This window comes from Schistocerca piceifrons, chromosome 1 (assembly GCF_021461385.2).
Source record: "Schistocerca piceifrons isolate TAMUIC-IGC-003096 chromosome 1, iqSchPice1.1, whole genome shotgun sequence".
Classification (NCBI taxonomy): domain Eukaryota; kingdom Metazoa; phylum Arthropoda; class Insecta; order Orthoptera; family Acrididae; genus Schistocerca; species Schistocerca piceifrons.
In genome coordinates this window covers 1122635833-1122780011 of record NC_060138.1, presented here as the reverse complement: position 1 = coordinate 1122780011, position 144179 = coordinate 1122635833, and positions in this window count along the sequence as shown.

Below are 144179 nucleotides of genomic sequence, written 5' to 3'. Positions count from 1 at the left end.
CTTCAGTTGGTGAGAGATCTGGAGAATGTGCTGGCCAGGGCAGCAGTCGAACATTTTCTCTATCCAGAAAGGTCCGCACAGGACCTGTAACACGCCGTCGTGCATTATCCTGCTGAAATGTAGGGTTTCGCAGGGATCGAATGAAGGGTAGAGCCACGGGTCGTAACACATCTGAAATGTAACGTCCACTGTCCAAAGTGCCGTCAATACGAACAAGAGGTGACCGAGGCGTCTAACCAATGGCACCCCATACCATCACGCTGGTATGGCGATGAGGAATACACGCTTCCAATGTGCGTTCACCGCGATGTCGCCAAACACGGATGGGACCATCATGATGCTGTGAACAGAACCTGGATTCAGCCGAAAAAATTACGTTTTGCCATTCGTGCACCCAGGTTCGTCGTTGAGTACACCATCGCAGGCGCTCCTGTCTGTGATGCAGCATCAAGGGTAACCGCAGCCATGGTCTCCGAGCTGATAGTCCATGCTGTTTGCGCAGATGGTTGTTGTCTTGCAAACGTCCCCATCTGTTGACTCAGGGATCGAGACGTGGCTGCACGATCTGTTACAGCCATGCGGATAAGATGCCTGTCATCTCGACTGCTACGAGGCCGTTGGGACTCAGCACGGCGTACCGTATTACACTCCTGAACCTACCGATTCCATATTCTGCTAAAAGTCATTCTATCTCGACCAACGAGAGCAGCAATGTCGCGATACGATAAACCGCAATCGCGATAGGCTATAAACCGACCTTTATCAAAGTGGGAAACGTGACGGTACGCGTTTCTCCTCCTTACACGAGGCATCACAACAACGTTTCACCAGGCAACGCCGGTCAACTGCTGTTTGTGTATGAGAAATCGGTTGGAAACTTTCCTCATGTCAGCATGTGAATGCTCTGAAATGCTAATCATTTGCATATCACAGCATCTTCTTCCTGTCGGTTAAATTTCGAGTCTGAAGCACGTCATCTTCGTGGCGCAGCAATTTTAATGGCCAGTAGTGTACTTTCTAAATCAGAGATTAAGTCTGTATACATTTTGAATAAGATGGCTAGCGTAGAGCAAGCCAAAGTAACTGATCACTTACAGTGACCGAAAGTAGATTAGTAACTACTAATAACAAGGAGTTAAGTTAGGTAAGGCTTTGGCAATAAAGTCTGACAAAATCAGCCCTCTGCTCATAATCAAGGACGAGGAGTACGATGCAAAAGTGCCTCTACACTTTGCACAAAATGGCGTCATTGAGGTAGAGAAGGCTCTCACAACATTTTATGAGGTAGCTTTGAAAAAGAAAATAAATGGAAGTCATACTTTATTCTCCTAACAAAAACAAAGTAGGCTCTTGAACATGAAACCTAGACTGCCTCTAACATTATAAAATTATGTAAAGAAAACAAAATTACACGTGTGATAATCAATGGCAAGGAGGCCCTGTAACACCGGAAATGCAGGATGCATGGCACCTGCTACCTGTTATAATTTTTTTTTTGCTGAATTGTATGTAAAAAAAATTAATTTAAATGCTTTCTTTTAATAAGTAAGGACATTGCTTCACTGTATGTGTAAATTTAGGTAGAAGTCTGTTGACATTTCATTGTATTTATCTGTGTCTTACTGTGAAACTTATAAGCTCTGGTAAAAAGCCAAAGGAATTGTTATTTGCATCGATTAGCAACGATAATAGCAGCGCTTGTGCATTGTAAAATCTTTTGGTAGGTAGTTGTTGTGCGGAGTGCTTGGAGAGAAAGACATGGGTTCCAGCGCTTGTAGTGTGCCGAAGTATGGTGTTAACGCTCTCGCAATAGAGAGTACCATTTTGGCAGCATCAAGTACGCGCGCTGGCCAGATGTCTAGTAGCAGAGGTAAGGACAGCGGATGGGCGGAAGAGGCTGTATTAATTACGATTGCCCGTTCCTGTAGTTAGCTGTGACCTACAACATGCTACCGTCTTCGACAACAGCAGCAGTTCCAGCAACACAGATTCGTCGTCGTCTCCGAGTTTCGTCGTATGCACAGGACTGAAGTAAGAGTGTTCATTGACAGGAAGTTTCAGTGGCTAACCCAGCAGCACAACTGAAAGTGATTTGATTGATAAAATTTATTTAAATAATAATCAGTTAAACTCAGGGCGAGTGTGTCCTCATTGTCCTCAGACATTGTTACCAATCAGGGTCCTTGTTCCTTTCTTTCCCCTTATATCCACAGTTCTACGCGCTGCAGTCTGGAACCGCGAGACCGCTACGGTCGCAGGTTCGAATCCTGCCTCGGGCATGGATGTGTGTGATGTCCTTAGGTTAGTTAGGTTTAACTAGTTCTAAGTTATAGGGGACTAATGACCTCAGAAGTTGAGTCCCATAGTGCTCAGAGCCATTTGAACCCTTATATGCAACCGTGTGTCATAAGAAACAAATTGAATAGTTACAGCCAGTTTATTAATGAATAATTTCACTTTCAATTGACTGTTGTACAACAGAGGTTTCAGTATATGAGTAAAGCAAAGCAATTTCATTTTTCAAGTTTGAGAATCAACCACTGAAAAAAATCCAGATCTAAAGAAATGCACAATTTAAGAATGCGTAAGTTTTATTTATTTTACATATAGCTTGGAACACATAGCTGTTTGGTTTGGTACGTATTATTTATTTCTGTTCAAGTCAGTAAAAAAAGGCTCAGTTGTTCAGACAATAATATGAAATCCAATTTGCAAAATAAGTAACTTCAAAGTGCTTGATTTTTTTCTAAATTTCTTTGATGACGTTACGTTGAGGTCACTGAAAGTCATTGTAGACGTAGACGTAACGAAGTTCAATACTGACATACAGTTTAATTGCATATTATCGAATCATTACTCGATTTTTTTTAATTTAATGAGAAACACAACATAAGAGTGACTTCTCAGTTTTCTTTATCATTTCATACTCGCTTAAAATTAGTGTCAAAAAAGGTGACAACCGTCTGTTGCCACGTCAGTGTTACATAATACATGTTTTTCTTTCCCATAATCTTGTACAGGGTTTGGATGTAAATTGCCCTAGTGGGCTGGCGACCGTTAATTATTTCTTTTTCGTTCATTAGTGTACCTTTTGGATTAATAATCAGTGGTAACCCTTTTCTGTCCAGTATTGTTCGTGAGTGAATGAACAAAATAACTTTCATTTTTCCAAATTATAACCCTGTGCGGTCTAATTACTTTTAATTTTAGTAGACTTTTCCATCCACTTTCCTCCTACTTATCGGTAATATTTCTTCGGGAAAGATAACCTTATCCGATCAGTAAAAATTCACTAAGCATAAACGCAATCCACGTCATATTTTATATCGCAAGCAGGATAGGCCGACTAGTAAGGGGGAGGTTATAGCCCTTATGGCGAAATCGAACAAATTTCTGTATAAAAAGTTAAAAGGTGCTTACAGACTCCCAACCAACTATTGCGTTCCCAGCAATGTTTGCTTTGCCAGCGAAGCAAAGGAGCTCACTCTTACGGAGAACGTGATTCTGGGCTCCTTCGACGTGCATGACATGATGTAGTAATCATTTTGTGCTATGAGACGCTGTTTAAGTACAACTGTGTAACTGTTTTCCACAAAACGTATTGGCTAAACAAACGATATGTAGCCGGGCGGTGCGGCCGAGCAGTTCTAGGGGCTTCAGTCTGGAACCGCTCGACCGCTACGGTCGCAGGTTCGAATCCTGCCTCTGGCATGGATGAGTGTGATGTCCGTAGATTAGTTAGGTTTAAGTAGTTCTAAGTTCTAGGGAACTGATGACCTCAGATGTTAAGTCCCATAGTGCTCAGAACCATTTGAATTTGAAACGATATGTGCTGTTTTTAAATGTTTTATGTATGTAAACTACTCTGAACCACCAAAGAAACTGGTATAGGCATGCTTATTGAAATACAGAGATATGTAAACAGACAGAATAAGGCATTGTGGTCGGCAGCGCCTGTATAAGATAACAGGTGTCTGGCGCAGTTATAGATCGGTTACCGCTGCTGCAATGGCAGGTTCTCAGGATTTAAGTGAGTTTGAACGTGTTATCATAGTCGGCGCATCTCCGAGGTAGCGATGAACTGGGAATTTCCCCGTACGACCATTTCACGAGTGTGCCGTGAATATCAGGAATCCGGTAAAACATCACATCTCCGACCCGTTAAACGTTACAGAACTGCAACCATTTCGCAAATTGCTACGGTTTTCAACCTGGGCCATCAACAAGTGTCAGCGAGCGAACCATTCAACGAAACTTCATTTATATGGGCTTTCGGAGCCCAATGTTCACTCGTGTACCCTTGATGACTGGATGACACAAAGTTTTAAGCCTCACCTTGAGCCGTCAACACCGACACTGGATTGTTGATGACTGGAAACATGTTGCCAGGTCGGATGACTCTCTCTTCAAATTGTATCGAGCGAATGGACGTGTATGGGTATGGAGACAACCTCATAAATCCATGGACCGTGCATGTCAGCAGGGGACTGTTCAAGCTGGTAGAGGCTCTGTAATGGTGTGGGGCTTGTGCAGTTGGATTGATATGGGACCCCTGATACGTCTAGAAACAACTCTGACAGGTGACATGTACATAAGCATCCTGTCTGATCACCTGCATCCATCCATGTCTATTGTGCATTCTGACGATTCTGGAAATTCCAGCAGGACAATGTGACACCCCACACGTCCCGAATTGCTACAGAGTGGCTCCAGGAACACTCTTCTGAGTTTAAACACTTTCACTGGCCACCAGGAAGTTGTACCAGTTTCTTTGGTTCTTCAGTGTATATGTATGTAGACGTTTGGAAGACAGCCATTTGTATGTACAACGGAAACTCACACTAGTATTTATATTTGTGTAATACTTGTGCAATTTTTGTTGTCATTCACTGTATTGATGTCAGGGTTAATAAAGGTGCCTAGACGCATTCGCATTTTAAAACGCGACATGCCCATTGCCTGCGGACGTGCGCTTGAACGTGAAGCGCAACGCTAGCGCCTTCGGAAGTTTACTGATACTGTTGGCTGTGTTGACCTACAGCTTGATTTGGGCTTGGTAACAGGCACGTGTGGATCGTGGCATTCATCCTGCAAACATTTACAGAGCATTTGATGCCACTTTGAAGTTTATTATTAAGATCAGGGACGGTCACTGCAGGTATGTTTGTGCTCAGATAACTAGGTTCTGCTACCTTTGAAATTTTTATTGTAGTACCACTTTTGTATTCAGTATTCACGGACAACTATGTACTATTTTTGTAGCCTCAGGAGGCCAGGCTTGAAAATGAACCTGTAAGGCTCGAAACTAGCCGTCTAATAAATAGTACAACTGTTGACAGTACAATTAATAAACATTTAAAGGAATTTAGACAATGTTGCTGCCGCCCACTGTGGCCGAGCGGTTCTAGGCGCTTCAGTCCGGAACCGCGCGACTTCTACGGTCGCAGGTTCGAATCCTGCCTCGGGCATGGGTGTGGGTGATGTCCTTAGGTTAGTTAGGTTTAAGTAGTTCTAAGTTCTAGGAGACTGATGACCTCAGATGTTAAGTCACATAGTGCTCAGAGCCACTTTGAACAAAGTTGCTGCTGCCCGTCAACGGAATATTGAAACTGAAGGCTTCGGTATTTTGTTGAAAGTGAGACAATATATTTTCGAAATAGACCAGGTGACTGAAATACAATCAGTAAGACAGTTGAATGGATTAGCCAGTGACAGTATATTATTACCGAATCGATTTGAGGACATAAAAAATTTATGGCACAACTTGACTAAAGGAAGTGATCGGTTAATAGGGCGCCTCCTGAGGCATGAAACGATGACCAGGTTGATTATGGAGATATTGTGTTTGGGGGGGGGGGAGTGGGGGGCGGTCGGGGGGAATGGGGAATGGGAAGCTAAAATTTCTAGAGGGAGAAAAGAAATTAGTGGCATAACATGAGTAGAAGAAGGGATGACACATTCTGAGGCATCAAGGGATCACCAGTTTAGTGTTGGAGGGAAATGAGTGTGCTTGTGAGTGAGAGGGGGGGAGGGGGAGATTGTAAAAAATGGCTCTAAGCACTATGGGACTTAACATCTGCGGTCATCAGTCCACTAGACTTGGAACTACTTAAACCAAACTAACCTAAGAACATCACACACATCCATGCCCGAGGCAGGATTCAAACCTGCGACCGTAGCGGTCGCGTGGTTCCGGACTGAAGCGATTATAACCGCTCGGCCACAGCGGCCGCCTGAGAGGATTGTAGAGGAAGGCCTAGAGATGAATACAGTAAGCATCTTCAAATGAGTGTAAGTTGAGCGAAGGAGCTTCCACAGGATAGAGTAGCATGGAGACCTGCATCATACGAGTCTGCGGAATGGAAACCATAACAACAAGATTGTTTATATTTATGTTAGAAGTTGTTGGCTTCAGATACAGTAAATAATCTTCAGATGGTTATGGAATTTGTACAGTTTAAATGCATGTTTCACAAAGCAGACCACTGTGGGGAGTAGCTGGATAGCTGTCACAGAAAGCACACGCGTGGAAGCATTGATGGGCTACTTTTGGGATCCCAACTGGTCAGAGCTTAGACTTCTTTTTTGCGTGGCTCGTTTCAGTGCGCGGGAAGCCAAGACGGCTGGCCGTCTGCGCCGCCTCATGGGCACGAACGTGGTGGAGCTCAGCAACTACGTCTACATGGACAAACTGGAGCACGAGACTGTCAGGATGTACCACGAGGACCTGCAAGAGCGCATCAACGAGAGGGCTCACCAGGCAGCGGTAAGCGACGTCGCTCTCTTCTGTGTAACGACCCTAGACCGCACCAACCAAGAAGATCCATAGAGGTGACAACAGTCATAGGATACTTCCTAATATCATGTCGGACCTACTGTTGCAGCTCGACGTGGCATGGACTCAACAAGTAGTTGGAAGCCCCTGCAAAATTGAAATATAGACGTCACATAATTGAGAAAGTGCTGCCGGTGCAGGATTTTGTGCTCCATCTAACCTCTGGATTATGTCCTGTAAATGTTTCATGTGATTCATGTCGTTCGATGGGTACATCCAGATCATTCCCTTGAGTTGTCTGGCAAGTTCTTCAAACCATTCGTCAACAATTGTGGCCTGATGACATGATATCGTTGCTTGGTAACATGAAGTCCACGAATGGCTTCAAATGGTCTCCAAGTAGCCGAACATCAGCATTCCCAGTCAATAATCGTTTCAGTTGGAGCAGAGGACCCAGTCCATTCCATGTAAACACGCCCCACACCGTTTGGAGCCACCACCAGCTTACACAATGCCTTGTTAAGATCCTGGGTTCATGGCTTTGTCGAACCCTGCCATCAGCTTTTCCCAGTTGAAATCGGGACTCGCCTGACCAGGCCACCGTTTTCCAGTCGTCTAGCTTCCAACCGATATGGTCACGAGCCCAAGAGAGGCGCTGCAAGCGATGTCGTGTTGTTAACAAAGGCACTTGCGTCGGTTGTCTGCTGTAATAGCCCAGTCACGACAAATTTCGCCCCACAGTCCTAACAGATACGTTAGTCATAAGTCCCACATTGATTTCAGAAGTTATTTTACGCACTGACAACACTGTGCATACTCCGCTGTCCTCGGTCGTTAACTGAAGTTGTCGGCTACTGCGTTGTCCTTGGTGAGACGTAATGTCTGAAATTTGGTACTCTCGGCATACTTTTGACACAATGGATCTCGGAATACCCAAACAATTTCCGAAATAAAGTCCCATGGGTCTAGTTCCAACTACACTACTGACTATTAAAATTGCTACACCAAGAAGAAATGCAGATGATAAACGGGTATTCATTGGACAAATATATTATACTAGAACTGACATGTGATTACATTTTCACGCAATTTGGGTGCATAGATCCTGAGAAATCAGTACCCAGAACAACCACCTCTGGCCGTAATAACGACCTTGATACGCCTGGGCATTGAGTCAAACAGAGATTGGGTGGCGTGAACAGGTACAGCTGCCCATGCAGCTTCAACATGATACCACAGTTCATCAATAGTAGTGACTGGCGTATTGCTGATATGTAGGGTTTCGCAGGGATCGAATGAAGGGTAGAGCCACGGGTCATAACACATCTGAAATGTAATGTCCACTGTTCAAAGTGCCGTAAATGCGAACAAGAGGTGACCGAGACGTGTAACCAATGGCGCCCCATACCCTCACGCCGGGTGATACGCCACTGTGGCGCTTCCAATGTGCGTTCGCCGCGATGTCGCTAAACACGGATGCGACAATCATGATGCTGTAAACAGAACCTGGATTCATCCGAAAAAATGACGTTTTGCCATTCGTGCACCCAGGTTCGTCGTTGAGTACACCATCGCAGGCGCTCCTGTCTGTGATGCAGCATCAAGCGTAATCTCAGCCATGGTCTCCGAGCTGATAGTCCATGCTGCTGCAAACGTCGTCGAACTGTTCGTGCAGATGGTTGTTGTCTTGCAAACGTCCCCATCTGTTGACTCAGGGATCGAGACGTGGCTACACGATCCGTTACAGCCATGCGGATAAGATGCCTGTCATCTCGACTGCTAGTGTTACGAGGCCGTTGGGATCCAGCACGGCGTTGCGTATTACCCTCCTGAACCCACCGATTCCATATTCTGCTAACACTAATTGGATCTCGACCAACGCGAGCAGCAATGTCGCGATACGATGAACCGTAATCGCGATAGGCTACAATCCGACCTTTGTCAAAGTCGGAATCGTGATGGTACGCATTTCTCCTCCTTACACGAGGCATCACAACAACGTTTCACTAGGCAACACCGGTCAACTGCTGTTTGTGTGTGAGAAATCGGTTGGAAACTTTCCTCATGTCAGCACGTTGTAGGTGTCGCCACCGGCGCCAACCTTGTGAGAATGCTCTGAAAAGCTAATCATTTGCATATCACAGCACCTTCTCCCAGTCGGTTAAATTTCGCGTCTGTAGCACGTCACCTTCGTGGTGCAGCAATTTTAATGGCCAGTAGTGTAACATTCCGCGTTCAAAGTCCAATAATTCCCGCCGTGCGGCCATAATCACGTTGGAAACCTGTTCGCATAAATCAGCTGAGTACAAATGACAGCTGCACCAAAGCATTGCCCTTTTATATTTGTGTACACGATCTCACCGTCGTTTACACTCTGTTCATCATAAGAAAAATTCTAATGTAAACAAACACAAACGCGATTGTTGGTTAGAAGCCGTGGCACACGTATACGATATCGTTGCTTGGTAACATGAAGTCCACGAATGGCTGCAAATGGTCTCCAAGTAGTCGAACATCAGCATTCCCAGTTAATAATTGTTTCAATTGGACCAGAGGACCCAGTCCATTCCATGTAAACACAGCCCACACCATTATGGAGCCACCACCCGCTTATACAGTACCTTGTTGACACCCTGGGTTCATGGCTTTGTCGGGTTCTGTGCCACACTCGAACCCTACCACTGGGTCCTACTGAAGTGTTAGTGATCTTATTACTAAGTTACGTTAAACGAAATTTTGAAGCTATTCTAATGTGTCAACAGCCATTAAAGTTTTTACTGACCACCCTTTAGCAATGTAGTCTCCATTTTAAAAACCGTGTGCAGTCACAATATCTGTACTGTTGTGCCCCGACTGTGCGCTATTAATACGCACTGTGAAAATGGCTAAGGCTGCTTACTGCTCACAATCAATAGTGAAACATGTGTGTGAAACACGGCTAAAAAGTGCCGATAAATAGGTTGTTCTTAATGCTTTTCATAAATTTACGTAAAAAGATCGACTTTGACTTTTTCCAAGGAACTGTATTTGATACAGCTGAGATATAAACACCAACCGGATGCATAGCGCTATCGGTATCGTACTAGATTGGTGGTTCAAGTCTCGCCTCGATCATCGTTTTTTTTCGTTCAATTTGAAATACGTACATCTCGTAATCGTAAAATACATCATCATTTTTATGAATAATGCACGTCTTCTTGTTTCTGATTACATATTGCACGCGAAACTCCTGTTTTCGTTGCAAATATAGATTCTGAATTATCGGTAGTTTATGAAAGTTTGTTCATAAAGGTTGATTCAATTAAGGAAACATAACAGTTTTTTTTTATAAAAATGAAAAATCAAATACCCCTTACGTAGACTATGTCTATTGTTTTATACCACAGATGGAGCCTCACTCAAACCAGAATGACAAGTATCGTAGAAACTAGAAAAACATCGTTTTCACAGCATCGAGCTGAATTTTTACACTTGTCACTGTACCAGTACAATATGAACCCAACAGAATTGATCCGGAGCCAAGCTGAGGGATTTGTCGCTAGAGATAAAAAGACTGTGAAGCTGCCAGATGGAACTAACGCACGGAGTTTTTCTCACGTGTATGCCGAACGCTGGCGCGATATAGAACGGCACGTCATAAAAGAAGAGGAGAAAATGCAGCGCCTGGGTGGCTTCGTGGATTCTGTTGTTCACAGACTCGTTATCAACGTAGCTGATGACAGTTGCAGAACTGAAATATATTTCTCGGATTCGGATCAGGAAGGAGCTAATAGATTACCAGACGACTGAAAGTAATACCTTCAGTGGCTTCAGTATTCACCAGTACGGCGAAATCCGTGCGTCAGACAAAGCTGCTCAGAAAAATTACTTTGTCCTTAAGTTAGGAATTTATATCACTCTTCTCTATAATTAGAATCTCTACATCTACGTCTAAACTCCGCAAGCCACCGGCGGTGTATGGCGGAGAGTACATTGAGTATCTCTATCGGCTCTCCCTTCTATTCCAGTCTCGTATTATTCGTGGAAAGAAAGATTGTCGGTATGCCTCTGTGGGGCTCTAATCTCTCTGATTTTATCCTTATGGTCTCTTCGCAAGATATATGTAGGAGGGAGCAATATACTGCTTCACTCCTCGGTGAAGGTATGTTCTCGAAACTTCAACAAAAGCCCGTACCGAGCTACTGAGCGTCTCTCCTGCAGAGTCTTCCACTGGAGTTTATCTATCATCTTTCGCGATTACTAAACGATCCTGTAACGAAGCGCGCTGCTCTCCGTTGGCTCTTCTCTATCTCTTCTATCAACCCTATCTGGTACGGATCCCACACTGATGAGCAGTATTCAAGCAGTGGGCGAACATGCGTACCGTAACCTACTTCCTTCGTTTTCGAATTGCATTTCCTTAGGATTCTTCCAATGAATCTCAGTCTGGCATCCGCTTTACCGACATTCAACTTTATATCATCATTCTACACTCCTGGAAATTGAAATAAGAACACCGTGAATTCATTGTCCCAGGAAGGGGAAACTTTATTGACACATTCCTGGGGTCAGATACATCACATGATCACACTGACAGAACCACAGGCACATAGACACAAGCAACACAGCATGCACAATGTCGGCACTAGTACAGTGTATATCCACCTTTCGCAGCAATGCAGGCTGCTATTCTCCCATGGAGACGATCGTAGCGATGCTGGATGTAGTCCTGTGGAACGGCTTGCCATGCCATTTCCACCTGGCGCCTCAGTTGGACCAGCGTTCGTGCTGGACGTGCAGACCGCGTGAGACGACGCTTCATCCAGTCCCAAACATGCTCAATGGGGGACAGATCCGGAGATCTTGCTGGCCAGGGTAGTTGACTTACACCTTCTAGAGCACGTTGGGTGGCACGGGATACATGCGGACGTGCATTGTCCTGTTGGAACAGCAAGTTCCCTTGCCGGTCTAGGAATGGTAGAACGATGGGTTCGATGACGGTTTGGATGTACCATGCACTATTCAGTGTCCCCTCGACGATCACCAGTGGTGTACGGCCAGTGTAGGAGATCGCTCCCCACACCATAATGCCGGGTGTTGGCCCTGTGTGCCTCGGTCGTATGCAGTCCTGATTGTGGCGCTCACCTGCACGGCGCCAAACACGCATACGACCATCATTGGCACCAAGGTAGAAGCGACTCTCATCGCTGAAGACGACACGTCTCCATTCGTCCCTCCATTCACGCCTGTCGCGACACCACTGGAGGCGGGCTGCACGATGTTGGGGCGTGAGCAGAAGACGGCCTAACGGTGTGCGGGACCGTAGCCCAGCTTCATGGAGACGGTTGCGAATGGTCCTCGCCGATACCCCAGGAGCAACAGTGTCCCTAATTTGCCGGGAAGTGGCGGTGCGGTCCCCTACGGCACTGCGTAGGATCCTACGGTCTTGGCGTGCATCCGTGCGTCGCTGCGGTCCGGTCCCAGGTCGACGGGCACGTGCACCTTCCGCCGACCACTGGCGACAAGATCGATGTACTGTGGAGATCTCACGCCCCACGTGTTGAGCAATTCGGCGGTACGTCCACCCGGCCTCCCGCATGCCCACTATACGCCCTCGCTCAAAGTCCGTCAACTGCACATACGGTTCACGTCCACGCTGTCGCGGCATGCTACCAGTGTTAAAGACTGCGATGGAGCTCCGTATACCACGGCAAACTGGCTGACACTGACGGCGGCGGTGCACAAATGCTGCGCAGCTAGCGCCATTCGACGGCCAACACCGCGGTTCCTGGTGTGTCCGCTGTGCCGTGCGTGTGATCATTGCTTGTACAGCCCTCTCGCAGTGTCCGGAGCAAGTATGGTGGGTCTGACACACCGGTGTCAATGTGTTCTTTTTTCCATTTCCAGGAGTGTATTTTAAATCGCTCCTAATGCCTACTCCCAGATAATTCACGGAATTAACTGCTTCCAGTTGCTGACCTGCTATATAGTAGCTAAATAATAAAGGATCTTTCTTTCTATGTATTCGCAGCACATTACACTTGTCTACATTGAGATTCAATTGCCATTCCCTGCACCATGCGTCAACTCGTTGCCGATCCTCCTGGATTTCAGTACAATTTTCCATTGCTACAACCTCTCGGTACACCACAGCATCATCCGCAAAAAGCCCCAGTGAACCTTCGATTTTATCCACAAGGTCATTTATGTGTATTGTGAATAGCAACGTTCCTACGACACTCCCCTGCGGCGCACCTGAAATCACTCTTACTTCGGAAGACTTCTCTCCATTGAGAATGACATGTTGCGTTCTGTTATCTAGGAACTCTTTAATCCAATCAAACAGTTGGTCTGATAGTCCATATGCTCTTACTTTGTTCATTAAATGACTGTGGGGAACTGTATCGAACGCCTTGTGGAAGTTTAGAAACACGACATCTACCTGGGAACCCGTCTATGGCCCTCTGAGTTTCGTGGACGAATAGCGCGAGCTGGGTGTCACACGATCGTCTTTTTCGAAACCCATGCTGATTCCTACAGAGTAAATTTCTAGTCTCCAGAAAAGTCATTATATTCGAGCATAATACGTGTTACAAAATTCTACAACTAATCGACGTTAGATATACAGGCCTATAGTTCTTCACATCCGTTCGACGTCCCTTCTTGAAAACGGGGATGACTTGTGCCCTTTTCCAATTTTTTGGAACGCTACGCTCTTCTAGAGACCTACGGTACACCGCTGCAAGAAGGGGGGGGGGGGGGGCAAGTTCCTTCGCATATTCTTTATAAAATCGAACTGGTATCCCATCAGGTCCAGCGGCCTTTCCTCTTTTGAGCGATTATAATTGTTTCTCTATCCCTCTGTCGTCTATTTCTATATCTACCATTTTGTCATCTGTGCGACAATCTAGAGAAGGAACTACAGTGCAGTCTTCCTCTGTGAAACAGCTTTGGAAAAAGACATTTAGTATTTCGGCCTTTCGTCTGTCATATTCTGTTTCAGTACCATTTTGGTCACAGAGTGTCTGGACATTTTGTTTTGATCCACTGCTTTGACATAAGAGCAAAATTTCTTAGGATTTTCTGCCAAGAATATGTTATGTTAGGTGAGAACGGGAGCATTTTATGTTTCCCTTCTAGTCTCATAAGAAGTGTGCGGTAGTGCTGGAGTTTTGCCGAATATTATTTCATTCTCTTTAAAAGCTAAATGACTTTCGAATCTATAGTGTTCCTCTGCTCGTCTCTTTTTATGCAACTGCTCACATCATTGCAGGTTAGTTGGACCAACTGGGTGGCCTGTGCTGTGCAAGTTTAATTCTCCAGTAAAGCTGTTGTCCCACACATTATCGCTCAGTCTATGTGCGTGTAACACAGCATAAAACGTATCCTTACGATCGTACTTGACTGTACTGGACACATCTTTGCTTCCGCTCCACATGAAACAAAATACAAAGAGATTCAAGCAAACGCGGAAGAATACATGGTGTAATGTTTACGTCAGACTTATTCTTACGATGAACAAGTATATACACGTACATTGCGCTATCCTATGGCCTGTTTTCACCTCAGTATACATGTCCCGCCACACCCAGCGACTTCTCGGCGAAGTCTCTGACACCCTTTGGCCAATGTGAAACAGTTGTCTGTTTAGGTGCTGCATAAAACTGTAACCCCACAGACAAAAAATACTTGTTACTAGTATCTCTGTTTAAAATGTCTCCGCGGTGCTATTTTGACAGCAGTGGTCAGCTTCGCCGCGGATATGAGGTACTGTGCAGTGACGATGGTGCATCTGAGCAAGTGCGGGATGGTTCGTCCGTTAAAGCAGTGACCTATTTTCCTGCCAGATGCAGACAAAATCGGAAGGCTGGCTTTGTCCGTTATCGGGAGCTCCAATGTCAGGCGGGTAATGGAACCATTAGGTGAAATAGCGGGAATGGTGGGAATAAAGAGCCTGTGTTGGGACGTCTCGTCCGAGATATGTAAGACACCCAGCCGGCCGCAACGATATGAAGAGCATGTCCCGAAAGTGACTTTTTTTCCAGGGACAAACAAAATTTCCAGAAACAAAGATTTTGAATTAACTACTTTGTTTTCGTTACTGAAGGCAAGTTTTTGGTTTGTGGCTCCACTTTTATGTTCCAATGGAGAGAAAATCCTGGTCATTGATAGGTGTCTGATAACGCCCCTCGGGTTTTCCAGTAACGTCACTTTGCAACGTAATTACTGAAATTTTCTGTGTATTATCATTAAAAACAAGTATAATTTTCATCTGTTTAATGTAATAATCCAAGAACAAAATCACTCCCACATTTTTCGACGTCTACAAATTTTCTTTTCCCATTCAGGACATGTGGGAGAATTCTGTCACTTGTCATTCTCGTGAGGTATTGTCTCAAATATTCACGATATTTTTGAATTTTTTCATTCATGTTGAAAATATTTAGTTCTTTTCTAATGTCTTTATATCTGATCGTATCTCTTCTTGCGCAGCACTTCCTCTTCGTTAGAAACCTCGTTTCTGCTGCCTGGATTTTTTTTTCTATTGTTGTGGTAACCCAGCTTTCGATTCTGTAGGAATCACCATCACTTTATAGAATTCCATGATAGTCTCTTTCGTACTTATGGCCCAATGTTCTGCTTATGGTACCACAGTCAGTTGGAATTTCTGTATTTTATTTTCAGTATCAGAGTCAAAATCAAAATTTATATCACAGCCTAAATAATACATATATTCTGAAACAGTATTTAACTTACTGGTTTTAGGAAAAAATATTTCTCTTAGGTTTAATACACCGAAGAGTACTGTTTAACTTCATAAAAAGAATTCATAAATCCTTACATCCTGGGAAAAGCATTCACTTGGACTGAGAAAGAAACACTTAGTTATAAAACGGCTAAGGACAATACCTATAAGTTATTCCCAATTTCCTTAAAATCTCGATCACGTCAGAAAACGTTTGCTGCTAAAGGATTTTGCCAGATGCCTTCACGTCAACTTTAACCAGACGCCCTTTTTTGCCTTGTTTTAACATTGTGCACCTGCTTATTGCACCTAAATCAGAAACTATTTTTTGCAAGACACCTGCTTCAGACTCACATGGAACATTCTCAAGCGTTTCTAACGGCTGCGAAGATATTCGACAGTTTGATTATAAACACAGTAACGAGATATGTGGCTTTGGAGACAGCACTAATTTTACGATGCCGCTTTCAGCTTGACAAACCGAAAATAAAACAGCAAGTAACGTCATGGGAAAAAGTGAAGACAACGTTTTGGAACTGCGATATGGATACTGGTCTGGAATGGAGATACTTCAATCTGGAATTAGGCTGTCCATATTCACTAACTGCAATCCGGCTGCAAACTGGACCTCACTTCGGTATGAATGACGCGGTCACATGACTTCTCAGGCAATCCTTGGTTCCTTTAGGCCAGGAACGGTTGAGAATTCGACACACAAGCTGTGTTTTGGCAAAAGTGCCATAGCTCTCTCGGCCAGCTGCACACACCCCCAAGAAAAGTAGGACTTCGGCGATAATAGGACTGCGGCAGCAGGCTAATTCTCCGTAATTGTTTTTTCCTCCCCTAGCAGGTTCACGCTTCTCACCTACGTATTTCAAGAAGGGAACTCTCTCAGTATGACCATCCTCTGTGGAGAGTTTTTGGATGTCGATTTTTCTAGCATAGTTTTATTATGATATTACTACTTTAACTATTACTTGAATTCAGCAAGTTGCAGCTCCATATTTTCGAAATGTTGACAGATTAGAGAAAACTATCTCATTATAAGGTCAAAGCAATGCAGGGGAGATGTCGAGGCGAATGGAACTTAACGATGGTGAGGGGGGGGGGGACGGAGGAAGTTAAAAAGGGGGGGCAGAGGAATGGAGAGTACAGTCATAAAACGATAGCCAATTAGCGGGGAGCGCGCGGAAGTGATGCGCATTTAAACTCACTTATCCGGCAGCTAGCACTTGTTCTGTTAACGAGCACGGTTGCCAATTAGATCAGCTGAAGGTAATGATTTCAGTTGAACGATCAAAGCTAGGCAAAGTTTGTACTTGTATCCATGGCTGGTAACGTTAGACGTGAATTTTCTGTGACATTTACTGAGTGAAGCTGCCCTGTTAAATTAACTACAGGTACGCGAAAACTAGCGTAAAGCTATTAATTGCTTAGTCGGACAAATCCGTACTGTTAAACACACGCAACAAGCTTGATTCCTTCCTCAATGTGGAGGGCATTGTATATATAGTAATCTATGTGACAAATAGAATGATTACACTGGAAAATGTATTTAACATTAAGGATTATTTTTCTTTTACAGTAGTTCTTCGTTCCTTGAATATATCCATTCCCAGATATATTTTCCATCCTATCCATTTTTGTAAAAGGCAACATTAAATTTCTGGGAGCTTTTCTTATGTTTCATTATTCTGATGGTGCTGACATACTAATATACTTTCTAGACTAATTATCTTGCACAGCTGCTTGCTTATCTTAGTACAATTATGTTATGTAATACATTGTGTTTTATATATTGTAATAAGTCAGGGATAGTTTGTACCATTGTGTGACATAATTCTGTCTGTGAAAAAAGACGTCCGTTTATCGTCGTTGAATGGTTGCAGTTTTATAGCTGTAGCTCCACAATGATGCACTTCTAACGTGTGGTTATCTGAAACAGTTTTCTAGATTCGATGTCCGCTACCTCTCTGTCACCTTAATACCAGGTTCGGATACTTTACGTTTGCTTGCGCCCACAGCCCTGGAGTACTTTAAAAGATACAAATTTTTTCGCGTGGACTGTCATTAAATGTACTTATTCACTATGGGCACGATTTCACCTTATTACTCCGTTCTCAATTAATAGCTCACTGTGAGATGTGTTCATGAATATTTTGATTAAGATGAATGTCTTCATGTCAACCATGTTTACGTACTCCATTGTATAACAAGTACGGAGTCCTCGTCATTTACATACGTTCTCTCGTGTCATCCACGTTTATACAGGTTGTGTCACAACTCATATTACACGCTTCTAAGGGTTGTAGAGGGGACTTACTAGATCAAGTTTTACATAGGAAGTCATGTCCGCAAAAGTTACCCAACGACACTACAGAGCGTCCAAGTTATAGGGGCCGGTGCCTGTAAATTTACCAAGCAATTCTGTGATGGTGTTACAAACGTTCTAGGATGATGGAGAAGGATAAAAGTATCAATTTGAGGTAAGAGTCTCTATACCGAGAGCGAACGAATCGAAAGATATAAGCGAAAGCAGTTATGATACTTCTAACAGCGGAATGCGTGTACCGCTACTGTTGTTGCTAAGATGGTACGGTAGGCAACTTTCAGAGTTGGTAGGAAAAACTGTCCAGTGAAACTGAACAAGTGCTCGTAGCTCTTAAGGTATGCATATTAGAGCCCAGGTTTACCACACATTTTTTTCTTGTTTTCGGGCCAGCAGTTGTGGCCGAGCAGTTCTAGGCACTTCAGTCCGGAACCGCGCTGCCGCTACGGTCGCAGGTTCGAATCCTGCCTCGGGCATGGGTATGTGTGATATACTTAGGTTAGTTAGGTTTAAATAGTTCTAAGTCTAGGGGACTGATGACCTCAGATAATATGTCCCATAGTGCTCAGAGCCATTTGAACCATTTGTGTCCTTGTTTTCGGGCGTACTACCACCTCTTTATTTACAGGCGCCAGCGCCTATAACTCTGACGGTCTATAGAGTCTCTGGATGACGCTGCCAGATACGTGTTCCTGTGGAAAACGTCATCTGTTAAGTCCCCTCTAGAGCCTCTAGAAGTCTGTAACATGTATTGTGAAACACCTTGTAAATCCCATCTGTATTACAACACAGGAGGTTATATTTATCAAGTCGAAGAAACAGAATACAGCAAGAAAGTTTCCTTGCAACGTCAGAATGAACTATTTGGTTCACCCCTTATGTTGGACTGGAATTTTCTCATACTGATGAGGTCCATGACGCCATGGTGGTGGGCGGTAGGGTGCTCAAGGACGGACAAAGTCTGGGGACGCTGCAGTCAGATCTCCTCGTTGGCTTGGCAATGTGAACTCCGGTTGATGAGGTAGCAGGCACAGTGAGTGTAAGCCCACAGTGTGAAAGTGGCTACAGAGCAGCTGGGCAGTGACCTAAACACTGGCTCTGGGGAAGAATGCCGGCGGAGGCACGTGACTCGCTAGAGCAGCGTTAGCAACACTGTTTGGCGGTGATTCTTATGCTCAGAGTGCGTGGGTTTTATTTTTGTCAAGTTTCGCAATCGATTGATCCAAAAAGTACCCTTTGGCTCCTGCAAGAAACAATTTCCACCTCACACTACTAAAGAAGTCAGACAGACACTCGTAATGTACCACAAAGAACTGCTTGAAAAACATTCAGCAACAAATATCTTCTGGAGTCGTCCATTGCAAGGAAAAGACGCAAAAATATTATATATATTTTTACGTAACTAGTGGGATACTTGGGTACGGGATTGTTGCTAGTTACTGTAAGAAAAACATTAAACGAATGAAAAATATTATTTATTACAAAAAAAAAATCTGAGAAATCAAGCAAAACTTTGTTTTATACAAAAAAATAATAAATTTCCGGATTCTTTTTGGAACAGTAGATTGCCTCTTATGGATAGGAATGCTATTATTTTACAAAGTATGGAACTGTTCTTTTCTCCCTTTTCTTTAAGAATGTTATTTACTCAGCAGAATGGCTGAGAGCCGCACCTACACAACTTGAATAACTTTTCTAGGTATGGTCAAGGCTGTCACGCGAGAAGTGTAATGGAGTGTACTGTTATGGAGGACAGATGGGGCTCGCATACGCTGTAGCGCACAATACTGTGAGCTGCGACGACTGCTGCCTGCGTCGCTTGCTGCTGACAAATAACACAAATATCTCTATCTATCTGGATTGACCTTCGCCTATCAAACTCTCCCTACACCTTGATGAAGTCAAGGATTCCTATCCGCCCCTAGTCTAAATATTGGCGTGGTACACCAGCCAGATAACCAGTTCACCATGATGCCACTCAATATTCGCTCACAGGCGTTTAACTGGTAGTCTGTCTGTGTTCACACTACACAATAAGTGTGGTGGCCAACACAGTGAACAATGCTTAATCGCGAGCTACTCAATATAGAGTGTCACTCCGATTTGCTAACGACAGAGGTGCTCTCCCAGTGAAGTACTGAGGAGAGACTTTGTTCCTCGCTCTTTGCGTACACGTACGAGCACACTCGCTCTCGTTATATGTTCCCGCTCCAAGAGCAACAACAGAAAGCCCCCTTTTCCTGGAAAAGTTGCAAGGGTATATCATTCACTGCCTTCCCTCACTCCTCTGACTCTTTGCGTCAGAAATATTCCGCCAATCAGTGTTGCTCTTTTAAATGGGAGAATGACGTTTCGTTTAAGTCGAACAATGCGCAAATTTGTAGCATCTCCATTAGGTGTTTACTGTCCTCCTGTGAGAACTCTGTAACTATGCAGTCGGTCCATGAAAAAATGCGTCTTCTGGGCGCTCCCACACAATGTAGCGGAATTTGCTTTTAAGTCGAACACAGGGTCTTAATCCCTTCGCTCTCGTGAAGTAGGTATGTTGTTGACCCAGCCCTCTGAAGGGACGGTCTTCCCAGTGGGCTGGTTTCCGCTTTAGAACGAAAATTCCTGTGACAGTCATGTTGTGTACGCCAGCCTCGACTTTTTTCAACCCCGGTGCGCACTTGCAGTTTACTTATTAGATTTGCTTATCGCTTACATGAATTCATACAAAATTGATCCTACCTTATCGAGTTTGGGTTCGAATGAAGCGTCTTGATGTGCAGAATACGATTGTGAGGACTGAATATGTAAGAAATGAAGGTCAGGAGACCACGCCACTGTACAATGCCTCTGGCGGCGAGGCTGACGGCGCACATTTCCGTGTTGGTTGGTGGAGCTCCAGTTGAAAACAACCGGATGCGTCTACTGATGTGGACTGCTTTTGTCTGCTCTCCAGAGGAAATGTCGTTAGTGGGCCAGATCTGCGGCAACCCACAGTGCACGACTATTGGTGTATGTGTCGTAGGCAGTAGCCAATGGACGCAGCATAGATGATGAAGAATCCAATATTATTATAGACATGGAATACATAAACATGGTTGACACCAGGGCAGTATTTTCTTAAAGGAACAATATGTGCTGAAAGACTTCACAGTGTGCTGTCACTTGAGAATGGCATAATAGGAGAAAACATAATCAAGGTGAAATCTTGGGTTATCAGCTGAGCCATAGCATCACATTGTCACAAAGTTTCGTGCTCGTCGTATTCAGGTAAAGTGTTGGGTTTGTATCTAGTTTGTTGTGCTCGATTGTGGACTCCTCTGCCGAGAGCCCAGAGGATGGTTCAATCACGCGCCTCTGGAGGAGACGTGGTGACTGATGGTGGTACAGGGAGGGATGTGGCAGCATGGTGGAGGGGGTGGGGGCTTCCGAGCGGTCGAGTCCCGAAACTGCCTCTCTACTGTGCCCATTTCCCTTACCGGTTACACATTAGAGACTTTCTGACATTACCATCAGCAACAAATACGTTGCGAATGCCGTGATGTGAAATAGGCTGAAGCAGCTGGGAGAACAGAGAGGCAGCACCAGGATTCGACCACCCAGAGCCCCCTCCACTACCCCCAACACAGCACCCCCCTCCTCCCCCCAGCCACGACATCTCTTTGTCTCTTCTCGAGGCATGCGATTGGCCCATCCATTGGGCGGTCAGCAGAAGAGACTGCGGTCGAGCAACTGTAATGTAACGGACTATACACGAAGCCGACACATTGCCGGAAGAAGACGAGTAGAAAAGTCGTTGAAACGCTATGACAACATGACGCTGCAGCTGGGCTAATAATGCAAGAAGATATCATCAACGAAATACGCTGAGAAAGTCTGCATTTCCATAAATAAATCTAAATGTATATGACGGTAGTATCTGTTCCCGAAAGAACAGTTACCGTTGATGACCATGTAGCTTTGCTAGAAATGAAATGATGATTAAATGGGCACCCTAGCTGCAAACAGGCGTTGATGTACTTCATTGGAGACATGTTGAAAAGATATGTGCCCCGACCAGGACTCGAACCCGGGATCTCCTGCTTTTTTCAACATGTCCCCAATGCAGTACATCAACGCCTGTTTGCAGCTAGGGTGTCCCTTTAATTATTATTTCTTTTCTAGCGAAGCTGCATGGTATCAACGGTAACTGTTCTTTCGGGAACAGATACTACCGTCATATATGGGTAAAATATGGCTTCCTGGCCATTGACCTTCTTGTGCGAGCGCACACGCTATGTCCGAACTCGTACGGGACTTAGTAGATTAATCTGCCACGAGTAATGAGTATGAAGGGCAAACATCTATTAGGCGCACTACGAATGCAATGGTGTGGACATGTTGGGAATGTGGGTCTCATGAGGAGCGTGCAAGGGATAAGTCCCTGCAGGCGCACTGTCCTCTGTGCCCTTGGTGGCTCCGATGGATAGAGCGCCTGCCATGTAAGCAGGATATCCTGGGTTCGAATCCTGGTCGGGGCACACATTTTTTTTTTCCACATGTCCCCAATGAAGTACATCAACGCATGTTTGCAGCTAGGGTGTACATCTAATTATCATTTAAACCTAAATGATAGTATGACGGAAAATGTTGTCCAGTCCGTAATATCAGGCTATTTTTCTCCACTCTGTATACGTGAACACTTGTCCATGATACGTGCATCTCAGACAGACAGGTTTAGTGGAATACAATCTGGTACCGAGGCTGTAATGTCGGTGATGCTGGTGATAATGTCATTTTTGTGTGTGTGTCTGCCACAGAAACTGGCCCACCTGCAACTGTGGGAGTCGGTGTTGAGGGGCAAGAACGACCTCCCGCCCGAGAAGCTGGACGACCCCTGCATGCGCCAAGTTCGCGAGCACCAGCTCAAGATAGAGGGCCTCCAGGAGCAGGTGAGGCGTCACTGCACCAGCGCAGTTCTCCGGTGGTCATAACGAATGGCTGATGGTTTCTGACAAACAGACTGAAGTCGTATGCTACACTGGATCTGGAACCCAAACCCTTCTCTCGCAAGCATAATTTTGCCTCCAGTTAAGCTATCCCAGTGTGGCTCGTTGTCAAGACTCAAAGTCTCCTCTGCCACTACCAGCCCCCTGCTTTTTCAAGCGGCGAGTTCTGCGACACACTGTTTCAGTCTATCAGGCCACTCATTCACTTCACTAATAAAATCGTCGTCTGGCAAGACTGCTTATACGAGGGTCGTTTTGAAAGTAATGCCTCCTATTTTTATTCATGAAACTCAACGAGATACATAAATCACAACAGCACAACTACACTACTGGTCATAAAAATTGCTACACCAAGAAGACATGCAGATGATAAATGGGTATTTATTAGACAAATGTATTATACCAGAACTGACATGTGATTACATTTTCACGCAATTTGGGTGCATAGATCGTGAGAAATCAGTACCCAGAACAACCACCTCTGGCCGTAATAACGGCCTTGATACGCCTGGGCATTGAGTCAAACAGAACTTGAATGGAGTGTACAGGTACAGCTGCGCATGCAGCTTCAACACGATACCACAGTTCATCAAGAGTAGTGACTGGCTTATTGTGACGAGCAAGTTGCTCGGCCACCAATGACCAGACGTTTTCAATTGGTGAGAGATATGGAGAATGTGCTGGCCAGGGCAGCAGTCGAACATTTTCTGTATCCAGAAAAGCCCATACAGGACCTGCAACATACGGTCGTGCATTATCCTGCTGAAATGTAGGGTGAGGCAGGGATCGAATGAAGGGTAGAGCCACGGGTCGTAACACATCTGAAATGTAACGTCCACTGTTCAAAGTGCCGTCAATGCGAACAAGAGGTGACCGAGACGTGTAACCAATGGCACCCCATACCATCACGCCGGGTGATACGTCAATATGGCGACGACAAATACACGCTTCCAATGTGCATTCACCGCGATGTCGCCAAACACGATGCGACCATCATGATTCTGTAAACAGAACCTGGATACATCCGAAAAAATGACGTTTTGCCATTCGTGTACCCAGGCTCGTCGTTGAGTACACCATCGCAGGCGCTCCTGTCTGTGATGCAGCGTCAGGGATAACCGCAGCCGTGGTCTCCGAGCTGATAGTCCATGCTGCTGCAAACGTCGTCGAACTGTTCGCGCAGATGGTTGTTGTCTTGCCAAAGTCCCCATCTGTTGACTCAGGGATCGAGACGTGGCTGCACGATCCGTTACAGTCATGCAGATAAGAAGACCGTCATCTCGATTGCTAGTGATACGAGACCGTTGGGATCCAGTACGGCGTTCCGTATCAACCTCCTGAACCCACCGATTCCATACTCTGCTAACAGTCATTGGATGTCAACCGACGCGAGCAGCAATGTCGCGATAAGATAAACCGCACTCGCGATAGGCTACAATCCGACCTTTATCAAAGTCGGAAACGTGATGGTACGCATTTCTCCTCCTTACACGAGGCATCACAACAACGTTTCATCAGGCAACGCCTGTCAACTACTGTTTGTGTATGAGACATCGGTTGGAAACTTTCCTCATGTCAGCACGTTGTAGGTGTCGGCACCGGCGCCAACCTTGTGTGAATGCTCTGAAAAGCTAATCATTTGCATATCACAGCATCTTCTTCCTATTGGTTAAATTTCGCGTCTGTAGCACGTCATCTTCTTGATGTAGTAGTTTTAATGGCCAGTAGCGTAAATAGAGCAATATTTCAGCTACAGACTGTCATTTTTCTACATAGCCACCACCATTTGCTATGCACTTTTGCCAACGATGAACCAGAGCCTGCATGCTGGGCTTGTAAATATCAGAACCAACTGAGGCTAACAACTTCCTTACAGCTTTGACGACAGCATGTTCGTCACGTAGTCAATGTTTGCGAGGCCCAAAGAGATGGAAGTCTGAAGGCGCTAGATCGGAACTGTACGGCGGATGTGGTAAGACAGTCAGCCGAATTTTGCAATGACTTGCGTGTTCGCAAAACTGGTGTGAGGCCTGTAGCTGAACGTTGGTCTTCATCTCTGGCCTTAGCTGTAAGTTTGGGCTTTCAGATTAGTCAGTGTCATCTTGTAGCGTGCTGAATTGACAGTTTCTCCAGACTCAAGGATATCCAAAAGAACCACACCGAGGCTATCCCGGAAGACTGTGAACAACACTTCGCCTGCTGAGGGCTGTGTCTTGAATTTCTTGCTTGATGAGGAATTCGCATGTCAGCATTCCATGGGCTGTCTTTTGGATTCCGGCTCGTAGTGGTGTCACCATGTCTCATCTTGCATGACGATGCTATTCAGAAAACTGTCACATTCAGCTTCAGCCGGCCGTTGTGGCCTAGCGGTTCTAGGCGCTACAGTCCGGAACCGCGCTGCTGATACGGTCGCAGGTTCGAATCCTGCCACGGGCATGGGTGTGTGTGATCTCCTTGGGTTAGTTAGGTCTAAGTAGTTCTAAGTCTAGGGAACTGATGACCTCAGATGTTAAGTCCCATAGAGCTTAGAGCCGTTGAACCTTCAGCTTCATATTGGTCCAGCAGGTCCCGACAAATTTGCATTCGATGAGTTTTTTGTTCTCCTGTAAGCATCCGCAGGACCCACCTCACACAGACTTTGTGATAACCAAGATGGTCCAGCATTGTTTCCAAGGCATTACAGCCGACATTCAGCTTTGGAGACAATTCTCTGGTCGTTATCCGCCGATCAGCACGGATGAGTTGATCAAGACGCTCTTCATTGCGAGGCATTGACAGCCGTGCAGGGTCGACCAAGCCATGGCGTGTCCGGTACACCCTTTTCACCACCTCGAAAATGCTTTACTCATAGCCTCAGTCAGCTCACGTCAGTTGTGTTGCCTCCTTTCACCTTTAGCACGCGTTGATGGATTTAAATCGGCGCAGTTTCTTGGGCAGTGAGAAATTCAGTCACACATCGCCGTTTTATACGCGCGTCCATATCGGACTCCATTTTGGAACTTTCCTCTGATGGCGCCAACTGCCGCAGAGCAACAGAACCACCTGCAAATGAAAGAGGGAGGCTCAAGCACTAGCACTACACCAACGACATCTGGCCCGGACATTCAAAGTCACCTCAAAAAAAAAAAGGAGGCATTACTTTTGGAATGACCCTCGTCGTTTTACACTGGTGTGCAAAACTTAAGGACGATGCTAACTTCCACCATGATCTACCACTGCCAAGAAACATATCACGATGAAACTTGGGCCATACATAGAAAGAACTGGTACAGTATAGTACAGAAGGTAACTGAAAGAAATACGCCATGAGAAAAACAGAACTTATAATTTTATGCAAAGACGATACTACATTGAGGTCACCGCGATTTATGTGTTCCCCTCGACATCAAAGAAGGCGGGACTTGATGGTGATCATCCCAGACGGTTATACATGCTATGCAACGTGCTCCTATGCTGGCTAAAAGGTTGGTAAGGAGTTCTTGTGGTAGGGCGTTCCATTTTTCAAGCAGCGTGGTTGACAAGTGTTGGATAATCTTCGGTGATTCTGGACGTCCTCCAATACGTCTCCCCAACACATCCCAGGCGTGCTCGATGGGATATAGGTCGGATGAATGCGCAGGCCAGTCCATTCGCTGAACATCCTCTCGTTCCACACCTCCTTCACATGTGCTGTTCGATACGGTAGTGCATTGGCAGCCATAAAAATGGAGTCAGGGCCAAATAAACAGCTGAAAAGAGGTACATGTGGAAGTAGCATAGTGTCACAATAACTCCTTGACCAGTGAGTGTACCGTGTTTAGAGATTTTGAGGTCAGCACACCCATGCAACATTATGCATCCCTTCACCATAACACCTCGACCACACAACTATCATGTTCACCAGTGTTCGTGGATGCGTTACGTACTCTCATGCGACACAAGGGGGAAGACGTAATGCGCCCAGGAGAGTAGCTGAACATGATCGTTTTGGTTGTGCAGGTGTCACATGGTTGTGCAGGTGTCACAGTGTGGAGAGGAAAAATGTTGCATCGGCATACTGATCTGAAAACCTTTGAACAAAGTACACTCTTTGGTAAACGTTATTACAACGCAGAAATCTTCCATCATGTACGTCTTTTTCTGTGTGCATTCTGCCTTGATTCACTTTTTCACTTTTTTTTATGCCAAAGCGCGACTGCATCGGACCTCGCAGGTGGCGGAGGTCTTGCAACGAGCGGATATTCGGCGAACTGATTGCCTGTCCGACTCAAATCCTATCGTGCATGGGTGGGATGCCTTGGAGAGAAGTATTGCAGCACGTCCAATGCACCGACGACAATCCCAACAGCTGTCAACAGCGTTGGTGGAGGAAGGAAACGCACTGTCACAACAACTTCTTACCAATCTTGTTGGCGCCATGGGAGTACGTTACAGAGCATGCATTACCGTCCCTAATGATCACATTCCCTGTTAAGGACCATGGCCCACCTTTTGTAATATCCAGGGGACCACCATAAATAGCGGTGGTTTAAGTCTAATTATTGTCCTCGAATAAAAGTGTTATTAGTGTTCATCCAGTTGTGTATTCCTTTCAGATACCTTCTGTACCATACTGTAGCAGTCGTTTGTGTATGTGATCCAAGTTTCATCGAGCTATATTACTTGGCAGTGACACACTATGTGAATGTTACTTTCATCCTTAAGGACTGACGTAGGGCAAAATGTGTTCTTGTACTTAAACATATACAGGATGTAAATTTCAAGTTGACAAACCAGAATAACTCGAAAAATAAGCTTCACACGAAAAAATGTGTAGAATCCAAAGTTGATTACTTTCGAGGGGGATATCTGCTGGTGCTAAAATTAGCCCGCCACCCCACTCCCATAGGGGTGGGGCGGGAGGCAACTTTAAAATTTCAAATGGGAACCCCCATTTTTTACTGCACAATCAGATTCTACATAAAAAACTACGTACGTTTTGTCTTAAACATTTGTTTTGATTCTTGGTAGTTGGCGCTGTAATTCAAGAAAATGCATGTTCTCATTTTTGGGTGGAAAATGGTTACGGATAAATAACAAATGCAGTAAATGAAGCAGGCAAAAAAGGAATACAGACGTCTCATAAATGAGATCGACAGGAAGTGCAAAATGGCTAAGCAGGGATAGCTAGAGGACAAATGTAAGGGTGTAGAGGCTTATCTCACTAGGGGTAAGATAGATACTGCCTACAGGAAAATTAAAGAGACCTTTGGAGAAAAGAGAACCACTTGTATGAACATCAAGAGCTCAGATGGAAACCCAGTTCTAACCAAAGAAGGGAAAGCAGAAAGGTGGAAGCAGTATATAGAAGGTCTATACAAGGGCGATGTACTTGAGCACAATATTATGGAAATGGAAGGGGATGTAGATGAAGATGAAATGGGAGATACGATACTGCGTGAAGAGTTTGACAGAGCACTGAAAGACCTGAGTCGAAACAAGGCCCCCGGAGTAGACAACATTCCATTGGAACTACTGACGTCCTTGGGAGAGCCAGTCCTGACAAAACTCTATCATCTGGTGAGCAAGATGTATGAGACAGGCGAAATACCCTCAGATTTCAAGAAGAATGTAATAATTACAATCCCAAAGAAAGCAGGTGTTGACAGATGTGAAAATTACCGAACTATCAGTTTAATAAGTCACAGCTGCAAAATACTAACGCGAATTCTTTACAGACGAATGGAAAAACTAATAGAAGCCGACCTCGAGGAAGATCAGTTTGGATTCCGTAGAAATGTTGGAACACGTGAGGCAATACTGACCCTACGACTTATCTTAGAAGCTAGATTAAGGAAGGGCAAACCTACGTTTCTAGCATTTGTAGACTCAGAGAAAGCTTATGACAATATTGACTGGAATACTCTCTTTCAAATTCTGAAGGTGGCAGGGGTAAAATACAGGGAGCGAATGGCTATTTACAATTTGTACAGAAACCAGATGGCAGTTATGAGAGTCGAGGGCATGAAAGGGAAGCAGTGGTTGGGAAGGGAGTGAGACAGGGTTGTAGCCTCTCCCCGATGTTATTCAATCTGTATATTAAGCAAGCAGTAAATGAAACAAAAAAAAAATTCAGAGTAAGTATTAAAATCCATGGAGAAGAAATAAAAACTTTGAGGTTCACCGATGACATCGTAATTCTGTCAGAGACAGCAAAGGACTTGGAAAAGCAGTTGACAGTGTCTTGAAAGGAGGATATAAGATGAACATCAACAAAAGCAAGACGAGGATAATGGAATGTAGTCGAATTAAGTCGGGTGACGCTGAGGGAATTAGATTAGGAAATGAGACACTTAAAGTAGTAAAGGAGTTTTGCTATTTGGGGAGCAAAGTAACTGATGATGGTCGAAGTAGAGAGGATATAAAATGCAGACTGGCAATGGCAAGGAAAGCGTTTCTGAAGAAGAGAAATTTGTTAACATCGAGTATAGATTTAAGTGTCAGGAAGTCATTTCTGAAAGTATTTGTATGGAGTGTAGCCATGTATGAAAGTGAAACATGGACGATAAATAGTTTGGACAAGAAGAGAATAGAAGCTTTCGAAATGTGGTGCTACAGAAGAATGCTGAAGATTAGATGGGTAGATCACATAACTAATGAGGAAGTATTGAATAGGATTGGGGAGAAGAGAAGTTTGTGGCACAACTTGGCCAGAAGAAGGGATCGGTTGGTAGGACATGTTCTGAGGCATCAAGGGATCACCAATTTAGTATTGGAGGGCAGCGTGGAGGGTAAAAGTCGTAGAGGGAGACCAAGAGATGACTACACTAAGCAGATTCAGAAGGATGTAGGTTGCAGTAGGTACTGGGAGATGAAGAAGCTTGCACAGGATAGAGTAGCATGGAGAGCTGCATCAAACCAGTCTCAGGACTGAAGACCACAACAACAACAACAAATAAAAAATACTTATATACTTCGTAAATTTTGATTCGCTAAAACTAAAAATCTCCCTCTCTCCCCATAGGGTGGGGTTTCAGAGAGAGGAATTAGAGTTTTACCAATGTTGACCAGAATATTTTGGTTTCTCCCAATAGGGTGGGGTTTGAGAGAGAGGAATTAGAGTTTTACAAATCTCTCAACCCCACTTTGTATTCTACACATTTTTTCATGTGCAGCTTATTTTTCGAGCTATTCTGGTTTGTCAACTTAACATTTACACCCTGTATATCTCCAAAAATATTACAGCTAAAATAGTAAAACTTGAGACTATTATGTACAACATGATACTTGATATTCTTTGCATTTTTTGTCTTTTTTTTCAAAATGCGTATGGATTTACGTTTTATAAGGATTTGCATTTTTAATTACTATTGTTTCTATAGTGCACTTTTTCTCATGAACCAACTGAGCAATAAAACTGGAATTTCACAGTTTACATCTGCATTATAAGCTAATAAAACGTGTGCAACACATTTTTGTTTAAGGTCATAGTTGCTTTGAAATTAATTTTTCGCTTTCGTGTTACCCAGAACTGCTCTATTTTTCTTAAATTTTAATAGATAACTTTTCTCACAGAAAAGGTAACGGAAAAGCTCTGAATGTGCTCCACAGAATAATTCAGTAAGTAATTCTTAATAACTCTGCCAAATTTCAGGATGTTTGCTTTTTAAATCCTGAGCAAAGGTACATTATATTTCAAAAAAGTCAGTTTACGGCAGTTCACATTTGAACTTTTTATTTTAGTTTTTGACAATATTGCTATACCTGTAGTGACTAATGCTGTCCATATCGAAAATATTTTTCTCTTCCTCGTCTTCCTGGAGTAATCCTTCCCCTGCTTGCTTTGTCTAGCCAACTTCTGCTTTTTTCTTCTGCTACCTGAGCTTTGTTTCAGTCGCGTTTCATCGAAGTTTCTGAATTTCTTCAGTATGAATGTACCTGGTTGGAAACCCAGTCTCAGTAGGTACTTAATCCTACCTACATTTCGATTACTGAACACTAGACAGGCATCGCATGCAGCTATCTTCATAACATCTGAGGACACAAATATCGTTTTCGGACAATGCATCTATTTAAGGTGATTGTAGCTCTTATTTGTATTCTGTGTTTTCCCATGTACACATATTTTTCAGCAGTCCAGGATTGGCTAGGTACCTGAAAGTTGGTTTTATAATATCTAAAATAGCAACTGACAAACCATGTTTGTGGGTGTATGGCTTTGCACTGGCTTCTGCCTGAAGATATAAGCATCACAATATGTCACAAAGGTAATGTCCAGGATTATCATCTGTGGAAAGTTTGTGAAAGAATATTGCCCACACGGATTGCTACATTGTTTTCGCACTTTGTAAGTTATCCCTGATAGCTTTTCCGTAATATATCTGTAAAGTGTCAATTTCCTTGCCTGTCAGTCTGTTACCACCTCCCAGTGGCTATCCATCTTCTAAAAAACACGTTGTATACAAAGGAACAAGCAAAGATAATCTTTCTCACAGCCATCTAGACTAAAAAAAAAATGGTTCAAATGGCTCTGAGCACTATGGGACTTAACATCTATGGTCATCAGTCCCCTAGAACTTAGAACTACTTAAACCTAACTAACCTAAGGACATCACACAACACCCAGCCATCACGAGGCAGAGAAAATCCCTGACCCCGCCGGGAATCGAACCCGGGAACCCGGGCGTGGGAAGCCTTGTGGTGCCTGTCTCATGTTTCCAGCACTTGAAAGGTACAAATGGCTCTGAGCACTATGGGACTTAACATCTATGGTCATCAGTCCCCTAGAACTTAGAACTACTTAAACCTAACTAACCTAAGGACAGCACACAACACCCAGCCATCACGAGGCAGAGAAAATCCCTGACCCCGCCGGGAATCGAACCCGGGAACCCGGGCGTGGGAAGCGAGAACGCTACCGCACGACCACGAGATGCGGGCGTTTCCAGCACTCCTCATTTATAAATCAAGCCCAGAAACCAACTGAAAGTACCCAGAACGTAGTTACAGTACAAGAAAATCGAGACGAGGAAATGAAATCCCCACACATACCATCGCTGTGATAATATGCATTCCATTGAGTTGATTCAACTCCCCTCCTTTCGCATAATTAAAGATGATCAAAGAAGGAAAAGAGACAAGTCGAAGGGCTTGTCACATTTCAGCTATTCACGAAAACTCTGCCCTCTTTCACAACGATAATCAGTTAAAGTATTAGGATAACCTCGTTAGTTGATAAACAGTTAACTAAATAAATTAATAATGTCGAACACACACCATATTGTGCTTTTCATTTATAATTAACCCGTATTGTTTCAAGTAAATATTTAGTTCTTTTGCCAAAAGATACCTGATTTATGAGTCACGTGAATTATCTGATCATACATAACTGGCTGTTACTGCGTACTGTTTGATCAACTACTTTCTCTTCTCTAGTCTTCAGATACGATGTCCTTGAAGCAACACCTGTACAGAAATGCAGAGGTTTACAAAGAAACAAGCTTGATTGGTAGTAGAAAAGACTCATCTGCACATTTTAAAATACATTTATTGGGTTTAGTCCATCCAAATGGAAGACTTCGCTTCTTAGTACTTCCCTCGCACTTCCTTCTCACATCAGAGTCATTAACAGTGGCTTGGTTGGTTGGTTGATTTGCGGGTAAGGACCAAAGAGTGAGGTTATCGATCCCATCGAAAAAGGAAAAAGATGGACAATGAAGTCGGCCGTACCCTTTCAAAGTAACCATCCCGGTATTTGCCTGAAGCGATTTAGGGAAATCACAGAAAACCTAAATGAAGGTGGCCGGACGCGGGTTTGCACCGTCGTCCTCCCGAATGCAAGTCCAGTGTGATAACCACTGCGTTAAAAGTGTCCTAGTAACAAGTAGCTGCTGTGAAATCTTTCTGTCACAAGGTACGAACTGCTGTTCCCTTACAATCAAACCCCGTTCATTCATAGCTACACCTAGAGCATTTTAATCTTATAGTTCAGTTTAAATCTATTTTTTTCTGTTACATTTCACTGAAGTACATTTTTAACAAACAGTATGTATCCTTCACAGGCGGTTAAACTTCGGACAACGGTTCAACGTGTCGCTGCCATGCCACACGTAAGTAGTGAATAATATATTTGGTGGATACTTTGAAGTAATCACATTAGTTGTACTAAATAATATGAACACCTGTGTAATAACAGTACTGAAGTTAAACCTCTCGTGTTATGAAAGTAATGTAGTTATTACGGTTCTAAAGAGCGTACGAGCTGGCCGATATGAATGAAAGGTAAAATGCAAAATGGAATAGGAGAGTATCAGTTTGGTTTTAGTAGAAACAGTCTTACTCGAGAAGGTATTTTAGCGCTGCACTTAGCAACAAAGGGTACAGCCGTTGTTCAGCTATTTATTTGTTGCCTATTTAGCCTGACCAGATTAGGACCTTAACTCCTATTGTTGAATCGAACGAGGAATAACACATAACGTAAAACATTACGAAACATTCTCAATCCTTTGCATGCTTTTGGTTATATTATGCACATGTGGCAAATAATTGTGGAAAAAAATTTAATTACAACATAAATAACAACAGTCAATAACGACAATAATAACAAAGGATATTGAGAATAAGAATAAATTGATTAGTTTAGCACATTTGAAACCGAGATTGGTATTATCAGAAAGGGAAGGAGTTATGAAATGGGAAAAGATTTAAATGGCAATAGCTGTTAATGAAGAACAGTCTTAACAATAGAGTACTCTGTAGACAGGGATGAAGGAAAAGTAGTGGAGGAGGAATGGTTGACAAGAGTAAGCTACAAACAAATATATGAAAAAGACAGCTACTGTGACAGAAAGTACTAATTAGCTGCCTTTTCCAGTTGGAAAGTTTAATATTCTGAGAAAGTTTGTTACAAAGTTGGATTCCTGATAGCTACATCTGCGTCTACATACTTACCCCGTATGAGCGGAGAGTATTTTGTACCACTATTGGTCATTTCCTCCCCCGTTCCGCTCGCAAACAGAGCAAGGGAAAAATGACAGTCTACATGGCTCCATACGAGCCCTAATTTCTCTTATCTTCGAGGTCCTCGGACGAAGTGTATGTTAGCGGCAGTAGAAACGTTCTGCAGACAGCTTCCGACGCTGCTTCTCTAACTTTTCTCAACAGAACGTCGCCTTCCATCCAGGGATTCCCATTTGAGTTCCTGAAGCATCTCCGCAATACTCGCTTGTTGCTCGAGACTACCGGTAACAAATCTGGCAGCCCACCTCAGATGTGCTTTGATATCATCCTTTAATCCGACTTGATGTGGATCAACAAGAAGTCGCACTAGTGTTCTATACACGGTCTACATTACAGATGAGCTACACTTTCCTAAAATACTCTCGATAACCTGAAGTTCGCCTTCCCTTCTATCGCCCTTACATGCTCGTTCCATTTCGGATCGCTTTGAACGTTACGCTTAGATATTCAGTCGACTTGAATGTGTCAAGAAGCCCACTACCAATGCTGTATTTGAACATTGAAGGACTGTTTCTCCTGATCATCTGCATTAATTTACGTTTTTCTACATTTAGAGGAAGCCGCCATTCATCACGCCAGCTAAAACATTTGTCTGAGTTACCTTCTGTCCTCCTTCCCGTACACTTCAGCGCCCTCAGCAAGCAGCCACAGATTGTTGCTCACTCTGTTCGTCAACTCATTTATGTATATCCATACATAACATACAGATGCTTGTGTTATTATGTACATATGTATGTATGTTCTACATCTCCTCCTAAACTTCTCGGTCAACTTCAACAAGACTTCGTACACACATCATTTACTGTCTGCTACCGGGATAAGAAAAACCTACCTGTCAAAGGGGTGGCAGTGGGGGTGAAAAGAAGTTTAGCCCATGACACGCAAATAACCAGCCTTTATTCCTCCAGAATATGACAATGAGAGCAGTGAGTGACTTGCAACAAACATTGTACATAATTTCAAACCTTTACGAAACTTTTCTTCGCTGACACGCCCATAAAATGATGAAAATAAAAAATTTTATCGCTTACTACGTTTTCACTGTTCCTACAATAAAACTGCTGCATCACGTTTTAATTTTTTTACTTATTTGCTACTAATTCTAATCACAATATATTTCGCAGGCAGTATCCACATCCCTGCTGACTGTATCTATAAAATTACATCATTTTGCGACACATGGCTCAGGAGGTATGACGTCGTAAACATTGATCTGCGTAAAAATGGAAGTGTAGGACGAAATTCGCTTGAGATGTAGGTGAAATGTGTGTGTAGGTATGTGTGAAATATGTTAAATGCTTGTGAAATATATGTGAAATGTGCATACACGGATGAAGTCGTGGATAAAAATCTCCTCCTTAATCCCTAGATCGACTTCAACCGGACATCATACACATATTGCTTATTATTTGGAAAGAAATACTGTGGGAGGAAGAACCACTAACCACTTATTAGGGTTGGGTGATGAACAGAGAAGGGTGGGGGAAGAGGAGATGAAGAGCCAGAGTGAAGGAAGGAGGAGATGGACACAGATACGAGGGATGTGAGGATGGAGGGAGAGACAGTGAGGAAGAAATGACTAGAGGGAGGGGGAAGAAGAGATGGACAGACAGGGGGGGAAAGAGGAGAGAGTGAGGGGAGGAAGTGATGAAGAGGGAAAGGGTTAAGGAGGAGATTGGCAGAGAGAGGCGGAGGAGGAGATAGAGAGGGAGGAGGAGACAGAGAGGGAAGAGGAGGATATGAAGAGCGAGTAAGGAGAGGAGGGTATGAACAGAGAAAATTAAGAGGAGGAGAAGAATAGAGAGAGGGGAGGAGAAGGTGAACAGAAAAGGGGCCAGGAGGCGTTGGCAGAGTGTCGGTGTTGAAGAGGTGGACAATGAAAAGGGGGGGAGGAGAAGATGGTCAGGGAGATGGGGGAGTTGGGAGTTGCATAGAGTTGCATAGAGATGGAAGGAGACAATGGACAGACAAGGGGAGGAGAAGGAGGACAGACAGAGGGATATGGGAGGATATACAGAGAGAGAGGGGGGGGGTGAAAGGAGGCAATGGACTGATAGAAGATTGGAATAAATACATATCACGCCAACATCCAATAGTCAGCAACTTGAGAAAAAATTATTTTAAAAAGATGGCTGTGTTACTTAGTGATTCAGAGTCGATTTTACTTTCTTGGGATAGAATATTTCTGCTGTGTTGTTTAGAAAGTAGTGTAAGAGTTGAAAATAAACGAGAGGGCGTATACTGTTTGAGAACTCGACTAATATCTGAAGTAGTGCTGGAGGAAACAGAAACCATGAATCCTGCAGGGGTGTCCATAAATCCGTAAGAGTGCGAGGTGGTGGATATCTCTTCTGAACAGCTCGTTTCAAAACATCCGAGATATGCTCAATAAAGTTCATGCCTGGCGATCGGAAGTGTTTAAACTCAGTAGAGCGTTCCTGGACCACACTGTAGCTATTCTGGACGTGTGGGTGTCACATTGTCCTGCTGGAATTGCCCAGGATCGTCGGAATGCACAATAAACATGAATGGATGCAGGTGATCAGACAGGATGCTCATGTACATGTCACCCGCCAGAGTCGTATCTAGACGTATCAGGGGACCTACATCACTCCAAATGCACACACCCCACACATTACTGGGCCTCTACCAGGTTCAACAGCTCCCTGCTGACACGCAGGGTCCATGGATTCATGAGATTGTCTCCATACCCGTACACGTCCATCCGCTCGATACAATTTGAAACGAAATTCGTCCGCCCAGGCAACATGTTTCCAGTCATCAACAGTCCAATGTCGGTGTTAACGGGCTCAGGCGAGGCGTAAAGCTTTGTGTTGTGCAGTCATCAAGGGTACAAGAGTGGGTCTTCGGCTCCGAAAGTCCATATCGATGACGTTTCGTTGAATGGTTCGCACGCTGACACTTGTTGATGGCCCAGGATTGAAATCTGAAGCAATTTTCGGTTGTACTTCTGTCACGCTGAACGATTGTCTTCAGTCGTCGTTAGTCCCGTTCTTGCAGGATCTTTTTCAGGCTGCAGCGGTGTCGGAGATTTGATGTTTTACCGAATTTCTGATATTCACGGTGTACTACTAATGAAACAGACGTACAGGAAAAATCCCCACTTCATCGATACCTCGTACATGCTGTGTCTCATCGTTCAAGCGTCGACTATAACACCACGTTCAAATTCACTTAAACCTTGATAACCTGCCATCGTAACAGCAGCAACCGATCTAACGACTGCGACAGGCACTTGTCTTATAAAGGCGTTGCCGACCGCATCGCCGTCTTCTGCCTGTTTACGTATCTCTGTATTTGAATACGCGTGCCTATACCAGTTTCTTTGGTGCTTCAGTGTATGAATGTATGTTGCTGGCCAGTTGACGTTTGATGCGTTTTAGGTCACACAGTGGTGTGTACCCAATGTAGCTAACACATTTAAATTGTTTTTAACCCCAGAAAGAGAGTCTATAGTGCAGTGCTCACTGAGGTGGTACTATATGCCCACAGTTATTGTGATACTTCGAAATTAAGTAAAAGACAGTGCATATTTTGAAAAGCTTGCGGTAAACTACGAGTAGTTGCTGGCTAGCTGACGTTTGATGTATTTTAGGTCACACAATAATGTGTACGAAATGTTGCTAACATATCTAAATTGTTTTTAACTCTGGAAAGAGAGTCATGTCTTCTTCAAGTCTCGACTAAACATGTGACACACTTTGAAATTGTCCATGACATGGTTGGCAGTGACATGCCGCATTGCTTCTGTGAGAATGTGAGTGTCGCACAATAGCCATCCAATCATATGATCATTATTGTAATGTGTCGTATCGTATATCGTATAGTCTCAGTGAGAACTGCGCTTACCAGTTTCATTCACATACATCAACGGAAAGCACAATAGTTATTGCATAAACTGCATGACCAAACACTAGCAAACTGATACTTCAGTATTCCAATGGCAGTGAAATATGTGGTTCGAAATGTTATCCTTAGGTGAGCTTATTTCCAGTACACAAAAACTATTCTTACAGACGAAGAACAGTGTGAGTTACTGATGACCATTCTGTGTATCTAATATTACTGGAACTTTTCACGTGGAAATCGCAACACAACATGCCCAGTGCATGTGGACATGCAGCTTACTGCCATGTTTTAGACTTTCAGAAATGTCGAATTCACTCCCATGAGATTCATACTGACAGATCAAAAAGACAGTTGACTGTAGCTATTATTGGACAACAGGAGATGACGAGATAGACTTAGGGCAATAATGTGATAAGAGAGCAGGCATGAATCTGCAGCGCTCTTAACTAAGGAGAAAAAGGCACTATAATTGGTGTGACCAGGTAACAAAGATCAACAGTTGTTTTATTAAGTCTTGGAAACAGAATACAGTAATAGAGTTTCCCAGGGCTTCAGTCAGCGCTACTTAGCGCTAGCAGAAAGTCAATCACTGATGATGCACTGAAATGTTCTTACACAGACGAAGTCTTTGAGGTTGGGGTTCGTGGTAGGAGTAAACTGCACAGTGGATTGAAGGTAGCATCCAGCGAGACAGGGACACTCGAGGATGGTGAAGATGAAGTCCTGCGAGGTGATGAACACAGAGACATTCGATATTAGGTCCACTAGGACGGAGTGGCCGAGCGGTTAAAGGCGCTACAGTCTGGAACCGCACGACCGCTACGGTCGCAGGTTCGAATCCTGCCTCAGGCATGGATGTGTGTGATGTCCTTAGGTTAGTTAAGTTTAAGTAGTTCTAAGTTCTAGGGGACTTATGACCACAGCAGTTGAGTCCCATAGTGCTCAGAGCCATTTTTGAACCACTAGGACGAGCTCCAGCAAAGTAGTGAGCTGGAGTCCACTTGAGATGTCAAGCATGGCAGTGACCTCGAGGGCAACTGAGACAAGGTCCAGTGATGTGGTGAGTTCGAAGACAGTTGATATGAGGTCCAGTCAGGTAGTAAGCTTGGGCGTGGTAAAGAGAAGGTGCAGTGAGGTGAAAGCTTGAGCCTAGACTCAGATAGGTGGGCTGCGAAGCGTGGCTAGTGTAGGTCCAGTGTGAGAATATAAGTTGAGCGGGACTCCAATAGACAGGCTCCTAGTCGCGGCCTGAGTAAGCCAGGATTCATAGCAGTTGGGCGGTGACGTCATTAGCCACTCAGTGAAAGGATACTGGCTCTAAGCTCCAGGGGTCAGTGATTTTTGTAACCTAGCTAGTGTCACGGTGGCAGCGCTGCTGGCGGAGATGCTTACAACTCTAGTGACTAGACTGGGGCCACAAAATTGTGCAGCAGCTGCTCAAAGCTCGGTAGCAGTTGTCTGTGCAGTTGTCGGATTGTTTTCCATTCAGTCTCCAGAGGGAGCAGCATTAACAGTCTGCATCTTCAGCAATGTACAGTACACGATTGCATGGTTGGTACCCACATTGCAGGCAGTAGCCTGGTAATACAACAATAATTACAAAAGGAGAACACAACGACATTATCGTAATGTTGTCTGATTAGAATTGAGGAATAAATGGATGACAACTATTGAAATCTGCTTGAAGGCTGCAGGCAGAGTATCACCAGAGACCATTGGGAGCTGATTCCTGGAAGCTGGGCTGAGATCTGGCGTTGCTGTGCATCGTTTACCACTGAAACCATACTGCAGGCAGCAGAGACTGTATGGTGTCGAGCCATAGTGAAGTAGAACACTGAGTAGCATGTTGTGGTGTCCAGCTATGAGCCCAGCTTCTGTTTGTGGATGTCAGATCGACTTTGACATGTCCATAGAAGACTTCGCAAAAGACCATAACAAGCAGTGATTCGTGAGTCTCATACTTTTCTAACTTCTGGAATTGTGGTGTGGGGATCTTTTGGACGTGACAACAGTACCGATATGGTAATTCTTGAAGAGAGACTAAACATTCGCCAGTATATGAGAAGTGTAGTAAACTCTGTTGGCATAGCCTTCGTGATCAGGTTATCAAACTGCATATTCCAGCAGGATGAAGGAAGACCACAAAGTGCAGTAGAGACCACAGACACCTATAAGAATGTATGCATCCTTGACAGGCCTGCCTGGTTCTCTGATTTATCATCAACAGAGCATGTTGGACTGCAGTGGGAAGATGTATAGGTCGTGCAGGACAGAGTGGCCGATGCTCAGTGACCAGTTTTCGTCCAAAGAGCTGGGCGAGTTCATTCTTTGTTCAGAAGGGAAAGCCGACAAGCATTCGCCACCTTTCGGCCTGTCGGCGATGACAGAATCGTTGCGCACACACTGCCATGTTTCCCAAATGATTTCACAGAAACTGCTCGTTAAAAAAAAACATTTTTGCTTTACTTATAGCTTTATATGTCAAGTTCATTATGATGTGCTCATCATTCCGTTAATGGTCGTCGTTATTGTGATATTTACATGGAAGTAAGACACTGCTCGAAATTCGAAAAAGTTTTGCAATGAAAAATGGAGGTCGCTATGACTTTGCGTCTGGTGCATATTACATAATATGTTGCTACATATGAAATTTAGCTAACATATTGAATTTTTTTAAAAAATGTTCAAATGTGTGTGAAATCTTATGGGACTTAACTGCTAAGGTCATCAGTCCCTAAGCTTACACACTACGTAACCTAAATTATTCTAAGGACAAACACACACACCCATGCCCGAGGGAGGACTCGAACCTCCGCCGGGACCAGCAGCACCGTCCATGACTGCAGCGCCCCAGACCGCTCGGCTAATCCCGCGTGGCTATTGAATTTTTCTTTAGACTTGGTCAGAGGTCCCTATCACCTATCTCGAAAAAATTTATCTGACGTAGCGCACTCATTTCCGATCGCATCGCGCCAGCGATAAAGTCAGAGTGAAATATCCACAACATTCGTCATATTTCATAAACAGTGTGAGATAGCGAAATGCGATTTTGGCAAACAATAGCACACAAAGAGAAGAGTAGTTTGCCACATGGTTGTAATGCAAAATTTCATTATCTACCGTGTTTTTCCACTAACTACAGACTTTTCCGATGAAAGAATGTCATTTTTAAGGGCCATGCCTGGTGAAACAGGGAATGCTGTGAGTTTTGGAATAACGTAAGTGAAGACATTTAACATATATTTTGTACTAAGTATGTGATTTTTAATAAGATGTTGATCTTATTTTTCCTCAGTTTCTCACTTAATAAACCACTGTTTCAGAATTCTTTCGCAGTTGCACCTGCATAACATGTTAGTGAGGTGAGAGTGAGTAAACACCACTGAGCTTTGGCAAAGAAAGCAAATCCTAACATGGCAACAAGAGAAATGCATAGGTTTTACTCAAAATTCCCCACTCGTGACTCTTCTCTGAAAGTTAAAAATTGTTAACAAACCAGGAAAAAATAAATCACTGCATTTCTGGCAGAATTCTTTTTAGATACTAACGAAAGAAGAAGTGACAGATATCTTTGAATAGTCACCACACGTGTGTGGCCGTGGAGGGGCCCCGCTTAATATTTACTGAAACTGTGAGTGTAGGCTTCAGTTTAGAATGGCACTTTCCCTTCCAGCGCTCGGCATTTCCCCTACAGCACTCTGCGCGACCCCCCCACCACTGTCGCTCTCCCCACGCTTTCCCAGCCTACTGCACATCTAGCGGCCACGGAATTTTGCGCGCACCTAATATACTTTCACATCTGACTCCCAGCAGAAATATCAGAACTGACACAGCGTGTGATTTAAGCACGAATAATGTTTGACACAGCAAAATCTTTCACTGTTTTACTATTTCAATGGTTCTCAACCTGATTATTGCATTGCATCATACAACTGGGATCTAAATTGTAATCATTCCACTCATATTTGCAGGTGGTTTCACTCTAGAAAGTTATTTTACTCCAAGTATTATGTGATTCACATAAGATTACAGAAAATAATTTTACAAAAACCTATCTTCAGGTAAAGCTGTTTCTTCCCCTTATCTGTGAAAATGTGATTGCTTTCGCTTTTTACAGCTATGCCATATCAAATGACCTAGTTGTCGACAGGTGTTAAACACTAATCTCCCCCTCCTCCTCTTTACAGCTATGCACTAAATGAATCTGTTGCCTGCCTGTCTGTCTGTTGTGTACGAACCTTTGCACTGGGAGACTAACCTGGAGGCAGCTCATTCATGGCATTGATTGGCATGTGTTTGCTGTAATTCGGAAAAACTGTTGCAGAAATCTCATTAAACATCTGTTTTCTATATTTATTATTCGGAAATACTGTCGCAGAAATCTTATTAAACCTGAATTAGTACCATGATGAGCTCAGAAACTACTACTTCTACGTCTACATCTACCTACCAACTCTGCAGGCCACCCCAGGGTGCATGGCAGAACGTACCTGGTACCATTATTAGTCGTTTCCTTTCCTGTTCCAATTGGCCGGCCACAGTGGCCGAGCACTTCTGTCCAGAACCGCGTGACTACTATGGTCACAGGTTCGAATCTTGCCTCTGGTATGGATGTGTGTGATGTCCTTAGGTTAGTTAGGTTTAAGTAGTTCTAAGTTCTAGGGACTGATGACCTCAAATGTTAAGTCCCACAGTGCTCAGAAACATTTGAACCATTTGAACCTGTTCCACTTGCAAATAGAATGAGGAAAAAAGAGCTATCTATATGCCTCCATACCAGCCCTACTTTCTCGTAACTTATCTTTGTGGTGCTTACGCAAAATGTATGTTGGTGACAGTAGAATCGTTCTGCAGTCACAATCAGATGTCGGTTCTCTAAATTTTCTCAGTAGTGTTACTCAAAAATAACGTCTCCTTCACTCCAGGGATTCCCGTTTTAATTCCCAGAGTACCTCCGTAACACTTACGTGTTGTTCGAACCTACCAGTAACAAATCTAGCAGCCCACCTGTGTATTGCTTCGATGTTTTCCTTTAATCCAACCTGATACAGATCCCAAACACTAGAGTGGTGCTCAAAATTAGTTCGCACTGGCGGCCTATGTGCGGTCTCCTTTAGAGATGGACCACACTTTCCTATAATTCTCACAATAAACTAAAGTTGACCATTTGCCTTCCCTGTCACAATCTTCACATGCTCGTTCCATTCCATATCGCTTTGTAGTGTTGCGCCTAGATATTTTAACGAACTGACTGTGTCAAGCAGGTCACTACTAATGCTGTAACAGAACATTATGGGTCTGTTTTTCCTATTCAGCCACCTTAACTTACATTTATATACATTTTGAGCTAGCTGACATTCATCACATCTACTAGAAAATTTGTCTAAGTCATCTTGTATCCTCCTACAGTCACACAACTTTGACATTTTCCCGCACACTGCAGCATCAGCAGCAAACAATCTTCAATTGATGCCTACCCTGTATGGCAGATAATTTACGTATATAGAAAATAATAAGCGGTCCTATCACACTTCGTTGGGCAACTCCTGTCTATATATTTGTCTCTGACCAACACTCGCCGTCGACGACAACACACTGAATCCTGTTGGTTAAGAAGTCTTCCACCTGCTCACATATCTGGGAACCTATTCCATATGCCTGTACCTTAGTTAATAGTCTGCAGTGTGACACATTTCAAATTCTACTTAACTGATATCGGATCCTGTCTGCATTACTTCTGTTGTAGATTTCAGTTTAGTTAAGACAAAATAATGTTAAGTCACGTACATGGTTTAGAATATAATGTTCATATTTTATCTCTTCTGTTTTTGATGCCATAGCTCAGAACACAGGTCCTAACATTGCAAGTAAACTAAAATCCTTCTTCAGTATTCACTGCATAATCACTTTACTTCACCTCATCATCACTCATGACACTTTACATCAGCTTGTGCACTGCGCTAGTGCAGGCTACAAAACTGACATCTTCTCAATCTGATTTACATTTCATCGCGACAGGTAGCACAGCTTCTTCTTGTAAGTACCTGGCTGAAATTGGACTAATCACCCCTTCTTCACAGGCAAGCGGTGACACCAATGGCGTTTACAGAATCTGGACCAAGCGAGGTGACGCAGTGGTTAGACACTGGACTCGCATTCGGGAGGACGACGGTTCAATCCCGCGTCCGGCCATCCTGATTTAGGTTTTCTGTGATTTCCCTAAATCGCTCCAGGCAAATGCCGGGATGGTTCCTTTCAAAGGGCATGGGCGACTTCCTTCCCCGTCCTTCCCTAATCCGATGAGACCGATGACCTCGCTGTCTGGTCTCCTTCCCCGAAACAACCAACCAACCAACAGAATCTGGCTGTCTTCAAAAACTACAAATCGTTTGCAGATGTACGCCAAACACAGTCGTTTGAAGCCATCGAAGCAGACAGGTCAACAAGAGCGTTCGCGCTTTCGTTTGCATGTGTAGGCGCACCCAGCCACTGGAAGTCAGCCTACCCGAGTATCTACTGCACTCAGACATGTGTCGTCCTTTGTAGGTGTGGTCCCAACACACGTATTAGAAGACACAGAGGATGACTCAATGCATTTTTCGTGAAGGTCGCAAGGAGACTCCATTGCGAACACTGATGCGTCAGGTCACTATCAAAATTACTGTTGCTGGAGGCCATCAAAGCTAAAAAATCCAAGCCTGATTTCTGGCTATCCCCATACTTCCCCGCATTTTTCAGTGATGACCGTGAAACCACTCGCTGGATGACACTAAATTGGAGAAAAACAAGGTTGGTTGGTTGGTTGGTTGGTTGTTTTGGGGGAGGATACCAGACAGTGAGGTCATCGGTCTCATAAGATTAGGGAAGGATGGGGAAGGACGTCGGCCGTGCTCTTTCAAAGGAACCGTCCTGGCATTTGACTGGAGGAAAAACAGGAAGTTGGCTTTCTGTTCAGTAGATTTTCGTGCTAGATGTATATTTAACCACCAATTAGATGAAATCTTCCAAATATATGTTATGCAAGCCAGACTATTGGCTAGCTACAAATTACATGCCTCCATTGTACATGTGTGCCATCAAAACGGAGACAGGTCAGCAATATAACAGACTGTTGTCAGAAAATGTTCATTCTTTGAAGGTGATTGCCCATCTGCATGATGTAGATCACTGAGCAGAGGCAGTGCAGAAAGAGCAGCGGTTGTCATAACACACTGCAGCTGATATGGGTCCGTTGCCAAGTAGCTGGACAAAGTGGTTGGATGCGAACCACGACAATGGATGTCCTCAGACACTGATTATCCTTTACAGGTGTGGTCCGAGCCAAGTCACTACAAGCCCCCAAAGCGAAAGGAGTGCAGCCAGGGTCCAGCCGCTGAGGTATCAAGATCGAGGCCGAGAGAGCGTACGCGCGTCATTCCACACTCGCACAGAGGGTCACTACGTTCACAACCCTCGGCGGACGTAGTGTCAATGGTAAGTGCTTTCCGTCATCCACTACTGCGGTGGACACATTATCTGCACAGCCCAACAAAACAAGTGAACCACCCAGAACGGGAGAAGGTAAAGAACTGGTACTCTACGAGTTGAGTGGGTATGTCGTGTTATTTCAGTAATTCTAATATCGAGGCAAATTTACAAAGTACTTGGCAGTATGAGCTCACGTATCAGTATGACATTACAATCCCTCTGGCCTGGATATGTGCACAGATTCGGTTGGGAAGGTTGTATAAATCAGTCGTATCCTCCACTGATACAACCTGACCCACAGTATTGCAGCTGGTACTTGATACCCGAGATACTGACAATGGGCCAGAGATGACCTCCGAGCTCATTCCACATGTGTTCTATCGGAGACAGATCTGGAGATTGCGATGCCCCACCCAGTTCCTTTTATGGATCAGTTTTCGCGTACAAATGACCGTGGTTGGCGATCGGACTCGTAATTATAATGGCGGACACTCACATGCAGTAAGATGTCAGTGCTGATTTCACTAATCGCTCTAAGCACTAAAAACGTAATCTCTTACCACACAATCTTTAATTTTGAATAATTGGAACCGATATAGTAATTTGACAAGCAAACAAGCAGGACGCGAGCATACAAAATAAGTCTAACCACTTTCAAATAGTGACATACACCATATATGAACAATATGGATCCTACACATGTGTTCGTTACTGCAGCGAAGGACACTTTCATCAGTGCAGAAGGAACCTATTTTAAACTTGAGACACTTTTGTGTAAAATAACACTGAAATCTTCAACTTTTGTAGTCCTGTCTTCCTCAGTTGCGGGTAATATTACGGTATACTGATAATTTTTACTTATGGACCGTCTGACAGCAACTGAATAAAACACAATTTTAGTGCCATATGCGTTTCCCCTTTATTTTCTGCAAGGCATCATCAGTGGTCTTGAATATGTACATATGTTTGCTATTTAATTTACATTTTTGGCACTGTACCTATAGGTTATAAACAGTTCTGGTGGTTGTTATTTCCTACTAAGTAGTAATGTTTTGAACTATACTTACAGGTTGCGTGGACAATTTCTTACATATTACGCTCCTGTTGCATTTTTGGTATTGTTCTTCTTCTTATGAATGTCAATTTGCGTTGTTTTTTCCACATTCACAGCACTATGAACTAAACGCTTGTTTCAATGCAATGTTTTGGTTTCTGTTGCCGACTGTCAAATGTTTTTGCGAAAGATCGAATGTTATTGCCAAACTTTCGAGTTTGATTATTGAAGTATCTGTGATCTGTTCGTTTATGCATTTGTGTGTACGTTTGTGTATGTGTGTGTGTGTGTGTGTGTGTGTGTGTGTCTTTTGGTGTGGTATATATACATAATTCTTTTGTGCGCTCTGCTTATGTGTGTGTGTGTGTGTGTGTGTGTGTGTGTGTGTGTGATACATTTGTTTGTGGTGTGTGTGTGTGTGTGTTTTGGTGTGGTATATATTTTTTTTGTGGGCTCTGCTTATGTGTGTGTGTGTGTGTGTGTGTGTGTGTTTTTTTTTGGGGCTGTGTGTGTGTGTGTGTGTGTGTGTGTGTGTGTGTGTGTGTGTGTGTCTGTGAGAGTGACTCCAGAAGGTGAAGGGGGAAGAGTTTTTTTTGTTTTATCTCATCATTTCCTTTATTAAGTGTAGTAGGGAGCCTGTGCTGATGTGTGTTTGTTCATTCATCACATGTTTGTTTTCTGCTATGGCTTTCTGGATGTGGAAGTTTTCTTATGTTTGTATAAGATGTTTGTCATGGTTGCTTAAGTCGAATGAGATCAGTGATGCTGTGTGTGGTACCTATACGTTCTGTATATTTTCTATTAGGTTTCCTGTGTTTATCACTGTTCTGTTGTTTTCTACTTTACAGTGTTTTGTAACTAACTTCTGGTGGTGTTTGGCTATGTGGTATGTTGGGGCTTTCTTGAAGTTGATAACAGCCCTCATTGGCATTCCGTGTTTATGTACTTTCAGTTGACTGTGGAGTGTTGGTGCTTGTGGGTTTTTCCGTGTTATGTAGTATTTCTGTTTGTCTGTGAGTACATTCGACATAGAAAATATGTATACCTCCATCCCTATCACAGAAACAATAGAAATCATAGAACAAAATCTCTCATCCCACAGCAACCTCACCACAGACGCAATAAAAGGAATAACAGATATGCTCAGAATGACAACTGAACACAACTACTTTTAGTTTGAGAAAGAATATTATCTACAAAGTGATAAACTGCCCATGGGATCCCCACTATCAGGAACACTAGCAAACATTTTCATCAGCCATCTAGAAAATCAAATATTTGAAAAGATAACCACTAATGAAAGTTTAAAAATCATATATTGGTACAGATACGTTGATGACATTATTTGTCTGGTAGATGTTGTTGTTGTTGTTGTAGTCTTCAGTCCTGAGACTGGTTTGATGCAGCTCTCCATGCTACTCTATCCTGTGCAAGCTTCTTCATCTCCCAGTACTTACTGCAACCTACATCCTTCTAAATCTGATTAGTATATTCATCTCTTGGTCTCCCTCTCCGATTTTTACCCTCCACGCTGCCCTCCAATGCTAAATTTGTGATCCCTTGATGCCTCAGAACGTGTCCTACCAACCGGTCCCTTCTTCTTGTCAGGTTGTGCCACAAACTCCTCTTCTCCCAAATTCTATTCAATACCTCCTCATTAGTTATGTGATCTACCCATCTAATCTTCGGCATTCTTCTGTAGCACCACATTTCGAAATCTTCTACTCTCTTCTTGTCCAAACTATTTATCGTTCATGTTTCACTTCGATACATGGCTACACTCCATACAAATACTTTCAGAAACGGCTTCCTGACACTTAAATCTATACTCGATGTTAACAAATTTCTCTTCTTCAGAAACGCTTTCCTTGCCATTGCCAGTCTACATTTTATATCCTCTCTACTTCGACCATCTTCAGTTATTTTGCTCCCCAAATAGCAAAACCCCTTTACTAGTTTAAGTGTCTCATTTCCTAATCTAAGTCCCTCAGCATCACCCGACTTAATTCGACTACATTCCATTATCCTCGTTTTGCTTTTGTTGATGTTCATCTTATATCCTCCTTTCAAGACACTGTCCATTCCGTTCAACTGCTCTTTCAAGTCCTTTGCTGTCTCTGACAGAATTACAATGACATCGGCGAACCTCAAAGAAAAAAAGTAAAAAAAAAGTCTCCATGGACTTTAATACCTACTCCGACTTTTTCTTTTGTTTCCTTTACTGCTTGCTCAATATACAGATTGAATAACATCGAGGACAGGCTACAACCCTGTCTCACTCCCTTCCCAACCACTGCTTCCCTTTCATACCCCTCGACTCTTATAAGTGCCATCTGGTTTCTGTACAAATTGTAAATAGCCTTTCGCTCCCCGTATTTTACCCCCGCCACCTTTAGAATTTGAAAGAGAGTATTCCAATCAACATTGTCGAAAGCTTTCTCTAAGTCTACAAATGCTATAAATGTAGATTTGCCTTTCCTTAATCTATTTTCTAATGTAAGTCAGTATTGCCTCACGTGTTCCAACAGTTCTGCAGAATCCAAACTGATCTTCGCCGAGGTCGGCTTCTACCAGTTTTTCCATTCGTCTGTAAGGAATTCGCGTTAGTATTTTGCAGCTGTGACTTATTAAACTGATAGTTCGGTAATTTTCACATCTGCCAACACCTGCTTTCTTTGGGATTGGAATTATTACATTCTTCTTGAAGTCTGAGGGTATTTCGCCTGTCTCATTCATCTTGCTCACCAGATGGTAGAGTTTTGTCAGGACTGGTTCCTGGCTCTCCGAAGGCCGTCAGTAGTTCTAATGGAATGTTGTCTACTCCTGGGGCCTTGTTTGGACTCAGGTCTTTCAGTGCTCTGTCGAGCTCTTCACGCAGTATCGTATCTCCCATTTCATCTTCATCTACACTCCTGGAAATTGAAATAAGAACACCGTGAATTCATTTCCCAGGAAGGGGAAACTTTATTGACACATTCCTGGGGTCAGATACATCACATGATCACACTGACAGAACCACAGGCACATAGACACAGGCAACAGAGCATGCACAATGTCGGCACTAGTACAGTGTATATCCACCTTTCGCAGCAATGCAGGCTGCTATTCTCTCATGGAGACGATCGTAGAGATGCTGGATGTAGTCCTGTGGAACGGCTTGCCATGCCATTTCCACCTGGCGCCTCAGTTGGACCAGCGTTCGTGCTGGACGTGCAGACCGCGTGAGACGACGCTTCATCCAGTCCCAAACGTGCTCAATGGGGACAGATCCGGAGATCTTGCTGGCCAGGGTAGTTGACTTACACCTTCTAGAGCACGTTGGGTGGCACGGGATACATGCGGACGTGCATTGTCCTGTTGGAACAGCACGTTCCCTTGCCGGTCTAGGAATGCTAGAACGATGGGTTCGATGACGGTTTGGATGTACCGTGCACTATTCAGTGTCCCCTCGACGATCACCAGTGGTGTACGGCCAGTGTAGGAGATCGCTCCCCACACCATGATGCCGGGTGTTGGCCCTGTGTGCCTCGGTCGTATGCAGTCCTGATTGTGGCGCTCACCTGCACGGTGCCAAACACGCATACGACCATCATTGGCACCAAGGCAGAAGCGACTCTCATCGCTGAAGACGACACGTCTCTATTCGTCCCTCCATTCACGCCTGTCGCGACACCACTGGAGGCGGGCTGCACGATGTTGGGGCGTGAGCGGAAGACGGCCTAATGGTGTGCGGGACCGTAGCCCAGCTTCATGGAGACGGCTGCGAATGGTCCTCGCCGATACCCCAGGAGCAACAGTGTCCCTAATTTGCTGGGAAGTGGCGGTGCGGTCCCCTACGGCACTGCGTAGGATCCTACGGTCTTGGCGTGCATCCGTGCGTCGCTGCGGTCCGGTCCCAGGTCGACGGGCACGTGCACCTTCCGCCGACCACTGGCGACAACATCGATGTACTGTGGAGACCTCACGCCCCACGTGTTGAGCAATTCGGCGGTACGTCCACCCGGCCTCCCGCATGCCCACTATACGCGCTCGCTCAAAGTCCGTCGACTGCACACACGGTTCACGTCCACGCTGTCGCGGCATGCTACCAGTGTTAAAGACTGCGATGGAGCTCCGTCTGCCACGGGAAACTGGCTGACACTGACGGCGGCGGTGCACAAATGCTGCGCAGCTAGCGCCATTCGACGGCCAACACCGCGGTTCCTGGTGTGTCCGCTGTGCCGTGCGTGTGATCATTGCTTGTACAGCCCTCTCGCAGTGTCCGGAGCAAGTATGGTGGGTCTGACACACCGGTGTCAATGTGTTCTTTTTTCCATTTCCAGGAGTGTACATCCTCTTCCATTTCCATAATATTGTCCTCAAGAACATCGCCCCTCTATAGACCCTCTATATACTCCTTCCACCTTTCTGCTTTCCCTTCTTTGCTTAGAACTGGGTTTCCATCTGAGCTCTTGATATTCATGCAAGTGGTTCTCTTTTCACCAAAGGTCTCTTTAGTTTTCCTGTAGGCAGTGTCTATCTTTCCCCTCGTGAGATAAGCCTCTAAATCCTTACATTTGTCCTCTAGCCATCCCTGCTTAGCAGTTTTGCAATTTCTGTCGATCTCATTTTTGAGACGTTTGTATTCCCTTTTGCCTGCTTCATTTACTGCGTTTTTATATTTTCTCCTTTCATCAATTGAATTCAATATATCTTGTGTTACCCAAGGATTTCTACTAGCCCTCGTCTTTTTACCTACTTGATCCTCTGCTGCCTCCACTACTTCATCCCTCAAAGCTACCCATTCTTCTTCTACTGTATTTCTTTCCCCCATTCCTGTCAATTGTTCTCTTATGCTCTCCCTGAAACTCTGTACAACCTCTGGTTTAGTCAGATTGTCCAGGTCCCATCTCCTTAAATTCCCACCTTTTTGCAGTTTCTTCATTTTTAATCTACAGTTCATGACCAGTAGATTGTGGTCAGAGTCCACATCTGCACCTGGAAATGTCTTACAATTTAAAACCTGATTCCTACATCTCTGTCTTACCATTATATAATCTATCTGATACCTGCTAGTATCGCCAGGATTCTTCCATGTATACAATCTTCTTTTATGGTTCTCGAACCAACTGTTAGCTATGATTAAATTATGCTCTGTGCAAAATTCTACCAGACGGCTTCCTCTTTCATTTCTCTCCCCCAATCCATATTCACCTACTACGTTTCCTTCTCACCCTTTTCCTACTCTCGAATTCCAGTCACCCATGACTATTAAATTTTTGTCTCCCTTCACTACCTGAATAATTTCTTTTATCTCATCATACATTTCATCAATTTCTTCATCATCTGCAGAGCTAGTTGGCATATAAACTTGAACTACTGTAGTAGGCGTGGACTTCGTGTCTATCTTGGCCACAATAATGCGTTCACTATGTTGTTGGTAGTAGCTTACCCGCATTCCTGTTTTTTTATTCATTATTAAACCTACTCCCGCATTACCCCTATTTGATTTTGTATTTATAACCCTGTATTCACCTGACCACAAGTTTGTTCCTCCTGCCACTGAACTTCACTAATTCCCACTATATCTAACTTCAACCTATCCATTTCCCTTTTTAAATTTTCTAATCTACCTGTTCGATTAAGGGATCTGACATTCCACGCTCTGATCCGTAGAACGCCGTTTTTCTTTCTCCTGATAACGACGTCCTCTTGAGAAGTCCCTGCCCAGAGATCCGAATGGGGGACTATTTTACCTCCGGAATATTTTACCCAAGAGGACGCCATCATCATTTAACCATACATTAAAGCTGCATGCCCTCGGGAAAAATTACGGCTGTAGTTTCCCCTTGCTTTCAGCCGTTCGCAGTACCAGCACAGCAAGGCCGTTTTGGTTAGTATTGCAAGGCGAGATCAGTCAATCATCCGGACTGTTGCCCCTGCAACTACTGAAAAGGCTGCTGCCCCTCTTTAGGAACCACACGTTTGTCTGGCCTCTCAACAGATACCCCTCCATTGTGGTTGTACCTACGGTACAGTCATCTGTATCGCTGAGGCTGAGGCTGGTAGATGAGCCAAGTGAAAAAATAGGTGAACTCCATTCGGAAATAAACAAAGCTCATCAGAACATAAAATTCACACATCACAAAGAAAAAGAAAATCAAATAAATTTTCTTAACATTACAATAAAAAAATAAAATTGCAAACACACATTTAATATCTTTAGAAAACCAACAGCCACAGACACAATAATACATTCCACATCAAACCACCCCCACAGCCATAAACTGGCAGCAGTAAGACACATGTTACATAGATTAAACAGAATCCCACTCAACAAGAGAAACTATGAACAAGAAATGTGTACAACCATACAAAGAGCTAGGAATAACGGGTATGACATACATGTGGTACAAGGGCTCAATCAAAAAATAAAAACACAAATACAAAACAAACACAACATTTCCAGAATACAAGAGAACTCACAAGCTGAAAACTTACAAACACACTCAACAAACAAACACAACGACAACACCACACAGAAAAGAACCAGATGGTGCACCGTGACCTACACACATAAACTAACACACAGAGTTGCAAACATCCTAAAGAGACAGGGCTTCAAAATAGCATATCAGATGTTGGAAGTCGAAACAAACAATTCCACATTTGCAGAACATTTAAAACACCATAACCATTATCCTACAAACATGTAACAAGAAATAAAAAATAATGAGAATAAGCAACCGTGACAAACATCATATACAAACACAAGAAAACTTCCACATCCAGAAAGCCATAGCAGAAAACAAACATGTCATAAATGAACAAACACACATCAGCACAGGCTCGCTACTACACTTAATAAAGGAAATGATAAGATACAACAAAAAAAACTCTTCCCCCTTCACCTTCTGAAGCCACCCACACACACACACACACACACACACACACACACACACACACACACACACACACACACACCACAAAAAATGTATCACACCAACACACACACACATATATACAAGCAGAGCCAACAATATATATATATATATATATATATATATATATATATATATATATATGTGTGTGTGTGTGTGTATATATACACAAACACACACACACACACATACACAAACGTACACACAAATGCATACACGAACAGATCACAGATACTTCATTAATAACACTCGAAAGTTTGGCAATATCATTCGATCTTTGGCAAAAACATTTGACAGTCGGCAACAGAAACTAAAACATTGCTTTGAAACAAGCGTTCAGTTCATAGTGCTGTGGAATGTGGGAAAAAAGCCGCAAATTGGCATTCATAAGAAGAAGAACAACACCAAAAATGGAACAGGAGCGTAATATGTAAAAAATTGTCCACGCAACCTGTAAGTTCAAAAGATTAGTACTTAATAGTGAATAACAATCATCATAACTGTTTATAACCTATAGGTACAGTGACAAAAATGTAAATTAAATAGCAAACATATGTACGTATTCCAGGCAACTGATGATGCCTTGCAGAAAATAAAGGCGAAACGCGTATGGCACAAAAATTGTTTTTTATTCAGTTACTGTCAGACGGTCCATAAGTAAAAATTATCAATATACCGTAATATAACACTGAAATGTTGAGTGAAAAGATCTGCTAAGCATTGAAGGTGCATAGCTACTGTAGTGGTGTTATATGTAATTTTTGTAACTTATAAACATCTTTCTTTAAAATTATCTGTACACAGAATTGGCCAATGACTGGAAATGAGTTTTTACACTGATGTTTCCTAATAACTTTCAACGCGAAGAATTTTTGAACTGATAGTACCTAAATGCAACGTAACGAATCACTTTTCTGCACTTTTGTTGAAACATAAATTTAGTTTGTCACACGCCATGAATCAGTAATACAGTATGTTCTGAACACCACAGTAATAATCTTTTTTGTAGTAATGAAAATGAGCACAATACCTTTCGTTGTCTTCTTATGCAACTGATTTTATTACGCTTCTCAGTGTAATAATATATCTGGTACTTTGTACACAATCTGATGCCTTGCTTAATATGGCAATAATAATTTTAAGCACTCAATATAGGCCTACGTATAACCAGCTTATGATCTGGAAGTGTTGCTGATTGAATATCACAGTATGTGAAAAGAACACACTAAGCATCTACTGGAATAACAACACTGTGATGAAGCTTGTTGTTTTTAAACACTCAACTTGTATTACTTAACATGTACAAGAGGACGACGAATCATGACTTCTACAATACGTCGGCCACTATCACAAATAGAATACACTGAAGTTCACAATAGAAATAAGTACTTCAATTCTTTTTGTGCTGTTGAGCATCGCATTGCAGCCTCTGACGAGAGTTTGCTACCGGTGGATGGTTTACCAGCTTTTACACAGTGGCTTCCTAGTCGTAATTGCCGTCGTAAAATCTGGTCAGTATAGCGTAACGTCTGCCGCCTTCGCAGCAAATACCGACTTCCCACTTGCCCTCGTAATAACATTGCCACTTGCCACTTCTGCTTGGTTAACAAACTGCTGCTTACTTCTGTAGTATTACGTGTACCAATAATTTCCCATCCATCCGAGGCTGTTTAACAATGACTGTGCTCATTTTAATCACCACACAGCTCGGAACGTGGGCATTGTACCACACGCTACTTCGCAACCCTTCCGACTCACAAAGAGAACTGTTCTGGAACTTTCTATCGCAACGTTTCTCCCGCCTTACCTTTCCGTGGGGAACTCCCTTTAGATTCTAATTGAAGCCTAAAACCATGACTCGCTACAGCTTTAATTACAAAGGATCACAATACTTTTAAAACTGAGATCTGCTTAACAGTATATAGACATTAATACAAAAAACGTTATCTGCAGTTATACATTTGAAACAACACAGTTACAGATTGTTAGTTGCGTACTTTGCAGGCTGGTGGCAGCATCTTACAGCGGCGAGCTGCCTTACGTTACCCTGCAGCCATTAGATGGCAATTGCGCCCTCAGCGCTCTATCATCTCACTGCTTGCTTTATACAGGTTTTTACAACTGCCCTGCTACTGACCGTGTATTTTAAGTTACGACAGAGAATAAAGAAATAACTTCTAAGAAACGAAACGGAACAATTCCTACATTGCGTGACGTACACTTGTGTCGTTACAAGATCTGGAGATCGTGCTGGCCACAGGAGTACGACACACATCTTCCACGTCCCTGTCGATGCCCTCTGGAACACCACTGGTTCTCTTCGTGTACGTCTTGCAGCGTTCTGCACTGCAAAAGGTGTCCATTCACACCGTTTACAGATGGTCACTTTAATATGGCTGGACAGTGTACACCCTACTGGGCCTGGTAACAACAACAAACATGACCCATACATACAATACTGGCCATTAAAATTGCTACACCACGAGGATGGCGTGCTACAGACGCGAAATTTAACCGACGGGAATAAGATGCTGTGATAAGCAAATAATTAGCTTTTCAGAGCATTCACACAAGGTTGGCGCCGGTGGCGACACCTACAACGTGATGACATGAGGAAAGTTTCCAACCTATTTCTCATACACAAACAGCAGTTGACCGGCGTTGCCTGGCGAAAAGTTGTTGTGATGCCTCGTGTAAGGAGGAGAAATGCGTTCCATCGCGTTTCCGACTTTGATTAAGGTCGTATTGTAGCCTATCGCTATTGCGGTTTATCGTATCGCGATATTGCTGCTCGCGTTAGTCGAGATCCAATGACTGTTAGCAGAATATGGAATCTGTGGGTTCAGGAGGGTAATACGGAACGCCGTGCTGGATCCCAGCGGCCTCATATCACTAACAGTCGAGATTACAGGCATCTTATCCGCATGGCTGTAACGGATCGTGCAGCCACGTCTCGATCCCTGAGTCAACAGATGGGGACGTTTGCAAGACAACAACCATCTGCGCGAACAGTTCGACGACGTTTGCAGCTGCATGGACTACCAGCTCGGAGACCATGGCTGCGGTTACCCTTGACGCTGCATCACAGACAGGAGCGCCTGCGATGGTGTACTCAGCGACGAACCTGGATGCACGAATGGCAAAACGTCATTTTTTCGGATGAATCCAGGTTGTGTTTACAGCATCGTGATGGTCGCACCCGTGTTTGGCGACATCGCGGTGAACACACATTGGAAGCGTGTATTCGTGATCGCCATACTGGCGTATCACCCACCGTGATGGTATGGACTGCCATTGGTTACACGTCTCGGTTACCTCTTGTTCGCATTGACGGCACTTTGAACAGTGGACGTTACATTTCAGATGTGTTACGACTTTTGGCTCTACCCTTCATTCGATCCCTGTGAAACGCTACAGTTCAGCAGGATAATGCACGACCGCATGTTGCAGGTCCTGGACGGGCCTTTCTGGATACAGGAAATGTTCGACTGCTGCCCTGGCCAGCACCTCCTTCAGATCTCTCACCAACTGAAAACGTCTGGTCAATGGTGACCGAGCAACTGGCTCGTCACAATACGCCAGGCACTACTCTTGATGAACTGTGGTATAGTGTTGAAGCTGCACGGGCAGCTGTACCTGTACACGCCATCCATGCTCTGTTTCACTCAATGCCCACGCGTATCAAGGCAGTTATTACGGCCACGGGTGGTTGTTCTGGGTACTGATTTCTCAGGATCTATGCACCCAAATTGCGTGAAAATGTAATCACATGTCAATTCTAGTATAATATATTTGTCCAATTAATACCCACTTATCATCTGCATTTCTTCTTGGTGTAGCAGTTTTAATGGCCAGTAGTGTAGATACATGTGCCATGAGTGAATGAGCATTGTGCTGTTGAAAAACGGCACCACAATGCTGTAACATGAGAGGTAACACATGAAGATGCAGGATTCCTGTGCCATTATTGTTCTACCGTCAAAATTCCCTCAGCCGCTATGAGCCATGAGGTGAAGTGATACCGATGGCTTCCCACATTATGCCGCCAGGATTAACATGTTGTGCATCTCCAAAACATTGGTAGAGTGGAACCTCTCCCCACATCGACACCATATTCACCAATGGTGGTCGTCTGGGCTAGTGCAGAACAGCAGTTCATGTTTAAATACAATGCAACGTTATTCATCAGCAGTCTGTAGTTGCTAGACATGGCAACACTCCAAACACTGCCAGTTATTTTGTGGTGTTGATGGCAGCGTGTGCATAGGATGGCAACCCTAGCTGCTGTGTTTGGTGCACAATACAGTGGTGCTCCCTTGTGCAGGTTAGACGTTGTCGACTGGAAGCTTGACGACGACGTGTATGCCTGCCAACACGTTCCCAAGCAGTCCAACACTGGGCCACTATTACATCTGACTGCCGGACAAATATGGATACTGCATGATTCTATCAGTTGGCCAAATAAAGGCCCCCAATGAGGCACATTTCACACTCTGTTAGGTGCTGATAACGCTGTCTGCACACAAGTAAGCACCAGCCCCATGAACTTCACAGTGATCACTCACTAGCTGACGTCCCTTACACATGGTCCAATCACATTAATGTGACCACCGGTCACACTATGTTCGATATCAGTGCGTAATAACCTTTCACAGAAACAGGTGTCACCGCTAATAGTGGATGGTATATAAAATGTGTCAGAGGTACACAGAAAACAGTGCAGTCGTAGTGTGGCATTGGAGCAATTTATATGACATCCAAAAGGACATGATCGTTGGCTTTTGGACCAACAATGGAAGCACTTCCGAAACGGATACGTTTGTAAACTGTTCACAGGCCACTGTAGTTGAAGTATAATGTGCATGTCAAAATGGCGCTGTCCAAAACCGGTGCAGAGGTCACTGTGGTGTACCACAGGCCATGGATGACAGCTGTGAATGACAGTGTGGAGATGCATATGAGCGAATAGACATGCAGATGTTCCGTAACTGACTGCCCAGATGAACCAAGGGGCTGTCAACCGTGTCCCCTCAACGTCCATTCAGAAAACGTTGCTGAGTATGGTTCTCTGCAATAGGTGCTTGATTCATGCATCCAAGCTGACTGCTGTTCATTGGTGATGAAGGCTGGAATTTGCACGCCAATACCGTAGCTGGACATCCACTGAGTGGCGATAGGTGGTCTTTTCACATGAATCACGTTCTATGCTCCATTGGAGGGATGGCTGTTGGTGTGTATGACGAGGGATATCTTGAAGCAAACTCTGCAACAATCACTGGAAGCGTCTAGCCTGGAGGAGGGAGCGTTATAGTCTGGCGGTGATCACGTCATTGTGGAAGGCACAATGGATCAACACAACAACGTGCGTATCCTTGGGGACTATGTCGACCACTACATTCAGGTTGTTTTCCCTTGGCCCGGCGGCATCTACCAGCAGGACAATGCAACGTGCTCAAAGTGTGTGTGCGTGTTTCGAAGAGCACCTGGATGAGTTAACTGTAATCCCCCGACCACCAAACTCGGCGGATTTGAACGAGGGATCGTCAACCGAGAAAGTTAGTGCAGCTGGCCAGGGCACTGGAGTCGCCTTGGTTCGACACCCCTGCCAGTACCTTCCAGAACCTCATTGGCTCTCTTGCTACACCTCTTGCAGCGTTCTGCGCTGCAAAAGGTGGTTATTCAGGCTTTTGACAGGTGGTCACATTAGTGTTACTGAACAGAGTATACCCTATTAGGCCTGGTAACAACACCAAGAACACTAAAGCACTTTGGTCGCCATATCTCCAAGGTGGTACATTTCGTCGCCAAGCAGTGTATGTACAGCTTCATGCTGGACTTACCTGTGTGAGGGGCCTCGGACGAAGAACGTGCGTTGCCACATTAAATTCGTGAGAAATATATAGGCTCAGCACCTGGCCTGATGGTATGTGGCGCCGTTGGGTTCACAGCACCAGCACCTCTGCTTCACATAGCCGAAAACTTGTTCAACTAGCGCTACGTTTGAAGTTCATTAAGGCCAGTGGCTGTTCCAGTCTTCATAGTCTCCGAGAAGAAATATTTCAACAAGATATCGCAAAACAGCATGTTTCCCATGCTGTCCTAATCTATCTTGTTACAGAGGCTGTACGTTGGCCGTGGTGACCAAGCGGTTCTAGGCGCTACAGTCTGGAACCGCGCGACCGCTACGGTCGCAGGCTCGAATCCTGCCTCGTGCATGGATGTGTGTGAAGTCCTTAGGTTAGTTAGGTTTAAGTAGTTCTAAGTTCTAGGGGACTGATGACCACAGATGTTAAGTCCCATAGTGCTCAGAGCCATTTTGAATCGATGCTCAGCGAAGCTTAGAGCCGTTGTGCTGCCAGAGATGGCAGCTCTGTGGACGAAATACTTCACCCCATATGTCCCTACATCATTTACATATTTAATCATGTCTTTATTCTTTTTATTATATGTATGCACAATAATTTTGTTATTGCTGATATCTGCTTTATTAGTATAATGACGTGGTCCAAGACACAATTCTCATCCGATATTGGAGACACTCAGAAAGCAGCTAAAGTCTCAGACAAGCTCAGAAAGCCGAACTCTCTGTATGTGTCCACGCAATGGTCGATTCGTGACGTCATCGGACCACTGCTCAAGATTGCGGATGTCCTTAAATAGCTCAACTTGCAAAGCTTGTTTGAGACTGTAACTACTTTCTGAGTCGTTGAAGCCTCTGATGATGCCTCCAGCACTGGAAGACGAAACGTTAGGCAGAAAATTTTGCTTGGACGGCGGCTTAATGCCCATTAAAGAAATATCAGCACCGACGCAAGTACTGGATGTGTAAATCTGCATTCTACAATTTTGTTATTTGGTGTGGTTCACAAGTTTCTATTGTAAACCTCAACTGTAAACAGTGAAATGTGACAAGCTGGCAATTTCGAGAAAGTGCGGAGTAAACTTCCAATAAAATCTCATACATAAGACATTTCAAGTATATCTAATGCACTTCTTTACTCAGTCATTGTTTTCAAATATATCTACAGTAACGACATATTCTTAAGATAGTAAATTATGCTGAAAATTTTGTTCTTACAAAATCGTCAGTCTGCAATTAGCGTCGTTTTGAAGTTATGAGTTGTTTCACTTTTTGATACTAAAATTTAAATATATTTATTTTAAGATACGAGAAAAAGGAAACGTTAACACCGAAAATCTCGAAAAGTCCTCGACAGATTTACTATAAATTTTTACACGACACTCTTTAAACGTTCAGATGGATATAGGCTACATGTTTTTGTAATATGTATAATATATACACAAATATGTAATATATAAAGGGAAAGCATAGCTACCACAAAACTCGAAAAGTTCTTAAAAGATCTGATTCCAATTTTTACGTGAACCATGGACCTTGCCGATGGTGGGGAGGCTTGCGTGCCTCAGTGATACAGATAGCCGTACCGTAGGTGCAACCACAACGGAGGGGTATCTGTTGAGAGGCCGGACAAACGTGTGGTTCCTGAAGAGGGGCAGCAGCATTTTCAGTAGTTGCAAGGGCAACAGTCTGGATGATTGACTGATCTGGCCTTGTAACACTAACCAAAACTGCCTTGCTGTGCTGGTACTGCGAACGGCTGAAAGCAAGGGGAAACTAGAGCCGTAATTTTTCCCGAGGGCATGCAGCATCAGTGTATGGTTAAATGATGATGGCGTCCTCTTGGGTAAAACATTCCGGAGGTAAAATAGTCCCCCATTCAGATCTCCGGGCGAGGACTACTCAAGAGGACGTCGTTTTCAGGAGAAAGGAACCTGGCGTTCTGTGGATCGGAGCATGGAATGTCAGACCCCTTAATCGGGCAGGTAGATTACAAAATTTAAAAAGGAAATGGATAGGCTAAAATTGCATATAGTGGGAATTAGTGAAGTTCGGCGGCCGCAAGAACAAGACTTTTGGTCAGGTGAATACAGGGTTATAAATACAAAATAAAATATGGGTAATGCAGGAGTAGGTTTAACAATGAATAAAAAAAATAGGAGCGCGGGTAAACAACTACAAACAGCATAGTGAACTGAATGAGATTTTCACTCTGCGGCGGAGTGTGCGCTGATATGAAACTTTCTGGCAGATTAAAACTGTGTGCCCGACCGAGACTCGAACTCGGGACCTTTGCCTTTCAAGGGCAAGTGCAACTGCATAGTGAACGCGTATTTTGGCCAAAATGGCCACGAAGCCCACGCCTACTACAGTAGTACAAGTGTATGCTCTGCAGATGACGAAGAAATTGATGAAATGTATGAGGAGATAAAACAAATTATTCAGGTAGTGAAGGGAGACGAAAATTTATTAGTCATGGGTGACTGGAATTCGATAGTAGGAAAAGGAAGAGAAAGAAACGTAGTAGGTGAATATGGATTGAGGGCAAGAAATGAAAGAGGAAGCCGCCTGGTAGAATTCTGAACAGAGCATATGTTAATCATAGCTAACACTTGATTCAAGAATCATGAAAGTAGGTTGTATACATGGAAGAAGCCTGGAGATACTAGAAGGTATCAGATAGATTATATAATGGTAAGACAGAGATTTAGGAACCAGGTTTTAAATAGTAAGACATTTCCAGGGGCAGGTGTGGACTCTGACCACAATTGGTTATAAACTGTAGACTAAAACTGACGAAACTGCAAAAAGGGGGAAATTAAAGGAGATGGGACCTCAATAAACTGACTAAACCAGAGATTGTAGAGAGTTTCAGGGAGGGAATAAGGGAACAATTGACAGGAATGGGGGAAAGAGATACAGTAGAAGAAGAATGGGTAGCTTTGAGGGATGAAGTAGTGAAGGCAGCAGAGGATGAAGTAGGTAAAAAAACGAGGGCTGATAAAAATCCTTGGGTAACAGGTGAGATACTGAATTTAATTGATGGAAGGAGAAAATACAAAAATGCAGTAAATGAAGCAGGCAAAAAGGAATACAAACGTCTCAAAAATGAGATCGACAGGAAGTTCAAAATGGCTAAGCAGGCATGGCTAGAGGACAAAAAAACTGGTAGAAGCTGACCTCGGGGAAGATCAGTTTGGATTCCGTAGAAATACTGGAACACGTGAGGCAATTCTGACCCTACGACTTATCTTAGAAGATAGCTTAAGGAAAAGCAAACCTACGTTTCTAGCATTTGTAGACTTAGAGGACCTTTGGAGAAAAGAGAACCACTTGTATGAATATCAAGAGCTCAGATGGAAACCCAGTTCTAACCAAAGAAGAGAAAGCAGAAAGGTGTAAGGAGTATATAGAGGGTCTATACAAGGGCGATGTACTTGAGGACAATATTAAGGAAATGGAAGAGCATGTAAATGAAGATGCAGTAGGAGATATAGTACTGAGTGAAGAGCTTGACAGCGCACTGAAAGACCTAAGTCAAAACAAGGACCCGGGAGTAGACAACATTTGGTTAGAACTACTGACAGCCTTGGGAGAGCCAGTGCTGACAAAACTCTACCATCTGGTGAGCAAGATGTATGAGACAGGCGAAATACCCTCAGACTTCAAGAAGAATATAATAATTCCAACCCCAAAGAAAGCAGGTGTTGACAGATGTGAAAATTACCGAACTATCAGTTTAATAAGTCACAGCTGCAAAATACTAACGCGAATTCTTTGCAGACGAATGGAAAAACTGGTAGAAGCTGACCTCGGGGAAGATCAGTTTGGATTCCGTAGAAATACTGGAACACGTGAGGCAATACTGACTCTACGACTTATCTTAGATGATAGATTAAGGAAAGGTAAACCTACGTTTCTAGCATTTGTAGACTCAGGGAAAGCTTTTGACAGTGTTGACTGGAATACTCTCTTTCAAATTCTGAGGTGGCAGAGGTAAAATACAGGAAGCGAAAGGCTATTTACAATTTGTACAGAAACCAGATGGCAGTTATAAGAGTGTTGGGAAGGGAGTGAGACAAGGTTGTAGCCTCTCCCCTGTTATTCAAGCTATATATTGAGCAATCAGTAAAGGAAACAAAAGAAAAATTCTGAGTAGGCATAAAAATCCATGGAGAAGAAATAAAAACTTTGGGGTTGTAATTCTGTCAGAGACAGCGAAAGACTTGGAAGAGCATTTGAAGGGAATGGACAGTGTCTTGAAAGGAGGATGAACATCAACAAAAGCAAAACGAGGATAATGGAATGTAGTCAATTTAAGTTGGGTGCTGCTGAGGGAATTAGATTAGGAAATGAGACACTTAAAGTAGTAAAGGAGTTTTGCTATTTGGGGAGCTAAATGACTGATGATGGTCGAAGTAGAGAGGATATAAATTGTAGACTGGCAATGGCAAGGAAAGCGTTTCTAAATAAGAAAAATTGGTTAACATTGAGTATGTATTTAAGTGTCAGAAAGTCGTTTCTGAAATTATTTGTATGGAAGTGAAACGTGGACGATAAATAGTTTGGACAAGAAGAGAATAGAAGCTTTCCAAATGTGGTGCTACAGAAGAATGCTGAAGATTAGATGAGTAGATCACGTAACTAATGAGGAGGTATTGAATAGAATTGGAGAGAAGAGAAATTTGTGACACAACTTTACTAGAAGAAGGGATTGGTTGGTAGGACATGTTTTGAGGCCTCAAGGGATCACCAATTTAGTATTGGAGGGCAAGGTGGAGGGTAAAAATCGTAGAGGGAGACCAAGAGACGAATACACGAAGCAGATTCAGAAGGATGTAGGTTGCAGTAGGTACTGGGAGATGGAGAAGCTTGCACAGGATAGAGTAGCATGGTAAGCTGCATCAAACCAGTCTCAGGACTGAAGACCACAACAACAACAAGAGCTCTAACATTCGGAAGGGCATAGGCTATATGTTTTTGTAATATATTACACATATAAATATGTGATATATAAAAGAGAAACGTTTTTACCAAAAATCTAGAAAAAAACCTGACGGATTTTTCTTCTAATTTTTTACGCTATCTCTACTGAATATTCAGACGGAAACGGACATTAGGAGGGGGAAGTTGGAGGTGGATAGACAGAGGGAGGAGAAGATGTTATGCAGAAGAAGAGGGGGACAGGAGGAGATGTAGGAAGAGAGAAGGGGGGATGAGAACATGGACAGAGAAAGGTGGCCCAGAAACTTAGGATGTATAAACAACTCTCATACATATCTAGCAATTGTGAATCATTGCAGGGTTTGCTAGTTTAAATAAGAAAATTATCAAATATTTGCTAATTAACACATATATAATTGTCGTTTTACGAAAATGTGCATTTTCTTATTTCTAATTACATTTTGCACACAAAAATGGACAGTTTTCATAGCAAATATATTTTTTAAATACCTGTCATTAATAAAAGTTTTTTTCCCCCCCATGAACCATGGACCTTGCCGTTGGTGGGGAGGCTTGCGTGCCTCAGCGATACAGATAGCCGTACCGTAGGTGCAACCACAACGGAGGGGTATCTGTTGAGAGGCCAGACAAACGTGTGGTTCCTGAAGAGGGGCAGCAGCCTTTTCAGTAGTTGCAAGGGCAACAGTCTGGATGATTGACTGATCTGGCCTTGTAACAATAACCAAAACGGCCTTGCTGTGCTGGTACTGCAAACGGCTGAAAGCAAGGGGAAACTACAGCTGTAATTTTTCCCGAGGGCATGCAGCTTTACTGTATGATTACATGATGATGGCGTCCTCTTGGGTAAAATATTCCGGAGGTAAAATAGTCCCCCATTCGGATCTCCGGGCGGGGACTACTCAGGAGGATGTTGTTATCAGGAGAAAGAAAACTGGCATTCTACGGATCGGAGCGTGGAATGTCAGATCCCTTAATCGGGCAGGTAGGTTAGAAAATTTAAAAAGGGAAATGGATAGGTTGAAGTTAGATATAGTGGGAATTAGTGAAGTTCGGTGGCAGGAGGAACAAGACTTCTGGTCAGGTGACTACAGGGTTATAAACACAAAATCAAATAGGGGTAATGCAGGAGTAGGTTTAATAATGAATAGGAAAATAGGAATGCGGGTAAGCTACTACAAACAGCATAGTGAACGCATTATTGTGGCCAAGATAGACACGAAGCCCACACATACTACAGTAGTACAAGTTTATATGCCAACTAGCTCTGCAGATGACGAAGAAATTGAAGAAATGTATGATGAAATAAAAGAAATTATTCAGATTGTGAAGGGAGACGAAAATTTAATAGTCATGGGTGACTGGAATTCGAGTGTAGGAAAAGGGAGAGAAGGAAACATAGTAGGTGAATATGGATTGGGGGACAGAAATGAAAGAGGAAGCCGCCTGGTAGAATTTTGCACAGAGCACAACATAATCATAACTAACACTTGGTTTAAGAATCATGAAAGAAGGTTGTATACATGGAAGAACCCTGGAGATACTAAAAGGTATCAGATAGATTATATAATGGTAAGACAGAGATTTAGGAACCAGGTTTTAAATTGTAAGACATTTCCAGGGGCAGATATGGACTCTGACCACAATCTATTGGTTATGACCTGTAGATTAAAACTGAAGAAACTGCAAAAAGGTGGGAATTTAAGGAGATGGGACCTGGATAAACTAAAAGAACCAGAGGTTGTACAGAGATTCAGGGAGAGCATAAGGGAGCAATTGACAGGAATGGGGGAAATAAATACAGTAGAAGAAGAATGGGTAGCTTTGAGGGATGAAGTAGTGAAGGCAGCAGAGGATCAAGTAGGTATAAAGACGAGGGCTAGTAGAAATCCTTGGGTAACAGAAGAAATATTGAATTTAATTGATGAAAGGAGAAAATATAAAAATGCAGTAAGTGAAACAGGCAAAAAGGAATACAAACGTCTCAAAAATGAGATCGGCAGGAAGTGCAAAATGGCTAAGCAGGAATGGCTAGAGGACAAATGTAAGGATGTAGAGGCCTATCTCACTAGGGGTAAGATAGATACCGCCTACAGGAAAATTAAAGAGAGCTTTGGAGATAAGAGAACGACTTGTATGAATATCAAGAGTTCAGATGGAAACCCAGTTCTAAGCAAAGAAGGGAAAGCAGAAAGGTGGAAGGAGTATATAGAGGGTCTATACAAGGGCGATGTACTTGAGGACAATATTATGGAAATGGAAAAGGATGTAGATGAAGATGAAATTGGAGATACGATACTGCGTGAAGAGTTTGACAGAGCACTGAAAGACCTGAGTCGAAACAAGGCCTCCGGAGTAGACAATATTCCATTGGAACTACTGACGGCCGTGGGAGAGCCAGTCCTGACAAAACTCTACCATCTGGTGAGCAAGATGTATGAAACAGGCGAAATACCCTCAGACTTCAAGAAGAATATAATAATTCCAATCCCAAAGAAAGCAGGTGTTGACAGATGTGAAAATTACCGAACTATCAGATTAATAAGTCACAGCTGCAAAATACTAACACGAATTCTTTACAGACGAATGGAAAAACTAGTAGAAGCCAACCTCGGGGAAGATCAGTTTGGATTCCGTAGAAACACTGGAACACGTGAGGCAATACTGACCTTACGACTTATCTTAGAAGAAAGATTAAGGAAAGGCAAACCTACGTTTCTAGCATTTGTAGACTTAGAGAAAGCTTTTGACAATGTTGACTGGAATACTCTCTTTCAAATTCTAAAGGTGGCAGGGGTAAAATACAGGGAGCGAAAGGCTATTTACAATTTGTACAGAAACCAGATGGCAGTTATAAGAGTCGAGGGACATGAAAGGGAAGCAGTGGTTGGGAAGGGAGTAAGACAGGGTTGTAGCCTGTCCCCGATGTTGTTCAATCTGTATATTGAGCAAGCAGTAAAGGAAACAAAAGAAAAATTCGGAGTAGGTATTAAAATTCATGGAGAAGAAATAAAAACTTTGAGGTTCGCCGATGACATTGTAATTCTGTCAGAGACGGCAAAGGACTTGGAAGAGCAGTTGAATGGAATGGACAGTGTCTTGAAAGGAGGATATAAGATGAACATCAACAAAAGCAAAACAAGGATAATGGAATGTAGTCTAATTAAGTCGGGTGATGCTGGGGGAATTAGATTAGGAAATGAGGCACTTAAAGTAGTAAAGGAGTTTTGCTATTTGGGGAGCAAAATAACTGATGATGGTCGAAGTAGAGAGGATATAAAATGTAGGCTGGCAATGGCAAGGAAAGCGTTTCTGAAGAAGAGAAATTTGTTAACATCCAGTATTGATTTAAGTGTCAGGAAGTCATTTCTGAAAGTATTCGTATGGAGTGTAGCCATGTATGGAAGTGAAACATGGACGATAAATAGTTTGGACAAGAAGAGAATAGAAGCTTTCGAAATGTGGTGCTACAGAAGAATGCTGAAGATTAGATGGGTAGATCACATAACTAATGAGGAAGTATTGAATAGGATTGGGGAGAAGAGAAGTTTGTGGCACAACTTGACCAGAAGAAGGGATCGGTTGGTAGGACATGTTCTGAGGCATCAAGGGATCACCAATTTAGTATTGGAGGGCGGCGTGGAGGGTAAAAATCGTAGGGGGAGACCAAGAGATGAATACACTAAGCAGATTCAGAAGGATGTAGGTTGCTGTAGGTATTGGGAGATGAAAAAGCTTGCACAGGATAGAGTAGCATGGAGAGCTGCATCAAACCAGTCTCAGGACTGAAGACCACAACAACAACAACAACGAATTAAATTTTTTCATACTTGTGTATTTTATTCGTCACTGAAATGATCATAGAACATCTATCTTTGTTTAAAAAACTACGTCTGCCAGGAATCGAACCCAGGGCATCTACTCGGGAGGCGGGCGTTCTATCACAGAGACAAGCTGCCTGCTCGAAAATGAACCTTACTTTATGGTATTGAAAGTTCGGAATTCATTTCCTCGAGAATTTTTTTTAGAGTTGCACGCTGTGTGCTATTCATATTTGAGTTCTGAACTTCATTTACCACAAATATAAAAAAAATACAAAACTCTGATGGCTGTGAGATGTCCTCTTGACTCGTTATCCACATCACCCTCAAATTCGTGCAAATCGTCCCCGAAAAGCGTTTTCCTATCGCGAACACCGTACGCATTACTCCTACTGGCAGTTATATTTTCGACGCTTACCACTGTTTACAGCCACAGATCGTGACAAAATTAGAGATATGGTTCCTATTTCTCGGTTTATCTTGGAAGTATCAGCTAATTACAATAAAGGCACATGACGAACCATGTGTTACAAACGACAATATTCTGAATGAAATTTGCACTCTGCAGCAGAGTGTGCGCTGATATGAAACTTCCTGGCAGATGAAAACTGTGTGACGGATCGAGACTCGAACTCGGGGCCTTTGCCTTTCGCAGGCAATTGCTCTACTCCGAGTTCAAGTCTCAGTTCGCCACACAGTTCTGATCTGCCAGGAAGTTTTATATCAGTGCACACTCCACTTCAGAGTGAAAATCTCATTCTGGAAACATCCCCCAGGCTGTGGCAAAACCATGTCTCCTTAATATCCCTTCTTCCAGGAGTGCTAGTTTTGCAAGTTTCGCAGGAGAGCTTCCATGTTGTTTGGAAAGTAGGAGACGAGGTACTGGTGGAAGTAAAGCTGTGAGGAGGGGCTGTGAGCAGTTCTTGGTTAGCTCAGTTGGTGGAGCACTTCCCCGCGAAAGGTGAAGGTCCCGAATTCGAGTCTCGGTCCGCCACGTGGTTTTAATCTGCCAGGAAGTTTGACAATATTCTGTTTATCATCGGCCGTCCCTCACCACTATTTACAATCGAAGTCCTCAGGTAATGTCAATGCTAACAGTGCGCCTGGAACTGTATCTGGTCTCTAGGAACAGCTCTGATGTTAGCACTGTACTGCATCACAGAATATACTACAAAATATTGAAGCAAGTAACGCAGAAATCTAAGAAGCTTTGTTATGAGAGGAAGATAATTACATCAGTCATCCAAATACAAACCGTATGGAGTATAGTGAAGACAGAGACAGGAAGAGGAACAGGTGGCCCTAAAAATACGTGAGATATTAGTAACAAGTGCATGTAATGTTTCAAACCTCTTAAACAAGTACTTTGTTTCTGTTACTGACAACTTGTGTTTATCAGGTTTGGTAAACAGTGCAAAATGGAGTATCTGAGACCAGTCTATACAAATAACTTCAGTTAAATGGAAATCACCCTCGCTTCTGCCAAAGAAGTAGCATCCCTCATAAAATCCTTAAAAATCAATGTATTCTAGTGATTACGATAAAATATTAACGAAGGGTGTTAATGTGACATGAATTCTTTCTAAAGTTATTTGTGTAAATAGTGTCTTATAAGTGAAACATTTCCAGTCTGTCTAAAACAAGCTGAAGTTTAGCCTTTTTACAATAAAGGGGTGAAAGATGTACCGTAAAACTATCGACCAGTTTCACGTCTGCCGGATTTTCTCAAAAATATTTGGAACGGTTGTGTTCAGGCATATTCTTAAGCATGTAACAGCAAATAATACATTGTCCAAGTCACAGCTTTGGTTGCTTAAGAGTTCTGATATAGGGAAATCTATTTACACATACAGTGATAATGCTCGTAATTCGTTAGGTGATAAATTATAGGCTACTGGCATTTCCTGTGACCTGTCAAAAGCCTTTGATTGTGCGCATCACAGCATTCTCTTAAGTAAATTAGAATATTATGGTGTCACTGGCAGTGTTACATGTTTAAAGTCTTACCTAACTAACAGGAAACAAAGGGTGCTGTTGCGAAATACCTATACAGTAAGCAATCAATCTTCATGTGATTAGGAATTAATTACGTGTAGTGTTCGTCAGTGTTTCATCCTGGGTCTCTTGCTTCTTCTTGTGTACATTAATGACCTCTAGTCTATTATATGGCCACATGCTACATTTGTTTTGTTTGCAGATGATGCAAATATGCAATAAATAGCCAGCCTAGTAGATATTTAGAAATAATAAAATTTTCACTGTCATTAATAAACGATTGAAAGGTAATTCACTGTCATTAAACTTTGAAAAGTTCAGAACCTGTAAGGGATTTCCTGTCAGCATTTCTATAACATGATAGAAGAGGCTGACGCTGTTAAATTTCTGGTCTAAACAAATCTGTATTTTCAGTGCAAATGATATCAGATGTTGTAGGCATTAACATAAAAAAAACTTGCATTCTTTGCTTACTTTCGGTCTATTATGTCATATGGGATCATATTTTGGGATAACTCGTCAAACCGAGAAAGAGTTTTACAGTACAAAAGGGTGTAATAAAACTCATTTGTGGTGTAATTTCAAGAATATCTTGTAGAAACCTGTTCAAGAAACCAGGTATTCTAACCAGTACTTCTCAGTATGCTTATTCCTTAATGAAATTTTTTGCAAATAATATGTCTCTATTTCCAACAAATAGCTCCATACGTAGTATCAACGCTAGGATATAATAACACACATTTTCAATAAATTGCCAGCAACCACTAAAAACTTGCTTTCAGGTACAGTACAGCTTAAACAGAGTCCGAAAGACATTTTGGTAGAAAACTCCTTCTATTCTATATGTTAATGTCTTAACAGAGACTGTTAGACCAGTTTAAGTAAAAATGTCTTTTATATTTCAGTTTTGATAACACTTGGTCACAACAGTCAAGAGAGGTATTTTGTTTATGTTAAATTTATTTAAAATAGCATACCTAAGGTTTCATGCTGCCAGTATATTAATTCTGTAAATATTAGCAGATCCGGTATATTGTAATGTATTCACATATCTTGTCAATCTCCTGAAAAATTATCGGGGAAGTGAGTATTATATTCCAGTGCTGTATGTTATTTTATGCTCCACACCCACGAGAATCATCTCATTTTTGGGATTATGAGTGAAACCTGAATCTAATTTAATGTGATGTAGTCTTGGACTAACACAGCGCCGCTTTTCCGCAGACAGAGTCCAGATTAATGGGTCGGACGAACAGCTGGCGATCCAAGCAGGTGCTGATGAAGATGTCGGACGAGGCGCGGGCGAAGCGCTCCAAGAGTTGGGGCAGCACCCGCACCAGCTTCCCCTACAGGCGCCTCACGGGCGTACGTAACACCAACTTTTCAAAGTGACTCGTCTTCGTTATTCCGTAGCGTTATCAGTTAGTCACAAGGGCAATTGAAACTTTAAATGACATGTTTCCATAATTGCAGTGAGTTTCCACAATAAGTCTTCCTTGACTCAGCTGTTCTCCTTAAAAATGATTTACACCCATGGTACATAAGGTCGTAATGACCCAGTGGTCAAAACTCTAGGAGGGTGTATGAAGGAGGGGGGGGCGGGGGGGGGGGGGGGGGGTTCGGGCGTCGTGGAATACACCCACTATGTAAAAGATGCATCTAATCCACAATATTGTAATGAGATTTTGTACCACACTTTACATGAGGTAAGACATTTGCTGTTATTTTCTTTGGATTATATATGTTAAACATTTTCTATAGAATTTAAAAATTTTATTTTAAAAACACACACTTACATATAAAATCAGAAACTATTCAAGAGATTTTCTCTGTTTAATCTCTTTGTAGATAGCACACTTCTCTCACGAAGTTTTTTGAATACATCGAATAGGAGAATTTGAACAACTTTTTCATTATAAATTTGTAAGTAGAATGTAAAATTCCAAGCTCTTTGCCCCATATCTCAGTTTACACTCAAAATCTCGATATTTACTCTGAGACAACATTTATTTGTTTTCTAAAATTAAATGTACAAAATTTCGTAATTCTGGCTTTTGTAGATTCAGAGAAGAAGCTCATAAACTTTAAAAAAGATAATTTCTAGGAAATACAATTTAAATTTCAACTTATCGTTTTATCCTATTTACCTATTCAGAAATCCACAAATTTCTACTTGAGGTACCCCTTTCCTTTAAGGCTTCTCTTCTGGATTCTTGTTTTGTACTTTCCTCCCTTTACTATGTCTTCAACTGACTTTTCAGCTACAGAGACGCTCTGTAAATCTGTTTTTCGCATTGCTGGTTTGTTGCTGTTTCCCAGGTCTTGTGTTCACTAACTTCTGCAAACGCAATTTATCCAGTTTTCTGTACACTCTTTGGGACTGTGGCATTATTTAACGAAGAAAGAATCGAACAGTTGTGTATATCTCTTCCAGTAGCACAAGGGGAAACAAGACTAGCTTCTTTATAAACAAAAAAATTAAAGCTTGTTTGTTTTTGCCTCTATGATATGGAACGGAGTCACAGATGATCTATAAAACCAAAGAGTATATATCGCAGACTTCTAGAGGTATCCCGTGCAGGTTCGTTTGAAAGTTATCGACGGAATCGTTGCTTTAAAAAGTGAGTATTCCAGGAAGGTCGCGTCACATTTTATTACTTTTCAGGCGCTTCGCATGCGATTTCATCATTGAAACTTTGGGAACTTATTGTCCATGCGGTCTACTAATAAATAAAAAATAAATTGTAAATTGACATTTTTGGTCAATTTCATTTCCTTAAGGAAGTATTATTGTGTGAAATTTAATATAAGTTAATTCTTGTTTCACCCAGTTAAAGCATTATGATGTAATTAATATTGCTACTGACCAAATTCAGCAAAGAAACGTAGATATCTTTGTTTTAAACACAAGGAATATTTCGTAAAAATGTAACGAAGTATCAGTGTATGTTTCTCTTTAGATCATGGTTCAAAATACAATAAAATAATAATGGTTAATTTATTTTCAACAAAGAACATGACAATGTAAATAAACTATACAGTTATTTCTTTTTGTCGTACAACGTTGATCTAAGTGCCTGAAAGTAACAAAGGGCACTCTTCATCTGTGCAAAAAACACTGAACAAGATACGAGAAAGAGATAGTGAACAGGTTAGTTGTCACCACAGAACACTGTTCAGAATATAAACAATATATTAGGTTGGTGCGTAGGTTCGTAGCGTTTTTGTTTTGCATATTGGTACTCCGATTGCTATGTGTTTATTTATCGATTATCGTTTTTTATTTGTAGTTCCCTGTTTGAGTTTTCGTATTGACATCTTGTTTTCTGGAAATAGCGAGTGGAGCTGTTGTTGTTGTTGTGGTCTTCAGTCCTGAGACTGGTTTGATGCAGCTCTCCATGCTACTCTATCCTGTGCAAGCTTCTTCATCTCCCAGTACCTACTGCAGCCTACATCCTTCTGAATCTGCTTAGTGTATTCGTCTCTTGGTCTCCCTCTACGATTTTTACCCTTCACGCTGCCCTCCAATACTAAATTGGTGATCCCTTGATGCCCCAGAATATGCTCTACCAACCGATCCCTTCTTCTAGTCAAGTTGTGTCACAAATTTCTCTTCTCTCCAATTCTATTCAATACCTCCTCATTAGTTACGTGATCTACTCATCTAATCTTCAGCATTCTTCTGTAGCACCATATTAAAGCTTCTATTCTCTTCTTGTCCAAACTATTTATCGTCCATGTTTCACTTCCATACATGGCAACACTCCATACAAATACTTTCAGAAACGACTTCCTGACACTTAAATCTATACTCGTTGTTGACAATTTTCTCTTCTTCAGAAACGCTTTCCTTGCCATTGCCAGTCTACATTTTATATCCTCTCTACTTCGACCATCATCGGTTATTTTGCTCCCCAAATAGGAAAACTCCTTTACTACTTTAAGTGTCTCATTTCGTAATCTAATTCCCTCAGCGTCACCCGACTTAATTCGACTACATTCCATTATCCTCGTTTTGCTTTTGTTGATGTTAATCTTATACCCTCCTTTCAAGACACTGTCCATTCCGTTCAACTGCTCTTCCAAGTCCTTTGCTGTCTCTGACAGAATTACAATGTCATCGAGGAACCTCAAAGTTTTTATTTCTTCTCCATGGATTTTAATACCTACTCCGAATTTTTCTTTTGTTTCCTTTACTGCTTGCTCTATATACAGATTGAATGACATCGGGGAGAGGCTGCTAACCTGTCTCAATCCCTTCCCAACCACTGCTTCCCTTTCGTGTCCCTCGACTCTTATAACTGCCATCTGCTTTCTGTACAAATTGTAAATAGCCTTTCGCTCCCTGTATTTTACGCCTGCCACCTTCAGAATTTGAAAGAGAGTATCCCAGTCAACTTTGAGCTGTAGACGCTAGAAAATGGAGTGCCAAATGGAGAAATAGGAAAACTTCCCGACATGGACATCTGTTCTGGGGAGGGATGAAAGGATTGGAGGCGGACAGAAACATTAGAGCTGTGTATGGGAATAGTGCCATTGTACAGAGGACGGCAAGAAAATCGTTTTCTCGTTTTAAGGAGGGTCTTTTTGACATAATTGATTCCTATGTGCATGGTGGTGGTTAAATGCATTAATTCATAATAATTTACGTCAGTATAGTAGAGCACTTGCAGATGTGATGAACTATGATCATTCCACCATCGCATGACATTTGCATGCAATGGGGAAGGTGCAAAAGTCACAAAAATCAACGGTGATCGTATGTGCATCTCTGCTTGCTCGTCATCAGTTGGCTCTAGAACAATGCCGACCATTCCTATCCTGTATCGTTAATGGTGTCCGTATGCTAACACGAGGAAAAGAAAGGAATGGTTGCGCCCAAACAAAGCAGTAACTTTCCGTACAAAGACCTGTGCACATCCACAAAAGACGACGTTACACATCTTGTGGAACAGTGACGGTGTGATGTACACGAAATGCTTCCCCGATGTGTAAACATCACAGCTGACATTTATTGTCAACAAGTGAGACGTCTTGCAAAAGCAATCCAAGAACAACTACCAAGAAGACTGTGCAAAGTGCTGCTACTCCACAATAACGCTCGCACGCATTCCGCTACACTGACAAAGCTCCACCGAGCGAGGTGGCGCAGTGGTTAGCACACTGGACTCGCATTCGGGAGGACGACGGTTCAATCCCGTCTCCAGCCATCCTGATTTAGGTTTTCCGTGATTTCCCTAAATCGTTTCAGGTAAATGCCAGGATGGTTCCTTTGAAAGGGCACGGCCGATTTCCTTCCCAATCCTTCCCTAACCCGAGCTTGCGCTCCGTCTCTAATGACCTCGTTGTCGACGGGACGTTAAACACTAGCCACCACCACCACCACACTGACAAAGAATACTATACAGGAGTTGGGTTGGGAAGTCGTTCCGTTCGCACCTCATTCACCTGACCTTGCGCCCTCAGAGTTTCACCTTTCCCGCTTTCTATAGAACAACATTCAAGGAACTCCTTTGTCGGATGAAAATGCGCTCCGAACAAGGCTTGACAAGTTCTTCGCCTCAAAACCACGTGGATTCTACAGTCGCGGAATCTAGAAGTTACCCCGGCGTTGGTAGCCTGTTGTAATAGCGAAGGCGAATATATTATTGATAACTAAAGTCTCTGTCATGTGTTTATTAAACTTGTGGAAGAACCTTACGAACTCATGCACTATGCCTGTGTGTGGGCTCTAATCTCTCTGATTTTATCCTCATGGTCTCTTCGCGAGATATACGTAGGAGGGAACAATATACTGCTTGACGTCTTTCTGTACATCTGACAAATCAAGTGTTTGTTCAGTGCAAATCGTTCATAAAAATACAAGTAAATAATAGTGGACATGCTAGTTGTGGGCAAAGAACACAGATAACAGATTATCTGTTACAGTTTGGGCAGTAATATGCAACATCACCTTTACGAACATGTTTCTCACAATCCGAACAGTCTTATTGTGACAACTACAGGGGCAAAATTAATATCTGACACGTTTGCAGCTTCGCATGGAACTGCTACAGCTTGGTATAGAGCCCAATAGAGACTGATCCTGCGTCTGTATCTTTCTCATAACAGCAGTGGATGCTGCATTTCGAGACAACGTTTTCCCGGCTTCTACATCTACATCTACATCCATACTCCGCAAGCCACCTGACGGTGTGTGGCAGAGGGTGCTTTGAGTACCTCTATCGGTTCTCCCTTCTATTCCAGTCTCGTATTGTTCGTGGAAAGAAAGATTGTCGGTATGCCTGTGTGTGGGCTCTAATCTCTCTGATTTTATCCTCATGGTCTCTTCACGAAATATACGTAGTAGGGAACAATATACTGCTTGACTCCTCGGTGAAGGTATGTTCTCGTAACTTCAATAAAAGCTCGTACCGAGCTACTGAGCGTCTCTTCAGCAGAGTCTTCCACTGGAGTTTATCTATCATCTCCGTAAAGCTTTCGCGATTACAAAATGATCCTGTAACGTAGCGTTCTGCTCTTCGTTGGATCTTCTCTACCTCTTCCATCAACTACACCTGGTACGAATCCCACACTGCTGAGCAATATTCAAGCAGTGGGCGAACAAGTGTACTGTAAACTACTTCCTTTGTTTTCGGATTGCGTTTACTTAGCATTCTTCCAATGAATCTAAGTCTGGCATCTGGCTTACCGACAATCAACTTTATATGATCATTCCATTAAAATCACTCCTAATGCCCACTCCGAGATAATTTATAGAATTAACTGCTTCCAGTTGCTGACCTGCTATTTTGTAGCTAAATGATAAAGGATCTTTGTTTCTTTGCATTCGCAGCACATTACACTTGTCTACATTGTGATTTAATTGCCATTCCGTGCACCATGCGTCAATTCGTTGCAGGTCCTCCTGCATTTCAGTACAATTTTCCATTGTTATAACCTCTCGATATACTACAGCATCATTCGTAAAAAGTCTCAGTGAACTTCATATGTTATCCACAAAGTCAATTACGTATATTGTGAATAGCAACGGTCCTACGACACTCCCCTGTGGCACACCTGAAATCACTCTTACTTGGGAAGACTTCTCTCCATTGAGAATGACATGCTGCGTTCTGTTATCTAGGAACTCTTCAATCCTATCACACATTTGGTCTGATCGTCCATATGCTCTTACTTTGTTCATTAAACGACTGTGGGGAACTGTATCGAACGCCTTGCGGAAGTCAAGAAACATGGCAACTACCTGGGAACCCGTGTCTATGGCTCTCTGAGTCTCGTGGACGAATAGCGCGAGCTGGGTTTCACACGATTGTCTTTTTCGAAACCCATGCTGATTCCTACAGAGTAGATTTGTAGTCTCCAGAAAAGTCATTATACTCGAACATAATACGTGTTCCAAAATACTACAACTGATCGACTTCAGTGTACGAAGTAGCAAGAGCTCTTCCTAGCTCCTCGAGGAATATTCTTCTTTTGTCCAGAATATTTCTGTTTTGACTCTAGGCTGATTTCTTTCCACAGTACAAAAGCGTTGCAAACATTAGTATCAAGCGTATTGTTAAATATAATTACAGGCCAACGATTGGTTATTCTCTTGCACGTGTGTGGGGTAATAAGCTGGTCCAGCGTGTCAACTGCATCATTCGTCATACTGCTGAATAACATCATTTTTGGCTTTTTATCTTGTCTTTTGCTTATTTCCTTATCATTATGAATTGTGCTGATCGGTATAATTTCCTATTTTTCATTGTGCCGGAGGATATTTCTTGGTATCTTTCATGAAACAGAATTCTGAACTGTGGACGCCTTTACGTGATAACGTAGGCAGCTGTGTCTTGTGTGTTCTAACTGTACTCAAAATCGTAATCTTCCTTTTGAGAATAGCTAGACCCAATATATAGGATGTTAAAAAATTATCAGATGTAACATTCTTCCATTTTAGCTCATATGTCAGATCCACGGCAACACGCAAATCTTAGTTTTTCTCATGTGCCACGGCAGGTGGATTCCCTGCGAAGATTTGTGTTTTCAGAGCATGCGAACTAGCACCCGTCCATCAGACTTACCAGCAAAACGTAACACCCGAGAGATGCGAAAGAGCATCTTCCAGTGACAACGTAGCAGGAAAGATTGTTCTACCTGAGTCTGGATCCCATAAGCGGCTTTTTGAATCACCATACGATTTATAAACACCAGCAAGTGACAGTACGCCAATACATGCTTCTGATGTAATTTCATCTAAATCTTCCCTTTTGTCGCAATACGCTCTTCGCCCCTCAATACTAGTCATTTATAACATATTACTACAAAGAGTTTCGTTCTTAATTAATTGAAACTGATATCAGTTACTCTGGATGTAGCATATTTGGTAGGACTACGTGTTTCTTTCATTACGTCTACACTAGATGGCCTTCCCTGATGTGGAAAGGGTAGCAAACTCCAACTGTGGTTCTTCTGACTGAAATACTCCTGCAGCTTGCAGATTGTCACTACTAACGTCGTTGTCTCAAGCACAGTCTTTCGATTCTTATGTACACTGAATGATGTCTTCACCAGTATAGTTTTCATCACCTGCAATATTCTTCTCACTATCAGATGCATTTCCTATTGCTGTAAATCACTTTCTGTTAGACGATATGTTTCCGTGATAACAGGCCACCATTATTTAGACTACGACAAAAGCTAACAATATAAAGTCTTCGTTCTATCGGACGTAGCTGATTTCTTACTCTCCAACATTTACATCTTCGAAAACGTAGTGCCTATTGTTGCCAAAGTAAACAGTGACTTTTATTCTTATGTACATTGATATGTACATGGATTTGGATATAGCGGAACGAGAAACTCAATGAAAGAATGTATAAATGACTATTAATAGCCGTCGGATCATTATGACCAGACGAACATAAGTGTAACAGTTTCAACGGTAAAAAAAGGAAAAAAAGAACCAGTACGAGAACAACTCACGCTCTGCTTCCATTATCAATCCAATCACTACACCAGAACTGCCTCTGTAGTGACTTCATCGTACCGAATGTCAAAGTGAACGTCATCTAACACATCCTCAGTTTTCTTTTCCATTCTTTTGTATATTATTCTTGTCAGAAAAATCAAACAATGGAAACTCCTGAATGGAATGTAACAATATTATGAAAAGGATAATTGCTACTCGCCATATAGCGGAGATGCTGAGTCGCAGATAGGCACAACATACAGACTGTCAGAAAGTGAGCTTTCGGTCAGCAAGGGCTTTGTCAAAAATAGACAACATACACAAACACACGCGAACACAAATCAGCAGCCAGAGGGTATGGTTATGTGTGTGTGAGCTGCATTTGCCTAAGTGTGTGTGTGTGTGTGTGTGTGTTTTGTCTATTTCCGACAAAGGCCTTGTTGATCGAAAGATCACTTTCTGACAGTCTTTTTGTTATGCCTGTCTGTGACTCAGCGTCTCTACTGTACGGTGAGTGGCAAGTGTCTTTTTCGTAACATTGTTTCATTCTTGTCAGCAACTTGGGTGGATTAGCCGTTAAGCTGATTGTGCGATAGTTCTCTAACTTACTCTCCCACTGCAGTCTTAATGTTGACAGCCTTGTTTTCAGTTTCACCAAAGTTTGTTTCGAACAGTCCTTGAGACGACCATTCTTCTCTATTTCTTCACATTTTTCCCTGCAGCCATTTCATCTTGGCTTCCCTGTACTTTGTATTTATTTGTTCCTAAGTGAATTATAATTCTGTATTCCTGAATTGCCTTGATCACTTCTGTACTCTCTTCTTTCGTCGATCAGTTGAAGAATTTATTCCGTTACCTTAAGTTTCTTCGCAGTTCTGTTTGTCCCTCCCACATTTTTCCCTGCAGCCATTTCATCTTGGCTTCCCTGTACTTTGTACTTATTTGTTCCTAAGTGACTTATAATTCTGTATTCCTGAATTGCCTTGATCACTTCTGTACTCTCTTCTTTCGTTGATCAGTTGAAGAATTTATTCCGTTACCTAAAGTTTCTTCGCAGTTCTGTTTGTTCCTCCAACTTCTATGGTTGCTCTTTCAAGTGATGTCCATTACTGTTCAACTGAACTGCCTAGAGTGGTATTCATTAGCGAAGTATCTATAGCCTTAGAAGAAGTAAAACACATTGCATCGTTCCTCATTACTTTAGTATACCACTTCTTCGTAGGCCAACTCTTGTCTACAATTCTCTGAACCTTCAGCCTACTCTTCAGTATTACTAAATTGCCATCCGAGTCTATATCTGCTCCTGGCTATCTGTCACTATCTGATTTCGGAATCTCTGATTATGATGTAATCCAAATGAAATCCTCCATAGCTCGAGGCCTTTATCAACTATACCACTTCCTTCACTTCCCTGGCTCTCACTATACATATACTGATTATCTTTTCATTTTTTAAGGACAGTTTCCCACCCTGAAGGTGAGAGCTTGCCCTGTAACTCTCACCACTGCTTCGTCTTCTTTGACGAAGACATTGGCAGAACGAAGGTGACTATTCATACATACCGGCAGCCCTTGGTCGCCGTTGGTGAAACTTTTATTGAAAATTTAAAGTGTGGTTGGATTAGAACCCGGAAAACAGGCTGTTCTGATCACTAGATAGTGCGTCTAACACGATAGCAGGAAGGGATATACGATCAATCACTCAGCCTTAGTGTGGTACAGAAAGGAGTGAAGTATTTGACCACGAAAATCTTTGACCTCCTTCCTAGTGATGTAAGGGATTTAAGGAGAAGGAAATTAAACTGAAACTCAAACTGAAGTTATGTCTTTTTCACTACTCCTACCCCATATTGTTAGGTATTAACAACTGAGTGACAGAAGAGGAGGAGGAGATTAGTGTATAACGTTTCGTCGACAATGAGGTCATTAGAGACGGAGCACAAGCTCGGATTAGGGAAGGACTGGGAATGAAACCGGCAGTGCCCTTTCAAAGGAACCATCCCAGCATTTGCCTGAAACTATTTAGGAAAATCGCGGAAAACCTAAATCAGGATGGCTGGAGACGGGTTTTAACCGTCGTCCTCCCGAATACGAGCCCACTGTTTATGACAAAAGAACGTAGTTTACAAGAATCATGTAATTGGTAAACTGACAGGATGATTCCGTGATGATGTTACAAACTTTCAGGGATGATGGAGAGGGGTAAATGTATCAATATAAGGAAAGAGATTCTGGTCCTGAAACGAACGAGTCTAAAGAAGCGAAAATAGTTCTGATACCTCTGACAGTGGAAAACAAGTATGGGTACTTTTGTCGCTAAGATTATTAGGTGGTAGTACGGACCAAAACAAGGAGGTCTAAAATGCATGCGTTAAGAGCTATGAGCACGTATGTAACTTCGCTGGAAAAATCAAACCAACTTTTTCACCAACTGCTGTTTGGACTGATATTTCATTTGTTTTCACATGAATCCTCTAGGTTCAAAAGGCCCTATCACCCATTTCACCACAGTATTGAAAACACGTATATTTTTGGTTATTATAATTTACACCTAGAGAATTGCATATTTATACTGACAGGAACATACATTGAGAGTTCAACAAGAAGGAATAGCAATCGAAATACTTAAAACAGCACTGTAACACGTACTAAATTACTATGAAATATTTCCTTGGAAGAACTTAAAACTCAACTATTGGCTGGCATAGGGGATTTTTAATACCCACCAAGGAAATTTAGTGGGTGGATACAGAGTGTTTTGAAATTCTGTTTTTTGCCTTGTTTCACAGTTTTATAATTACAGTTATTGTACAACTTACGTTTCGAGTTATAAGCCCATTTTCAAGTACAGGGTTTATAAGCCAAAACCTAGGTTGTGCAGGAACATTCATAATAAAATTGCGAAACAAGGTAAAAAACAGAGTTTCTTTCGTTAATTTACAATGTTTCATCAACAACCCACAATTGATTCAAATAAAATGATTTTGAAATTCGTGAAATAATCTTTAGACAGCACACAAACGAATACAAAATTTCTTTATTTGAACACATTTCCATGTTAACATGCAGTCTGTAACTACACGATCAATGAAACTTCCTGGCAGATTAAAACTGTGTGCCCGACCGAGACTCGAACTTGGGACCTTTGCCTTCCTCGGGCAAGTGCTCTACCATCTGAGCTACCGAAGCACGATCAATATTGGATCAGTCAGTGTATTTCAAGAATAGCAGTCATCACTTTCAGCATCATCAGACACCTTCTGCAAAGCGCACTGTATTTCCTTGTAAAACACCAGGATGTCAATGTTCCTCCAGTTACTACCAAAATATTTTGTTCACAACTTGCCCTCATTTGACACACTGTTTAGATTCTGTTTCATGTGATTTGTTTTGATTGAAGCTGGTCTGATACCTGACGCTGTTTTGCTCTTCTTTGTTACATACCTTGCTACAATGCTGTTTGGCTGTTCCCCTTGATGTTTTACGTTTGGCGAAGTTTTTGAAACGTTAAATCTTTTGCACTGACTTAATATGAAGTGCCATCATCAATATTTTTGAAACACAAGTGTAGTAATAAAATTTAGTTGGCCTGCCATAATGATTTGTCATTTTCTTTACAAAGTCCCCTTAGGGGATTAAGAGAAATACAAAAAAGTAGGTCATTTTAAAGAGGAGAGTCTCTCCTGAATCTGTAATTTTAAAGAGGAAGGTGTCTCGTGTTTCAGCGTATAAAAAACCCAAAAACCAAATTTTCGTAATTTTCTGGGTCTATACTCCCGTAGTATGATGCTATGATTAAACTTAAGTTATTTATAACTTACCACGTAATACACCGACGGAAAAAAATCGCAACACCAAGAAGGAGTTACGCGACAGAAACGAAAGATGGCAGGCATCTTTCTACATCTGAAAGATGATGTCTATTCAAAATTCATGCAAATCGGATAAGAGAGGGGTTAGTAGCGCCACTATGAGGATGCAAATGAGTTTTACCCTAAACACACGCTGTAACGGTCGTCAGCGTTAGTTACCTTTGAGACTGGACGTGCTGAGTTGATCTTAGTCAAAAATGCCTTTAAGGCGACAAGGACGCCATTGCCATCACCTCACTGAGTTTAATCGAGGTCGTGTACTAGGGCTGGATGTCCGCCCCAATAGCTGAGTGGTCAGCGTGACGGATTGCGGTCCTACGGGCCCGGGTTCGATTCCCGGCTGGGTCGGGGATTTTCTCCGCTCAGGGACTGGGTGTTGTGTTGTCTTGATCATCATTTCATCCCCATTCGGGGCTCAGGCCGCCCAATGTGGCGACGAATGTAATAAGACCTGCCCTGTAAGGGGCCTCCCGGCCAAAGACGCCAAGCGCTCATTTCCATTTCCATAGGGCTGGATGTTCCTTCTGCGATATCGGAGGAGCACATGATAGGAATGCAGCCACTGCACGTGATTGTGCTGTCGCAACAAGACCGGGATCTGGACGGCCACGTGGCACCACCGAGAGGGAAGACCATTATGTTGGGCGTGTGGCTCTGGCTCATATCACTGCATCTGCAGCAGCAATCTCAGCAGCAGTTGACATCGCAGTGGCACAATGAACTGTTGCACACCGGTCACTTCAAGGAAAGGACAACTCCGAGTCAGACGCCCTGTAGTGTGCATTCCACTGGCACCAAACCACCACCAACTGCGATTTCATTGGTGTCAAGTGATAGCACATTGGAGCGTAGGGTGGAGGTCGCTTGTCTTTTCTGATGAAAGCTGGTTCTACGTCGGTGCCAGCGACCGCAGTGCGTTGGTTAGGAGGAGGCCAGGTGGGATCCTGCATGCCGGACAGAGTGGATCTACACCTGCAGTTATGGTCTTGGGTGCGATTTCGTATCACAGCGGGAGCACTCCGGTGGTTATCTCACGCGCACTGACTGCAGATTTGTGGGTCGTCGCGTGTGCTGCCACCCGTGACCACCATTCGAAGGGATGTTTTCCAACAGGATAACCGTCCCCCACAACCCCTGTTCTAACCCCATGTGCTCGAGAGAGTGTCGCCATCTTTCCTCGATCTGCTGCATCAGCAGATCTGTCTCCAGCCGAGTACATATGGGCCATGGGAGGTTCAAATGGCTCTAAGCATGGTACTTAACATCTGAGGTCATCAGTCGCCTAGACTTAGAACTACGTAAACCTAACTAGCCTAAGGACATCACACACAACAGAGCCCGAGTCAGGATTCGAACCTGCGACAGTCGCAGCAGCGCCGTTCCGGAACGAAGCGCTTAGAACCGCTCTGTCAGAGCGGCCGGCGCCATGCGATGTCATCGGATAACAACTCCAGCCTCATCCACAACTAGCATTAAACCATCCCTGTACTGACCGACCAAGTGCAACAGGCACGTTTGCACGCTTGCGTTCAACATTCTGGAGATAACACCGTTTAGTAATTTTCCAGCTGTTATGACGACGACGAACGAATCGTCTCCAATGTGAATGATTGGTGGGCAGTGTTAATTAGAAACATACAAATCTCTTCTTTGCGTATACAGCAGGTTTGTAAGTGCAGTCGATAAGGAGCTGGCTGCATGCCATGGGTCTACAACGACTAAAATAATTACAAGTCGTTGGTAAAAAATAATGTATTGTACTTAACTGGTGATACGGGAGTCTTCATAGTCAGGAGGAATATAATTACAAACAGAGAGCTATAGAGGCATCACATAGCGGCTTGTTAGAGCTTGCTTCTTATCAGCTATACTACGCTACTGGCCATTAAAATTGCTACACCACGAAGATGACGCGCTACAAACGCGAAATTCAACCGACAGGAAGAAGATGCTGTGATATGCAAATGCTTTTCAGAGCAGTCACACAACGTTGCCGCCGGTGGCGAAACCTACAATGTGCTGACAGGACGACGATTGCCTGGCGAAGCGTTGTTGTGATGCCTCGTGTAAGGAGGAGAAATGCGTACCATCACGTTTCCGACTTTGATAAAGGTCGGATTGTACCCTATCGCGATTGCGGTTAATCGTATCGCGGCATTGCTGCTCGCGTTGGTCGAGATCCAATGACTGTTAGCAGAATATGGACTCGGTGGGTTCAGGAGGGTAATACGGAACGCCGTGCTGGATCCCAACCGCCTCGTATCACTAGCAGTCGAGATGACAGGCATCTTATCCACACGGCTGTAACGGATCTTGCAGCCACGTCTCGATCCCTGAGTCAATAGATGGGGTCGTTTGCAAGACAACAACCATCTGCAAGAACAGTTGGACGACGTTTGCAGCAGCATGGACCATCAGCTCGGAGACCACGGCTGCGGTTACCCTTGACGCTGCACCAAAGACAGGAGCGCCAGGGATGGTGTACTCAACGACGAACCTGGGTGCACGAATGGGAAAACGTCATTTTCTCGGATGAATCGAGGTTTCGTTTATAGCATCATGATGGTCGCATCAGTGTTTAGCGAAATCGCGGTTAACACGCAGTGGAAGAGTGTATCCGTCATCGCCATACTGGCGTATCACCCGGCGTGATGGTTTGGGGTGCCATTGGTTACACGTCTCGATCACCTCTTGTTAGCATTGACGGCACTTTGAACAGTGGACGTTACATTTGAAATGTGTTACGACCCGCGGCTCTACCCTTCATTCGATCCCTGCGAAACCCTACATTTCAGCAGGATAATGCACGACCGCATGATGAGGACCTGAACGGGCCTTTCTGGATACAGAAAATGTTTGACTGCTGCCCTGGCCAGTACATTCTCCAGATCTCTCACCAACTGAAAACGTCTGGTCAATGGTGGCCGAGTATCTGGCTTGTCACAATACTCCAGTCACTACTCTTGATGAACTGTGGTATCGTGTTGAAGCTGCATGGGCAGCTGTACCTATACGCGCCATCCAAGCTCTGTTTGACTCAGTGCCCAGGCGTATCAAGGCTGTTGTCACGGCCAGAGGTGGTTGTTCTGGGTACTGATTTCTGATGATCTATGCACCAAAATTGCGTGAAAATGTAATCACATGTCAGTTGTAGTATAATATGTTCGTCCAATGAATACCCGTTTATCATCTGCATTTCTTATTGGTGTAGCAATTTTAATGGCTAGTAGTGTAATTACAATTCGTTGGTAAAACATTATATATTGTACTTAACTGGTGGTACTGGAGTCTTCATAGTCAGGATGAATATAATTACAAACAGAGAGCTGTAGAGACATGAAATCGGCCATACTGTAATCGCCTTTTTACAGGTTGCTTCCTACCAGCTGAAGGCTATACTACTTTCCTACTTGAGTAAGAGTGGCCGAGCGCACGCTAGAGACTTGATACAAGCCGCGGAGCGGCGCTAGTCTCGAGTCGCGGATCCAGCGATACTAGTACGGACCGCGGCCGAAAAGTGCAACCCATAACAAGTGTGGTATCGAACGTTGATACCACACCAGCATTTCACATTTTCAATGTCCCATCTCAAGCTTACACAGACGTGTAATTTCGCAATGTTTAGCACTTACACATGTAACCCAGACAAGTTTAGTCCCTAAATTTTGTTACTCTATATTATTTTCTGGTGTTGAGTTTTCCCATCTGCATTTGATGAAATAGCTCCTGTTTAAGTGTCGCGGGGGTTTACTAGGCTACAACAGAACTCGCTTTTGCCCACACAGGACTCAGATTCGGAGTTCTGCCCGCCTCCTAGACACCTGGCCGAGAAGGTGAGGAGGGTCGTCGTGGACATGGACGAGGAGACTCCGCGGCGCAGGGACCGCAGGAGCAGCAGAGTCAATGTAAGTCGCGCCTGCTGTGCCCCTGAGGGTGTGCACTCCGATGTGAGATAGTCACCCTTCACAGGAGACAGGCTCTTGTAGGTTATAGACTTATCTTTACAATATGTTTTAAAAATAATGGCGTCACTTGAACAATCTACATTTGTTGCCGAACATATGCTACAAAATAAGGACAAATTGAAAAATATCCATGAAAGCTTATATATTTCAATAATTTGCTTCAGCTAGTTGTCAACAATGTACGCACGTTTCACAAAATTCGTAACACAAAGTTGTCTGGGGTTCTTTCATTGCGCTACTGGGTTCAGTTACAAACCGTCATCTGGTACGAATCTCTTACAAAACCACCTTACATATTGTTGTTGTTGTTGTTGTTGTGGTCTTTATGCCAGAGACTGGTTTGATGCTGCTCTCCATGCTACTTTATCCTGTGCAAGCCTCTTCACCTCCAAATAACTACTGCAACCTACATCCTTCTGATTCTGCTTAGTGTATTCATCTCTTGGTCCCGCTCTAGGTCTCTTACCCTCCACGCTGACCGTCAGTACTAAATTGGTGATCTCTTGATGTCTCAGAATATGTCCTACCAACCGATCCCTTCTTCTAGTCCCAGTTGTGCAACAAATTCCTCTTCTCCCCAGTTCTGTTCAGCACCTCCTCATTAGTCACGTGATCTACCCATCTAATCTTCAGCATTCTTCTGTAGCACGAGGTTCCAAAAGCTTCTATTCTCTTCTTGTCTAAGCTGTTTCTCGTCCATGTTTCTCTTCCATAGATGGCTACACACCACACAAATACTTTCAGAAAAGACTTCCTAACACGTAAATCTAAACTTGATGTTAACAAATTTGTCTTCTTCAGAAACGCTTTCCTTGCCATTTCCAGTCTCCATTTTATATCGACTCTACTTCGGCCATTATCAGTTATTTTTCTCCCCAAACAGCAACCCATCTACTACTTTTAGAGTCTCATTTCCTAATATAATTCCCTCAATATCACCTGATTTAATTTGACTACATTCCATTATCCTCGCTCTGCTTTTTTTGATGTTCACCTTATCCTCCTCCAAAACATTCTGTTCAACTTACAAATTACGGAAATAGAAATATAAAAATGCAGTCATTGACACATTAATTGAGAAATATACACCAATCAGGCTCAAGATGAAAAAAAATTGTATTTCCATTTTCTTAATATAAGGTATTTTTATTCCAGTTTCGTAGCAGATGATGGTTTGTAACTGAAATCGGTAGAACCATAATAGAACCCAAGGCAACTTAGTGTTCTGAATTTTGTGAACTACACTTTTTATCGTTATGTAGTTGCCATTGCTCTACGACACGATTATAAAACATTTTAAATTACGAAGGAAGGGCATTTCGAGAAGCAAATGCTGTGTTGATACAATGCGGGGTGATCTAGAGGTCTACAAAAACGCCGCTAGATGGTACTAGTTACATTGATCGTGTCTTGCACGATGGCGCCCATTCAAATGGAACGTGATTGAACAAAAATGTGTTTCAGTGATTATGGTCCAGCGTGCTTTTTGCTGGCGTTTTCCGTATTTCTCTGCCTGCGACAAGAAACATTTGTACTAGAAAGTTATTCGCAGTTGCGAATATGGACAACCATCAACTGTATCGTGGAGTAACAACAATGAAAATTTGTGCTGGAATGGACTCGAACACAGATTCTGCTTATCGCAATAACCAGTCAATCCAGGCTCGAATCCCGGTCTGGCAAAAATTTTCATTGCTGCTCTGTAAACTTTTTTGGGCATAATAATTGGTTTTATTTATGTTGGGTCTCCAGCTGGAACATACCTTCATCTAATCACAATATTTCGGCAGTCCACCTTGCCGCCATCTTCAGGTGAGTAGGCCGTCACATTATCTCACTGTAACTGACTCAAACATGCTGCAGCGGCTACTTTATACACTGACCATGGGTCCACCGCGCGTGTGCGAACATGACTGCCCTCTAGCGACAGGCACAACAGCGCACCGGTGGTATCAGTTCCGCCAACTTTCACCACCTGTGCGCTGTTCTGCCTGTCACTAGAGGGCAGTCATGTTCGCACACGCGCGGTGGACCCACGGTCGTTGTATAAAGGAGCCTCTGTGTTGTGTTTGATTATGCCTTCCGTATCCACCTTCCTTCCCACACATGACTCTTGTATCACATCATCCCCTTCCCCACCTCCTTCTTTTCCTCCAACATATCCGTATCCTTTACAATGGCTGCAGGCTTGACCCCCCCCCCAGGCCCTGGTGTCCTCCTTCCCCTGTCTGTAGCCACGTCTCTATCGCTGTATCCCTCCATATCCAACTCCACACCCTCCATCTCCTTCAGGGCAGTTTCCAGGGAAATTTCTATCACCTCTCCCTCCTGGATGTTGAACTTCGCTGTGACGTCTACCCTTCACACCAGCTGTAGCCTGGCCTTCTTCCCCCATTCCCCTCCCCCACCCCAGGGTCCCCTTTTCCTCCTTTCCCCCTGAGTCTCTGCACCCCTTCCTCAGCTGTTTCCCTCCCCTGTCCTTGCCTCCCCAGTCCCCTTCGCCGCGTCCCCCGCCCGTCTTCCACTCTTCCCCCCTTTAACACCGTTCCTCACACCTTTCTTGCCTTCTGAGTCGTCTCCATACCCCTGGCAGATCCTTTCAATGTTTTCACTGCCATCAGTGTATTACATCAGTGTTGTGGTTGGTGCTGTTCTCCCGTGACGCCAAGAGCTGTGATTTTAATCGTGTGCTGGATTTGTACATAGTGTTCCTGTCAGTGGTGGTTATGTGCTACGCCACCCATTGCAACTTTTATGCTCCGGCCATACTTCACCTTGTATTTCTTTTAATCTTCACAGTGTGTGGTTTTTTGTGTACAGTTTTTAGATTTGTATAGCCATTTTTACAGTCACCCCTTTTTACGCTATCTTCCTCTATGTTTCCGCATTTTATATGTCTTGTTCGCTGTATTTCCTCCTTTATGTTGTTTTAAATGTCTCCCTGTTATGTACGGTCTCTCAGCTGAAGAGTGGCGCCTATGCTACTGCCAGCCCACCCCATATGGGGAATTGAAATACAATAAAGAAAAAGTGTTTGGTTTCAGTTCTGGCGAGATAGTGCGACAGCCTACTCACCTGAAGATGGCGGCCAGGTAGGCCGCCGAAATATTGTGTCCAGATGACGATATGATCCGGCTGGAGACTCGACATGAATACAACCAAAAATTTTCACTGTCGTTACTCCTTTAGACAGATGAAGGTTGACCATATTCATAACTGTGAATACCTTTCTAGTACAAATGTTTCTCATCGCAGGCAGAGGAATCCGGAAAACGCTGGCGGAAAGCACGCTGGACCAGAATCACTGAAACACACTTTTGTTCAATCACGCTCCGTTTGAACGGGGGCCTTCGTGCTTCAAGACAAGGTCAATGAAACTAGTACCACCTAGCGGCATTTTTGTAGACCTCTAGATCACCCCCCCCCCCCCCCCCAATTGTATCAACACAGCATTTGCTTCTCTAAATGGTCTTCCTTCGTAATTTAAAATGTTTTATAATCGTGCCGTAGAGCAATGGCAACAACATAACGATAAAAAGTGTAGTTCACAAAATTAAAAACGAAAACGGAAAAACAGCAGTGACATCTGTCAATAAATAAATCTTACATAAAATGGTGACGAACTTAGCTGCCGTCTATATAAGATCCTAATGCCTGGTGGTGAACACGTAGCGTATATCTGATAACATATCAAAAACTGTAATGTCTTATGGATATTTTGCAACAGGTTCCTGTTTTGCAGCATGTTTCCCTCAATAAACACAAACTGTAAAAACGGCATCAGTCTTTTTGAATTCCCTGTACTAGAACTCTACTTCTCTCGTTGTAAAACAGGTCTAGTGGCGAGGATAAATATTATGTAGACAGATCTTTACCGCATAACTGAGAAGCACTTTTGCTGGAAATCATATTTTTGCCATTTGTTTGACTGATCTTTATTTTTGTGATCTGGATTCTGACTTCCTTGTCATTGAGACGTTGTCACATAATACTACAGACAAAGAGAAACTTGAGAAATCTCTGGTAATCCATCAAGGACAATGAGACAGGAGCTGGACATGAAGTACTTGAATGATGATAATTAGAACCAACAGCTGTTTTGTAATTCAACATCGTTTATTCAAAACATACTACCAGTTTCGACGCCAAAAACCGTTGTCTTTAGACCCCAAGTGTAATCTGCCATCAACGTACGAACAGCAACGACAAAGTTCAGTGGAGTGTTCAAAAGGAAGCAGTACAACTTATTAAGCATATAGGCCAGCATGTGCAACAAACAAAGTCGTGTGCAGCGCGGCAAAATCAACTGGATTCCATATCTTCATAGCAGTACCAAGCCCACAAATGATCAGTTGTCATCTTTTACGAACGTAATGATGTATAAAAAAATATTTGAAATCAACAAGATGTGAACCTACTTCTTTCGACTTCATAACTCCAGGCCCCTATTTACTATGCTAGAGTGAGTTCCTACAGCTTACGACTTTCATGTTAGGACTTCACCTTATACTTTCTGAAGGCTTTTAGCACTAATACCTCATTAACTGAAATGTAATTATAACGAATCATACCAAGAGTGAAGTGTTTGTGAATGCATGTGTTCATAGAACGTAAATAGAATCGACGAAATCCAAGAATTTCGTCTCCAAAATTCTTCATGCGGCAGAGTGCAAGGCATGTGTTACGATACAGAAACACTGAATGACAATAGCGCTCCGAGTGGCGTGACAGTGCACATAGAATACGGGAAAATATGGCATTAAAATCCGTTTTCATGCTTTGCGAAATACCAAGTATTACATGACAATACATTTCATTTATACGTTTTGAGCGGACCTAGTATGCTGTGATAAAGTGTGTGTTTGGAAACGTTTTTGTGACCTTGCAAAATAACATATTCGAGAAATTTCAATCTAGAGACAGATTAGTTTCTAACTGCTGGATTTCGCAGTCATGTAAAATTTTCTAAGTGTTGGTGTGGTCGCCTTTTCATTATAAAATTATTTATTTGTTAATCCAGTATTGCAATTCTGACAATTCGGCCATTACCAAGTAGAAAAAACTGCGTTTTAGCTCTTGTCAAAACCTAAAATTCATCTGCCATCACATTCTCTTCCTGCTTACGATCTTCCTGTGTGTATCGCACGCTTTGAATTGCACTGTAAATACACTGAAGCGCCAAAAAACTGGCTCATCAAGATTTAAGTGAGTTTGACAGTGGTGTTGTAGCCGAAGCACGAGTGATGGGACACAGCTTCTCCGAGATAGTGGTGAAGTGGGGATTTTCGCGTACGCCCATTTCACGAATGTATCGTGAAGATCAGGAATCCGGTAAAACATCAAATCTCCAACATCGCTATGGCCGGAAAAAAATTCTGCAAGAAAGGGACCAACGACGACTGAAGAGAATCATTCAACGTGACAGAAGTGCAACCCCTCCGGAAATTGATGCAGATTTCAATACTGGGCCTTCAACAAGTGTCAGCGTGTGAGCCATTCAAAGAAACATCATCGATATGGGCTTCGGAACTGAAGGCCCACTCTTGTATCCTTGATGACTGCACGACACAGAACTTTACGCCTCCCCTGGGCCTATCAGCACCGACATTGGACTACTGATAACTGGAAACATGTTGCGTGGTCGGAAGAGTCTCGTTTCAAATTGTATCGAGCGGATGGAGGGTATGGAGACAACCTCATGAATCCATGGACTCTGCGTGTCTGCAGGGGACTATTCAAGCTGGTGGACGCTCTGTAATGATGTGAGGCGTGTGCAGTTGGAGTGATGTGGAACCCCTGATACGTCTAGATACGACTCTGACAGGTGACACGTACGTAAGTACCCTGTCTGATCCCCTGCATCCAATCATGTCCATTGTGCATTCCGACGGACTTGGGCAATTCCAGCAGGACAATGCAACACCCCACACGTCCAGAATTGCTACAGAGTGACTCTAGGAACTCTCTTCTGAGTTTAAACACATCCACTGGTCACCAAACTCCCCAGAACATGAACATTATTGAGCGTATCTGGGATGCCTTGCAACGTACTGTTCAGAAGAGATTTCAACCCACTCGTATTCTTAGGGATTTACGGACAGCCCTGCAAGATTCATGGTGTCAATACCCTCCAGCAATACTTCAGACATTAGTCGATGCCACGTCGTGTTGCGATCCTTTTGCGTGATCTCGGGGCCTCCAAACGATATTAGTCAGGTGTAACAGCTTCTTTGGCTCTTGAGTGTAAGTTGCTCTACCCAATTATTCCTCGCATCTGTAATACAGTATAGGGCGGGTAAATGGATCCATGATAATTATTTTTGTTTCATATCTAACAGAAGTTGGTATCGTTTCACAGAATCATTTGGACTTGTGTGTATTTGTTACTGCTTACGAATCTGCACGTGAATTGCTCGGTTTAAATGGATTGTAAGCTTATCACTCGTATTCTACGTTATTTTTGTTCGCATAAGTTTTTCATCGTTTCTGGCTTTTAACGGCGAATTTTTGCTGCAACGAGAGGTTGATTATAGTACTTTTATGTCTGTTAAAATGTATTGTTTGTTGTACCTGTTAATAACATGTGAACATATCTGCGTGTTGCATGTTTAGCATTTTCACGAAGGAATACTGTAAAATGAAATTTCTTGGCAGATTAAAACTGTGTACCGGACCGAGACTCAAATTCGATACTTTTTTCCTTTCGCGGGGAAGTGTTCTACCATTTTTTTTCCTTCTCATCTTGTTTGTCATTGCTCCTGGCGTATAGTCTGGGCGGACATTACAAGACACCCCTTCAAATTCATCGTTGAGTACTTCACTAGGATTTTTTATTGTGAAGGGCATTCATCCCTCTGACCGAATAAGTGGAGCTACCGTGCCGGCAGCTGAGCTACCCAAGCATTACTCGCGACCCTTTCTCACAGCATTACGTTCGCCAGTACTCGTCTCCTACCGTCGAAACTTCACAGAAGGTCTCCTGAGAAACTTGCAAGACTACCACTCCTGGAAGAAAGGAGACATGGCTTAGCCACAGCCTGGGAGATGTTTCCAGAATAAAAATTTTCATTCTAGAGCGAAGTGGGCACTGAAATGAAACTCTGCGAAACGCAAAGGTCCCGAATTCGAGTCCCGATCCTGTACACAGTTTAAATTTGCCATGAAGTTTCGTGTGAGCATACACTCCGCTACATAGTTAAAATTTCATTCGAGTAATAATCTAGTTACGAAGCATACATCGTAGATCAACATCCGTACTCTGTAAATTCCGGCCGCTGTGACCGAGCGGTTCTAGGCGCTTCAGTCCGGAACCGCGCTGCTGCTACGGTCGCAGGTTCAAATCCTGCCTCGGGCATGGACGTGTGTGATGTCCTTAGGTTAGTTAGGTTTACGTTGTTCTAAGTTCTAGGGGACTGATGACCTCAGATGTTAAGTCCATAGTGCTCAGAGCCATTTGAACCATTTGAACTCTGCAAATCCCTGTCAGATGCATGGCACTCAGTGGCGAGAAGCAACACCATTCAAAGCAGAATCACCCAGTCATCCCATCACGAGATGTAATAAAGTTGAATGCCAGTTCTGCCAAATGCTACTAACATGGAGTTCTCCAACAAATGCGAGAAAGTACGGAAAACGGATGGAAACAAAAATAAAGTACAATAAAAGCAGTATACTTGTAATGCATTTTAAATCGAGCGGTTCACACACTGATTCGTAAGCCGTGAGTAAACACAACGCAATGCTACGAAGCCAGCCTCTGTTTCATTTGAAACAGAAAGAAATATGGAATCATCTGCTCCGCCAAATATCACTGATGCGAGCGAAAATTAAGCAGAATATGAGTCACATAGCTACAGTGCACTTCAGAGTGCAACACACACAAGTTGTAGCCAGCAACACAATGCGATGAGACGAGGATCTGTTTACTGCAAACAAAAACAAATATGGAATATTTTAAATCACAATAATAAGAAAACGACATGATGACGAATTGACAAACTTGAAGCGCCCCAAGCGGCCTGGCGGCGAACCAAGGTCGTTTTACCAGTTCGTACAGTTGTGAGTTTCACCCCTGAGAAGGGCCATAGGAAGTAGTGGGGCGAGTAGTGATGGTGGAGCAGGTTAAATGGGCCGGCGAGATTCTGTGGGGTCGTTCCGTCAGCAACGGACCGTGCCGCTGAATGGGAAAAGGGAGGCGCTGCCGAATAGACGGGCCCTCAGCCTATCATTTGCTAAGACTCCTATAAACTGATTTTTTTCAACCTTGCACCAACTCTAGACACTGATCGATGAGAGGATACGGAACAAAACAGGTCTGAGGAACTTACGTTTTGAAATGTATGGCTTCAATTATTCGAGCGTACTTTGTTACAGAGACTGCGGTCTAATACGCACTGTACCATGAAGCCACAGTTCCAGTTTGCATGGTTTCCTCCTAGAGGGTGGTTCTGTTCGTTATACATCATGCCCTAGCGCCCGCTTCTGCCGTAGTAATTGGTAATGGTGTGTCCGATTCACTTGTCTTACTGACTAACCTTGCAGTGGATGTGATACAGCGTTGTACATAATGGTTCTGTATTCGGATCGCGAGCTTGCCGACATGGTGTTTACTTACGGAAAGGCAAGTGGCAATGAGCGGCAGATAGCAAGATTGTATCAGGAGACCTATTCCCGCCGACAACAACCACAGCATTCAATGTTTGCAACAGTGTTTCGCCGTTTGTCTGGGACAGGACCGTTTCAGGAATCAGGAATCAGGACATCATGAAGGGTGTACCCGAAATTTTCGGACACCACACTTGCAGGAAAATATGATTTACGCTGTGGAAGGCGACCGCCGTGTCAGTACCAGGCAGTTGGCCCGCTGGTGCAGGGTAAGCCAGACATTCTCCACGACAGTTGTTACTACTCTTGTCACTTACAGCGTCTGCAGGGCTTACTAGCGACAGACCGGCCGCATCGGGAGCAGTTTTGCCACTGGTTTCTTCACCAGGCAACCATGATTCCGGGATTTGTGTCATCCGTACTATTCACAGATGAGGTCACATTTACGCACTTTCATAACAGTCATCTGTGGGATAGCATACAGAACCCCCATGGTATGGTGACAGCGAATCATCAGCATCGATGCAGCCAGAAGGTGTGGGCCGCGATAATTGGCGGCCGTATTTTGGGACCAGTCTTCCTTCCGCGTCGTGTAACAGGCCGGAACTATCAGCATTTTTGTGAGTGGCTTTGCCTCCCCTCGTGGAAGAAGTGCCATTGATGATCCTAAGTGTTATGTGGCTGCTACATGATGGTGTTCCAGCCAACTTCGCCATTAACATCCGGACGCATCTCAATCGTGTCTTTCCTTGTCGATGGATCGGATCTCAACCCGTGCGATTTCTGGTTATGGGGCCACCTCAAAAGAATCGTGTATGCAGAGCCCACTTCAGATGTGGAGACACTGGAGCAGCGTATTCATGCTGCCTTTGACACTGTGGATGTAGACTGGCCGATGTGAACGCTTGAGACAGAACATGATATGGGACTTACACACACGCATTGAGGCACATGGAAATCATTTTAACACATCGTGTAACTGTGGCCGCATGGTACAGCGTGTATTAGGCCACAGCCTCTGTAACAATGCATGGTTCAAATGGCTCTAAGCACTATGGAACTTAACATTTGAGGTCATCAGTCCCCCAGACATAGAACTACTTAAACCTAACTAACGTAAGGACATCACACACATCCATGCCCAAGTCGGGATTCGAACCTGCGACCGCATCAGCTGCACGGTTCCGGATTGAAGCGCCTAGAACCGCTTGGCCACAGCGGCCGGCCAATGCATGATTGAATAAATGTTCTCTAGCATGGATACCATGCACTTACAGACATAAGTTCATTAGACATTTGTTGCTCCATATCCTCTCATCGATCAATCCCTAGAGTTTGTTCATGTTGAAAAAATCACATGTATAATACTCGTACTTGTTTACATAGAGTCACGATGCGAGTGAAAATTTCTAATTAAGAGTATTAAAGAATTCATTGTAAATATGGGTGGCTGCTCAGCTGTGAACTGCACTAACCGCCGCAAAAATGGTTTTCGTATGCTTGGATTTCTAGAAAAATACATTGAAAATGTTGTTTTTCCAAATGTTACAGACACTAGTTCTATGTAGCCAGCAACTCTAAGAACTGCACACTGAACCGAAGCAATAGAATCACATCTTGAATGGCTAACTAACTGTGGAAACAGAATCTAGAGTGCTATAACATGAAGTAACAATCTTGAAGGTATGAGTGAGATAGGCTCTAGTGCTTTTATGATGCATTAGGTGTGTTCATTTTAGCAGCATGTGTTCCAGAAGCTTTATTACTTGCTTATGACATACCTAGATAGGAGACTGAACTACAAAACTATTTTTTGATACTTCTCCATCACTTCCTCACCGAGTTTGCTAACACATCACAAAGTATTGTCATAGATAAGTTTAAATTTTATGGAATTGATGGTATAGGCAACCAATGGATAATATCGTATCTGACCAAAGACTGCAGAAAGTTGTACTTAGTAATATAATAAATATACTATGAAGACATAATTTTGCTTGGGGAGACATCACCTATGGACTTCCTCAAAGCTCAGTCTTCAGTCCACAATTGCTCCTCATATATGTAAATAATCTTCTGTCTAACACACAACAGGCATTATTACTTCTTTCCGCACATAGCACTAGTATTGTAATCAATTCAAGCATATATACAGAAACAGAAGAAATCGTAAACAAAGTTCTTTAAAGTGTCATTTACTGGTTTTCTGTGAATTGTCTCAACCTCAATTTTAAAAAGTTACACGACATTGAATTCTGCACATCTATATAGTACACCAGTGATAAGCGTAACACATGGTGAGTAAATAATAAATATGGTGGAAACTTCAAAATTCTTAAGTGTACATCCTGATAAGAATTTAAATTGAAAAAAACACATTTTGGATCTCCTAAAACGATGTAGTTCAGCCGCATTAGCACTTAAAATAATTGCAAATGTTTGTCAGAAACAAATAAGTAAGCTGACACAATCTGCAGGTTTTCATTTAATAATGTGAAACGGAATATTGTTGTGGGGTAATTCATCTTTAAGAAAGAAAGTGTTCATTGCGCAAAAACGTGCTGTAATAATAATATGTGGTGCTCGCCCAAGATTATCTTGTAGACAGCTGTTTAAGGAGGTGGGCATTCTGACTACTGCTTCACAGTATATTTGTTCCCTCATGAAGTTTGTTGTAAATAATCCACTACAGTTCAAAATGCTCAATGACATACATAATTACAATACCAGAAGGAGATATGTCATTCATTACTCCACCCAGTGATATCAAATGTCTGTCAGGCCGCAAAGTAAAATTTGGAAACACATTGAAAAAGTTTTTCCTTGACAACTTCTTCTGTTCTGAAGAAGAATTTTTTATTACTGTAATGGGTAAAAAGTGGTCGGTAGGAATTACTATCTCACATGTGCATATATTTTTTTTCTCTTTGGGAAAAACTTATAAATTTTCAAAATGTAACCATATGTACAAATTAATTTGCGATGTATATTTAAAATGACTCGTTCTACTACATTACGATCTATCATGCAAAATGATCCATGGAATATGCAACTAACTAGTAAACATGTAAGAATGAATGTACTAGTAAACATGTAAAGAATACTAGTTAAGCGAAACTATATTTTTCCCCGTCTGTACAATGAAAATGCTTTACTTAAAATATCTATTTATGATTAACAATAAACCCTGCTTTTGCGAGTGCCTTTATATGGGCAAAAGCTAATAAACAGCACTGGTTGGTACTGCATCACACTCCTACTTCAATACAATGGTACCGAGTTATTAATTCACTTCATATAATATTTACAAACTACCGCGCAAGTCCTGAGCTTGCATTTCTATAGCTGTGTAATATTACATTTAACGTTACTGTTATATGGGAAAGGGATTCTAAGTATCTCTATACACATTAATTACTGTCTGGTACACTTTGTGATCTACCCCTTCCTTCTTTGTTGTTGCTATTTTACACTTTGGCAAAGTCTATTCAGAATATTCGAGAGTAGTAAAATTTACATAATTTTACTTATCTTTTATCGTAAATTTGGCTCCAGTTCTCCAAGTCTAGGAGGTCTGATTCTTGAAGCTGAAATTCTCACATTTTAGGTTATCATGGCTCAACTGATCTAAATAATTTTATAGAATGTCATTGCAGAATTTTTGTTTTCACGATAATTTGTTGTCTCACATTTTACTACATCACACTATCTTTCGAATTTTCACATTAACAAAGCCGAAATTACATTGTTCATCCAAAATACAAAAATACGTCCTATCACATCAGAGGTATGCTTACTACTACTTCACTCTGCACTAATAACAATATTCCAAAGGGTTTACAATTTTTCTTGACAAGTGAATTTCTGGTAGTTCAGATTATGATGTTATAAATGAATCCAGAAATAAACATAATAAACAGTACTATATTGTGTAATTAATAACAGAAATTTTAAGTGTGCCGAATAATTCGTAATTTTCAAATGTTTATAAAAAAAATTTTAACTGTGCATTCAGAGCTAGTACATACCGATTGTAACAACGAAAACAAAGTAATTCCTATTCAAAAGTGTCAGCTTGAAATATAACATACTGTGTATAAAACTACACGAAATTTTTCAGAAAAACAGCAGAGATAATACTGAACTTTCTAAAATTCGAAAAATATTACAGGTGTCGACTACTACTGTTGATGAAAAGTAATGCTATAGGAGGGTGTCCCTTTACAACTTATGCTGTATGAAATATTTTATAAGAAATAGTGTAAAAAGTTGCGTGAACAGGTGAACCACCCTCGAGCTAAACACTGCCGAATCCTCAGAGCTGTGGACAACATGCCGGACGCTTCAGGCTATTGTATAGGAACTGTGGCACTTGCTGTGAAGTCAGAGTGCACGGCGTGTTGCAGCCGCCGCGGCGGCCGCCCGTGGTGTATCCAGAGGAGGGCCCGCCGATGATGCTGCTGTCTTGCGACGTGGAGGGCGGCCGGCGCGTCATGAAGCCCCTGGGCAGCACCGACTTCATCATCCCGCGCTACTACCGCCCACACGCTCCCAATCTGCTACGGGCCGCCAAGGTACGACGCAAAAGACTCGCCAACTCTGCCTCCGTCCGCCTCCATAACGAACTGCTTTGCGCTCTGCACAGTGTCCGATGCCCTCTCGGTTTTAAGAAGAAGCTGGAGCACTTCTCCCTTTCGTCCTCATAGCGTGACCCACAAAAAATTAATGTGTATTGATAATTTTCCCTCTGTAATACAGTAAAGCTGCTGCTTCCACCTTCTCCTAATTACCCTACTTCATCCTCTTTTCTCTTAGTCTCACCAATTTCTTTCCTCTTGTCTTCATTTATTGTATTGGGTGATCAAGAAGTCAGTATAAATTTGAAAACTGAATAAATCATGGAATAATGTAGATAGAGGCGTACAAATTGACACACATGCTTGGAATTACATGGGGTTTTATTAGAACCAAAAAAATACAAAAATTCAAAAAATGTCCGACAGATGGCCATTCATCTGATCAGAATAGCAATAATTAGCGTGACAAAGTAAGACAAAGCAAAGATGATGTTCTTTACAGGAAGTGCTCAATATGTCCACCATCATCCCTCAACAATAGCTGTAGTCGACGAATAATGTTGTGAACAGCACTGTAAAGCATGTCTGGAGTTATGGTGAGGCATTGGCATCGGATGTTGTCTTTCAGCATCCCTAGAGATGTCGGTCGATCACGATACACTTGCGACTTCAGATAACCCCAAAGCCAATAATCGCACGGACTGAGGTCTGGAGACCTCGGAGGCCAAGCACGACGAAAGTGGTGGCTGAGCACATGATCATCACCAAACGATGCGCGAAAGAGATCTTTCACGTGTCTAGCAATACCTTGTTTTTTTTTTTTTTTTTTTTGGTTCTAATAAAACCCCATGTCATTCCAAGCATTTTTACCTCTCTGTCTACAATATTCTGTGGTTTATCAAGTTTTCAAATTTTATACTGACTTTTTGATCACCCTGTATATTACCACATCTCTCCCTTCTCCAACCCTTTCTCTCATGTTCACTGCTGTTAGCCATCAAAGTTTCAAACTACCTTCCTGGAACCTGTACAGTGCGACTATAAACGATTCATTCATTTTTTAGAGTTCTGCAATTTTTTAACTATGCCTTGTACAGATATTAATGATGCATTAATAGAATGGCAAATGTCCACCAGTTGACATTACAAGTGCAGTGCCTTGACAAAATGACGACAAAGTAAGGAAAGAGCTTTTGTATGCTTAAATGCGAGAGGTTCTGTGCTGGTGTAAGTTGTCGCCACCACACTGGTTGGTAAAGATGTAGCGTGAAGATCGATAGTGGGCACTGGATCAAGAGCACCTATCACTAGAGAGGCCAGAGACACACTGACAAGCAACGTTCCGCCAATGCCCTCTCATCAGCAAGTATTCAGGCCGCCGCCACTGACCGGAGCGCTCACTTCACTGACTCACTGACCCATTCAAGCTACGACAGGACATAGCGACCAGATCGAGACGAGCAGTGCGACTAAGGCTTGCAATAGCAAGACTACCAATATTTTCTACAAGAGGACTATTACTGATGAGTGTTTCCCACAAAACATGGACTCAATTCAAGTTAAGTAACAGCTATCTGTTCATGTAAATACAGAACCATATTAATTCACGTGTGCATTTTTGATAAGGAGTATACTGGCCACCCATAACAACATCTTGTCCCTTGCTTCCTACGGTACAAGACTCTACAGTGGCGACAAGGATACCACAGGATCATCTGTTACAACAGTGCAGCATGCACTCAAAAAGAAATTATGGAAAAGAACCGCCATGTAAACAGAGGATTGTGCATTAGTATCGACAGTTTAGGGAGACTAGTCCAACATAAACAGAAAACTATCAGTCTACCAAGTGTGCCAGACGCAGCCACGCAACACCAGTCACGAACTTGGAATGCCGCAGCGAAGTGCGTGGAAAATTTGGCGACGGCGGTTACATTTCAAACCGCACCGCCTGAAGTTCATGCAACGGTTAAACCTGGAAGATTATGTGTGGCGCCTTCAACTTTGCATCTCAGGGCAGCAAGGACTTCAGGATGTACATATCGCCCCCAGGCTGATATTCGGTGATGAAGGAACCTTCCATTTAAAGGTTAATCGTCAAAATGCGTGGGTGTGGGACACTGAAAATCCTCATGAATCTGTGGCAGGTGCACTAGATACGCCGAAGATTAACGTCTGCACTGACACAGGCGTAGTGGTATGGGCCGTTTTGCTTCTGTAAGGAGACTGTGATGGATACCTCGTAAAGATGTTTTGCAGCTGTGGTTAGTTTCACAACCGACTGCTTAATCTGAGAATTCCATCTTCCAACAAAACAAGGCACAGACACCCCCTGCCCCATAGGAGCAGCGAAATTAGTTTTGACCTAAACAACAAACCATTACGGAACACAGGCAGTAGCTGACAATTGATTCACCTCTTCTTTAACAGCAGACAGCAAAAGGTAATTCTCCACAGTGTTGAGAATGGCTGTGATGTGGGGCCTGAGGGGGGGGGGGGGGTTGCCCCAGGGATCAGTGCTGGGGCCACTTCTGTTCCTTATTTATGTAAATGGTATCCCCTCTAGTATTACAGGTGATTCTAAAATAATTCTGTTTGCTGATGACACTTGCTTGGTAGTAAAGCATGTTGTGTGCAACGTTGGCACTGTTTCAAATAGTGCAGTTCAGGACATAAGTTCGCGGCTTGTAGAAAATAAACTAACGCAAAGTCACACAAAGACTCAGTTTTTACTGTTTCTAACAGGAGCATATGATTACTGAAATTGAACAGTATAAATTTATAGATGTTCAGATAGATATTAAACTGTCATGGAAAGCCCACATTCAGGAGGTTGTTCAAAGACTTAATGCTGCCATTTTTACTATTCGAAAGGTATCTGAAGTAAGTGATAGTTGGACACGAAAAGTAGTCTAATTCGCTTATTTTCATTCGCTTATGACATATAGTATTATATTTCGGAGTAACTCTTCCACTCTCAAAGGATATTTTTGGCGCAGAAACGGGCGGTTCGGGCAATAAGTGGTGTAAGTTCGCGATTCTCTTATCGAACCATTAGTCTGGGTATTCTGGCTTTGGCCTCTCAATATATATATTCTATGCTCTCGTTTCTTGTTAACAGTATAAACTTACTCCCAAGAATTATCAGTTTTCACTCAGTAAATACTAGGGAGAAATCCCGTCTGTATTTGGATCGCACTTCCTTGACTCTGGTGCTGAAAGACGTGCAGTATACTGCTGCATCCATTTTCAATAAGCTACGGTACCACAAGAATTCAAGAACCTTAGCAGAAATCCACGCGCTTTCAAATCGAAACTGTAAGTTTCCTCATGGGTCACTCCTTCTATTCTGTCGAGGAGTTCCTTGAAAAATTAACGTGATTCTTGTGTTATATTGTTGACTTCGTCTACATATACTTATGGCTTGTCTTTTTTTATCGATAAACATTTTATTTTATCTGTTATTACTTTTATGGTGTAATATCATGCATTGACACGTTCGCTGACCTTCGAGATTTGCTCTTCAGTTTGACCCTACGGAACTTGACGTATGATGTAAAAAATTAAAAGTAAACTCCCACATCGCTGGATTGGGCATACCGCTGAAGAATATGCGGTTAATCTAAGGTTCTGTAACTTTTTCCTTTGGGAGTACGTTAAGGACCGTGTTTACGTACCACCACTGCCAAGAACACTGGAACAGCACCAGTGCTGCTATTATGACTGGATGTTGCTACATGAGGGGTGTGACGAATCTTACTGCAGCTTGGTCGTGAGTCGTGTGACCAGAGGGACACTCATAGGACATTACTATTGCGCAAACTGCAAACTTGGTGAGTTTGCGGTTCTGTTCATCCATCAAGCGTATTTGTACATGTAATACTTTGGAAAATATAGAGCTTTAAAAACGAATGAATCATTTGTAGTAAGCCCTGTATTTCTTCTTCTGCAAAGTCGGGTTGGTTGGAAGCAGCTCACAGTTCTGTACTGCCTTCCTCTTGAGAGAGGTTAGGTGGAGCAACTAGTATCCTCCATGACCCGGTTTATGTGTTGCAGTTCCGGTCCGTCCCTTGCGTTCGCGTCTCGAAGGCTGTTATTTATTTTTCTGCTTCCCCAAGTACCTGTTTTCGGTTCCTTTACTACTGCTCACTCAAAAAAAAAAAAAAAAAAGGTCCTTCGGACTAGAATACTCTTCTGTGGTATTGCGTCTGATGCAGTTTACTCCCTAGATAGAAGAAGGATTCTGTAGTCTCCAGTCGATCATTGTTAAGTGAGCAATGAACAACAGCGTGTTGTATACTCACGCTAAGATTTCTCTACTTTAGCTTTATAATTTTCACCTTATGGGAAGAGCTGATGGTTATTTGTATCTGGGCAAGCATCACTTCTAATCACATCGCTTCACTTAACGCTCCGATATCTTCAGCAAACTCAACGTCTACCCTGTCAAATGCTTTTCCTAAGTGTAGCTTTATCCTTCTTTAGCCTTTCTTCAAGAATTAATCGTTAGTCTCGTATTGCTTCTCACGTGTTCACATCTAATCTATAGCCAAATTGGTCATCTGCGATCACTGAATCTATCCTGCCTACCGTCCTCCAGAGAATAATACTAGTCCGAAAGGCATTTGTTACCAAATCGAGGGTCCTATAGTGTTGACATCTGTTTGAAGATGCTCTCTTTGACACTGGCATTGTAACACATATTTAAAGTTCCCTATTTTCGTATATAAGTTTTATGAGACGACACAGTTCGTTCTCCAGAAACTTTGATGAGTTCTGCTGCTATATTATTAGATCCGTTGGTTATGCAACATTTTAGTTGTCTGAATGCATTTTTGAACTCGTTTCCCAAGATATAGTGTCAGTCGTCTTCTGCGTCGTTTTTATCAGTGTTTCTCTGCTCTAAACCTTCATTATTTACTGCTTACAGCTTTTCAGCGTATTAGTTTCCCCTTTCTGCTATGTCTTACTTCCCATGCAATACCGTTCCATCTTCATGTTTCACTTCACGTCATTTTATTCCTCTGTGTCCAAAGAACTGTTTAACTGATTTATTGGCACGTTCCAATTTCCCCACCTTGATCACTTCACTCATCTCTTTGGATTGGTCATCCAAAAATGGTTATTTAGCCTATCTTGACTCTTCGTTGACTTCATTCCTCTCCACTCTGTATTGCTGTATTGCCTTTGTCCTTCCTCAGTGTTGTTTCAGTCTAAGTATAAAATTTTGCTAATATGCTTTACATAATCCAATCTTCTTATAATTTGACTCTGCATCTCGACTGTTTCATTTGCTACTTGTGGACTATTAATTTTGTATTTATTGTTGCACTTGTCATAAGAGAATGTAAACTGTGTAATTTCCTCTGCTCTATTGTTACTTCTAAATTTTGTAATCTGTATTAGCTGTAAATCATAACATGCTTATCGTAGTGTATGCGATGTAAAATATTTAGATACGGTGTTTAGCTGTAAGAGAGGCCCTAATGACACGAATCTTGCTAGGTTAAATAAACAAATAAAAATAAATACTGCGATTAAAAGGTAGTTGGCGTTTGACAGCTATATTCGCAACACGACAGTCCAGATTCGCCTCGTGTCAAGACGAATACGTGTGCGTCCACGCAAGATTTCTAACAGTTGTATAAATAATATTTTTTGCAGCAGTAATGAAAGTCTTCTAAAGACCAGACGCGTTTCGCTTTATTCTACAGCATCTTCAGTGGTCACTGTAACAATATGGTTTTTTTTCTTTCATTTTTCTGAGTCAAAACTCATTACACCAGCCATTCAGTGTGATTAACGCCAATGCCAGACGTAGCTAGAAATGTGCTTCACGAAAACTGTACGGTCACTGCGATCTTCAGCACAGCCATAAGGGCCATATGACTCTCGCTGTGACTGCTGGAAACCTCACGACACCCGCACTTGCTGTTTCAGACGCTGGATGAACTGTATCGCCTAGGTAACGCCATCTTCGATGTGCCGTACCCGCCCATGGATAACCGTAACTGGAACATGGTGGTCTCCTCTCGCGCTGAGAAAAAATCCAGTCAAATCAAGAAAGCACAAGAAGCCTATCCTGTAAAAACATTTCGTTTAGTAAAATAAATTAGTTTGTACATTCTTCCATTAATGACCATTTTTCATTTTTTTTCATAGTAGCTCTATTGAGTTCTGTATGTTTCATTCTGACAGTGTATTAATTCTGTAAATATTATCAGTTCCAGTTTATTGTAATGTATTCCCATATTTTGACAATCTCGATGAATGGTCAGGGTAGTTAGTTTTATATTCAAATGTTTTATGTTTTTTATGTTGTAGTTTCTGACTCGCTCGACACCCACGATAATCATCGCATTTTTGGGTCTACGGAACGAAAACTGAATCTAATTTAATCTACTCTCTGAAGTACAGAATAATAATATATTTGTAAAGGGCAGCATCTGTCTAAAAACATCGTAAGATGTATCTATGAGATCAATTTTAACATGTGAATATCAGATATTAAACCGTTTGAAAAGTACAGGGATCCACTGTCTCTGTTGCCCATACATATACTACTATTATTATTCACGTATGGATCCTATTTGACCGCTTGAGGTACAATCCACTTTTGATGGTTGACCTCCTTTGTGTCCGAATTTGTTTCATCCTTCAGAATGAAGTCTTTTTCCTTCATCAGACCATGGTGTCTAGTTCGTTTTCTGATTTCCCTCTGACCAACTTTCCAAGCAAATATCTTTTGCCTGAATGTTTTTCTATTTGTAACATCTGCCTGACTTATACATCTACTTTAAGATCCTCCTTAATCGGAGCGATCCATTTAACTGACTCAGTTTTGGCCCTACTTCCGTTTTCTTAGAATTCTGCTGTTTGTTTTGTCACCCTAGTGAGTGTCACTTTTTTAATGTGCCCATAAAATTTAAGTCTTCGTTTTCTCATGTCACCATGTGTGTCTGTGTATTCTTCTATTTCCTTCTTACTTCTCAGCCAATAAGTTTCTCCATCAGTAAGTATGGAGCATAATATTTTCCTAATAACATTTCTTCCTTTCTTTTGAATTGTTTCAATATTCCTCTTTCCATTTAAAATTAAAGTTTCTGCTCCATAAAGACATTCAGGTTTGATTACAGAGTTGTAATTCCTACTTTTACTAAATTTAGAACGTGATTTTTTATTATAAACATTTTGTGCAAATCTGAATGCAGTTACCATTTTTTGACAACTACCTTTCTTTGCAGCTTTTTCCAGACCGTTTTCTTTTATAATTTCCTCCAAATATGTAAACTGAAAAACTCTTCTTATTTGCGTTCAAAAACTTTGGTGCTTGTTTGTTGCATGTCACATATTCCATTTTTTCGAGTAATATTTGTAGTCCACAACTTCTTTAAGAAATTCAATGTGTTTTTGAGTTGTGGTAATGTCCCTAGTTAAAACTGCCAAACCATCTGCAAAGGCGAGACAATCTACTCTAATATTTGCCTAACTTGATTGGTTTACCTAGATTTTGTCTCGACTTTTGCTCTCGCCATACTGTAATCACCTTTCCCAAAACACACACAAACAGTAATGGGGAGAGTCCATCTCCCTGTCTAACACCCGTCTTTATATCAAATGGTTCAGAAATTTCTCCCATGAATTTAACGTTAGAACTAGTGTCAGTTAACATTCCCGTAATCAGTGTTACAGTTTTATTATCTAGCCCTTGCTCCTTTAAAATTTGGAAAGAGATTCATGATCAACTGAGTCATATGAGTACGTTAGAAGCATAATTCACATGCTCCAAAAACCTAAATTTTCACAAATGACTAGAAACGTGTTTTACATGTGTCATGCACATGTCCCATATATTGACATTAGTATGTGCAAGAACAATGGCTATAAATCATTATTTACATTTCAGATTGTCACAGAGTGATGTACTTCTCGCAAGTGAGAGACTATTTGTTTACTCTTAGGACAATGTATCTTTAACTTGTTATATTGTATGTTCTGTGACTATGTAATAAAGTGTTGTTGGACTGCTAATCGCTGCTCTACTGTGATTCACGACATAAGAATTTTTGGTGCCGAAACCCGGGATAGACTTTGCCCGAGACAATTCCACGATTGTCGTAGTGAACCGAATTCTGGACGCACGTCACGCGGCAATACTACGACGGGGTTTACTGCAGCGATTTGTTACACCACGCAACAAGCTCTTCGACGACAACCGCCATCATACACAGCTAAGTTCAATTGAATTATCACGCAACATGTTTTGTAGTGCCATTTGTAAAGGCAACTGATTACATTATTGCCGCTGTGTACTGCTATTGTAGCTGTTCGATTAGCGCTTTAACGAATTATCAGATCCTACGCTACGCCTGTAGATTGTTTATGACTAGTGCTGCCATTTAGCGACCATCAATTGAACTACTTCGACTAGCGATCCAAAGATAACGCCTTACTAGGACCAGCTGATCGCTCGCCGACACTGCTTTAAACTTTCGAGTAATCGGACGGAATGGACGTGCCAGACCACAAACCAGAAGCGCAATTACACTCTCTAAAGAGAAAACGTATGAGAGAAAGAGCAAACATTACGCGACTCGTGGCGGAAGTTGCGAGGTTGCCCGACACATCGGAAATCGCGGATTATAAATATTACAATGACAGATTGGAAAGCGTTCTGGACCGCCTCGTTAAATTAGATGAGGATATTCACGAGTTGTTAGACGATGGCGAATACGAAGAAGATGTTCCTAAATGCGAGGATTATATAGACACCGCGAAACTCACAATTTCCCGATTGTCTCACGATATAGAGAAACAGCTTGCGAAATCGGTAGCAGATATAAAGATTCCCGACAATCCGCCGGCACAATCTGTAACAATGAGTGTTCCCACAGCTTCAGTAAAACTTCCTCCGATCAAGCTTGAGCCTTTTTCAGGCGATATTGAGACATGGGCGCGATTCTGGGAGCAGTTTGAGCAGTCGGTTGACAAAGATCCGACGGTAACTACAATCAATAAACACATTTTTCTTCGCGGCTATCTCTCGGGAGAACCAAAGCATTTAGTGGACGGTATTGCGGTGACGGCCGAGACGTACGCAGAAACGAAGAGGATTCTCCGAGCGCGTTATGGCAACAAGGATCGAATAATTCAAACCCACTTAGATTATCTCGAAGCCATAAAACCAATTAAGCTGTCCACCCCAGAGGAACTTAATTCAACATTCATTGAATGCCAGCGACGTATTCAAGCTCTCCGGGCACTTGGGGAAGACGTGAACGCATACGGCCGAGTCCTCGCGCAGAAAATTTTACGCGCTTTTCCGGATGATATATGCCGCCACTGGATAATTCACGCCAAGCGTACAGGAATATCCGAAGGGGACATTTTGCAACTGATGGAGTTTCTGAACGAGGAAGTCGACGGCGCGCTTACCACGCAGAAGATACGCGGTGAATTTTCAAGCACTTCTAGTAACCTTCCCACAGCGTCCACACTTCACGTACACGCGAAATCTAAAAGATCGACTCCGAAGGATACCAGCGTAAAGGAACCATTCTGCGTCTTTTGTGAATCTGACGGTCATTGGGCGCAAGACTGTAAGAAGATCGTACGCGTTAATGATCGAATAGATAAATTGAAACTAGCAAACAGATGCTTTCTTTGTCTTCAACGTGGCCACAAAGTGTCAAATTGCAAAAAGAAAGAAAAGGCTCGGTGTGTTAACTGTAAAAGACTGCATCATAAGTCCATTTGTGAGGGACGAAAGGATATTAGGGGTCCTGCGGGTCAGACATACGTTACTTCCGTGGGAAAGGTATCTGTCGCTCCCCACGGATACACGTACCTTCAGACAGCTCAAGTATGCGTCTCAGGACCTACAGGATTGAGCAGAACAACGCGATGTCTACTGGACGCAGGTATTCAGTCCAGCTTCATAGCAAAATCGCTGATTGATGATCTGAAACTGCAAACGGTAGACCGACATCAACTAACCGTTTGTTCCTTTGAATCAAACCCTGCACGCCCACGCCACCGCAGGCTTGTTCAGTTTAATATGAAGGGGCTTTGGCAGAATTCTTCAGTGCCACTTACTGCCTTCGAAAGTACTCACGTTATTTCTCACCAGCCTTCAGTTCCACAACATATAAAGAGTTTACCAGATGCCCGTAAGATTACGCTAGCAGATCCGAAAACCGATTCAACAGAAGATCTTCCCGTGGAGATTCTTGTAGGAGGCGATTTTTATTGGAAGGTAGTGAAGCACAATTCGCCCATACGCATCTCTGAAACCTTAGTGTTAGTTCCTTCTCTGTTTGGCTGGATACTTAGTGGTAACAAGTCACAAGCCTGTGTGCATGCAACCGTGGTAAATTTTGCTCAGACTGACCGATCTCCTCTGCACTCTGACAATGATTTCAGACGCTTTTGGGACTTGGAAACTATAGGGATTACTGCCGATCAGGATCTACCTGTGAACAACAAGGATACGAGACTTCTTGAAGAGTTTAGAGCATCTTTCTCTATAAAGGATCATCGAGCAGTCGTTACACTTCCCAAAATGCAACATGAAGTGCTTTCGAGTAACAGACCTATCGCGGAAAAACGATTCAAGCACCTCAGGGAAAGATTTCAACGTCAAGAGACATTGAAGCAAATGTATTTCGATCTTATGCTAGACTACATTACGAAGGGGCACGTAGAGGTCGCTCCCACCCCACTCTCGGGAAAGGAGCTATTTTATCTCCCTCATCATGCAGTGAGGAAGGAGAAATACGGAACCACTAAGTGGAGAATAGTCCTTGACGCCTCATCTCACGAAAACAATGCACCTTCTCTGAATGAGGTACTAGAAGTAGGACCGAACCTATTACCAGAGATTCTGGATATTTTACTGCGTTTCAGATTATATTCTACGGCTATCGTCGTGGACATCACACAAGCTTTCCTTCAATTAACCTTGAACGAAAAGGACAAAGACTTGACCAGATTTTTCTGGTTCAAGATTAGCCAGGATCAAACAGGAAATCTTCAAACGACGGACGAACTAACAGAATACCGTTTTAACAGACTCCCATTCGGCCTGACCTGCAGCACATTTTTACTTTCTGCAACACTAAGAGAACTTGCCGACAAGTGTATGACAGCATTTCCCACCGTAGCGCCACTTATAAACAAGACTGCATACATGGACGATTTTGTGATCTCAGTAGAAGCTGATAATTTGGTGATAACTATATACTATGAACTTGTAACCCTAATGAAATTGATCAGTCTCCCCTTATCAAAATGGGCTACCAACTGTGAACAACTCCACACAATCTGGAGGGCAGAAGGGCGAGAACTCCACACCCAGACTCAAGTTTTAGGTGTAGACTGGAACACCGCAGGTGACTACTTCTGTATCGATCCTAGCGAAATCATCAGAAGGTCGTCAGAAGAGCCAGCCACCAAACGACTCCTTTTACAATGTACGGCTAAATTCTATGACCCACTCGGACTGTTTTCCCCAGTTTCTCTTGTTGGGAAATTGCTATTCCAGGACACATGGTGCCGAGGAATTGGCTGGGATGAACTTATGCCCTGGGACTTAGGGGCACGATGGCGCACTTGGATATCTAGCTTACCTTCATTGTCACATATACGTGTCCCTAGATGGATAGCTACAGCTCATGGAAGAGACTCTCACCTGCACGTATTCTGTGACGCCTCGGAAAAGGCATATGGAGCAGCTTTGTACATTCGCACTGTCTTAGATGATGACGTCGTAACCCATTTAGTCTGTAGCAAGAACAGACTTGCTCCTATTAAGAAGGTGACATTGCCTCGACTCGAACTTTTAGCAGCAGTAGTTTGGACCAGACTATTGTGTTACTTTTGCCGCGCAACAGACTTTAAAATTGCCCGTGCGATACTGTGGACGGATTCTACGATAACACTAAGTTGGATTCGCTGTGATCCTAACAGATGGAAGACCTTCGTTTGTAATCGTTTAACTGAGGTACAAACACACACGACTCCCACGCAATGGAAACACTGCCCAGGAGCAGACAATCCTGCTGACCACCTCTCACGTGGACTCCTCGGCTACCAAATGAATTCTTTGGACATTTGGTGGCATGGGCCGCCTTGGCTTACACGCCCCCCTGAATGCTGGCCAAACGACGATACTCCAACGATGGTACGACTTCCTCCCGAAGAAAAGAGGAAGAAAACGCAGAGCCAAGTTTTGTCGATATCTACGCCAACCAGCCTTTTGAACTTACTTAAATTCAGCTCATACTGGAAGCTCATTCGTATCACAGCATGCACTCTCCGTTTCCTACACAACATTCGTCAGAAGAATAAATCTTCAGGAGAACTTACAGCCACCGAATTATCAGATGCCAAAATGTATTGGATTCGAGTGGGCCAGAGAGATTCCTTCCCCAACGAATTACATGCACTTCAGAATAACTTACCACTGCCAAGAGAGTCAAAAATCGCACGATACAGTCCTTTCCTAGAAGATGGACTGATACGTCTAGGAGGTCGACTGCAGTGCACTAGCCTAAATAGGGAACAAAAACATCCTGTACTCCTTGACGGTTCCCACCACTTCACAAAATTGGTTATTCGAGAGACACATCCGCCTTCATCACTTTGGTGTTCGTTCTGTACTATCCGAACTGCGAACCGAATTTTGGATCCTTAGAGCTCGTCAGGCCATCAAAAGAATCCTATACTCATGCCTCGCATGCAAGATCTTGAAGAACCCACGAGGGCAACAGATCGAAGCACCGCTGCCTACTGAACGAGTTTCATCTGCCAAACCATTTGCTGTAACCGGAATAGACTTTGCTGGCCCACTATTCATCAAAGTGGGGAAGGAAACGCACAAGTCATATATCACTCTTTTCACATGTGCTACCACACGAGCTGTACACCTCGAACTCTGTACAGACTTGTCAACAGACAAGTTTCTTATGGCACTTCAGCGATTCGCCGGAAGACGCGGACTACCCCACACGATATATACAGATAACGCGAAAACATTCCACGCCACGAATATGGAACTAGCCCAACTTTGGAAGGCATTAACCACCACAAAAACTTATCAGTTCCTCGCCCACCACGGTATTACCTGGAAATTCATTGTCTCCCGTGCGGCTTGTGTAACGCCGGAAATGCATATACTCCTATTTCCATCTATTGTACTATTATTTTTTTTCCTTGTTTTGTTACCTCAAGATATGACATTTCTGTCTCTTTATATATTGTAATTGTTTTACTGTTTGTATATATATATTTATGCACTCATGTCGATGTATAATTGGTTTGTTTCGTAAATATTATTTGTATTTTTACGCTGGGTCTTGCCTAGGGAAAACTGCTATCGAACGATTACGTCGATAGGTCGTGTGACGAATCAAAGTGTGTAGGATCTTTGGTAGTGTTAACTCTGCCGCGTGGAGCGCGGGCAGAACGGTGGGAGTCTGGCGGGAGTAGCGAGTGGAGCAGGTGTTGTGTGACGCTCCCGCGAGTTGCCGCGCTTTCGGGGTTTGGCAGCATGTAATTGCGCTCGACTCGCGATGATAGTTTCTGACATGGTGTCGCGGACGGGAAGCATTAGCTGGCGCACATCAAGAGCCCGTTTCGCCTGGTGACCGTCTCGAGAAGAAGGCGCGCCAACATCCAGCTTCTGCAACAGCGACGGCCGACAATGAGTGACTGTCGCCACCTCCTCGATCGACGGCTTCAAACCTTCAATCAACCAACAAGGAAGACTAAAAGCACGTAAAGTTTCAGAACTGTATGGCAGACCTCAGCCTTTCAAATTGTTCCATTTGCCTCGCAAAATTACAGCAACTTAGCATGAACCTTTGTTGCTCATTGTCCCGATTGCATTGCCAAGCAGGGTCCCTTCCTTTTCCGAAATGAACCCGAGTGTCGTTGAAATTCAAACGCCAGCATTAAAATAATATAATTAGATTTCACTGCTTTAATTTCAAAGTTCAGTAGCTGGCTACAATATTTAGGTTACACGAGCACAAATTAAGAGTGCGAGTTTTGTTAGCATATTTTAGCTTACCTGTGACTGCAGCTCAGCTTGGTACGTACTAAATTTTACTATTGTTAATAGTTCAGAATCATTTAATTCAAGTTCAAAGTTAAATATCTTGTTTCTAAATTGCGTAGAGTCAAGTTGCGTTTGAAATGATTGTTGAGGTAGTCCAAGACTAACCGTATTTTACTGGATTTCGATGTGCTTCAGAAAGAAAGCTCACTATTAACTTCAGTCACTAAATTAATTTTCGATTTTCCGGTTTTATTAATTCTTTTGCTAAATTAAGTCAGAGTGTAGCGAAATTTATTACTTCTGACAAACTTTCAGTTTTCACACTACACGTGTCAACCTTCAGTTGCCACGCTTCTAGTGCTAATTATATGTGTAATAACCTTTCTTTTTCAGTTACTATAGTAATTGTCCTTAGGACTGGCGACCGTGATTTCCCCCAAATCTCAAATATCTAATTACCGCTAGTTAATTGTTAACGTAACGGCCGCACATTTACTTTCTTTATTAACTTTACCCCTTTTCAAAATTGATTTCCACCAGTTTCATTTGCATTTTTCCTTTCATTTAGATGTAACCCTTTCCTCCCTCTTTACCGATAGATTAACTTCGGTGACGATTGCTTTTTCCCAAATTTCCATTAGGTACACGCGGTTTAATTTCTCACTGTCATTAAGGTCGATAAGTGAGGGGGGAGGTTACACTTGGTGGGGAGGATGGTGGGAAAGAATGGTGGGCACTATAAAGCGTTGCCTACGGAAGGTACTGGGACTCGCAAAGATCACTGAGGAACAACTGAACACCACCTCAATCAGTATTGAAGCCGCGGTGAACTCCAGGCCCATCACACCAGGAGATGATTGTGATGCACTCACACCATCCCATTTTCTGACGGGAGAAAAACTTACGACTATTCCGACGGGACCAGAGCCTTCAGCGAGCACGAATTTAACAAAGGAATTCCGACTGAGACAGCAACTCTGTGACAGTTTTTGGAACCGTTGGGTTAAAGAATACCTATTGGAGCTCCGGAACTACCATGAAGTTAAACGCCCATCGGGACGAGTCATCCCCTTTCGCCCTGGCGACATCGTGCTGATCCAAGAGGACCTTCGTCCGCGACATATGTGGAAGAAGGCCAGGATAGAAAAGGTACTACCAGGAAGAGACGGCAGGGTAAGGACGATAATACTCCGGACACCAGAAGGTCACATCATTAGTCGTCCTGTGCAGCTGGCCGTACCTTTGGAGGTCGACCAGGGTAGGGAGGATGTCACAGAGTGATGTACTTCTCGCAAGTGAGAGACTATTTGTTTACTCTTAGGACAATGTATCTTTGACTTGTTATATTGTATGTTCTGTGACTATGTAATAAAGTGTTGTTGGACTGCTAATCGCTGCTCTACTGTGATTCACGACACAGATTATGTTTGTTTATTGAGAAATTACAATTATTTAAGGTTATATTATGGATCATGTGAGTTTTTCTAATGAGCTATGGAACATGTAAGTTTTGACTATCCCCATTTTGGATCTCGTGAGTTTTGGTACTGAGCTGTTTGGACAATGTTGGTTTCGCGGAAACTATCGTGTTGTGACTCGGTATGCAACACTTTTTGATTCCGACTGCAAACCACTTTCTCTTCTACAGTGTCTATATAATATTACATTCCGATGTCAATCGTGGTAAATACCAATTAATCATCTTTTATGGACTTCGCTTGTGTTAGTTTACAAAAGATATTCTCTAGTTTGGAATACCGTTTGCAATTTCATAAAAGATATGTCTACCATGCACATTTCTTCAGTTTAGTGATCGAAGAAATTTACAAATTTTCCTTTCGTGACAACTAATTATTGATCACAAAGAAAAGTAGAATATTATAATCAGGAAAATAATTCAAACTTGTTAAGCATTCTTTGAGAAGAAAAACTATCAAATACCAAAAGAAAATAAGCTACTAAAAGAAAACTGAAGATTTAAAGGGGATTCACTTCTAAAACTGAAAATAATTTTACTCTTCTATGTCTATATCACAACATTAAGTTCCTCTTGAATCATGTCACAGATACACTCATGATCAGTTTGATCCAATGTATTCTCATCAATGGTGTGCTTATAGAACTTGAGCTCCTCAATTTATCTCCAGTTTTCCCCGTATTGGGCAGTCAGAAGTTTTTCAACATCCCTCCTTTTCTCTAAAGAGATTGAATTCTTTGGTTGGATGAGTTCGGGATGTGGAAGTGCATTTACTCCAGATTTAAACACAGATCTAACCACTCCAAGGTCATTTCTGTACGTTTGTTCACCACACACAAGAATTTCATTTCCCACTCCTCGCTTTATGTAAATGCGCTTACATTTTGAAATTGAAAAATGCCATGATCCTGGATTTCGTAATGCAATTTTCGCAAAATTCTTGAAGTCGGCAACACTGGAGTCTCTTCCCACCGATTTGGATGTTAACTGACTCGAACTTACCTCATACACCTGTTCAAGCTGTACCATTACTTCCATTGTTTTCATTTTCCTTTCTATATTTCCAAACAGACGGTCTTGCGGAATGTAACTATGACTGGTGACTGGAAAAATCATTTCAATTCCATCGTTATGTGGGGGAGACTTTATGGAAAGCCAAACATACACATCGCAGCCAAAGTAGAATTCTTTTTTGTGCAGTACACCCATCGCATACCAATCGAATTTGTTTGTAATGGGACATGTCTAGGGAGTTTCATGTACAGGGCTATCACAAATGATTCAAGCGATTTCATAAATTCACTGTAGCTCCATTCATTGACATATGGTCACGACACACTACAGATACGTAGAAAAACTCATAAAGTTTTGTTCGGCTGAAGCCGCACTTCAGGTTTCTGCCGCCAGAGCACTCGAGAACGCAGTGAGACAAAATGGCGACAGGAGCCGAGAAAGCGTATGTCGTGCTTGAAATGCACTCACATCACTCAGTCATAACAGTGCAACGACACTTCAGGACGAAGTTCAACAAAGATCCACCAACTGCTAACTCCATTCGGCGACGGTATGCGCAGTTTGAAGCTTCTGCATGCCTCTGTAAGGGGAAATCAACGGGTCGGCCTGCAGTGAGCGAAGAAACGGTTGAACGCGTGCGGGCAAGTTTCACGCGTAGCCCGCGGAAGTCGACGAATAAAGCAAGCAGGGAGCTAAACATATCATAGCCGACGGTTTGGAAAATCTTACCGAAAAGGCTAAAGCAGAAGCCTTACCGTTTACAATTGCTACAAGCCCTGACACCCGATGACAAAGTCAAACGCTTTAAATTTTCGGCGCGGTTGCAACAGCTCATGGAAGAGGATGCGTTCAGTGCGAAACTTGTTTTCAGTGATGAAGCAACATTTTTTCTTAATACTGAAGTGAACAGACACAATGTGCGAATCTGGGCGGTAGAGAATCCTCACGCATTCGTGCAGAAAATTCACAATTCACCAAAAGTTAACGTGTCTTGTGCAATCTCACGGTTTAAAGTTTATGGCCCCTTTTTCTTCTGCGAAAAAAACGTTACAGGACGCGTGTATCTGGACATGGAAAATTGGCTCATGCCACAACTGGAGACCGACAGCGCCGACTTCATCTTTCAACAGGATGGTGCTCCACCGCACTTCCATCATGATGTTCGGCCTTTCTTAAACAGGAGATTGGAGAACCGATGGATCGGTCGTGGTGGAGATCATGATCAGCAATTCATGTCATGGCCTCCACGCTCTCCCGGCTTAACCCCATGCGATTTCTTTCTGTGGGGTTATGTGAAAGATTCAGTGTTTAAACCTCCTCTACCAAGAAACGTGCCAGAACTGCGAGCTCGCATCAACGATGCTTTCGAACTCATTGATGGGGACATGCTGCGCCGAGTGTGGGAGGAACTTGATTATCGGCTTGATGTCTGCCGAATCACTAAAGGGGCACATATCGAACATTTGTGAATGCCTAAAAAAACTTTTTGAGTTTTTGTATGTGTGTGCAAAGCAATGTGAAAATATCTCAAATAATAAAGTTATTGTAGAGCTGTGAAATCACTTCAATCATTTGTAATAACCCTTTATTAAACACACATGAGGCTATAGTGCTTGAATCTCGACTGAATTCATTTTCTGTCCAACAATCAGAAGTGACAGTGGAACGGTTTAACTCAGATTTACTGTGACCTTTAACAATGGTAAAATTCTGGACATAAATTTGTCTGCCAAAATAGCATGCCTCATCTGGAACTTTGGGTAATAGAATATTCTTCTCACAATCAAATGAAAGAATTAACGTTTCAACGTCTTTGTCCTTCAGGGTGTTAAAAATGCCATATACCTTTACTTGTGAACCCTTTTTTCAGTAATTAATTGAGTTTTCTTGTTAGGGTCTCTCTCATGTCTTAACTTTTCAGCTAGGCTTAAGCCTGTAGAACACAAATCAGTTCTCGGTGTACCAAAGCCTACGTTGTATTTTGTGCTAAAGATGTACCTGAAGTAAGATAGCTTCACAAGGATGTTTTCAGGCTTGCTAGAATAAATTTTCCATAACATTTTACAGTTCATATTCGCAGGCAGATACCGCCTTTCTGTTCGTCCTCTACAGTAATGTGTCTCTACACACTTTAGACTATTGATAAACTTCATGACACAGTCTCCCTTGGGTTCATATTCTGCCGCCCTCCTGAAGCCGCCTCTCCGGCCTTGTACAAAACCTTTCTGATGAAACCGTTTAGTGATGTTATTTATTCTGAATCGTGACACTCCCAATACATTTATGAAGGTTGACATGCAAACTGGAACTTTTTCTGTGTGTGTACTGCTCAGTGACTGGCAGTACCCAAGATCGATTGAAAACGACAAGGGATCATACTGTACCAACGTCTCTGTGCCGCTACTGCAGAGTATCCTTAGGCCACCAGTCGACCACCACACCTTTAATTAGGTACAGTTTCTTATTTTTAAATAGATGTTAAGACTGCAGAACGCTATCCAATTGCAGAAGATTCCAGTTGGAGAGGAGCCTCTGATGACGACAAGAATCTAGCCCGCGCCGCAATCACACTGGCAATGAACCAATCGGACACGAAATCAGCCTTAGTACAATTAATATTGCAGCCACCTCAACCGCTGACCATGCAAACAGCCTGTCTGCCAAATAATGGGAACAACATCCTGTCTAGACACGACGCCGAAATCGTACCAAGCCACGACAGAACTGCGAATAATCACTTAACAATATTCACACCCCAATGATTACTGAAGTTAAGCAGTAGTGAATAAATGGGCCTATTTAATGAACCACTCTCGTTGATACGATACTGATCTCGTCCAACAAATTACTTTAATTTCAGTACCTGCGTGATGATAAATGCGACATCCAACTAGAAATTGTTATCTTTCGCATCGAGCTCACAACGCAATACGTACTCTCTGACATAAACTCGGAACTATATCATTACTTGTACTAAAATACCAATCTGTCTACCGTCTTGTAATGATTATTCTGTTTATGGAGACTTCCATCACTACTGTTAGGAATTAAAACATTTTTAATTCTCCCTTAAATATTTTTCCAGGTCGACGCAGCGATAATATGTAAGTGATGAGACTTCGGATGCGTCACTGAATAACGAATCTTTGTTAGTAGCAAAATCTTTGGCCTTTCCGTAAGTAATTCGATTACTTCAAATAAACTTGTTCATCATTTAGGAAGCTTTTTCCCTTAATTGAAATCTTTTCTTTAACACTGACAAGATCTACTTTCAGTAGATTATTTATAATTTCATTCGTTCAAGAACCTTTTACCAAACACATTTAAAAACACCACATTATACGCGATATCGACACCACTGTATCAATATCTCTAAATTACACTCTTTTATACTTCCGAAAATGATATAGATATATGCACACTAGACATCAATTGAATAGACTGGGAAGTTTCCTTTAACCCCAGTAAAATTGGATTTATTTTCCTTCTAGGTATCTCAATACACGTTGGTTACCACCAGTGAATGAGTGCCAGCAAATATATTATCAGTCCGCACAATACGGAAACAAGTAATAAAAAAAAATCAAACAAAAATCCTAAATGTCACCGCCACTTTTCAACTAACCTTAAGTTACGATTTAAAAGCAAATCACACGCGACCCGCTAAGTTCCCTAACATTTAAATCGGCCACTCGTCACCTTGATGAATCAAGTTTTGGTTTAGCTACGTGTAGCTCGTTAAATGGTTCCTTCAATTTACTATCGCTTGTCTACTCAGTGATACGTGCACACCATCACCGTATAGCGAAACAGTTCGTCATTCTATGAGCCAATTCGCTGTCTGCTGCAAGCTAGTGGTCTTGAAAATACAACTACCAACACGTGTTCGAGGCTTTCTCCTCTCGATACACACACGCACAATACCCAAACCACCTCAATAAAAACGACAAGCAACCCAATTACCTCTGGGCGCGTCGCGACCACTCAACATACAACGCAACGAGATATCAGTCACATTGATTGCACAAAACTCAACACCTAACAAAGCAATCTCTCAATTAAATCAGGCTCACGCGGGACTCACCCCAGCAAATTTTACGAACGAAACTATTCCCACAACCATAATCAACAAAATTCCGTGCACACTCTCCCAAGACTTTGGTGTCAACTGAACAGCCTCACTACGCCATGCAGTAAAACGCTATAAGACCAGACCTGATATACACCACTACCACCACGTGGTCGGTGAGAGGCCTATCCGGGAACTAACTAACCCTTTTTGTTGTACAATAGGAACCATTTAAAACGAACAAACACGCAACGCCACGCCAACTTTTAACAATTAATGTAATAATCATCGATGCTGTCGATCCTTCGCAATAGCAGCCGGCTGCTGCGTGTCGCTCAGGCAGCATCTCTGGACGCAGCGAGGGCGATATGGTGTATCGCTGCAATCGCGCATGCTCGCCTCCTGCCATTCCGTAGACGCTCTCGTATCATCTAGAACACAATTTGATTTTGGTTTTACCACATCATACACGTATATTATCGTGTCCACCAGGTGTTATCATTGATTTATCACGCAGGACGCTCAGCACCAGTAAGGGCGAACGTACCCCGTGCGTTTGCTTCACAAGGTTGTTTTCAGGCTTGCAAGAATAAATTTTCCATAACATTTTACAGTTCATATTCGCAGGCAGATACCGCCTTTCTGTTCGTCCTCTACAGTAATGTGTCTCTACACACTTTACACTATTGATAAACTTCATGACACAGTCTCTCTTGGGTTCGTATTCTGCCGCCCTCCTGCAGCCGCCTCTCCAGTCTTGTACAAAACCTTGCTGATGAAACTGTTTAGTGATATTATTTATTCTGAATCGTGACACTCCCAATACTTTTATGAAGGTTGACATGCAAACTGGAACTTTATTTTTCTGTGTGCTTCGTATAAAATATTTCGTCGTTCTAAGCAGCTGCGACGTTTGGTTTTGACTAGATTTGTCTTTTCTAGTCGACTTCTAATGACGTTGCGAATTTCCACATACTTCAATATGAACTGATTCTGATAATCTCCTTCCAGTGTTTTATAAAAAAAATCATGAAAGTTTTCAATATACACTCCTGGAAATTGAAATAAGAACACCGTGAATTCATTGTCCCAGGAAGGGGAAACTTTATTGACACATTCCTGGGGTCAGATACATCACATGATCACACTGACAGAACCACAGGCACATAGACACAGGCAACAGAGCATGCACAATGTCGGCACTAGTACAGTGTATATCCACCTTTCGCAGCAATGCAGGCTGCTATTCTCCCATGGAGACGATCGTAGAGTACTGGATGTAGTCTTGTGGAACGGCTTGCCATGCCATTTCCACCTGGAGCCTCAGCTGGACCAGCGTTCGTGCTGGACGTGCAGACCGCGTGAGACGACGCTTCATCCAGTCCCAAACATGCTCAATGGGGGACAGATCCGGAGATCTTGCTGGCCAGGGTAGTTGACTTACACCTTCTAGAGCACGTTGGGTGGCACAGGATACATGCGGACGTGCATTGTCCTGTTGGAACAGCAAGTTCCCTTGCCGGTCTAGGAATGGTAGAACGATGGGTTCGATGACGGTTTGGATGTACCGTGCACTATTCATTGTCCCCTCGACGATCACCAGTGGTGTACGGCCAGTGTAGGAGATCGCTCCCCACACCATGGTGCCGGGTGTTGGCCCTGTGTGCCTCGGTCGTATGCAGTCTTGATTGTGGCGCTCACCTGCACGGCGCCAAACACGCATACGACCATCATTGGCACCAAGGCAGAAGCGACTCTCATCGCTGAAGACGACACGTCTCCATTCGTCCCTCCATTCACGCCTGTCGCGACACCACTGGAGGCGGGCTGCACGATGTTGGGGCGTGAGCGGAAGACGGCCTAACGGTGTGCGGGACCGCAGCCCAGCTTCATGGAGACGGTTGCGAATGGTCCTCGCCGATACCCCAGGAGCAACAGTGTCCCTAATTTGCTGCGAAGTGGCGGTGCGGTCCCCTACGGCACTGCGTAGGATCCTACGGTCTTGGCGTGCATCCGTGCGTCGCTGCGGTCCGGTCCCAGGTCGACGGGCACGTGCACCTTCCGCCGACCACTGGCGACAACATCGATGTACTGTGGAGACCTCACGCCCCACGTGTTGAGCAATTCGGCGGTACGTCCACCCGGCCTCCCGCATGCCCACTATACGCCCTCGCTCAAAGTCCGTCACATACGGTTCACGTCCACGCTGTCGCGGCATGCTACCAGTGTTAAAGACTGCGATGGAGCTCCGTATGCCACGGCAAACTGGCTGACACTGACGGCGGCGGTGCACAAATGCTGCGCAGCTAGCGCCATTCGACGGCCAACACCGCGGTTCCTGGTGTGTCCGCTGTGCCGTGCGTGTGATCATTGCTTGTACAGCCCTCTCGCAGTGTCCGGAGCAAGTATGGTGGGTCTGACACACCGGTGTCAGTGTGTTCTTTTTTCCATTTCCAGGAGTGTAGTTCATAGAAAGTGAACAGCAATTAAATGCTCCTCCATGGTGTTGACATGTCAGATACTGGGGCAGCACTGAAGGTTTGTGCCTATAATGATAGAACAAACTACACTGTGAGGTTCTGTTAATTTTTCAAAAATGGACTTAAAATATTGAATTTGCTATTCCTCACTGTTAAGTACCAAAGAAAGAGTCCTATACATTCTTATGTGGAGGAACAAATCAAGCCAAGAACAAGAATCAGTTTAATTTGAAAACAATGAAGAAAACAGGATATTCTAACCTCATTCGTTTGGCTTCCTGACTTTTCCACATTTCTGGATGCTGTGAACGTTTTCTTGGCCTTCCTCTTTCTCCAACAGGTGAAACGTTTTCTTCCATGACTTGTGTCTCAAATCAGTTTCATTTCAACCACTATATTGAATTATATTCCACAAAATAACTGAACGGATCAGAAAACACACTTCACTGGCATCAATATTTACTACTACACAAGAAAATGGCGGCGAGTGAGCTAATCTCCGATTGGTCAAGCTGAGGTACGGGACAAAACTCAGAAGATCCTGCGGATCATGAGACTTTTGAAAGTAATCATGAAGTTTAACACCGGTTTTCTCGAGGATCTTGTGCCAAATGTGAATAACATCCCGCGCCCGGGTTCCCGGGTTCGATTCCCGGCGGGGTCAGGGATTTTCTCTGCCTCGTGATAACTGGGCGTTGTGTGCTGTCCTTAGCTTAGTTAGGTTTAAGTAGCTCTAAGTTCTAGGGGGCTGATGACCATAGATGTTAAGTCCCATAGTGCTCAGAGCCATTTGAACCATTTCTTTGTGAATAACTGTTTCGTATAGAGGTATATGAGAATATGTCAGCATCTCAATTTTCATTATTTTGGAGCATGTGAGTTATGACTCTAACCTACACATATGTCTTTTTAAAATCCACAAATGTATATACAATATTGTTACCAGAAATCCTTTGGTCATTAATGATTAGTTTTAAATTAAGAATCTGTTCTGGACATGATCTCTTTGGCCTAAAGTCTGCTTGGTATGCACCAATTTTGAGTCTAACTCTTTTTGGTCTTGATCGTGTAAACAATGTGAGAGAATTTTGTATGCGACCGGGAGAAAAATGATTCCTCCATGACTATTAACATCGGTTCTATCCCCTTTCTTATGCAGTTGATGAATTAGGGCAGTTTTCTAGACCTCAGGTATTTTCTCAGTTTGCCAGATATGTCTTATTAATTGTGTGATCTCTTTTATAGTGTTAGGGCCAGATGATTTTAATAGTTCTGCAATTGTACTGTCTTCTCCAGATGCCTTATTGTTTTTAAGCCTCTTGATTTGTTTAATCATTTCGATTTCGTCACGTTCTTTAGCGTCAGGGTTGGTGTTACTAGTTTGCTGTGGTTGAAATTTATTCTCTGGTTCTGGACAGTTTAATAGTTTTTCAAATTAATTAGAAAACACAATTTCCCTGGTTGTTAATAGTCAACAGCCATTTTCAGTTTTGAAGTAAAGACTTTGAGGTTGTGTAATATTATTGGGATTTCCGTAGTATGAAAGCTGTGAGTACCCTTGGAAAGGCATTCACCTATCTGTATATTAAATGATCAACCTATGAGATGAGACATATTCTTTGAAAGACATTTGTTTTACATAATTTACGTAACTGTAAAGATGCGCATCTAGTGTGGACGCTAATACATCGATTGCACAGTCAAAGAAACATTTTAACAGAAGCTGAACTGACGTTCCGCTTCGATCTAAATAAAAGATGACAGTAAAAAAAATGACTTTTGTAGATCTTCAGATTTTAATGTACTTCTTCTGCTTGTAATGTGAAAACGTAAAAGAAGGTCGACTTTAAGCTGGAAAAGTGAGCGGTCTTGCGAGCGTGCAGACAACATTATTAATTAACAAAATTCAAGTAATTTATGTTCGAAACTGTAAATCGGCAAGTTATTGTTATGATGGTGTTGAACAGTGCAAGAATTGCCTTTAACGAAGGAGAAAAGTAATGACTGTAATTTGTGACAAAAACGTAAACAGCACAGGGCAGGCTGAAATCTGATCGCAGCATATAGTTCGAAAAGTACTTATGTAAGTTATATTATTTATAAATAAGCCCTAATTTGCTAGTGAGAATTATGTTAATATATTTAGTGTTTACCAGATTTGTTATTCTGTTCTTTTCCTTCATACTTTTTTAACCTCCATGCCATATGATTTTTATAAATGTCAACAGCCTTTACTACGGCAGAGAATACTGCAGCATCCTGGTCGTGTACAGAAGGCCACCCCCTGTCTTCTATTCAACTCATAGCTGCCCCATTTATTAATTATTTCATTTGCAAATGCAATTTGTTTTTACCGTTCATTGTTAAAGGTCCCTTAGGTAATTATAAAATTCATACTGATTACGTGAAGAAATCCGGGTTCTTCTTTTCCAAATAATAGAAGTCTTTGCGTAATCACAAACTAGCCTCCTTCTGACAACGATCAGGAGCCGACCAGAAGACGGACGTCTTCGACCGCTTTCGTGTCTCCTGTGGCAAAGCTGTGCCAAACTGTGAACACGACATTCTAGTATGAAATACAGATTTAAATTGAAAGAATTGAAATATATTAAACCTAATAACTTTTTTTATCATACTAGAGTTGTTAACCAGTTACTTTTGGTTTGAATGTTTTATAAAGGTCTCTTGTATTGTTCGTCTAGAAGTCTTTTTCGATTTCTAAAAGTTGGGCATTTTCATGGTTTTTTTTTTTTTTTTAGTCTGTCGGAATAATTTAGATGTTTCTCTTCTTACAGTAGAAAGGTGTCCATATTTTCAGTTTTCTTACTGTTCCAATTTTTGAATGCCTCGTGCCTTGACTTAACTGCTGTTTCATAATCTGCTTTTCACCAAGAGTGTTTTTGTTTCTTTCGAAGCGGAATTAAATTTTGTGCTGTTCTCATGAACTATTCTTGTAGACTTTGCGAATTGTTGGATTGTTTTTTAGCAAGTTCGCTTGTTGTGTTGGGGTTATTTTAGCAGTGTTAGATTTTGGGATAACATTCTTTCTTTTGAAGAGATTTTGAGGTTGAAGTATTACTTTTATTCGCATTAAATAATGGTCAGAATCCATATTAGCCCCTTTCCTAACATGGACATTTTAAAATTTCTTTCTAGTTAGGGTATGAAATTGCTGTGTGATCAATTGGGAAATCCACAATAAATGTATTGGGCACCCACCAAGTTTTTTGTTTAGAATGGTCCTTCTTAACCTGTGTTGACATAATTTTAATCTTAAAGTTGTTGCACATATCAACAAGTCTTTGGCCATTTTGGTTTTTCCATTTATGCATAGGAAATCCACCCTGGAAGCCTGGAAAGTGTGTACTGTGTTGAGTAAAATACACATTTAGGTACAATAATTAGTCACAAAAACCCTTAAATTTTAGCAATTTCATGCAATTGCTGTACTCCAGACGGCATCTAGTAGAAAAAGAGCTAGCATCAAGGCATCTTCAACAGGTTTAACAATGAATCAGGTACTATAAGAAGACTATTTGTAATTGAATCAAAGATATACTTTTGACATCGTTTATAAGCAAGTTCAAGATGCTTTCAGAAAATAAAAAAAATGCATACAGTAGAAAGGTACTGGTTCGTTTTAATGGGTAAACCCTAGACAAAAAGTTTGCTTATTTTATCTACAAAGACATACATTCAAGAATTCTACAGGTACGTAAAGGCATGTTAAAATTTTAAAAAATAATAGAAAGGCATTTGACTTTGTTGATAGGAAAACTCTAGACAGAGTAATCCGAGACTTTTCTAATAATAATAAATCGACACATGTAATGCAAGAAATGGTTAAAGAGATAGTCTCAGTAGTAAACACCATTGTCAAAATTTCTAGGGCCTTCTGTATAAATACAGGTGTAAGATGACATGGTAGCGTTAGCTCTGTTCAACTGTGTCTTGGCAAAATAAGTAAGGTCCTGGGATGAAAATTCATAGAATACCAAATATCACCAATAAAATGGGGAAGAAATGAACGGTATATGAAGTAAACTGTCTGTCATTTGCAGACAATTTCACTGCACCATCCAAAAAATCAAGCAGACACAGAAATACGAGTCAGACTCTTTGAATGGATTTCCCATACAACAGTTTTCAGAGTCTTTGCAGAGAAACTACAAATGTAAAGGATTTTTATAGACATACACTGGTCGAATAGTAAAGGTAAGAAAAGCAGGAGTATATAGGAAAGATATTTCAAGAAAATGCATTAGAAAATTTGCAATAAATGAAGGGATTCACAAAATGAAAAGGACATATGGAGTAAAAAAATTATTATAGTAAAAACCTCATACCAATAAATGTCAAAATAATACATTGCAACACTATAGTGAAACTAGAAAGCTTCTAGGCAAATAAGTACTGAATTGTACCTTCTCATCTATATTTTATATTGACCTCAAAATTGATCTCTGATATTTGCAACTGTTAGGAATGGAAAAATTTTACATGAAGTTATCGTATTTACAAGTCGTCACATAGAGGAGTCACACATAAAAATCGATGGAACTTAAATGGTAGCTAAGGAGACCATGAATAAAAGTCATTTCAAAATGATTTTAAGGAATAAATGATCCATAGCGAACTGTTATCTGAATCAGGCCAATGTACAATGTTGCTCCAACCACTGTCTAATAGCATCTGACTGCAAAAGATACTGAAATTCTCATACAATGAAATGATAATTATAATACAATCGGACTTCGTTTCAGAACAAAGAAGATACTTTGCGATAAATAACAAAATGTCCAACACCAGTGCGTAACTGGTGCACAATTGTTTTAGCAACTAAACAAACCCAGTTCAGTCTTTTAATGCAATAGGTAATTTTTTAAACACATGATAATGAAATCGTGACTCTGATGAAGGAAATGAGTTTTTGGAATAAACATTTTCAAACATGTTTAGATACAGATACCATTATTATTAATGGAAGATTTTTACACAGAACGTACATTTGAAAAATCAGTTGCTAAGAAAAAGAATAATTAACAAGTGACTGGCTCTCAAGAAAGACAAACAACTTAAGCAGAATGGCGTTCTTCATCAAATCTTCGACCATGACGAGATACACTAAATCATTCGCCACACAGTGGCTTGTTGATGTTGTAGTCTCTTTTTACATGGTTTTATTCGTATTTGTGTTGGATGAAGACAAAATTTGAAACAGTATACTGACCCACTGAATGTTGGAAGTGATGTGCATGAACAGCATTTAACTACCAGTGTTCATTTTCATAATTATTTTGAACATTTTAGGGCAGTATGTAAGTGAATTACGATTTAATGAAGCTCTTTAAAATATTTAGAAATTTTATCCCTTCAATTTGGATGAGGCATTGCAGAAAATTGAGCTTAATATTGGGATGGGGCACTTACACGTCCATGTTGTTTAGTTTCAATGTGCTGGCATAAGCTGTAACCAGCACACTGGTCGCCAAAGATGAAGCACGAAGATAGATTAGTAGGCGCTGGATCAAGTGCATCTATCATGAGAGGCCAGAGACACTCCTAGAAGCAACATGCCGCCACCATCCTCTCGACAGCATGTATTTAGGTCGTCACCGCTGACTGTAGGGCCTCACTCACTCAATCATCCAGTTGGGCGTGTGTCAGTTCACTTACACAGCAGGTTTCGTTCGTCACAAAAGTACATAACGACCAGATTAGTGACTATTGTGGCAGTTTACCTCAACCAGAATTGTTCTGTAATACCAGTGAGAAACTAAAGTTTATAACAGCAAGATTACCGATACTGACATTACAATAGTTTACAAGAGGCCTCTTACTGATGAGCTTTCACCACAAAACATGGACAGTACAAGATAAGTAAGAATGCCGTTTCATGTAAAGTAAGACCCGTATTAATCCACGAGTGCATTTGTGTTGTAGAAAGAGAATACCGGCAGCCCTTAACATCATCCTCTGCCTTGCTTCCTTGTGGTACGACACTCTACATTCGGTATTCATATTTACATAATGTGACTGAGGTTGGATTAATGTTCAGACTTTTTTATTTTGAGCTGAAATAGTTAGTTATTAGGCTTATTTAAATGTTTATTCTGTTCCTTTGTTAGTGTTTATAGATAGTCAGCGGAATTCTGGTAAGTTCTCATGCTAATTTATACTTACAAGGTCATGAAACGAAAAGGTCATGAAACTGAATTCAGACACCATGTTCAGTAGGTTTTTTTTTTCAAAAGGGTGTTGTCTGAAAGTATATTGAAACAATTTATTGATTACTGTTGACGAGACGAAGTGGGTCTTGCGCAATCTGGCGGTGGTAGTCGATGTCAAGATCTTGAGTGTGTGTGTGTCAGCATACTCCAGGACAGGTCTGTCGAATTTTCATAGTGACATAAAGCAGCATTGTATATGAAACATTCATACAACACTATCAGGGAGATACAATTTTTAGCTTAATATATGTGGTTACGAAATAAAAGTTTGTTATTATGATTACAATTGTATCAAACACATTAAAATGCTTAACTGTTCATGCATATTAAAATCGACTGATGTTAAAATGAGTAACTTCGTTTTTCTGTACAGCACATAGAATGAATCAAACAAGATTCGTTGGTCTTCGTTTTTTCCATAATAATCAATGTAGTTCTAGTCTAGTAACCAATATATGAGGAGATATTAAAGAAATGATTAATGTAAAAGAGAGTCAAGTTCAAACAAATTGGTGGCATCTAATGAAAACAGAGGATGTTACTTTCGCTTTTGTAGCTATTGTGTTTATATATGTACATACAAATACCTAGAGGCAAAGGACATTTTTAACTTAAGTGTACCTATTGCACACAGACCGTACTGGAATACACTCCTACAGGATTTCAAATTTAAATATACAGGGTGAAAAGTATTTAAACCGACAAGCTCTGGGCGGTTGTAGGGGACATCAAAGCAACCAGATCCTCTTCTGATGCAACAGGAGTTGCGTAAACAAGGTTGCGCGTCTCTCCCCACACAAAAAAGTCCAGAGGGGACATAACTGGGGATCGAGCAGGCCATGGTACAGGACCACCTCTGCCAGTCCACATTTCTGGGAACCGTCGGTCCAGGAAACGACGCACACGATGACTGAAATGTGCCGGCGCCCCGTCATGTTGGAACCACACGTGTTGTCTTGTAGGGAGCGGGACGTCTTCCAGCAATTCTGGCAATGCTCTGGCGAGAAAATTGTAATAGTGCCTGCCATTTAATGGCTTAGGTAGCAGATGCGGCCCAGTTAAACAGTCCCCAACAACACTGACCCACACACTAACGAAGAACCGTACTTGATGAGCGCTAGTAACTGTGGCATGTGGGTTATCCTCACTCCAAACATGCGAAATGTGCATGTTGAAGACCCCATCACGCCAGAACGTTGATTCATCGGTTAACAACATAGAAGATGGAAATGTAGGATGCATTTCACACCGTTCCAGGTAACACTGTGAGAACTGTCCTCTGGGTGGATAATCAGCTGGTTCCAGGTTGTGGACACGCTGTAAATGAAATGGACGCAACAACTGCTCTCAAAGGACTGTTCTCACATTCGTCTGATTCGTCCCCATGTTACGTGCAATTGCACAACTGCTGATTGAAGGATCCCGCTCGACATGCTGTAAGGCAGCTTCCTCAAATTGCAGCGTTCTTACCGTGCGACGGCATCCCTGTCCAGGTAACCTGCTAAATGACCCGGTCTCACGCAGACGTTGGTACACAGCAGCAAAGGTCGTATGACGCGGGATACGGCCATTAGGACATTGTTGTTGATAAACCCGCTGTGCAGCTCGTCCGTTGTGGTGTGCTTTGTAGTAAGCACCAACCATATCAGTGTACTCACTCCAGGTGTAGGGATCCATTAGTAAACAGAGACAATGCACTGCTACACTGGTGGACAGCAGTTGCCTACAACTGAAGAGCGTAATACGACCTCTAACAACTGAAGATCATAATATGGCTTCTAACAACTGAAGAGCTTAATATGGCCTCCAATGGTTTTAATAATCCTCATAGGAAAAAATGACATTAGGGAAAAATATTTGTTTTGATGTCCCGTACAACCTCCCAGAGTTTGTCGGTTTAAATACTTTTCATCCTGTATATGGTTTGCCACTCAACAATCATTATATAGTGTCACGTTATTTGGATAGCACATCAGTTTGTAGGAAACGTAAAGAACGATAGACTGTGCCTCATGATTCCCTCAGCACAGCAGGCAGTGTAAAAGTGAAGACTTCACAACTCTGGTGTTGTGACACTCCACTGCTATACTCTCTTTGAAACTGTAGTATATTTTTGTGTGTAGTTTTACGTTTATTAGTTAAATGATTATCATTTGTAGTGTATAAGTAATTCATTGAATCTGGATATCAAAATTTGTCTGATTTGCTGTTCACGCAAAGAGAATTTTAATTTTACAGCTGTAAAATTAATGCTCGACCAGGTTTACCAGATCTTGACCTCGCTCGTTTATGATCGGAATGGCAGTGGCTGATTACACTGCGTGTACCCTACAAATTTTGAAAACAATTCATACATACCACTGACTGCATTTCTGTCCTATAACAGTTATTTAGCAATTTAGCTTTTTGACATGTAGAACATTTTCGTAACAGCTGATGCACCATCCAACACATATTGGAAATCAGGAACGCCAAACACTTCAACTAGCTCATATAGTGACACTGAGGTGCCCCTATGTGTAGTCTGTGTACCACATTAAATTATTTTGACAGTCAATAGAAATACATACATGCAATAGTTACTTTCTTTGTCTCTGCATAAGATCTTTTACTAATTTTAAAATCTGACGCTTGCTCGACTGCTGCTGAGAACTCAGATAACCTGTCCGCAGCTCGTGGTCGTGTGGTAGCGTTCTCGCTTCCCGCACCCGGGTTCCCGGGTTCGATTCCCGGCGGAGTCAGGGATTTTCTCTGCCTCGTGATGACTGCGTGTTGTGTGATGTTCTTAGGTTAGTTAGGTTTAAGTAGTTCTAGGGGACTAATGACCATAGATGTTAAGTCCCAAAGTGCTCAGAGCCATTTGAACCATTTTTTTTAACTCAGATAACCCTTGTGGGAATCGAGATAGGGCATCCGCTGTTACATTATCTTTTCGAGATAGGGCATCTGTAATTATATTATCTTTCCCATTAACACGACTTATCTGAAGGTCGTATTCTTGTAACGATAAGGACCAACACACGAGCCATGAGTGTAAAACTTTACAACTCAATGAAAACTTTGGGCCTGGTAATCACAATATACCTCGATGCGCTTGCCGTACTCATAATAATGGAACTTTTTGCAAGCCAACACGACAGCTAAAGCTTCCAGTTCAGTGGGATGGTATGTAGTTTCACATTCCATCAATACACGACTGGCAAAACCTGTTATGCGAATGTCCAACTAGTCCTCAACGTTTACTACTTGAAACAGAAGAGAAATGAGCCCCTTACATAAGGCATCAGTTTCAATACAAAAGTCGTATCTGGGTGATGTAGAATTTTTGGGGTATCTAAAGCATGCTTAACTGCATCAAAAGCCACTTGGCAGTCATTAGACCAAAACCAAGACATATTCTTTTTTACAAAACTTTAACAATGCACCTCAGTTAAGTAGCTGATTTGGCAGGAAATCCCTAAGAAAGTAATGTAGTCACATAAGTTTTTTAATTGGTTTTTTAGTAGTCGAGAGTGGACAATCCTTCATGTCATTTAGTTTTTCTCGGATTTGGTACTATTCTGGTAGGTTAAATCAAATGACCTAGGAATTTAATTTGACCACCGAAAAACTTGTGGTTCATGGTGAGGGTTCCTGTTGCCATGTCCTAATTCATGAACCACGGGCAATATATGAGTGGCCAAGTAAGTGGTCCCGACAGTCGAGATACCAGTTACTTTGGAATAAGGCTGGACATCTCGGACATATTCTGAGTCGTGGTCACCCTTGTGCGCATACGGCAAAGACTACCAAATCCACTGGTTAGTCCGTCAACCGTTAAGGGTAAAACTCAATGGGACTCGAGGCAAGTAAGGCTAGCAACCTGCTTCCCTGGTACTTTAAATATGATGCTGGCAACAATCAGAGCAAAATGCCTCAGACCTTTGGAGGTGACGGAGTCCCACCTGTAACTGACAAACCAGGGACTCCTAAGATACGACTCGGCAAATAAATGGTAACGAGATGGGGAGCTATTAATATCAATGGGGGCTACTCTGGGAAGAAGGTAGAGCTGGCAGAGGCTGCAAGTAAGATGGGGCTGGACGTTTTAGCTGTTAGTGACATTCGGGTAAGGGGTGAGAAAGAAGAAGAAGTGGGAGAATACAAGGTATACCTGTCAGGAGTCAACGCAGGAATAACACAATGGGGTGTAGGGCTTTACATCAAGAAAGAAATGGAACCCAGCGTAGTTGCAATAAGGTATGTAAACGAACGACTGATGTGGATAGATTTGACAGTGTCTAGCAAGAAAATTAGGATTGTGTCAGTATATTCGCATTGTGAAGGGACAGATCAAGATAAGATGGATAGTTTTTATGACGCACTCAGCGATGTAGTTGTTAGAGTAAAGGACAAGGACAGTGTTCTGCTCATGGGTGATTTTAATGCCAGGATTGGAAATCGAACAGACGGGTATGAAAAGGTTATGGGTAAATTTGGAGAGGATATGGAGGCCAAAAGCAACGGGAAACAACTCTTGGATTTCTGTGCCAGTATGGGCTTAGTAATCACAAACTCCTTTTTTAAACATAAGAACATTCACTGGTATACTTGGGAAGGCAGGGGAACCAGATCTGTCATTGACTATATAATAACAGACCAGGAATTCAGGAAGGCTGTGAGGGACACACGTGTATTGAAGGGATTCTTTGATGACACTGGTCACTATTTAATCTGCAGTGAAATTGGTATTGTGAGGCCGAAAGTGCTGCGGGTCAGGTCCATATGTAGGAGGATAAGAGTGGAGAAACTTCAGGATAAGGAAATCAGGCACAAGTACATAACAATGATCTCAGAAAGGTACCAGTTAGTTGAATGTAGTCAATTACAGTCATTGGAAAAGGAATGGACAAGGTACAGGGACACAGTACTAGAAGTGGATAAAGATTGTCTTGGAACAGTAGTGTGTAAAGGTAGAATGAAGCAAACAGCTTGGTGGAATGACACAGTCAAGGCAGCCTGTAAAAGGAAGAAGGCGTATCAAAAATGGCTACATACCAGAACCCAGGTAGACAGAGAAAGTTATGTTGAAGAAAGAAACAAAGCCAAACAGGTAATTGCAGCATCCAAGAAGAAATCGTGGGAAGACTTTGGAAACAGGTTGGAGACTGTGGGTCAAGCTGCTGGAAAACCATTCTGGAGTGTAATTAGCAGTCTTCGAAAGGGTGGTAAGAAGGAAATGACAAGTATTTTGGACAGGTCAGGAAAACTGCTGGTGAATCCTGTGGATGCCTTGGGCAGATGGAGGGAATATTTTGAAGAGTTGCTCAATGTAGGTGAAAATGCGATCAGTAATGTTTCAGATTTCGAGGTAGAATGGGATAGGAATGATGATGGAAATAGGATCACATTTGAGGAAGTGGAAAAAATGGTCAATAGATTGCAGTGCAATAAAGCGGCTGGGGTGGATGAAATTAAGTCGGAACTCATCAAATACAGTGGAATGTCAGGTCTTAAATGGCTACACAGGATAATTGAAATGGACTGGGAGTCGGGACAGGTTCCATCAGACTGGACAAAAGCAGTAATCACACCAATCTTTAAACATGGAAACAGAAAAGATTGTAACAACTACAGAGGTATCTCTTTAATAAGCGTTGTGGGTAAAATCTTCTCAGGTATTGTTGAAAGGAAAGTGCGAGTATTAGTTGAGGACCAATTGGATGAAAATCAGTGTGGGTTTAGGCCTCTTAGAGGCTGTCAGGACCAGATCTTTAGCTTACGGCAAATAATGGAGAAGTGTTACGAGTGGAACAGGGAATTGTATCTACGCTTTATAGATCTAGAAAAGGCATATGACCGGATTCCTAGGAGGAAGTTATTGTCTGTTCTACGAGATTATGGAATAGGAGGCAAACTTTTGCAAGCAATTAAAGGTGTTTACATGGATAGTCAGGCAGCAGTTAGAGTTGACGGTAAATTGAGTTCATGGTTCAGAGTAGTTTCAGGGGTAAGACAAGGCTTCAACCTGTCTCCACTGTTGTTCATATTATTTATGGATCATATGTTGAAAACAATAGACTGGCTTGGTGGGATTAAGATATGTGAACACAAAATAAGCAGTCTTGCATATGCAGATGACTTAGTTGTGATGGCCGATTCGATTGAAAGTTTGCAAAGTAATATTTTAAAGCTAGATCAGAAATGTAAGGACTATGGTATGAAGATTAGCATCTCCAAAACGAAAGTAATGTCAGTGGGAAAGAGATATAAACGGATTGAGTGCCAAACAGGAGGAACAAAGTGAGAACAGGTGGACGGTTTCAAGTACTTAGGATGCATATTCTCACAGGATGGCAACATAGTGAAAGAACTGGAAGCGAGGTGTAGCAAAGTTAATGCAGTGAGTGCTCAGCTACGATGTACTCTCTTCTGCAAGAAGGAAGTCAGCACCAAGACTTAGTTATCTGTGCACCGTCCAATCTTTCGACCAACTTTGTTGTATGGGAGCGAAACCTGGGTGGATTCAGGCTACCTTATCATTAAGGTTGAGGCTACGGATATGAAAGTAGCTGGGATGAGTGCAGGTACTAGTAGATGGGAACAATGGCAGGAGGGTGTCCACAATGAGGAAATCAAAGAAAAACTGGGAATGAAGTCTATAGATGTAGCAGTCAGGGCGAACAGGCTTAGATGGTGGGGTCATGTTACACGCATGGGAGAAGCAAGGTTACCCAAGAGACTCAGTAGAGGGTAGGAGGAGTCGGGGCAGACCAAGGAGAAGGTACCTGGATTCGGTTAAGAATGATTTTGAACTAATAGGCTAAACATCAAAAGAGGCACCAATGTTAGCACTGAATAGGGGATCATGGAGGAATTTTATAAGGGGGACTATGCTACAGACTGAACGCTGAAAGGCATAATCAGTCTTAAATGACGATGATTGAAAACCTTGGACTTCCGCAAATTTGCAGTGATCCCTGAATCTCTTAACTTCTGCAATACCATTTCAGTCAGTCAAGATGTCCTTCACACATAGGCCTGGCTATGTGTAGAAAATCAATATACAATGAGATTCTTCCGTCAAATAGTTCCGGCCCAAACACAGTGTCCAAAGCTGTAATGAAAACGCCAGAACTCACTGTCAGCCCAAAGGGTAATACTAGATATTTATTACTTCTGTTGGCAAAGATAAAAGCAGTACATTTTTCAGAGCCTTCCTGTTAAACATCTGTATTTTTTCCTCCAAGATTTCTGGTCTGGTCCAAAATGGGACTAGGATCTCATTAAGTGCCCTAGCATCTAGGATGGGGTGGACACTGCCACCTGGTTTAGACACTGCTAGCAAGGGACTGCTATATGGCGACAATGATATCTCTATAATCACCCATTGTAATATTTATTTTATTGTTTTATCTCCTTTTTAACAGCCTCCATCTTTGATCATGGGTAAACTATGTGGTGTAACAGTACCTCTTAGGGGTACAACTTCCATTTGATATTCATAACTAAGAACGATTCCATATTTACCAGAGAATACGTCTGCATACTGTGTAACCGACTGGATAGTTCAGCCTGACATCGTTTATTTAGACACCTTGATTGGAACACCTTTTTCTTAATGAGAGTCGAATGGTATTGCACATCACCATCCTTACTGAATAGGTGTCATGCAAATAGAAAATAAGATAGATGAGAAATTGTATACAGCTACTTGATCCATATAAGCTCCTTGGCAAAATTTGTCATCCAGGCCCTAGTTCCTAGTAAATCTGAAACTACAGTTTCACCACAGCTGTCAAATAGCATTTCCCACATAAAACCTCTGTGTTAGCATTCCTTTCACGCAAAAAATTCATACTAGTTCTGCAGTTTACTGATAAGGCTTGTGATATTTGCTATTTTTGGCTTCATTAAAACGGCAAATAGTTAATACTTTCAGCCAGAAGGCAAATACTTGTTTATAAAGAATGATTAATGTATAATAAGGCGTCTCATAGCGATGGTGGAATTTCCTAAATAATGTAATTCGTCGTCTTTGGGCAGCAACATAAACAGAAGAATACGGATAGATATGTGATCCTTCACTATTTTGCTTGCTGGAGAGCAAATGAAGCCCTGAGCGCTGAAGACTTGTACTGTTTTTCTTAAGTAAGACGGACGCAGATTTGTGACGGTCTGATCAAATTTTTTACTAAATAAATAAAAACGTGTTCCGTCTAAGTTTGAGTGAAGTGTAAAAAGAAGAACTGTTATAACTTATCGTGACGACGCACGAGCGACTCAACAGAACAACGGCTATATAAAAGAGCGCTCGATGGACATGAAACGGACATAAAAATCTATCATCGCTGTAGTACTAAGCATAAGGTACGATATATGTGTTAGTTATAATAAATATTTGTTCTGGAAATATTGAATCATTTAGCAGTGCTCATTCCTATCATCTCCTCAGTGTTATTTACATTTTAATTATGCATTTTGCCAAGATTACTGACACCAAGATCAGCAGTCCAATGTGCGTGTTACATTGACAAAAAGAAAACTGTTTGATCGTCTTCTTGCATCAGCTTTAATATTGAATTTCCCTTTTGTGTGATGTTACAGTTGTTTTTGCGCCCATAAGAACTTTCTGGTCCCTTAGGAAATTGTTTTGTCATACCAATAACTTCACGACCGGGTATGACAGTATCTACGATCATGAAGTAATTATAAAGACGCTAATGCAGTTTCTTAATCAATAGCACGCTAGCTGTGACTGCTTCAAGCATCGCGAAATCGCAAGTAAAGACTATTCACATTTCACAATACAATATTTTATGACAATGGTCAATCCATGATTCTTACCACAATTGTGATTGATAAAACAGTAAGCGAAATCTCAAATTCCAACTTCTCTATTGAATAACAACATCACTTTTATTTTGTTACATCACTGGCTTTCACAATTAGAAATGTGAAAATTACCAAACTATCAGTTTAATAAGCACGGCTGCAAAATACTAACATGAATTGTTTACAGATGAATGGAAAAACTCGTAGGAGCTGATCTCGGGTTGGACCAGTTTGGATTCCGTAGAGATGTTGGAACACGTGAGTCAGTACTGACCCTATGACTACAAATCTACGTTTCTAGCATTTGTAGACTGAGACAAAGCTTTTGACAATGTTGACTGGAATACTCTCTTTCAAGTTCTGAAGCTAGCAGGGGTCAAATATAGGGAGCAAAAGGCTGTTTACAATTTGTACAGAAACCAGATGGCAGTTATAAGAGTTTGGTGGCATGAAAGGGAAGCAGTGGTTGGGAAGGGAGTGTGACAGGATTGTAGCCTATCCCCGATGTTATTCAATCTGTGTATTGAGCAAGCAATGAAGGAAACAATAAGAAAAATTCTGAGTAGGAATTAAAATCCATGGAGAAGAAATAAAAAACATTGAGGTTTGCCGATGATATTGTAATTCTGTCAGAGACAACAAAGGACCTAGAAGAGCAGTTGAACGGAATGGAGATGAAGATCAACAAAAACAAAATGAGGGTAATGAAATGTTGTCGAATTAAATCAGGTGATGCTGAGGGAATTAGACTAGAAAATGAGACACTTCAAGAAGCAGAGTTTTGCTATTTGGGGGGGGGGGGGGGGGGAAATAACTAATGATGTCGAAGTAGAGAGGGTATAAAATGTAGACTGGATATGGCAAGGAAAGTGTTTTTGAAGAAGAGAAATTTGTTAACATCGAGTATAGATTTAAGTGTCAGAAAGTCATTCCTGAAAGTATTTGTATGGAGTGTAGCCATGTATGGATATGATACATGGACGATAACTAGATGGGCAGATCACGTACTAATGAGTAGGTACTGAATAGAATTGGGGAGAAGAGGAATTTGTGGCACAACTTGACTAGAAGAAGGGATAAGTTTCTAGGACATGTTCTGAGGCATCAAGGGCCCATCAATTTAGTATTGTAGGGCAGCATGGAGGGTAAAATCCATAGAGGGAGACCAAAAGATGGGTACACTAAGCAGACCCAGAAGGATGTAGGTTTCAGTAGTTACTTGGAGATGAAGAGGCTTGCACAGGATAGAGTAGCATGGAGGGCTGCATCAAATCAGTTTCTGAACTAAAGACCAGAACAAAGACACAGTTAGAAATGTTCACCTTGTGGCTCCATTTCGAAAATTCACCATAATCTGTGCCTGCATTTTGGCACCGGAAATTCTATAATTTTGTACTGACAAGGTGGATACCTTACATGCTTCATTTGCTCTATTGAAAAGCTTATCCGACAAAACGTTCACCATAACTGCGTTGTCGATTACAATAGTATAATAGTAGTTTCCCTTCTATTACAGCAGTGATAACTGCTTGAACTAATTCTTTGTTCTGCTACTTCAAAGTGTCGAGATTGTTGCAGAGCTCGTCCCTTGTGTCACTACCCTCTTTGTATTCTAATAGACGCACAGATTCAGCATTGCTGCTGAACATTGGATTGGAGAATCGGGTGAAAAATTGTGGGTCGAATAAAAATCAGAGAAGCCTGGAAATCCAGAAACAACAAGGCAAAAAAGATATTTTTTGATCTATTGCACAGGATGTACGTCAATACGCTTGACAACACAAATAAGGTATCTTTGTGGAAAGAAATTAACAAACTGGATCCGAGAAATTATAAAACAGAAACTATAAATGAAAAGAATCAACAGAAAGATGCATTATCAGAAGCAAAGTGGTACCTTTAGGATTTCAAGCTGGAAGAAAGAGACATGGTGAAGGAATTGAAATTTCCATGTAGGCCTCTGCTTTGCTCAGTTGGAGGAGAACTAATAAAAAAAAAAAAAAAAACAAAAAAAAAATATTAACTCCAGCAGAATTTTTTGTAGAAATCATAAAACGTTTCAATAATTTAGCCTAAACAACGATACGATAATTTTACGTGTAATTATATCTGTCCTTGTTTTCGGTGCAGTTTCCCTTCATATTCGCAAGGTATGATATTAGATTAGGAAATGAGGCACTTAAAGTAGCAAAGGAGTTTTGCTATTTGGGGAGCAAAATAACTGATGATGGTCGAAGTAGAGAGGATATAAAATGTAGACTGGCAATGGCAAGGAAAGCGTTTCTGAAGAAGAGAAATTTGTTAACATCCAGTATTGATTTAAGTGTCAGGAAGTCATTTCTGAAAGTTTTCGTATGGAGTGTAGCCATGTATGGAAGTGAAACATGGACGATAAATAGTTTGGACAAGAAGAGAATAGAAGCTTTCGAAATGTGGTGCTACAGAAGAATGCTGAAGATTAGATGGGTAGATCACATAACTAATGAGGAAGTATTGAATAGGATTGGGGAGAAGAGAAGTTTGTGGCACAACTTGACCAGAAGAAGGGATCGGTTGGTAGGACATGTTCTGAGGCATCAAGGGATCACCAATTTAGTATTGGAGGGCAGCGTGGAGGGTAAAAATCGTAGAGGGAGACCAAGAGATGAATACACTAAGCAGATTCAGAAGGATGTAGGTTGCAGTAGGTACTGGGAGATGAAAAAGCTTGCACAGGATAGAGTAGCATGGAGAGCTGCATCAAACCAGTCTCAGGACTGAAGACCACAACAACAACATGATATGTGTCATGGAATTTTACAAAAACACACAAACGTGAGTGCACAAGTGTATGTGTGTGTGTGCGTGCGTGTGTGTGTGTGTGTGTGTGTGTGTGTGTGGGTGTGGGTGTGATGAGTTAGTGTGTGTGTGTGTGTGTGTGTGTGTGTGTGTGTGTGTGTGTGTGTGTGATGAGTGTGTGTGTGTGTGTGTGTGTGTGTGTGTGTGTGTGTGTGCGAGAGAGAGAGAGAGAGAGAGAGAGAGAGAGAGAGAGAGAAAGAGAGAAAGAGAAAGAGAGACTTGCCAATTTATGATCGATTTATTACGTGTTTTAAAGTTTATCAACTCGGAATGCGTAATATAATCTTCCGAATATGAAATAAACAACTACACTCCAAAATTCAGCTGCTTCAACTGTGTTTAGAACGCAATTTGCCTCAAAAGGCACGATCTCTAATATGGGTACAACACAAGAAAAAGTGATGTACTAATAAGCGCTTAACGAGGCGTTACAAAGATTTCGTGGTGGTTACAGCTAAACTAAAAGAACTTGTCGTTTGACGTCTGCCGCTTGGTACTACAGCTCTGCTACACAAGCTACCATCTCGTGACCTTTGAAGGCGCTATTGCCATTGTACCCAATAACTGATGACTCGTGTGAACCGCACTATGGAAATACTGCAAGTATTTGTTTTGTTGCACTGGAAACAGAATATAATTTGTGGGTAACACTGAGGACTCTGATTGGAGGAGCTAAACACCTAGACAAGAGGCATCAACTAGCAGCAAGTTATTTTGTTCACACTGTAGCTCACATGACGGTAATCCATGTATGTTAACCACACACGACGGGTGGACGTAAAGTTATAGTTAACACGACGAAAAAAGCAAAGCCGCAGCCATGAAACTTTGATGTTTCTTTTCCTCTTTACCTACACACGCACCCTCCAGTGCGACACATTTTACCACACAATGCATGACAAGGCAGAAACCTTTGGTGTAGAAGTCTGCATTTTGGCTGTTCAGGAAAGGTTCCACCTCGAAAACAGCGTTGTCATATTTCTGGAAATACTTGTCACAAAATGGTTTGTACGTCTGACAAAAGAGGAACAAGCCAGATGCCATACCTGGAGAATGCAAAGGTGGACAAAATTTGATGACCCAAAGAAGTAGCATGTGTAACAGTGTAAGTAGTGGAGCAATGTATGAGTATGTACTGGCAAAATTTGTGGGATTATTATGGAAATTAGCTGTCACTTTCACATTTACCCTCTCCCCACCCCCACAAAGGTCAGGAGCAAGGTGACACCCCTCCCTCCACACTCCCACCCCAGGTCAGTTGCCTGAACCTCAAGGTGGCAGACTATGACATCACTAAAAAAGGAGGCCAAGATGGAAGAACCACGACATCACTAAGAAAGGAAGTCATGATGGAAGAATCATGACATCACTATCAAAGATTGCGACGGAAAATTGGCATGATTCCATTCCATGAATTGTGGTATAGGTTTGCCCAAGGACTTTAGTTGATAGTACTGCAGTCACTTAGCCCCATCACTCATGCCCAGTATCCAGACCTACTGGCTATCCGGCATTTGTGTTCGCTGCAGTGGACGTTCCAGCACCATGAAGTGTCAGCAATGATCAGCAGCGAACCTCTGGCAGAATAAAAAGAATAAGTGTGTCACATTCGAAAGTAAGCAATATTATCAAACAATTTCTCTCATTGTTTATTGCATGTATGTGTTTAATTTCACAAATACTTACGATATTTTCCTTCTTTTCAACAGTTCAACAGCCCTTGATACAGCAGTAGCAGATGTGTTGGATCAAACACAGAACTGTTTGATCATCTATTATCTGATCCACTCCTCGAGCTGTAGCAGCGCCCTCATGGACTACCAGCTACCTGCTGATCAGGACACACATCTGTTCATCAAGCCTCAATAGCAGCATGCAGTTATTTGTACACAATCGTTCATCCAGCAGCATCTAAGTGGTTCCATTGTACTGTTGTTCATAAACACATATGACTTGACTGCCAGCAGAAAGAAATATTTCGATGCAGCTATTCAAACAGTCAGTGGCTGCCATGCAGTAAAGCAGATCGATAGTGTTAAACATTCTGCTAAAGTACAGTTTGTGGAGACAGAATGGGATGAGCTGTGTCATGCAATGCTGTACATGGATGTTCAGATGACTTCAGAGTATTACCCATTTCGTTCTCCTAAATACACTCCCGGAAATGGAAAAAAGAACACATTGACACCGGTGTGTCAGACCCACCATACTTGCTCCGGACACTGCGAGAGGGCTGTACAAGCAATGATCACACGCACGGCACAGCGGACACACCAGGAACCGCGGTGTTGGCCGTCGAATGGCGCTAGCTGCGCAGCATTTGTGCACCGCCGCCGTCAGTGTCAGCCAGTTTGCCGTGGCATACGGAGCTCCATCGCAGTCTTTAACACTGGTAGCATGCCGCGACAGCGTGGACGTGAACCGTATGTGCAGTTGACGGACTTTGAGCGAGGGCGTATAGTGGGCATGCGGGAGGCCGGGTGGACGTACCGCCGAATTGCTCAACACGTGGGGCGTGAGGTCTCCACAGTACATCGATGTTGTCGCCAGTGGTCGGCGGAAGGTGCACGTGCCCGTCGACCTGGGACCGGACCGCAGCGACGCACGGATGCACGCCAAGACCGTAGGATCCTACGAAGTGCCGTAGGGGACCGCACCGCCACTTCGCAGCAAATTAGGGACACTGTTGCTCCTGGGGTATCGGCGAGGACCATTCGCAACCGTCTCCATGAAGCTGGGCTACGGTCCCGCACACCGTTAGGCCGTCTTCCGCTCACGCCCCAACATCGTGCAGCCCGCCTCCAGTGGTGTCGCGACAGGCGTGAATGGAGGGACGAATGGAGACGTGTCGTCTTCAGCGATGAGAGTCGCTTCTGCCTTGGTGCCAATGATGGTCGTATGCGTGTTTGGCGCCGTGCAGGTGAGCGCCACAATCAGGACTGCATACGACCGAGGCACACAGGACCAACACCCGGCATCATGGTGTGGGGAGCGATCTCCTACACTGGCCGTACACCACTGGTGATCGTCGAAGGGACACTGAATAGTGCACGGTACATCCAAACCGTCATCGAACCCATCGTTCTACCATTCCTAGACCGGCAAGGGAACTTGCTGTTCCAGCAGGACAATGCACGTCCGCATGTATCCCGTGCCACCCAACGTGCTCTAGAAGGTGTAAGTCAACTACCCTGGCCAGCAAGATCTCCGGATCTGTCCCCCATTGAGCATGTTTGGGACTGGATGAAGCGTCGTCTCACGCGGTCTGCACGTCCAGCACGAACGCTGGTCCAACTGAGGCGCCAGGTGGAAATGGCATGGCAAGCCGTTCCACAGGACTACATCCAGCATCTCTACGATCGTCTCCATGGGAGAATAGCAGCCTGCATTGCTGCGAAAGGTGTATATACACCGTACTAGTGCCGACATTGTGCATGCTCTGTTGCCTGTGTCTATGTGCCTGTGGTTCTGTCAGTGTGATCATGTGATGTATC